General features: G+C 25.8%; 14 protein-coding genes and 1 pseudogene across 17 annotated transcripts; 7 read left to right on the top strand and 8 right to left on the bottom strand.

Moving 5' to 3' along the window:
- The first annotated feature begins 5,896 nt into the window (after nucleotides 1–5,896).
- Nucleotides 5,897–27,586, top strand: LOC113551402 (protein unc-79 homolog). 2 transcript variants are annotated; one of them, XM_026953629.1, is made up of 48 exons: nucleotides 5,897–6,180; nucleotides 6,287–6,406; nucleotides 9,425–9,586; nucleotides 10,357–10,527; nucleotides 10,598–10,678; nucleotides 10,738–10,917; nucleotides 11,592–11,824; nucleotides 11,891–12,099; nucleotides 12,164–12,456; nucleotides 13,095–13,239; nucleotides 13,307–13,483; nucleotides 13,577–13,700; nucleotides 13,768–13,900; nucleotides 13,981–14,117; nucleotides 14,201–14,428; nucleotides 14,875–15,021; nucleotides 15,175–15,274; nucleotides 15,409–15,578; nucleotides 16,289–16,437; nucleotides 16,772–16,929; nucleotides 17,465–17,646; nucleotides 17,712–17,913; nucleotides 18,017–18,208; nucleotides 18,437–18,526; nucleotides 18,580–18,719; nucleotides 18,790–18,911; nucleotides 18,982–19,198; nucleotides 19,263–19,401; nucleotides 19,466–19,616; nucleotides 19,681–19,774; nucleotides 19,917–20,000; nucleotides 20,064–20,209; nucleotides 20,521–20,747; nucleotides 20,862–21,076; nucleotides 21,298–21,434; nucleotides 22,574–22,681; nucleotides 22,758–22,898; nucleotides 22,964–23,118; nucleotides 23,194–23,288; nucleotides 25,139–25,390; nucleotides 25,484–25,594; nucleotides 25,688–25,804; nucleotides 25,877–26,041; nucleotides 26,110–26,288; nucleotides 26,462–26,705; nucleotides 26,810–26,950; nucleotides 27,044–27,169; nucleotides 27,295–27,586. In XM_026953629.1, exons 1-48 carry the CDS (start codon nucleotides 6,159–6,161, stop codon nucleotides 27,490–27,492), a joined length of 7,509 nt encoding a protein of 2,502 aa, XP_026809430.1. In that variant the 5' UTR covers nucleotides 5,897–6,158; the 3' UTR covers nucleotides 27,493–27,586. The 2 variants fall into 2 exon arrangements, with proteins under 2 accessions (XP_026809430.1, XP_026809431.1); XM_026953630.1 differs by lacking the exons at nucleotides 26,462–26,705; nucleotides 26,810–26,950; nucleotides 27,044–27,169; nucleotides 27,295–27,586 and having other exon boundaries at nucleotides 25,877–25,961; nucleotides 26,110–26,282.
- A 1,350-nt stretch (nucleotides 27,587–28,936) lies between these two features.
- LOC113554119 lies at nucleotides 28,937–29,643 on the bottom strand. The gene is made up of 3 exons (XM_026957821.1): nucleotides 29,504–29,643; nucleotides 29,321–29,438; nucleotides 28,937–29,253 (listed from the first exon to the last, which is right to left on the bottom strand). Exons 1-3 carry the CDS (start codon nucleotides 29,641–29,643, stop codon nucleotides 29,089–29,091), a joined length of 423 nt encoding a protein of 140 aa, XP_026813622.1. The 3' UTR covers nucleotides 28,937–29,088.
- Nucleotides 29,644–30,526: 883 nt separating this feature from the next.
- On the top strand, nucleotides 30,527–41,123 carry LOC113555292 (tyrosine-protein kinase hopscotch). 2 transcript variants are annotated; one of them, XM_026959714.1, is made up of 19 exons: nucleotides 30,527–30,945; nucleotides 31,265–32,072; nucleotides 32,130–32,380; nucleotides 32,812–32,931; nucleotides 33,034–33,185; nucleotides 33,306–33,428; nucleotides 33,501–33,637; nucleotides 33,697–33,909; nucleotides 35,845–35,969; nucleotides 36,121–36,274; nucleotides 36,351–36,498; nucleotides 36,583–36,690; nucleotides 37,063–37,145; nucleotides 37,221–37,298; nucleotides 38,685–38,795; nucleotides 39,338–39,466; nucleotides 39,529–39,702; nucleotides 39,876–40,045; nucleotides 40,108–40,447. In XM_026959714.1, the coding sequence occupies exons 2-19, from the start codon at nucleotides 31,314–31,316 to the stop codon at nucleotides 40,445–40,447; spliced, it is 3,375 nt and encodes a 1,124-aa protein (XP_026815515.1). In that variant the 5' UTR covers nucleotides 30,527–30,945; nucleotides 31,265–31,313. The 2 variants fall into 2 exon arrangements, with proteins under 2 accessions (XP_026815515.1, XP_026815516.1); XM_026959715.1 differs by lacking the exon at nucleotides 30,527–30,945 and having other exon boundaries at nucleotides 31,314–32,072; nucleotides 40,108–41,123.
- On the bottom strand, nucleotides 41,090–43,590 carry LOC113555296 (ubiquitin-like). Its single transcript, XM_026959718.1, has 4 exons — nucleotides 43,462–43,590; nucleotides 42,358–42,466; nucleotides 41,740–41,957; nucleotides 41,090–41,267 (listed from the first exon to the last, which is right to left on the bottom strand). The coding sequence occupies exons 2-4, from the start codon at nucleotides 42,458–42,460 to the stop codon at nucleotides 41,136–41,138; spliced, it is 453 nt and encodes a 150-aa protein (XP_026815519.1). The 5' UTR covers nucleotides 42,461–42,466; nucleotides 43,462–43,590; the 3' UTR covers nucleotides 41,090–41,135.
- Nucleotides 43,591–43,713: 123 nt separating this feature from the next.
- LOC113555294 (replication factor C subunit 3) lies at nucleotides 43,714–46,847 on the top strand. Its single transcript, XM_026959717.1, has 7 exons — nucleotides 43,714–44,105; nucleotides 44,189–44,326; nucleotides 44,391–44,556; nucleotides 44,627–44,826; nucleotides 45,675–45,793; nucleotides 45,879–46,047; nucleotides 46,116–46,847. Exons 1-7 carry the CDS (start codon nucleotides 44,019–44,021, stop codon nucleotides 46,302–46,304), a joined length of 1,068 nt encoding a protein of 355 aa, XP_026815518.1. The 5' UTR covers nucleotides 43,714–44,018; the 3' UTR covers nucleotides 46,305–46,847.
- Nucleotides 46,848–47,078: 231 nt separating this feature from the next.
- On the bottom strand, nucleotides 47,079–47,529 carry LOC113555297. The gene has a single exon (XM_026959719.1). The coding sequence runs from the start codon at nucleotides 47,496–47,498 to the stop codon at nucleotides 47,079–47,081; it is 420 nt and encodes a 139-aa protein (XP_026815520.1). The 5' UTR covers nucleotides 47,499–47,529.
- A 2,943-nt stretch (nucleotides 47,530–50,472) lies between these two features.
- On the bottom strand, nucleotides 50,473–54,626 carry LOC113555293 (46 kDa FK506-binding nuclear protein). Its single transcript, XM_026959716.1, has 9 exons — nucleotides 54,418–54,626; nucleotides 54,104–54,199; nucleotides 53,738–53,905; nucleotides 53,566–53,670; nucleotides 52,329–52,490; nucleotides 51,722–51,978; nucleotides 51,470–51,655; nucleotides 51,222–51,400; nucleotides 50,473–50,877 (listed from the first exon to the last, which is right to left on the bottom strand). Exons 1-9 carry the CDS (start codon nucleotides 54,422–54,424, stop codon nucleotides 50,796–50,798), a joined length of 1,242 nt encoding a protein of 413 aa, XP_026815517.1. The 5' UTR covers nucleotides 54,425–54,626; the 3' UTR covers nucleotides 50,473–50,795.
- Nucleotides 54,627–57,200: 2,574 nt separating this feature from the next.
- LOC113553662 lies at nucleotides 57,201–58,694 on the bottom strand. Its single transcript, XM_026957122.1, has 2 exons — nucleotides 58,181–58,694; nucleotides 57,201–57,662 (listed from the first exon to the last, which is right to left on the bottom strand). Exon 2 carries the CDS (start codon nucleotides 57,605–57,607, stop codon nucleotides 57,290–57,292), a length of 318 nt encoding a protein of 105 aa, XP_026812923.1. The 5' UTR covers nucleotides 57,608–57,662; nucleotides 58,181–58,694; the 3' UTR covers nucleotides 57,201–57,289.
- Nucleotides 58,695–63,430: 4,736 nt separating this feature from the next.
- LOC113552037 lies at nucleotides 63,431–69,294 on the bottom strand. Its single transcript, XM_026954696.1, has 13 exons — nucleotides 69,024–69,294; nucleotides 68,156–68,437; nucleotides 67,973–68,082; nucleotides 67,018–67,074; nucleotides 65,656–65,930; nucleotides 65,341–65,572; nucleotides 65,058–65,199; nucleotides 64,706–65,001; nucleotides 64,494–64,633; nucleotides 64,148–64,396; nucleotides 63,921–64,081; nucleotides 63,686–63,815; nucleotides 63,431–63,575 (listed from the first exon to the last, which is right to left on the bottom strand). Exons 2-13 carry the CDS (start codon nucleotides 68,410–68,412, stop codon nucleotides 63,549–63,551), a joined length of 2,076 nt encoding a protein of 691 aa, XP_026810497.1. The 5' UTR covers nucleotides 68,413–68,437; nucleotides 69,024–69,294; the 3' UTR covers nucleotides 63,431–63,548.
- Nucleotides 69,295–69,532: 238 nt separating this feature from the next.
- On the top strand, nucleotides 69,533–70,179 carry LOC113554280 (BET1 homolog). Its single transcript, XM_026958045.1, has 2 exons — nucleotides 69,533–69,594; nucleotides 69,664–70,179. The coding sequence occupies exons 1-2, from the start codon at nucleotides 69,582–69,584 to the stop codon at nucleotides 70,014–70,016; spliced, it is 366 nt and encodes a 121-aa protein (XP_026813846.1). The 5' UTR covers nucleotides 69,533–69,581; the 3' UTR covers nucleotides 70,017–70,179.
- A 5,155-nt stretch (nucleotides 70,180–75,334) lies between these two features.
- Nucleotides 75,335–78,692, top strand: LOC113552358 (E3 ubiquitin-protein ligase RNF185-like). 2 transcript variants are annotated; one of them, XM_026955219.1, is made up of 6 exons: nucleotides 75,335–75,593; nucleotides 75,886–76,046; nucleotides 76,617–76,748; nucleotides 77,086–77,140; nucleotides 77,958–78,069; nucleotides 78,134–78,666. In XM_026955219.1, the coding sequence occupies exons 2-6, from the start codon at nucleotides 75,892–75,894 to the stop codon at nucleotides 78,229–78,231; spliced, it is 552 nt and encodes a 183-aa protein (XP_026811020.1). In that variant the 5' UTR covers nucleotides 75,335–75,593; nucleotides 75,886–75,891; the 3' UTR covers nucleotides 78,232–78,666. The 2 variants fall into 2 exon arrangements, with proteins under 2 accessions (XP_026811020.1, XP_026811021.1); XM_026955220.1 differs by lacking the exon at nucleotides 75,335–75,593 and adding an exon at nucleotides 75,634–75,810 and having other exon boundaries at nucleotides 78,134–78,692.
- A 4,036-nt stretch (nucleotides 78,693–82,728) lies between these two features.
- Nucleotides 82,729–84,775, top strand: LOC113553669 (tRNA (uracil(54)-C(5))-methyltransferase homolog-B-like). The gene is made up of 8 exons (XM_026957131.1): nucleotides 82,729–82,916; nucleotides 82,979–83,209; nucleotides 83,305–83,475; nucleotides 83,543–83,775; nucleotides 83,888–84,099; nucleotides 84,177–84,319; nucleotides 84,381–84,459; nucleotides 84,527–84,775. Exons 1-8 carry the CDS (start codon nucleotides 82,809–82,811, stop codon nucleotides 84,739–84,741), a joined length of 1,392 nt encoding a protein of 463 aa, XP_026812932.1. The 5' UTR covers nucleotides 82,729–82,808; the 3' UTR covers nucleotides 84,742–84,775.
- A 2,430-nt stretch (nucleotides 84,776–87,205) lies between these two features.
- LOC113552996 lies at nucleotides 87,206–90,709 on the bottom strand. Its single transcript, XM_026956084.1, has 2 exons — nucleotides 90,574–90,709; nucleotides 87,206–88,398 (listed from the first exon to the last, which is right to left on the bottom strand). Exons 1-2 carry the CDS (start codon nucleotides 90,622–90,624, stop codon nucleotides 87,658–87,660), a joined length of 792 nt encoding a protein of 263 aa, XP_026811885.1. The 5' UTR covers nucleotides 90,625–90,709; the 3' UTR covers nucleotides 87,206–87,657.
- Nucleotides 90,710–94,844: 4,135 nt separating this feature from the next.
- LOC113552486 lies at nucleotides 94,845–95,892 on the top strand (annotated as a pseudogene).
- Nucleotides 95,893–101,908: 6,016 nt separating this feature from the next.
- Nucleotides 101,909–111,514, bottom strand: LOC113551748 (ribosomal protein S6 kinase beta-2-like). Its single transcript, XM_026954195.1, has 13 exons — nucleotides 110,887–111,514; nucleotides 106,871–106,914; nucleotides 106,190–106,448; nucleotides 105,907–106,040; nucleotides 104,922–104,984; nucleotides 104,309–104,437; nucleotides 104,146–104,236; nucleotides 103,957–104,073; nucleotides 103,600–103,731; nucleotides 103,422–103,535; nucleotides 102,907–103,161; nucleotides 102,450–102,835; nucleotides 101,909–102,380 (listed from the first exon to the last, which is right to left on the bottom strand). The coding sequence occupies exons 1-12, from the start codon at nucleotides 110,995–110,997 to the stop codon at nucleotides 102,458–102,460; spliced, it is 1,827 nt and encodes a 608-aa protein (XP_026809996.1). The 5' UTR covers nucleotides 110,998–111,514; the 3' UTR covers nucleotides 101,909–102,380; nucleotides 102,450–102,457.
- Between the last annotated feature and the right edge of the window lie 454 nt (nucleotides 111,515–111,968).

The following is a 111,968-nucleotide window of genomic DNA, read 5'->3' as shown; positions in this document are numbered from 1 at the left end:
TAATTTTAGTAGCCGCAATGGGAGAAAAATGTAATGGCAATTGTTTCTGTGATTTTAGAAATATTTTGATTGATTGTATTGAAAATTATATTTTTTAAATAAATATAGTATTTTGTTTGCATTTGTATTGTTTTATAAATATATCACATTAACTATCATTAATAACATTGGTTTATACTTTTATAAATCTTATCTACATGAACTAACATTAATTGTAAGTGCCTAATTACTAAGATTAATAATATTTAGTAATATAATATTAATAATATTGTAATATAAATAATATAATAAAGCAAACGTAGATGTCTCTCGAGGCAGTGCTATAGAACTGTTTCTAAATGTATACACTGGTGACCTAAGTACTTCAAAGCAACACACATATAGCAACATTTACTGATTCTACGCCTTATTGAATATTATCTAACTTATACATTGACAACACTACAATTCCTATCAACCTAAAAAAGAATACCCTAGGACCCAAGGTATACTATCCTCGTTCCTTAACATGCGCCTCACCTGAAAGTTAAGCACCAAATGCTTAATTAACAAATTCACTTACTAAGACCCCTCTTATTCCGTTCAAAACTTTCCCTAAGAACGAGATGTACGATTTACATAGCGTTTAAACGATCAATCTGATATTACGGTTACAGTAAAGAACTATGAACCTCGGCTAAATCCTCAAATATTAAATCATACAGGCATTCTAATTGATATATGTCTTAGCCTCTTAGAAAAATAACTTCTGACCCCTGGTACATTATAAACGACTCAACCTATAAAGACTTGCATTTTAACATTAACTTCATTAATTCAGTGGTGCATAGCTATCCCATCGGGGGAAACAGAGACTGTTGCCTAGCGGCGTAACAATTTTTTAGGTGCTCTCAGCACTATTTTAGTGACAAAGAGTTAAATTTCTTTTACTTTGTAGGCAAAAAAATATGTCTTGGTACGCTTTTATGTGTATATGTCACTATATTAACCACATTTGCACTCTTACTTACAATATACCATACAAACTACAAAGGATTCAGTAATTATTTAAATTTCCAATAGGGCGTTTGAAAAAGAACTGATGTAAGTAGGTATGTAACCATGTAGGGAAAATCTTAAAAATCTTATCTGAATGTCTCTGGTAGACTTTCCAGTATTTCCACTAATGCTGAGGCGCCATTTGGGGGGGGGGGACGTAGGGTATACTTTGGCTCCTCTATTTTTTTCCAAGTCTTATTAGCTTGGATTAAAATTTACAATGCGTCGACGGCGCGCTGGCGATGGCCTATAAGTAAAAATTAAAATATATTATTAATTGTTATGAATACTATATTCTACGCATGCGTAGGTATAACATATAAATGTATAATATAATATTATTATGTATCTATATATCTAAATAGGTAATAAATAATAACGCATAATATTTATTATTTTTAGATTCTTATTAGATTATAGCATGAACGTCTATGATCATAGAACAAAGATATTTCCAACTTTCCAGATAATGTTTTTGTCGTTATTAGGTAGTAGGTATAAATGCGGTATAATAAAATATAGTATAATCATATAATATTAAGTATAGTATATAGTATTATATAGTATAATATATAATACATACGTACGTGCGTATGTGGGTATTCTATTATACAATTATTATGCTTGTAATTCAGAATGATTCTATATTTCTAACATTTCTATGGTGTCATTACAGATTACCTACGGTTACACTTAGTACAATATTATATCTTCAATGGGTGACAAACGATTAAGTGATTTAATGGTAATAGCACTCATAGCGATAGAAAAAGAAGATGGTAACAAAATAAATTTAGGCGAAGCAGTAGATCGATTTTCTAATATAAAAACTAGAAGATTTAAGCTAGAATAGCATAAAGCATAATTAATTTGAAAAACTAATGTATTTTGTATGGAATATTGTATTATTATTTATTATAATATTATAATATATTCATTTTATTTGGAACAAATTGCAATTGCATTGATTAAATATAAGTACCTATACTAAATATTTTTGAATCTATACCAAAAGGCAAATAAATTATTAATGAATAATTTGAATTCGTTAAAATATACCCTTGAAGAGTTTAGCCCCATACAAGCGACTTACACAAAAACCATCATATCATCTGTATTTACTATTTTGAAAAAAAGTGGTCTGCTTAAATTTTGGCATCCCTATTATAAAACTCAAATGGCGTCACTGCGACTAATGACTCTTGATTTCTTCCTCATATTTTATGTATTGTATATTTTGTACAGGTGTCAGGTTGTAATATTAAGTAATAACTAATTGAAAAAAAACATTGGTTTATTATTAATTACCTATATACAAAATAAAAATAAATAGTTTTCCAACTTTTAGATATAGTTTAATTTGTAAAAGAATTGTAACTCGTATTGTATTATCGATATTCGTTTCATTCCTTGTTCCATAAAAAAAAAAAATCGTTCCTTTGAAAAATGAACGAGTTTCTATTTTAGTTCCAAAGAAAATAAATATTCTCATTTAAACATCAATGTTTTTTATATATACATTTATACTTAAGAAATAGTAATACTGGTTAAATGAGAAAAAATATTCATATAATAATTAATTAATTAGCGTTGTAAGTTATTTATTTTTGAGTTCACTTTTTAATTATACATACCACAGAGTACAGGTACATTATTTTATAATTTACTATTTAGTTATTTTAGTTTAAAAAGGATATATAATATTAATTATTGACTATAGTTTTTTTTCATTTATGCGTTATTTTTAAACAATATACCTAAATTAATATTATATAATAAATAATACTAGACTATAAGCTAATTTTGTCCTATTTTAGAAGAACTAATTTTTCAAATAGTTCATCATCTAGTCTGTAACATTTGACGATCATTACATTAAAACCATATTGGATCCAGTAGAAAAAATCTCTCGACAGGAGCAATTTAGTAGAGAATTTGTATAGCGTACACTAAAATATACTTTCATAACTTCTTAGTGAACTTTTAAAAAATTATTTTAATTACAATTATTTAAATATCTGTGTAAATTGAAACTCATCAAAAGGAACAAAAAATTTCGTTTTTTTTCTTTGAAAAAAAAAAATGTTTATTTCCTCGTTTTTTTTTTATAAAAAATGTTCTACGATGAGCCGTTCTTTAAAAAGGAATTCGTTCCTTTTGGAACTCGTTTCCTTTCAAACACTGCTAAAAGTAGTATTATAATGATATTCATAGGTCATCTCGCTCATCTGATTTATTAGCAGGTGTTTTACTTTTGTGGGGGTATTTAAAAAGTAAAGTTTATTCACAGAAACCTCAAAATATTGATGAATTAAAAAACAAAATTAAAATTGAAATCGCCTTTACACCTTTAAAAGTGATACACTGTGTATAGTGAAAAATATACGAAATAGGCAATAGGTATTAGGTAGGAATATCTATCTAATCTATGTACCTAGCGGCTATAAATACCTATTACTATGCTACTTTATATGATTATATGAAGCATTTAAGCACAATAAAAATGTCAATATTGATCTGTTCATGTATTATTTAAGATAATATAAGATAACATATAAGATTTATAATAAGATAATATTAAGATACGCAGGTATTTACAAAATCAAAAGATTCGAGATTTAAAAGTATTTATTATACTTTTAATCTTTTCAATTTCAATTTCCAATACCTAGTATCTATTTGTCTAATTTTTTTAAAAATAATTAAATAATAATATTTTATTGGTCAATAAATTACAATTTTTAGTGTACATAAATAACATAGTTAAATGGCCCATCTCACCACTGAGGTTAATCTCTTATGGGTGATAATGGAGTACTATTAAAGAAGTATAAATTTTATAATATTGTTGATCTTTCCGTAAAAAACTGTGATACATTTGACTAGGTACCTATAATTAAAAAACATAAATATACATATCTAGTAGTAATTATTAATTAGTGAAATAATAATAAAAATATAAATAACAATAAATTTATACCTATGTAAAAACAACAAAAATGGACTATATATATTTATAAATGTGAAACAGAGAAAGAATAAATAGTTTACATTCTAATATTATATACTGGTACATTACGTAGGCTGAAAGTTACTAGTATTATTTATCAACAAATAACCATAATTATATTTAATGGAGTGCTTGTATATTTTATAAAACGTATTATTAGTAATTTGCATAGGAATATCATTCAGTAATCTCAAACCCACTTGTGAAAAACAACTACCAACTAGACTTCAATAAACGACCAGTATAGGGATTTTTAAATTGTTTTTTAAACATGTCACATGTGTTAATGTGTTATAGTATTTACGTTTAAATTAAATTTGTATAGGTAGAATATAGGACCTTTCTGTAATATAATTGTTGTGTTGTGAAAACTTTGAATTTATTAAACAGATCCTTAGTATAATATTTTTTTTTTTTTTATTTAAAATTATTTTAATTATACTTTTTTGAGTTCTAAATATTTTATTGATACCTAATATATAGTGCCTAAGCCACCCCAAGCGGTTACTCCATATTGTAGAATAGATTGTGTCATGGCAAAGTATAACAAACGTAAAGCATGATTATTTAGGAATTTTCTTGCGTTAATAAACAGATAGTGCAATTCCAATAGTTTCATTATTGTGTTATTTATGTGAATATCCCATTTGAAGTGTTGATCGAATGTAATATATACCTAAATATTTTATACTTTCCGCTTTATTTAAAGTATTACATAAACAATTATTAGATTTACACTCTATATTAGAGATGTTCTGAGTACCCGGCAATTACTCGATATCATATTTAAAACTCGGCCATTACCCGGTACCGGCGTAATACCTACATTTTTACACGGTTCTTACTTGGTAGTCGGTAGAGGGATTCGCTCACCGGACTCATACCTACCTACGACACAATTATTTTAAATACTTTTTATTGTATAAAAATAATATTATTAATTACTGATAGGGTACCTGTTAATACCTGTTATAATTTTATTTGTTTTATTTTTTATGTTTTTATGTTAATACTCAATAGTGTTTCTGTGTTTGGCTAAGTAGTATATTATAATTGCCTAACTAATAATTAATATTATTTATAATTTTTCAACCAATGATCGCGGATACCCATTTTGTATTTACATTGCTACTAGGTCATTACTCTGTACTCGGTTTATAACAAATAATCTACCCAGAAAATCTCTACTCTATATCATAAATTTTAATTGAATTTGAATTGGGTTGCGTTTTTTTGTCTACGGTAAAAGTAATGTAATTTGATTTAGTGTAGTTTATTCTTAATTTTTACCTCACTACATATATTACATAATCCAACATACTACAGTCTTACATTTATACAATTGTACTTTAATAGATACCAGAATTTCTTATACAGTTACCTATATAGCGCTATGTGACGTATGTAGGCTGTAGACAGTTATTAAATATATTAATTCAATAGGTACTATTTTATTTAATGTGTAACAATACTTGTCTTACTTATATTCAGTAACAGTTGCCTATTATTATTTTTATTATTTGTTATTCATTTTTAAACAATTAAATACTTATATTACCTACTATTTGATATATGTATATCACAATGCTTTTTTAATTTATGATATGCTCAATGCTCAATAACACAGAAACAGAATATAATAACAGTTATAATTAGGTAATAGGTACTATATTGTCTCAAGCATGTTTGTTGTTTGTAGTTTTTAGTTAGTAGGTAATTAGATATTATATTATATTTTAATGTGTGTTTGTCAGAAAAAGTTATTTTTTATTGGTTACGTGGTATTACTGCTAAGTAGTAAGTACAGCATCAGATCAATAACTTTGAACAGCGCGGAGCCGTGGCGGCGTATCTGAAAACTGAAAAGCATCATATTGTACTTATTACTTTACTTATTGTAGTTATTAACGTTGAAATTTCTGCTTTGTAATAATTACAACTTTTAACGATAAATGTCACATATACTTAAGTCAATAATGTAAAAAAAAGAATTTTACATGATTTTGAATTTTACATAATAGTTATTTTATGAGATTATTTTAATCTATATGTAGATTGTAGTAGTATAAATATAGTAAATGTTATAGTAATTCACAAAGTAATAATCATCATGGTTACTAAATCAGTATCGTGTAAGTTGGCAACTTGGTATTTGTATACGAACCAAATACCTACCATATATTATTAAATACTGACAAATTAACAAAAAAGTTAAAAGCACTTTAATTTTTCTTTCAGTTATTGCTAAAATCAGACACCTTCAAGATTATCAACTACGACTGAGCTATAACATGCTGCCCTGCCCAACTGGGCTAGACATTGCTAATTGTTTAAAATATTTTTCTCAAGTACTTTTGAGTAAGCTTGATATATCAAAATATTTTATAATTCATAATTTTTTGGATAGAATTTCAATAAAAAAGTATTACTTAGGCACTCTTTAAGTTTAAAGCACAAGCATTTAATAATAATTTATAGAAGTTTTATTATCATAAACTATCATTAATAAAATGCTTAAAAATAATAAGGTGTAAAAACATTTTTTAATTTTTGCATAGGGATATAGTTTTGTCACTTGATTATGTATAATACAGGTAGCTCTAATATTTTTTTGTAAAATAAGAGCCTATTATGTTAAATTTTCTATTTTTGACGTAATTTTAAATTATATCTATTTAGTTTTAATGAATAGATACTTATAGTAATGCAATACCTAATAGTATGGTAAAAACTGGTACTATTCTTTATATACCTGTATGGCTGTATCTATTGGCTATTGCATTTTAATAAATTTGATAATTTTTTATCCGATTCAACTTATACCACATGTCAAGAAAATGATTTTATTTTATTTAAGTAATTTTCTCATCAGTATGAATAATATAATGAGCAAGATCTTTATATCTCTAAAGAATGTATGATAATAACCTAACCCTCACAACGGGAGGATGAGTCAGTGATGGTACGAGCTTTCGGCCGAGAAAAAAACATAATATATTCATATTATTAATTTAAATTAAGAAAAAAACGAGTCATACCACTTCAGTTACCATATTATCTTGTATAATATTAGTATATAAATAATTTGATTTCTTACTACATAATTTTTGTGTAATAATCTACCTAGTGTCCTAGTATGTTTATATTATTTTTATCTTATAAAGTCGAGATGATTAATTAACATTGTATATTATTATTCATAAATACTTTTTAAGAAATATTGACTTTTATATTAAACTGTATTAAATTATTTTAAATTTATTTTACGGTAACTAAAATAATTTACATTTTATAGTGGTGCATAAAAGTAAAAAAAAGCTGTGAAACCAATATTTTGGTTTCTTTTGTAAAAATAAAAAAAAATTAAATGTTAGAATTTATATTAAAATTATTATAAATACTAACATACTTTAAGGGCCTGGAAATATTTTCGGTATCGTAGTTGAAAAAATAATATGATGGGGGGGGGCTGATATTTGGTTCCTCGGCTAGTCGGCTCTCGTTGGTAAAGACTAAAAGTATCTCTGTACTCTGTGTGTTGTCCGTACAAATAGTGCCATCATATGAATTTGGATTTTAAATTTTTTTAGAGTAAGTATTCGATAATCCACTACCTAATTAAAATTGTTTAATCGTTTAACACATCTTTAAAGTGTATAAGATGATTATTGAGTCATTCAGCTATACTGTGATATTTCATACCTAGCTATTACTACATGCCACAAGACACGTAAATAGGTGCTTATTTTTTTTTTATTGAGGGGGGAGCGATTAACCTTTTCAGAATAGTTGAGGCTTAAATTTTTTTTTTATTAATTATTATAGTTACTAAATACGATCTTTAAGAGAGGGATCGCTTCTATCGACCCCTAAATTATACGTGCCTGCACGCCATCACATTTTTTGTAATAAATTTGTAATTAAAAATATAATTTTAGTCAGTATGTATTTCAATCTTCCAAAGGATTATTAAATTTTGTATTTTAAAATAGGTAAATATAACAGAATAATCGAAATTTTAATTATAAAAAAAAGGTGGGCAAGTGGGTACCGCTCTGCTGTTTAGTAGAGATGAAGAGTAGTAGTAGGTCACTGGTCACTATAAGTCTATAACGGATGTGTTAAATTTGAATGCAATGACAGGTATCATTGTATACGAAAAACGATTCTGAACGGAGATGATTTATTAGTCAATGATAATTAGTAGGATATATTATATTACCTATATTTAAATTGTAATATATCGTTATTTTACTGGACTTCGAAAAAAATTTTCATTTCATACGCTCATAAAATTTTTTCTTTATTGACGCTAGAATTTTTTTTTACAGTTACTTGAAGGAAAACTTATGGATAACCTTGTATTGAGTTTTTTAACCTTAGGTATAAATCATAAAAATTGTATGAATTTTCAACTTCAAAACTCCTTGCAAATTTTCGCGATTATGATATATTTCGTAAACATTTGAACTTTAAATGCTTATAAAAAAAAATTTTGACTAGCGATTTTTGAATTTTTTTTTTACTACGATAAGTACAACTATTAATAAAGCTTGTATTCAATTTTAAAGAATTTTTGGAAAGCCAAATTTTTTTTATCGGCATTTCAAGAAAAAAAATTTCAAAAAATTTCAATGGCTTATAAATAGTTTAAAAAAATTCTAAATATTTTGAAAATTTAATCTTATATAGATAACGCTAATATAAACATTTAGTGAAAAATTCAAATATTTATAATGATTCGTTTTCGAGTTACAGCAAAATCAAAAATTGATTTTGTCAAAAAGTAGTTATGCGTAAAAATTCTATTTTTCGTTTTTTTTTTAGGTTTTTCCTGACGCTTTTGAAAATTACTTTTGACCCCCCAAAGTACTAACTAGATAGATTTTCCTTTTCAAAGAGGGGCTGAAGTCAAAAATCAAAGCATTATTATTACTCCAAAACGTGATGACAGACACAAAAATAAATAAAAAAACACACATCATTGTAGAATCAATACATTCATTACTCCGTTCAGAATCTAAAATAGTTACATATTATTATATCTTGTAATTAAACAACTATTTTTTATTAGCTCTCTTGAAAACTATAGAACTTAATAAATAAAATAATCGCTAATTCTTTAGTAACAAAAATAATAAACTTATTAACTATTTAATATTTTAGTGTTTAGAATAAATAAAACTAATAACATTATTTTCTTTAATATTTCTACTTTTTACAATGTTATTTAAAGGAAATTATATTTTATATAGATACCTAATAATATTATTACAGTTCAATAATAGGTACCATTACTTTTATTTCTACAGTAAATTTTTTATTGTATTTTAGGAATTACAAGTTATTTATTTAAAAATATGTATTATGTTTCAGCAATGTTAAAGGAAGTTTCAGAATCACCACATGAAATGATTTTACACCCAGAAATGGATGCTAATCGTTTAGCTCTCTATCCAACATTGGATTACACTGGCTTGTATTCTGCCCTTGAATCTTTACTTCATTCTGCATCTTCTATTAATACTGGTTTACAAGGTAGGTAATTTAGATATCTATAGGTATTTTTATGGAATGATTTTTGGGAAGGGGGATACTTTGACATCGTCATTTACAGGTGGGTTACATTTATAATACAAATTTTCTGTAATTTTTATCTAATTCATATACAAATTAATTGTTAATATCAAGTACAAAAAAATTATTAATTCTTAAGTATACACGTTGATTCTTTTATCATGAACCACTCATTATTTCAAAAAGTATTCATGTTTTTGAAAACATGTTTTTACATAGTTTCAAGTTGTTAAAAAAACAACGGTTTTATTAAAAAATTATATTTTCTAATATTTTTTATCCTTATATGTTTATAAGCTTGTCTAAACTTTAAATATGTATAACTCATAAACTACTCGCCTTAAATTCGATTTTTATGTATCAAAATACTTAAAAAAAATATTCTGCTTTGGAATATGAAATTAAAACTTTATGTTGTCATTCAAAAAAGTAAAAAACTTAAAAAAATATAAGGATAAAAAATATTAGAAAACATAAGTTTTTAATAAAAACGTCGTTTTTTTAACAATGAAACTAAATAAAAAAATGTTTTTAAAAACATGAATACTTTTTGAAATAATGAGTGGTTCATGATAAAAGAATCACTCTGTATAGTATATTAATTTCTTTAGACATTTATTACCTTTACTATAAAGCCATTCTATTTATGAAAATTAAATTGGTAGGTACTTATAGTTTTATAATAAACTCTGGATACCTATATTTATATGACACATATTACATTTGATTAGCGTTTGGAGAAGCATTCAATCAATGTGTGGCCTGTTTGGTTCCTTTTCTTGGTGGTGATACTTTGGAAAGCTTACCATATATGATTGCAACTGCTTTTCAAGTACTACCTTCATCAGTACACCACGACTTGATCAACACATTATGTTATTTTGTGATACCATTTACAATACGTAAATTTATTAATACTATATTATTTTTTTAACTTAACCATAATACAAGCGTATTCATTTTGTTTTTTAGCTAGAAATAAATGCATGAACAATGCGGCATTATCTGTAGCTGGGATTTTATTACTAGTTTTTCAAAATACATTTGATACAGGTAAATTAAAATACTAAATAAAATACCAAACGTTTTTATGTGTTGTGGTTTGTTATTAGCATTACATTTACAACTAGTTGAACGTCTTATGACATTTAAAAAAAATATAAAAAAAGATTTACTTGTGGTAATTGCATATGGAACTTCAGTAGCAAGATATCACGCTGCAAGGTTATTATTCAATTATTGGCCTTTGTACAATGCCAATAAATTTGACAGAAATAAACCTAAATCAATTGGTAATTATTTATATTATTATTTCATGTTTGAAAATGATTAATTAAGTATGTAAATTGAATTTACTCACATACTTTTTTCTAACTCTAGATAAATACATTGTTACATTATCTATTAAAAAAAAAATTAACTACTTTAAAAATAATTTTGAGGTTTTTGTAATTTTATCACTTTTAATTGATTAAACTCATAGCACTAATTCTTTATGTAAAGAATATAACTTAGGTATTTGTAATTGGTATTTTTTTAAATAAATGGCTAATATGTTATTTTAATTTATATTTTATATTAAAACTGAAACTTAGGTAATACAAATTATATATATATTTCCTTATTTTAATTATTTTTTTTACTTTAAAGTATCTGCATTGTACCTAAGTCCAATTTTTAATTAGTTTATAAAATATGTGTTTATAAAAACATTTTGGGAAATTTTAACTATATAAATACTCTTGTATATCTTATAACAATATTTGATTTAATAATTAAAAATGATCAGTTAAGGTTAATTATAATTATATACTAGTAACTATTAAGTAATTACTAGTAGGTTTAACTATTCTTTCTATATAATATTGTGTTAATGTATTAAATTATTATTATTATGATTATCTATAATAACTAAAAAAATTACTTGAATTTTAATTTAACTAATGTAACATTTCATTACTTAAAGGAAATTGGTTGGCATTACTATGCCAAAAAAAAAATTGTCCAAAAGTGGGTTATGGTCCTGCTGAACGAGTATGTTTAAATCATGAATTATCTATGAAACATGCTGAAAACTGTCCACCACCATTTTACTTATGTACTGATTGTGCAGAAGATTTACATAATAAAAAGCCATCATATCAATTCCATATTGTTTTACAACCATTACTTTTAGCTACATGGAAATGTGAATATCAAGTAAATAAAGTCAAGTTATAACTATCTTAATTTAAAATTTTACAGTTATATTTAAATTATTTTAAGGAATGTAAATCACAAAATACTATGATTAGTGTGACATGTTTTTCACCTGAGTGTGCATCCATGAATAATAATCGACCCATTAGATTATGTTCAGATTGTAATAAACATATACATTCAGAAAATGTTGATCATATTGTTCACTGGACTTTAAAATCAGCTGGAGAATTAGACAATGAGATGCAAACTTATTTGGTTGAGTCAATTGTTAGGTAAATATTCAAAAGATTATTTACAATGTATTTAAATTAAATTATATTATGTAATATATTTTAGTTTATTAAAAGAAGTACGAGCACCTATCTCTGAGGCTACTAAAGAAAGCCAAAATAAAGCAGCTGTATTTGGAGCTAAGGTAAAAGGTACAATGTCATCTAGCAAGACAGACAAGGAAGACGAACAACCAGAAGTTACAATAAATGATAGACAGCTTATGGGCAGAACTGGTGTTTGGTTATTAGTTGCTTTATATCGAATAGAAGATCAGGAACCTCCTCGTTCTAGTATAATGGGAAGATTATTATCTATATTATTTCATTGGTTTCATGTCACTGCTTATTCTTATGATGGTAAATTTGAACCTCAGATATATTATAATTATTTTCCTAAAAATTGTTTTTGATTCTTGGTAAAGTATGTTATTGCTTTTACAGCAGATTTTAGAAAATTATTCAAACAATTTGTAACAAAAATTTTTCCAAAGTTCCATAATGTACATTGAGAATTTAAATTTATGACTTCAAGGTTAACAATATAGGTCTATATATATATATATCAGTAGTAAAAAAAAAATGAAGTTCTCATTTGAATTAAAATTGTTAAATAAACTTTAAATATTATGTGTAGCATATAATTCAGTTGCTACCTAATCAATTTATATAAAATCAAATGTAAAGATTTTTCTTATCATATTCATATTTTTACGATATATATTGACTGTATTGTTCTAAAACACTATTAACTTATAAGATGCTTGACATTAGAAGTAAGATAAAATAAATAATTGCAAATCTTAATAGAGTTGTTGTAAATAAAAATTATTAATATTAAAAATACTAATAATTAAAAATCTACTTATGTAATGATAAATGATTGTACATGCTACTTATAATTAAAAATCTACAAATTACTCACCAGTAAATAATTAATTTGTAACAATTTATATAAACAACAATTATACACTTTATTCTATAAACTTTTATTATAGACCAACAAGAATGTACCTTAGAGTATATGAAAACAGAATATATAGGTGAACGGTGGCTAAAAGGTGTTAGACAACATTATTTTGAAGCGTTTGTCAACTGTTTATTACCATGTCCACCGGAATATGCACAAGTTGGTGGTAATTGGTATGTTACCTACTTACCCGAAATATTATTAAAAAATATTATTTATAATAATACATTTAATATTTAGGGATATGTTAGCAAGTCAAACTGCATTAATTAAAAATGGCTTAAATCAATTGCTATGTCTAGTTCCTTATGACATTGTCACTTCTGAAATATGGGAGTTAATCATGCCACATTGGTTAGAAGCTATTGTTCGGGATGTTCCACCTGACGAATTACCAGAATTACGAATGCTTTTATGGTAATATAAAAGTTACTTAATAGAAAAAAAAAAATATATTTATGAATAATATAAAATATTGTTATTGTAATATCATATAAAATTCATGTTTAGCAAAATATTAGACTCAGATATGAATCCTTTAGGATTTGATGCTACAAAACTATACAATTTCATAGGGGTACGTTTTAAAGGCACAAGTGCCAAAGTTCAAGAACAAGCTTTAACTTGGATTCAGGTAAAAGAGTTTTACTTATTAGAGTACTAACCATTTTTGATTTAAAATATATTTATATATTTTGCAGGTATTAACTAGCTTAGAGATTATTATACCAATTCATCTACTATTTAACTTCTTTAAAGATGGATTAGACAGCCTTAAAAAAATCTATAACCATGAAAATATGAAAGCATCTGATTTTGTGAAAAGTAATTTAGGTTAGTATTTATTAATAAACATGTATTGAAAATAAATTAAAAACAAGTTGATAGTTTTTAACAATAGTTATATATTTCAGATCCTGTTATAATTAAACGTACAGAAAGCGTTACAGATGATGAAGATAAACAAAATTATTATACTCGACCAGATTTGTTGGAAGACGATTTGAAACTCAGTTGTTGTGTGTTAATGTTGGATATAACATCTAAACAAGTGTGTTTTAATAAAAATAAAATTGTATTAACTTATTATTATTAATATATAAATGTATTGTAAATAATTTAAAACTAATTTAGATGGAATTGCATGGCATTGAACGGCATACAGGATTTGCAAGTGCAATGAACCATGAAGTATGTAAATTAATTACCAATTCTTTGGTTACTGGATGGTTTACTGAGTCACACAGAGATTGTGAAAACAAAATGGAATGCATATCTTGTGAATTAATTGTATTATGGCATCAACTAGCAAGTTCATTAGTAGAATATATTTCCTTACCAAATTTAGCACATCCTCCTGATGTAAGTAAAATACCATCAATATTACAAGGACATTTCCAAGGATCTATTTCTGAATAAAGATAATATTGTCTATTGCTATAATAATTAGTATTAATATATTTTAATTATTGATATTATTTTTTAATCAATGACTTAAAATTGTATATTAAAATAAATCATTCACAAATGATCCTAGATCTTGGATATTCTTGAAAATATCCTGAACATGCCTTTAGCATTGTTTATAAGTACCCAGGGTCGGTCTGGGTACCTGAGGGCCCAGGCAGAAATTATTTTCTGGGGCCCAATAATTGTATACTGTATTATGGGGTAACACAGTATAAGGACCCAGGAACTATAATACAGCAAGGGCCCAGGTGAGAACACCGGCGCTTCGGCTCTGGCCAGGCCGACCCTGTTAGTACTTTATCTAGATGTATTATATTTATAAAAATTTGTATTTAAAGGATCCGATCATAGAAGAATGTTTTTCTGATGATACAAAAAAAACACCTACTGAAGTTGATAAAAAAGAATCAAAATGTGAAGGAACTAATTTATCATTTATGCTAACCCCAGACACTATTGGTGGACTTTTAGTTAATATGCCTCAAGTAAAATGCTACAAATAAATAATTTAAAGCTTTAGTTTTTAAACAAAATTAAATATAATTTTCGAAAGTAACTTTTTTTATGATAATTATTGTGTTTTTCATAATTACATAAAAAGTTTATGACAAAATAATTAAACAAAAATAATTTTTCAGCTAATGACTGCAACAGTCGAAACTGTAGTAGAGCAATTAGATTTAACTCCAGTAATGCCAGCTATTGCCAGAGCTATTACATTAACAGAATCTGATGTTGGTAATTATCTTTTTGACAAATCTTTCTGTTAATTAATTAATTAAATTTTTAAAACGCATATTGACTGATTTAATTATTTATTTAAAAAATAATGACATTATTAACTATCATTATTAATGCATACTATTTTTAAGGAGTTGCAACAGCAAGAGTCGCACAAGCCAAATTAATGAACGAATATGATGAACCAATTGATGAGTCTATCCATAATATTCAAGATTTTTGGCAAACGGCTCAAGGACGGTTTCGTATTAAAATTGATGAACTTCCTGACCAGTTACAATTAGTATATCATATTCTTAAAGTATGCACTTCAATATTTATATATTTGGCGAATCTCAATGCATAGTCATTGCTAAATTAATATTTAAATTGGCTGGGCTAGAACTGATTTCACTTTTAACCAAATTTAAATATCTTATGTTTACTGATTTAAGGAACACTCAATTTCTCTGCTGTTTTCTGCAAAATTGAATCTGGTCTTTTTTTATTAACTATAGAGCATCTATAAAACATATTTAAATTTTGAAAAAATATTTCAGTCTTAACTCTTCTAGTATGCATATACAATGTAAAACTTGTACTTTTTTAAATAGCATTATAGCAACACATTTTTATCATAATATTATTTATATTTATATAATTACAGAAATTGAATATTTCCTAAATCAACAAACATATAGTATAATTGCAATAATAACCAAAAAGGGTATAATAAATATATTAAAAAATTAAAAATTAAAATGTTATGCATATTAGGTATTACTGAATTATATATTATCATTATTATCCTCTCTTCGGATAATCTTAAATGTGCTTAAGCTCTAATTACTATGTATAATTTATATTTTAGAGAATATCTGGTATATTTTAAAATTACAATAATTAAAATAAAAAAAGTTATGAGAATACAATTTAATAGAAGAATAAATAATTAAGAGTATATGCTTATTATAAATTTACATTTTTACTTTATAAATAATAAATAATTTAACTGTAATATGTTTTATTTAGGAGTTCCCTAAAACAAATGACACCAGTTTCAAATATTATTTATTACAATCCTTGCATCTTGTAGTTCTACACTGTGATACTTTAACTAAAGCTGTTAAAGAGCATAGAGGATTTGTTATATGGTGTCAAGAAAATTTGATAATTAAGAAGTAAGTATAAATATTGGTATAGTATTTAAAGTTTAATTTAACTAAAATACTACATTTTATTATTAATATAGTATTATATAAGGTTAAGGGCCTACAAATACATTTACCACACAAAGAATCATTATAAATTATAATTTAGTTTTTAATAGAAAGAATAAATTTATTTTTAAATACATCTTTAAAGCTGTCCATTTTTGTAATTTCAGCCAATAAATTATAATACATAACTTTTATTAAATGCATAATGAATATAACTTAATGTAATATAATGTAAATAAATATTTAAGATTTAAATTGTTTCATTAATTTTTAATATGAATTATGTTATTTTTAGCATTTGGGACTGTATAGAAGGTATTAAATCGCATCTCTGTGAAGTAGCTATACCTGTTATGCTTCATTGTTTATCATTACCATGTGGCAGTGATATTTTTTGGAAACTTATTAAAGATGAATTTCATAGTTCTGATTGGCGTACTCGTTTCAATGCAGGTATAAATTATACAGACTATATTTTATTACATCAAATAATAATTAAAAATAATACTTACATAGCTACATGTAAATAACTACATAGCTTAATTTTAATTCTATTATTTTAGTTAAGTTTTTAGAGATTTATAAAATATATGAATGTTTAAATTTAAGTTTTCCTATATGAGTTATTGTTTATAAATATTACATACAAGCTTAATATTGTATTAAATTTCAAGTTTTTATTAAAAGTAATTTTTAAATAATATAAAACTTTTATATAGATATAATATTGTTATAATTTGGTAACCTTCACCCTTTCCCACTAACAAATAAAGTGAATATATTTAAAAATCGAGTTTTAATCGAATTGTTAAAATTATACACTCGCAATAACACTTTCTTACTACTGAATTATATTTTCAACATAATATATTGTAATAATTATTTTTTAATATATTTATTATTTATGTAAATATAAAATTAAATCAAATAGGTAATTTAATATTTAATTATGACACTTAATTTATAATGTTTTTATTATTTTTTTAAGTTGAAAAAGTGGTGCTAATATCTAGATTTGTAGATAATACACCATTAAGAAATAATCCTACTCTTCAGTCATGTATAACAAACGCATTTTGTTACCTTTTATCAAGTATGGATGACCGTAGTACTTATGTAGCTACAAGAGCAACTCTTTTATTACCTACCATCCATGATTCTGCATTAAAGGTAATGTTAATGAACATAAATATCTTATTTATTTTGAATACAATGATAATTATTTATTTGAATAGAATTTAATTCATTGTATGGAAATGCATTTTGATACCGTTATGGTGGATAGACCCATGATATTACAATCACTTTATCAGTTACATAATACACTGAATGACAGGAAAATACTTTCATGGGAGTTCTTCTTAGGTCGGTTTGATGCCCTATTTATAGAAGCTCAGATACAGTTAAAAAAAAGTGGTGATATTACTCATGTACGAGGTAAGATAATTCATAAATTAATTTTTTAAATTATTTATAAACTAATGTATAAAACAAAATATATAATTTAATAAACAAAAACTTGTTTTTTCTGTTATTACAGATTTAAGAAATTCTGATATCACTAGCGATTCATTTATTAAAAAAGTTCAAAGAGCTCATGAATCTATGGCGTCTTCTTCAGAATCAAATTCCGTTCGAACTCTCAGTGCAAGTTTTGGTCAAAAATGGCCTTATAAAAGAACTATGTCTGCACCCGCTTCTACTTTAACAAAAAATGGCCCAAAACACAATGGTTAGGCATACATTACATATTATTTTTATTTAAATAAAAATAAAAGTTAAATATTTATTTTAAATTATTTAAATATGAATATGCTAAAGATTTGAAATGTACTAGTAATACATAGTGGTAAAATTATAAAATCATAAAAATACATTAAAATATATAGATGTATATAATTCTGATATTTAATCATAATTTAAAATCATGTTATAATAATATGTGTAAAAAAATGTCTAGGTGATAAAGTTTATAACAGGCAGTTTTCTGCTCCAATTTTGAAAAGAAAAACATCACAGCTTATTACACCAATTCTGTCAATCCTTCCGGGTATAATTAATATTTTTTTATAACAACCAATACTATAACAATTTTCTTTTTAGATCATTCTTATGGAATGGATTCTCATGAAGATAATGCTAGTGAACTTTTACAAAAAGTTGTTGATTTAGAAGAATCTGATAAAGAGACAAGCAGTCTGATTGTTTTTTTGCTCATGCAATACATGTCAAGACCCGAGCATGTAATTTAAAGTATTTTAAATAATTTTAATCAATTTATCATTTATGAAACCATTAATTTCTTCATGATAGGCATATCCAGAAGAATCAAAACATGGAATAAGAGTTCAAGGTATTGTGTTACAGCATTTATACTTATTATTGGGCTATAATTACAATGAAAAAGGATTTATTATACCACCTGATAAATTAAGGTACTTATATAATATATGAAATATTTAAAAAAAATATTATTTATTTATCATGTTAAAAAAAATATTTTAGGGTTTTACCAGTTTTTAATTCATTTTTGTCAAATTTACCACAAATGTTAGACCAAAATTTTACAATGGGCCACGTTATTGCACCAACTGCACTGTTATTACTTCAATATTGCCCTTCACCTGAAACACATTCTATCAATGCTACTTATTCTTTGTGGTTTTTAGAACCAATGGCAAGAAAGTCATGGCTCATGTCTGTAATGGTTTTTTTGTATAAGGTATATTATTTATAAATAAAACATTTTACTGGGTTTAGATTAATTTATCCATATTTTATTTTAGTACAATTTTGATAAGGAACCAGTCAGCCTTCTTGTAGTGTCATTAATGGAAATTGTTTTGAATACACTGAATGCACAACAACATGTGTGTAATAGAATACCTCCAACAGTCGTTATGCCAGATACTTCGAAAACCAAAGGTTTGTTGTTTAAATTAAATTAAATTAAATACACTGTTCAATATTTTTATTAAATACCTTATAGTTGAAAAAAATGGTGAATCTTTGTACATGGAATCGCAAAAATTGTATGAATCTCAGCCATCTACCTCAAGAAAATATCCAACAAGTATGGAAACTCACTGGGAAGAAGACATTTCATTTCATAAAAGAACTCCTCATAAACAAGGATCTACGTATGCTTTTTTTACAGTTTAATCCAACATAAGTAACTAAAATTAATTTAAATAATTAATTTAGTGGCTCAACTGAACCAGATGAAACAGAATCAGATTTAGCCATTGCTCCAGAAAAATATAAATCAGATAGTACAACTGGTCATTACAGTTCACATGTATGTATTTACAGTTTTAAAAATTAAAAAATTACTTTTAATTAAAAGCTTTTAAAAAATTGGTCAACTTGCCGTTATGTGTACCTATTTAATAAAGATAGTTTATTATAATCAGTATTTATTATTTTTATATGCATTTCAGGGATCATTTGACGAATCAGCAGACGAGACTTTTAATAAAAAAGGACCACTTCGATCATTTTGGTCTAATGAAAATAATGTTGATGTAAGAAAATATATTCATATTAACCAATAATCGTAAGAATATTAATTAAAATAATTTAAGTAGAAAGCAGATAAATGGGGTGTAAAAGAAGGAATGAAAATGTTAGCAACTTCGGCAATAATTAGTGTGGCTAATCAACAAAATTTTTTATCTCAACCCATCTTAGGAACAACTTCTACTTCATCACCTGAAATAAACACAACATTAAAGTAATTATCAGTTTATGAGTATAAATATAAATTTAATTCAAACAATTTTAGTAGTCAATGAATTTTTACTCATTAGAACAAGGTGGTTTATTATTGAGTATAACATTAAACTATAATTATAATATCAGTTTTATTGTATTGTAATTGTAGTACTTTTATTTTATTAACTATAATATTCTTTTATCTTTTTATATTATTAGGTTTTAATTCTTTAAATCAATTTTTGTTTTAAGATGTATAATATTCTGATTTATGTAAATTATCTTATTACTAAATATATGATAGCTAATGGCTAATGATTATTCTTACAGAAAATCTGAAGAAGTAATTGATGTACAAAAAAAACAAACAACATTTTATAACCCAAAAGACATCAGTCAAACGTCTACGTCATCTTCTTCTGTTACATCTCACCCACCAATTGTTTCAAATATAAAAGATAAAATATTACTACAAAAACCAACTCCAAAATTATATAACTGTCCTGAGTCTCCTCTATCAAAAATGAAAGTTCATAAAAACTCATCTTTTTTTAAGGGTAATAACATAATCATATGATTTTAAATTATAATAATTATAATATGCTTATATTATATATTAAATACTTATGTTTACTGAAATTTACAATAATAATAAAAATCTAAATTCTTAGAATCAACTACTGAAATTCAAACTAATTTGGGATTTAAATTGGAAGTTAATATTGAAAAAAAACCATTGGAAATTCCAGTACAAGAACGTCTTTTACCAATTGGAACAACTATTAATCTGGTGCAAAAAATTAACAAGACTTTTGGATTAGGAGACATAGACTCAGCATCACAATCATCATCTCTAAATAGAGAAGATAGTTCTGAAAAAGAACAAGTATATTGTATTAATATTATTTAATGTGAAATTAAACATGCACAAAATAAACTGAATTAGTTATAATCATTTTCTATTGAATTTAAATAGATTTTGTTATATACATGATAAATTGCTTTTTTAAATTTAATTTAGTAAAAAAAATTATAGATAATTGTAATATACTTCAAAGATTTAATTTAAATAACTTGAATATAAATGATACTTTTTGTTTTATATAGAAAAATCCCCATAGTCCAAGGAAATTAACAAAACAAAGTGCACTAGATAGTCCAGAAGACAACAAATCATCAAATCTTTCTTCTGCACGACGTTCAATGGCTCATGGAAATGACTCTCAAAAGAGTTTTAACTATAAGTAATATAATAAAGATTTATAGAATACAAGTTAACTGAATTAGATTTAATTAATATTTATTAACACTTTCAACGCCATCCATAATTTCGTAGGTTATACCACAACACCGCACTGTTCATACCGTGACGCGATGATTCGATAACACGAATCTAAAAATAACAAAAACTCAAACCAATTATAGATTTAAATTTAGAGTTTATTGTCTACAGCCGGTGTACGTAAACGCGTCACTGGCCCAATGGAATAAACTTTGTTGACACGTATACGCGTCATCGCATTGAAAGTGTTAAAGAGTTTAGATTTTGACTAATTTGTTAATTAAAAATTAAATTAGATTAAGATTTAAATTACACTAGTATGTGTAATCTTTACTATGCATCAATAATGACAACATAGTTGTTCAAATCCATATTTCCTAAGTAGAAGTAATTTTTAGTGAGTTTTTGAATCATTTATCATTTGATTATCTTAAAAAACTCAGGTTTTATTTTCTTAAAATTAAACTGATTCAATGATTGATATATTTTAAATTTATAATATCTTAATAATTCTCATATTGACTTAGTTTATACAAATTTAACTAAAGATATGTACATCACTCGTCTTTAATCAGATTGACTAAGTATATTTGGAAATTTAAATTTAGTTAACTACTTTTGAATTTTACTTCATACTGAAAAAAAAGAAGGTATTTTATAAGGACTTATAATGTTTACTATCCTACAAAAATCTTGAAGTACCTCTGTCTTGACTTTTAAAATAAACTTTTATTAAGTACCTGTTTTTAAATTGTAATTTGCAAATGTAATCCATAAAATAATTGATTAATGATATTGTTTCATGTTTTCTAATGATAAAAATGTTTTAAAAAATTCATTTTACAGTTGATATTGATGATATGTATAATTGTATAATTATGTATAATATTACGGTTTACATATTGATACAATTTTTATCAACCAAAATGAGTTTACTGTATACATAAAAGTTACATGACTAAAGTAACTTTATAAAATCTAATTTTTTTTTTCTAATTAATTATTAACATTTTTAATTTCTAAATAACAATTAATAATATTCAATAATTTACTATGCTATAATTGTTATGTAATAATTTTCTTTTCAATAAATCTATTTAGAAATATCCATACTCAAAATTCAGAGTCTCCAATATATGAAGCTTTCTCTTCATATAAAAATGTTAGCAATAGCACAAGTCGCATCGGAATAGATTGTATACAAGAGAGGTATACATTGTATTTAATAATTAATATGTAAGAAGTACACAAGTACGGAATAATAAATTATAATATTTATTTATAGGTGTAGTGATTGCGGAACGCGTAAAGAAGAATATAGTGATGATGAAATTGGTCTTTGCATTGTGTTGTTGGGAACTTTTGTACACCGAGCTCCTTCAGTTGCTGCATGTCTTTTACCTGAAATACTAACTATATTAGCCAAGTACTTGCTTAAATATTGTTGTGTTTGGTATTTTTAATTTTTACGTATGCAATTTTGAATAATAGATGTCACTCTAAACCTACTTTTCTATGGCAAAAAGAAAGTCAAAAGTTTTTGCCATGCGGTTCCACTAGTATTGCAAAAAAATTCTTAAGATGTATTCTTTATCAACTTGCACCAAATGGAGTGTTTACTCAAATATTTCAAATGAAACATAATGGTAATATTCATAATAATTTAATACAATAAGTTATATTGTTTTTTATCAATAATATAAATCATTTTATAATTATAGAAAGCAATGATAATAATTTCTTTAAGAGTATTATACAAGCTTTAATGGACTTTAATGAAATGAATCCTATCGAACCATTACAAATGGTTCTAGAAGTAAGTAACATATTATATATATTAACATAATGTTAGGGGAACTACAATCTAATTTATCTGAGTACAATTTTCATTAGTTTAAAAAAGGAAATTTTTGGAGAAAAAAAACAATTTTAATAAATATTAAAAATGTTATTTCTGATTACACGTTATAATGTTCATATTGAGAGAGACAAACATTATTTTAGAGTTGAAAAGTGGGAAAAAATATTATCTTTTAACATAAATATAATATTTACAAAAAATAATTCCTATTATTAGAAAATATTTAGGAATTTAGTTTTGTATTTAAATTGATTCATCAATAAGCATGTTTACCCTCATTTATTCATTGTTTTTTTTTTAATTTCCGAGATTTTAATTTTAGATTTCGAAATAATAAGTTGTTTAATAAAAAAGTCACCCAATACATACATACGTTTTAATAATTCGAAAATTATTATTTGAATTTTGAACTAAGTAGATTAATTTTTATTTTAAAAATTATCTGCTAGGAATTTTACAGTAAAACAAGTAAGTTGTAATTTGAAAAAAAAGTTTGATTCACCACAGAATACTTTATAATTAGTATAAAAATCTAAGCAATTAAAAATTCTAAAAATCAAAATTTGAATAACTCATTAATAAAGCAAAATAGATGTGGATAGAAGCGGTATATAAAAAAAAAACACTTTGAAAAATTATTTAATCAGCCTTCAAATTTGTTTCATTCTAGATATATTTGGTAATTTTCTTAGGAGATAAATGCATGCTCATTTTAAAGTTTTATAAAACATGTTGTACTCAAGTTAGAAATTACTAGGGAATGGATTTTATTGGAATGAGATATTTTAAATCTGATAAAAAATGTTTACAATTTAGATAATTCTAATTGAAATAAACCCAAATTTATTTTACAGATTTTTACATAATTAGGTATAAATACATATTTTAGTAATTTTTGATCTTTTCATTCATTTTTGACGATGTTTAACATCATTTACTTCGTCTAAAACAACAAGACATATAATTTTTGACAGAGATATTTTAATAGGAAAAATTCAATAAGGATCTCTGAAAATTGAATACACTCTTTCTGATATAGTGAATAAGAATTATGCCCCTATCACCTCTGTTTATGTGGAACGGTCCTTTAGCCAATACAAAAGTATTCTCTGACCAAACCGTTATAATTTTTTATTTAAAAACCTACAACAAAATGTAAATATGTTGTTTCTCATTGCTTTGTTCCAAATTAATATTCATAATTTTATATACCTACATCATTTGTAATACTTTTATTTAATATTTATATTTATAAAATATTTATTGTTTTGTAATTTTCAACACTATTACATTTTTTTAAATATTTACATTGATTTTTTATTACTATAAAATCCGTTTCCTAGTAATTACTTAAGGAGCCGCTACACCAGCTTTTGTTTTCTTTGTCTATCTCCCACATAATATAGGAACAAAGATACTCCATATTTCTATGATTACAACTATCTGGTTCAGTTTAGGACAAAAGCACCTATTATATATTTTATAAAGAAGAGTATTTCTGTGCATTGATTTGATAGATTTATAATATTTACAGTATGGATGGGTATGCTACCCATGTGATGCTGGTGAATCACACTATTTATTTTGGAATGCAAAAACCCATTAAAATAAAGTTGTTTTATTTTCACTGAAAAATCTTTCATACGCGTTTTTAAATTCCAGAGTTTTCTATGTATAAAATATTATAAAATCCATATTTTGTTATCATAAGTCACTTAAGATGACCCATTTAGGGTGTAATACTTTTGGTTTTTGTTACTTCTTTTTCATAATTTAGTATATTAATTAAAATTATAATTTTTCAGGTTTTAAATTCTAGAAAATCATTGTCAACAGATGATTGTTGTATAATGTTATCCAATATTACATATTACATTGATATATTAACCACAGACACTATAGCCACCACATCAACATTGATATGGACAACCATTCTGAATCAATTTGACACATTGTTTAGAAAAATTCAATTAACAATAAGTAGTTTTGAAAATATTAATTTTATATTCAAGTTAATGATTATAGTATTGAAAATACCAGGAATTATTTCAACTAAGGTATACCATTATGTTTAAAAATAAAGCACTTTTTGCCTTGTTATAATAACTAATATCTTTTTAATAACAATTTATTACATGTTGTATTTTTAGAGTATTTTGGATCCATTTTCAAAAATATTAACTTATGCCCTTCAACAACACTATATTAATTATTATTTATTAGTTGACCTTTGTTCTTCAAGTTACAAAACATTTGCAAGAGTAAGAACTGTTGAATACTATTACATTGTATAAATATTATAAGTATAATGTAAATGAATCTTAATAAACAATATACTTTTATTTTATGCATAGGAAAGAGAAAAAACAATACTAACAAGAGTTGTCACTGTAGAGTTAATACAAGCATTAAAATTTAAAACACAAAATCTTAATAACAACCTTTTGGTTTATGTTTCATTTATACTTCAAGTAATATTAATAAAAAACATATTTAATACATTATGAATAAAGTTAATGTACATTATTATTACAATTATTCAGGATATCGGTGGAATATTACCGGAATGTTCAGCAATTGATAACATAGTGCCAACATTTCCAGCAATTGTAACTAGTGTACCAACAGGTGCTTCAGAACTTTTGCGGAATAATTTACAAGATATTTTAGATTTCTTAACAGATTTTAATACTTTAACAAAATTAAAGGTTTATTCTAAAAATATAATTTATTTAAATATATTATATTACAAATGTAAATCTATAAACATGTCTAGAGTCGATGTACAACACCCGAAGAAGGAATTAATGAGGATACGTTTGGGAGTACTGTGAAAGCTGGTATGTCTCAGTACCTGTCATTAGAATTATTAAAAAGTAACACACGAGATGCAAGATCACTACATAAGATATTCCCTTGGTTATATTATGGACCTAATGAGATACAAACTATTGGGTAAATATTTTTGTTTTTTTTATCACATTAATTATAATTAAAACTAATTTGTTATTTATTTTGTGGGAGTTATATTTATAACCAATACAATATATATATTAAGATTTAACATTATATTTAATATACATTATTTTATATAATTATTCATAGTGTATAATAAATGTTTATTTTAGATTATTTATATACAATTGTAAAGACTTCTCGGATTGTCTTAGTCATATACGTTTATTATCTTGGATTCTAATTGGATCACTTTCATATACAACAATGCAGAATAGACCTTGTCTACCACTATCTCAAGATGTTTCATGTCAAATAGCTGATCATGTTAATGTAATAATGACAGGATTTGCAGAAGAATCAAAGTCATCAGTTATCCATATGTCATCTCTTTTCCATGCTTTTGTTCTTTGTCAAGTAACTATGAACAATTATACAAATAATAAAATAAGACTCATATGTCTATAACCACCAAACAAAATCCATAAAGTTGAAACATAATAATGATAAATATTTATTAGTTGTGGACAATTTATATGGAACAAACAGCTCAACAAATGGTAACAGCTGGTGATCACCATTCATTTACAATGAACATATTACATGATTTTTGGAATAAGGTTACTCAAAGTATGCTAAATTTGTCTTCAAAATCTAAAACAGTATGTTAAATTTTTATCAATCATAAGAAAAATATCATTCGTATTAATATAAGCAATAAACAATTTAAAATTATGTATATTTATTTATATTAGATGGGAGAAATGGTAAACTTACATTTTTTGAGTTTACTTGAAGCATTATTGGAGTGTCGTACAGTAACATTGTGTAAACTTATACCTATGTGGAAAGAGGTTTTATTTACTGATAAAAATATAAAGGTATAATTCTATTTAATACATTAATTATATCTTGACATATTAAATTGAATATGTTGTAAGGAGTACAAAGCTTATATACCTAATTTATATTTAGTAATAAATTATAAATTTTTTATTGATTACAGTTACCGGGCCATATGAAATTACGTTTAGATACATGTATTGAATTTGAACCTAGAGAACCTCCAACAATGAAGCCTAGATCTGATCTTTCTAAATCAGAAGTCAATTTAGATACTCTTAAATGGTTACAAACATTACAGTTTAAAATGGCACAAATTGAACTTCAATCATCTCAAGTCAATGAATTTTATAATGTTTAAAATAATGGAAGTGTATTACTTTAAAAGAATAATTTTACATAGTGTAATAAATTAGAATAAAATATATACTTTACATAAAAAAACTGACAATTTTTATATATACAATAAAACCCCAATATATGTAATATGTACATAAATATATTAAATTAACCATATAAATAAATAATATATAAATAGGATAATAATTTGAACAGGATCAGTACACTATAATCATCTAAAATAATGATTATGCACAAATTAATTAAACCTAATCTTTGTATTTTCTTTCAACCAGTAACTTGTAATAACTAATTATAAATACTATGATCAATTATTTGATAAATGTTTTTTTTAGATCTTATCATTTTCACATTGGAGGTGACCAGGCACGTATATAAGAGAGGGTGTTGGGGTTCAAACCTCGATTAACGAGGAAAAAATTATTTTATTATGTTGCGGTACAATTTGTATTGTTAAATTTTGTACCACCACCACCCGAAGTTATTTTTTTTTATAGGTACCTGGAGGTAACAAGTTATTAAACAATAAATATAAAATATATTTTTATTTTTTTATTCATGAACTTGAGTATGATTGTCATAGAAAAAAAATTATTTTATTTATAATTTTAACCAATACTTAAATATAGTTTAAATGTTTGTTGTGTCTTATATAGACATTACATGTAATAAATAGATTAAAATACTAGTGAAATAAATTCATTATAACACTTAATTTAGTAAATAACTATTTTTATATTTAATTTCTACACAATAAAAAAAAAAAAATCAATGATATATTACTATTTATACATTTTATGTAAAATATACTATGGATTTTTATTTATACAGGAAATAGATAATAACATATTAATTTAGAAACACATTAAATTATTGTGGTTTATAGTCCTAATTATAATAATCATAGGTTGATAATTGCCAACTAACAATTATTTGTACTATATCCTATGAATAATTCAATGCAATATCCTTTTATATATAATAATTTTTTCACAATGTTTATGTGATAACTTTTTATGGTGGTTCTTAGTATTGTTCCTACAGTTGATTTAAATATTATAAAATGTTCTCTATAGTACATACCTACCTATCTATTTAATAACTGGATCCTCAACCAATCCTATACTCACTTGTGTTTATACATAATTTATTTATAATTATTTCTGACTATAACAGTATATTAAGTTCTGAAGAACATAATAATCTATGTGTAATATGTATTACATTGCAGTTATAGGATTATTCAAATAAATTAATAATTTAAATTAAAAAATTGATAAAGTATACTTCATTTTAACTACTTTAAGAGATTTTTAAATACTGATTATAGTTATATGAATTATTAAATTATGATATAAGTTAGTTTTAAATGTATTTTAAAGTTTATGCACTTCTCAAAAAAATTTACAAAAATAATTAAAATAACTTTTTTTATAAAAAGTAAAATATATTATATTCAGATGTATATTTAAGTTAGCATCTTTAAAGCAAACTATGACATACACAATTATTATATTGAAAAACTAGTTTTTAATTATATCTGATGTCTACAATTAAAAAAATATTTTAAATTAACAATGTATACTATAGTCTATAACTAGGATTTATCATCTTTACTACTGTTCATATTTTGTACTTCCCTTTTAAGTTGTTCTTGTCTAGCCATTGTTTTCTTTTTCTTGAAGGAATAAGCTGTTGGTTTCTTAACTCTAGCAGGAAATGTTTTTCTAATTACATCTTTCATAGATTGAAATATATCTACCTAGAGGAACACCATAAAAGAATTTTGTTTAAAATTGTATCTATTTAATATTATTATTTCAACTTACTGTTCGAGATAAATGAACATAACGTATCAATCTTGATTTTAAAAAGAAATTATCACAAGAATATCTATTACCATTTGGATCAGTAAGAGTAACATCGCATAAGGTCACGTTCATATCACTATTAACAAAAATTGAAATTTTTTATTTTCTAACTATAAATGTTAATACTTATGTAATAAGTACCAATCAACTTCTTTAACAAGTCCATACACAGAAGTTTCGTTTTGTAAATCAATAGTAGTATATTTATTTTCTACTGATTTTACTAAGCAAACTAAACTTTCCACTGTCTTCATTTTCATCCTACGAGTCTTTCTATCCATGATTTTATATTAAATCAATATATCTTTTTATACAATTAAAAATTACAGACACACATAGGTATTATAGAATATTTTTTTAAATGACATATTCGATTAATTTAAACCGTTATGAGTTCCAGCTGATGTAAACTATTTTATTTGAAGTTGGTAAGTTTTAACATCACAATTTACATTACCCAAGTTCAAAACACTAAAGTCTTTCCTCGAGTCTCGTAAGTCGTTAGTTCGTTACCACGAAAATAAACAATATAGTGAATACATCAATAGACATTCGTTAATGGACTAACGACTGTACATAGTCTGTGCCACTTTGTGTAAACAAATCTGTTTAGTCGTTTAGTGTTTACTGTTTACACTTGTTGATAGTCGAATCCACAGTTTGGCATTGAGATAGATAACAATATTGTTATCTGTAGTATCTATCTCGATGCAGTTTATATAATATATAGTTATAGACGTATTATATGTCTTGTCTATGTATATAATAAACTAAATTATTATCTATATGTGGTCCACAGATATGCGTATCACAGTATCCATTGAATCTTAGATCATAAACTATATGATCCAAGACCACCACATATATTAAAAATGTTGTTTATTTGTCAGTTTTCTATTGATAATGATAAACGTAGTAAACAGTCATAGACTTAGTTAATAGGCTTATGTAAACACTTGTTGAGAACTCCAGACTTCGAACTTCTAACTTCTAAACTCAGTTAACTTTAAAATAATATTGTTGTCAAAATGCCGACAAATAGACATGCATCAATTATTTATTGACTCTTAGTTCGTAACATCTATGGTTCGTAATCACGAACATAATATTTAATATTTTAATATTTATCTCGAAATATTTTATTGCTGCCCCCTGGACTTTATATCTTTGCCCGGTGTCATGTGCTATTACATGGAAAACAGTAAACTGATCTATCAGACGACAGGCATCGATATCATTCTAAAACCACAGAAACTACCAAATCAAAATATTGTATCTATTCTGTGCTTTCGCATTAATCTGGCCGTCAATTATTAATATTTCTTAGCATATTGTTCGGTGTTAATAGGGATTATTTATCATATATTTTACGATTTATGATGATATATGGTCTATAGGCTATAGCTGAAACGGCTAAAACTACTTTATTGCACCTTACTACAACAGGCTACGTCATACGCAACACGCCGATCTAATCTTCCAGAGAATATTGGACATTACTTATCAACGTATTGACATATTATTATTATTATTATTAAGATACCGCGGCATGACCGTATCCCGTGGCTGGGTTACCGAGTTGAGTGAGTAAATAATAAATTAATAAATAATAATAATAATGCCTACAATAAAAAATCATAATAAAAAGTAATAAATAATAATGATATGTGCCGAATGCCGATTGGCGATTACAAGACTATTATAATTTATAATGAGTGTTTACGGTTTCTGATTATTTGTCGTGATTTTCTTGGAAATACGTCGTTACACTTATTATGCCCCACTAATAAAGGAACATCTGCATCCTTATGTTCATTTGTATAACCAATAATCGAATCTTTCATAATCTGCGAATCGGGTGTGTTTCATTGAAAAATATAGTTTATTGTTGAATGTTCGTAGTTTTTTGCCGCGGGGAAATAATACCGGTGTCCAACCGTCACACTGCGAAATGATGGATTCGTCCATTTCGATCAAAGTACACGTAGCTGTCCAATCGACTCCTCACGAGATACCTGTCACCATCAACACGACTGTGGAAGATGTAATTATAGAGACCTCGAAGCTATTAAACATTGGCCCGGTGGCCAGACATTTATTTGGACTGAGAGTCTTGAGCGTTACTGACGACAACCTGTGGTTGAGCCCCTCTTTGTTTATATTATATGCTAAAAATGAACATCACGTTTATGAGTACAAGTTGAGGTATAAAATGCCTGATGTCAAACGACTCAAGTCAATTGATTGTTATGCTTATAATTTCTATTTTTATCAAGTTAAATTTGATCTGTTGAAGAGTAAAGTAACTGGATTGTGCTATGACACATGCAAACGAGAGCTCATTGGCATGGGTGTTGCTGACATGTATAGATCCATGTTAGAAGAAGACAAATCTAGAGAAACTGTCGAACAAAATTATAAACACTTTATGCCCCAAGAAGTAGTTAAGCAACACATGTTTTTTTTGAAGAAACCTGTCCAAGAAACTTTAAAAATACTTATAAATAACAATACAATTGGTACTCTTTATGTACCTGTTATTAAAGAAAGTTATTTAGAACAATTTAATTCTATTGCACCAGATTATTTAGAAGAAGAATATAAAGCTCTATACAGTGAAAACGGCAGTTCTGTTAATGTTGCATTTAGGGTAAATCCATTTCATTCTGAAATGCCTGGTATAAGAATGTGTACTGAAAACAGGAAAGAAGTATGTTAAGTTATTGGTATGTAGATAGATAAATTTCTTAACCAACACCTGTTTTAGTGGGTACATTTGGCAGCTATTGAAGACTTGTGTTTTCTATCAACTACTGATGATGGTACTGTTGAAATATCTAGAAAGACTGGCATACCTATTCATTTGAAATTCTTAAGTACAAGTACAATGTTTTCATTTATAACATTACTGAATGGTTATTATCGTTTAATGGTTAATTGGAATTTTGATTTGTGCGTATCTACTAATACTCCATCTTTGAGTAAACTTAAATCAATTCGTTGTCATGGACCAATCAGGTACCTGTTTTTATGTATATTATTATTTAGGAAAAACTTCCTAACTAAATAATACAACTATACAAATAATTTTTTCTACCTTTAAGACATTGTTCATAATATTGTTAACTTGTTTTATATTTCAAAAACTAAATACTTACTGTTATTTATAAATATCTGTATCTGCTAGTTCAAAAAGTTATAAAACTAATTTAAATTAATTAATTATATTTAAGATAATATACAATAAATACTCTAAACATTATAGTACCTACGTTATTATAAACTATAATTATTATGAATTGAACAATGTTAAAGTGGATTATAATAATATCTAAAACAAGTTTGAAGTTTCTTTAACAATTTACTTATTTCAGATATTTTTTAAAATTATTATTTTAACTACAGAAAATATTATTTCAAGTTTTTTTTAATTATATTTTATGTTATAGCATAATGAAATCTACTTCTATCTTGAAAAAAAAAATGTCAAAGAAACATGGAAGTTTTATACTTAGACAAAGCATGAAGAATTATGATAACTATGTTATTGATGTCTGTATCAATCAGAGGTAACATTATAACATCTTACATATTTATTAATTATAACTATGAATTACATAATGATAATAGAAGACTTAAGTTACAATATTATGTAAAAAAAAATTTTTTAGCATGAAGCCAATGACATATGTAATAGAAAGTAAGGGTGGATTTTATAAGCTTGCTGGTGATGATAAAATAGAATATCCTTCTATTTGGAGACTTATAACTAACAATAAAATGTCTTTGAACTTCATTGAATGCATTTTTCCATCAGATATTGGTAAGTTATATTGATTACAATATACACTTTGTAGATATATACTTAAATGTTTGTAAAACTTTATATTTTTTTAATAATTTTATTTTTAATATTTATATTATAATTATTACTATGTTTTAGCTATGAATGAACTATTATTATGTCAAAATACTAGTATTAAACATGATATAGGTAATGACGATGAAGATGATAAAGTCACTGGTCCTCATTTAATTAATAGTGACTCTATACATCTATTAAAAAGTAAGCATTTACTTAAATCTCATTAAAAATATAAACCTGCTTACTCTAGTAACTTAAATTATTATTTATTAGCTATTTGTTCACCAAAAAAAAAAATGCAATCACTTATGAAAGTTCGAGTGGCTACATGGTGCAAATCTAAAAGAAATGAGTCCACTGTTGTTGTTAAATTATTTCAGGATGATGTTAACATAAATTTACATTTAATGGTAACTGGTTTTATTAAAATAAATAAACATTAAAATGTATTAATTATTAATTTTTATAGGATTTGTTAAGTTTATCAAAAAGATGGAGTTCTGTGTCTTCAAGTGCTATTGTAAGATTATTTGGTCTATGTGTTGATACACCAACTGCCTTAGTCAGTGAATATTTTGCATTAGGACCTCTTGATACATATCTGAGAACCAATAAAGATAATATATTATTTAGCAATTTAGTTGAAGCTGCAACATATATAGCTACGGCATTATGGGATATGGTAATTTTCCTTTATTTTGTAACATTTTTTCTATACATTTTGCATAATAAATAATATAAATAATTTACAGACAGTTGATAGGTAATATATACATGAGGAGGAAATCACACATTTGTTAAATCCCAAAATATTATTAAGTACTTAGCTTTAAGTTATCAAGTCGTGGCAACAGTTCCTTTTGAGACGTCAAGTTGGGTTCCAGGAAGTGTTAGTGAAGCTAATTCATTGATTAGTTGGTTGGGATTATCTTGTAATTTGGAGTGGAAGTGTTTTTAGTAGATAGTAGCAGTTTCATTAATGGGTGAACCAGTAATTACATGTTGACAGATGTTTTGGAAAGCTTGTATAGTTTTTTGAGTTTTTGGCAGAGCCCCAGATTACAATGCGTTATGTTCATATTGATTGAAGAAGAGTTTTGTATAGAATGATTTTGATAGGTGAAGATAGGTTAGAACGAAAGGGTGGCCTAAACAGATGGACATTACATTTATTTATTTATTCAAGTATACAGATATAAGTCCTATTACAATTTCAAACATTTGTACATAAGATATTAACAAATTAGTAAACAAGAAAAAAACAATATAATAAAAATTGTACATAAGACTAATAGTATTTAAATGAATATAATAAAAAAATTATTAAGTGTATTAAGGTATATAATAAAGATAATAGACAAGTTATATAAAATCAAAGGGGTAGGTGTTACCAGCTACCATGAGGAGATTAGCAGGAGAATTTAAAATATAATTTTTATTTAAAAATTGAGGGTAAAATGGTTTCGGATCTCTGGTATTAAAGTTATTTATTTTTAAATTATATGAGATAGTGTTCACTGCTATTCAAGTTGATGAGTTGTGGCATGGTGAGAACAGAAGCCAAACTGGAAGTGTGGAATACTATTATACAATAATGCTTACTATCTTTGCTGAGGCAATGGTTTTTTATCATATTGTTTTTTTTTTTTTTGGTGAGGGGCTATATCTATATTATATAATTTTTCCTATAAAGTGTCCAACATACTGGTTCCGCCCTTGTACTGAGGAGGTTGGTTTTACAGAGAGGGTCATAGGTAAAGTTGACTAAAGAGATTCTATAATTGTCGACATATGTAGTACTAGTGTGGAAATGAGATGTGGTTTGAATACTGATAGTTATTTGATTAGAATATCTGCTTTTTTTCTTGTCTGAACAAGCAAATGAGTCTGAGTGCTGTATAGAAGGAGGTGAGTCTTTAATCCGCAATATTGACTTTGTTTTACATCATAGAGATCTGTTTGAAAAAAAAAAGGTTTTATATATGGTTTTTGTAAAAGTTGGTTTTGTGAGTTTTAAGTGATCATTGTCAAGTGTATGGGGGGAGGGGTGACAAGGTATGCAATTGCATCCCCGGTGAGTTCACCTTAGTTTAGTGTTTAGGTACCGCATTAAATAATATTTAATGAATTAAAAAATATTAAATCTGTTTTATAGTATTGTGCACCCCTAGTAAAAATGTTCTACGCATGCATGCCTATGGTAGTGACTAGTTTATAGGAAAGAAAATTGTACTTTATCTTATCTGCCAGGGTAGTGAGTTTGTTGCCATTTAGATCTGGATCTGTTTTTCAGCAATGAGTCGCCTTAATTCTGGTGATATGTTGGGTGTTTGAGAATAGGGTGGACTCTGAGTAGATGAGTCCTTGGCTGCTTTTTGAGTATCATCAGAAAGTTTGGCAATTGCTTGGTCGACATCAGTAATTAATAACATTTAAAACAATTTATTTTAAGTGTAAACTCTATATTTCTATGAGTGAATACCTTAATAAAACAAATACAATATACATATTACAGATAGCCATATAAAGTATAATTATCTCAATATTACATCTTTTTTTAAAATTCTATCAATATTTACTTTTTGAAGTTTTGTTGTATTCCTATTAATAATTTTAGGAAACTGCATGTTTAGTTCATGGGAAAATTCGATGTCATAAATTTGTAGTAGCTGAACATACCAAAAATTCCTTTATCGTTAAACTTACAGATCCAGGCATTCATAAATGTTATACCAACTATGAGTAAGTATTCAAAATTTTTATTATATTTTTTTATAAATATTGTTAAAATCTATTACAAAAATGGTTAATAATCAGATTTGGTCAAAACATAAAATGTATCAGTATAAAATATGAAGACATTTAGTACTATTATTTACGTATATTTTTTTAGTTTGTATTGGATTCCAACAGAATTTTATAACACTATGGAACTTGCTCGAAAATCTCCTCAAGCTGATATTTGGGCTTTTAGTTCAACGTTATGGGAGCTATTTAACTATGGTTTTATATTACCTGATGTTCAAAATGTTGAGTTCTTTAAAAAAGTTAGTACCTATTAATTATGCTTACTGCCAATAAACAAAATGTTTATCAAACAAAATTTATATATATATTTACCAGAAATTTGAAAAAAATATAAGGATGCCAAAACCAGAATGTTGTACAGATGACATATACCACATAATGACTGATTGTTGGGACAGTGACCCTTTTATAAGAAAAAAACCACAAGCAACCTTAAGAGATTTAAGACAAATTTGGCTTCAAAGTAATTATTATTATTATTATTATTTATTTGAATATACTTGGCTGTTTCTACAAAATAATTATTAATTTTTAATTATGATTAAAGTTTATGCTAGTCCTCAACATGAATATACACCATTAAAAAAAGAAGAAATATACTGTGATGATGTCACTTGCTCTGATGCAACAATTTATTGTACTTCGGATTACACAAGTAAGTTAAAGTTTTATGTACATAATCTTTTATGAGTCAATTTACAGATTAATATGTAGAATAAGTTTTTAAAAAGTACATGTATTTGATTTTATACCAAGAGTTCAATAAGTTTGAAGACACTTAATTATGATATGCATATTTTAATACCTACAGATATCAATATCAGATCTGTACATTTATTTTGTAAAGTATTTAATAGTCTCATCAATTATATCATATTATCATTTATTAGTCCCAATTAGTTCAATGACTGTTTTCAAATTTATTGAATACTGTATAATAGTAATAACTAGTTGGTACATTATACAATATGCTTTATGGTATTGTGGTAGCAACTATATTTAATATGTATGTTTTACTTTTTTCTAGTCGAAACATTTTTGGATACTGTATCAAGCTCTTTTTCCAGTAGTGAAACAAAATCAGATTTTATTGATTTTAATTCTAACCCTGTACGTAATTATATTATAGAGTTATTGATCTCATAAAATGGATAACATTAAAATGATTGTTTTATTTATTTTCAGGATGACGCAAGAAGTTATCAAAATGAAAATCCTATGATTGCAGCTACTAACACAAGTTTCAATCAATTCATGGAACAGGTAAATAAATACTAATTGTCAATAAATAAAATAAACAACAATTATATTTGTTCTCTGTATTTGAATCAGTGGCATCATTTCAGTTTTTGAGAGGAGGAGCAAAAGTTTTGATCGGCCCATAATAATAATAATAAAAAAAAAACCACTCGCTAACAATTATATTTTTATCTCAATATAAACAGCCTTCTTACCATAGGTGGACATCAGTGGGGGCTTAGGAGGGCTTATATCCCCAAAAATTGAAGGTAATATTTTATACTTGTGTAAGAAAGGAGTGGCTAGGGCAAAGCCCCTGCTGGTCACTTTACATTGGATTATTATAGCCCCCCTAAAAAATCAATCAAATGTCCACCTATGCTTCTTACATAACTTTATACATACTATGGTAGTAACTAGTAGTTACTATCACGGTTATCTATACTCTAGGCATAAATAACTCATTTCTTTGAGAGATAACAATAACTAAATAATACATATATTATAATATGTAGAGGGATATCTAATAATAACTATTAGCATTGAATATAATATATTGTATACTCAATGCTATTAGCTATTATATGATGATTTATTTTGAGGGGAATTTTACCTCAATTTATGTTCTATTTGTGCCTAATATGAGTCTAAAGGTATTTACAAAAAACAAAACTAAACAAAGCAAAACTAGCACATACCTGGCTAGGCCGGCTCAGTTGGCCCAATAATGACAGGGGGGATGCTCACCCTGCCATCCCCCAAATGACGCCACTGATTTGAATGATTAATTTAGAGTTTTTTTAACCCATTATTGTTATTGAATCAGTGTTGCACTGACTTTATTGATTTTTCATTATTATTATATGTTTACTCAATAAACATACATTATTGAAACCAATACCAAACCATATGTTTTTTAAAAGATATTATAATTTTTCATTAAATACTAAAAATTAAAAACCACACTTTAAAAAAAGTGTTGTATATAAAACACAAATATTATTTTGAATTTCCTTTTTTATTTGTTTTACATACAATTATTTTATTATTATTATTATAACAAGTTATAATATCATTCATTATGGCTCGAGTGGTCAGATGTATATTGTTCATGCTACACAATATGTATGTGTATGAAGAGATGCTCAGACACTTAGTGCTCATTTTATGGATACTAATGACTGCAAGTCAATAATCGATAAGTTATGAAGAAATATTCATAAAGTTCTTATATTTACATAATTATACTTGGAAACATGTCAATTGAAGATATTTGTATAATATAATATATTAACTTACTAAAAAGGTTAAAATTTCAAAATTGTGCTTATTGTGCCAATTATGGGTTAAATAATAAAGATTATAATTTGAAACTAAGAATTTTAAACAAAAAATATTTATTTTGTGTAGCTTACATCAAAAGAAGAGATAAAGAACAATTTGCAAAGTGCTATGAACTGCCAAAAGAAAACATATCAATTCAATAATGCTACATTAACTTTACAGCAAGTTATTGGACAAGTAAATGTTTTTTTAAATTAAAACTTTCAAGTTCATATAATTTAAATAAAATATAAGATAAAATTATACTATTACAATGAATAGATACAATAGTGAATATTATACAATTAATAAAATTATGTAAATCTACTATTATACAGTTAATACTTTCGGGGCATTTTTCTAAAAAAAAATATAAGAATAACACTAAAGAAATAATCAGCTTGGTATGAATCAAAGAGTACTTATTATATATTATATTATAAAATTAATTTATCTTAATTCATATGAATTATAAATTATCATAAATATTTATAGATAAATTATCTATTCCTTTATAAATATCAGTTATAAAATTAGCATTTTATATATGAAAGCTGACTTGTCAATGAATGAACCAAAAACATTTATAGCTAATAAAAATATAACTTATTTAATATCCAAATTTTTTTTTTAATTAAATTAATTTATATGTAATTTACATAAAATGAAAGTGTTCGTACGAGTGTTTTCTTTTCCATTACCATAAAGTTCCAAAAATCATAATTAATAATTTTCATTAGGGATTTTATGGAGTTGTATTAGAAGGATTGTTAAAATGCAGTGATAATACAACCAAAAAAGTAGCTGTGAAACATATGAAAAGATCATTTCAAACTGAAGATTTTCAAAGAGAAATTGGAATTATAGAGGTAAGTCATACTGAACCACTTGAGAAATATGTTGTATTTGTGTTGCTTAATTTTTATTTTAGGGACTTAGCCATCCAAATATTGTTGAAATTGAGGGTGTATTAGAAGAACCAAATTTAATGCTCGTAATGGAATATATTGAACTTGGTTCATTAAGTAGTTACTTGCGATTACATGAAGATGAACTAGTGGAGGAAACTAATAGATTATTGAAATATGCTTTGGACATTGCCCAAGTAATTTTTATTAATATTATATTAAACACTAATATTTAATCTATATTCTATGCTATACTATATTATTATACATTTTAATGTTGAATTTTAGCAATACCAAGCTTTGTAAAAAGTACATTCATACAAATATTTAAATTATATAAGTAATACATTTAGAATAAAATGTGTTTTAGGGAATGGAATACTTAGGAAGTCTAAATATAATACATCGGGATTTAGCTACAAGGAATATTTTGGTATCAAGCCCAACAACTGTTAAAATTTCTGATTTTGGCTTAGCTCAGTTTTTACCCGATGAAAAATACTATTACTTACAAACGATGCGAGATTTGCCTTTGAAATGGTAAGTTTTGTAATAGTCATATTAAAATATTGATATTAAATCTTAAATGTTATACATTCTAGGCATGCTCCAGAGGCTATTTTGTATGGGAAATTTTCTCCAAAAACTGATATTTGGGCATATGGTGTATTACTTTTTGAAATTTTTTCTTTGGGTAAAGAACCTAATGTAGTCTCTAAATTAGAAGAAAGACTAGATGTTGAAAAACTAATAAGAGTTTTGGAAGAAGGTCATCGGTTACAATGTCCATCATGTCCACCTTGCACCATAGACATATATAACAAACTTATGCGGCCTTGTTGGGCTTATGTAGCAGGCGATCGTCCAAATTTCTCAGATTTAATAAATAATATTAAATCATTAATGTCTATTGAACCTGCTGAATATTTTACACGTGGATAACAATGTTTTTAACAAGATATTATTTGATCATGACTTAATTATTTTAATAGACAATCAAGTGATACAATCAACTTATAATAACATTTAAGTGTTCAGAACAGTATATTATTATGATTCAGCAAGAATTTAAGATATGAGAATAGTAAAATTAATGCCGATGTGTGTTTAAAAAAGTACTTAAAATATTTAAAATGATAAATTCATACAATTTTTAAGAACTATTCAATATAATATAAATGCTATAATATTTAGGAATTTTTTAAAAATTGCACTCTAGTATCTAGTCAAACAAAATGTTACTATATATGTTTATAGCCTTAAATATTTTGTTGTAATTAAAGTTTAGATGAAGAAACAGCAGAAACCAAATATTTTTGTATATAATGTTAAATACTATCTATACATGTATGTTACGATTTAATTTACTTTAATCATATATGCTAGTTGTTACTCAAATATTGTAGTTATTATTTGCTTAATTTTAAAAAAAATGTTACTTAATAAATGTATGCAATAAGACTGTACCTATTATGTGAATCGGAAAACCTAGTTTTTAATAATCATAATATAATATGATGGTAAGGCAAACACGAACAAAACAAATAATTTTTGTTAAAATACTATCAATGAAAAATGCAAGACTTTTTTTTGTAAATAAACTGTATTGTACTTAAAATGAAAATACAATTTATTTAGCTATGGTAGAACTGCACTTTCCACAATAGAATCTGTTGGACATCTCGGCCATGAATACTCCAGGTCCACAGTTTTCAGCAGTACATTCTTTCCTCAACCTATGCACTTTTCCATTCTCGTCAACCTATAAATAATGAATTTTATAAATTATATTCCAAGTATAACTAGTCATCAGTGGCTTTGGTCTTTTAGACCGTCAATTTTTTTATATTTTGAATATTACATTATTGTAAAATTCAATACCTTTTCTCCTACCTGAATAGAGTAGTGTTTTGTTCTAATTTTATATCATGTACACGGAATAAGAGTTTATTAATACTTCATCGGTCAAAATAACCAAAGCTACTAGTTAATTTAGGTTTTTAAAATATATAATAATGAAATGGAAAAATATTTAATTTATGTAGAATTGTATTCCAAATATTGTAAACATATTTTGCTACCTTAAGAAATTTTTAATTAAAATATGCGGACTATTTTAAATCAAAATTTATTATTTTGTATTAGTTTGGTTAAAAAGGCCGATGACACCTTTCACATGATTTTAGAGGATGCCACCAATGACGGGTTAAAATACAATAATTGATAGTTCATACCTTATAAAATTTAAGAATTCCTAACTTAATCTTCTTCTTTTTGTGTTTGATTTTTTTTGGTGTGGAATAATTCTTTTTCTTGCGTTTCTTAGCACCACCTCTTAAACGGAGTACTAGATGTAGAGTTGATTCTTTCTGTATATTGTAATCAGATAGTGTGCGGCCATCTTCCAATTGTTTACCAGCAAAAATAAGACGCTGTTGGTCCGGTGGAATCCCTAAAACATGAAGTTAATAATAAGTTTTAAAAAAACAAGGTAATAATAGTCTTAATACCTAACATTTATTTAGTACAAATACATTTTACTGGTATATTATTAAAAATCATTTTCTTTATAAACCTATACGTTTTATAGTATAAAGTAAAATCCAAATTTTGATTTTTTAAGACTTTTTTGGACCTGTAAAAGTGAAACTATGTGGATCAAAATAGATTGTCAGGGAAAAATTTGGGTTGATGCTAAAAAGATTGAAAACCATTGCTGTAAAGAATAATAAAACATTTTGATAACAGCAAAATGTGAATAGATTTTGGTGCTATATTATATTTATAATAGTAATCGAAAAGTTAATATACAATTACAATTTTCAAGATTTATAAATAGTATTAAATGTTACCTTCTTTATCTTGGATTTTGGATTTTACATTTTCAATAGAATCTGATGATTCAACCTCAAGGGTAATTGTTTTACCCGTAAGGGTTTTAACAAAAATTTGCATCTTGACCTACAAAAATAATAAAAATTCAAAATTTTGATTTAAGTCCCTAATACTTAATACTATCAAGCTTTAAAGGCGGTAGTAAAGTTTAAATGATTTTTGTAAGTATTTCAAATAAAATTAATGAATATTTTACAAATATACAAAGCACAATTATATGTAGACCATTAAATTGGCTTCCAATATTAGGTAAAGTACTTTACCAAATATAGTATTGGCTCTTAGTATAATTTTCAATAAGTAGTTTTCAAGATACAAAAGTTGAAGAAATATAAAACTAATATTTTTAGCGATGCAGTGCTGGATAACTACTTGAAAATATCTTATTGTTAATCTCATAATGCATTAAATGGTCATAACAATTGTCATATTTAAACAATTTAACTACCTAGATATAAGAGATTTCACTGATATCATTAATCTCAGTTCTCACAGTTCATTGCAATTTATACCTGGATAGTTAAATATAAAATTAATTAAATTAAAAAAATAAGTAATGAAAAAAGAGAATTAATTTTAATAGTAAACAATTTTAATTTGGCTATTATAAGCTCTAAAATGCATATAAACGATTCAAATGAGGCTGCAAACTTAATTCGATTGTAACATAAAAATGACTATAAAATGTAATATTTGTATTTTAATATAAAGCTAAATGTTAATTTTATTTTTGATAACCGATGGATAAATAAAATAAATGTTGAGGGAGCCAATTTAGTAGCTCTGAATGTTAATATAATTTACATTAATAAAGAGCTAGGATATGCAACCCCAACTACCCGGAAAGGCAAGTTCAGTTTTTATTTATTAAAATTAGGTAAATTAAAATGCTTATTGAAAATAGCATTATTATTTATGATTTAAATCGTCATAATACATAGCCAAGTGTTTAACCTATAAATACAACAATACCCAAGTCAATGAAAAAAATCTAACAAGTATTTTTATATTATAAAGGTCTACAAGAAAACATTAATAAACAAATTAAACAATATACTTACGAACTAACTTCGCACAACATGAAACGCCAAGTAAAACTCAAAACCAACTTCAAATCGGAGCCATGGCACATAAGTAAAAGAATTTCCTACTATTATAATATCATAACCTATAAATATTTTACAAATACAACAAGCCAGTTGTTCACTTTTGAAAACTTAAAATATCTCTTTGATTTATCTATAATTTATCCAATATATATTGTTCCCGCCAAATAATTACTGCAACAATTGATTATAAACAATAACAAGTAATCTTTAACTGACCCTTAGTTGACGTACAGCACTATGGTCTATATTTAAGACTTAAGTACACATCGGGTTCTTGCTAATAACATACTTATTATATAGTTATTTTATATTACACATTATTTCAGTTTTCAGTACTTGTCTCTAATTGACATCGTCGTTTCCAATATATTCTTGTATTTTGTGGTTGTAGACTGTTGTGTTGTAGTCTACTGTAAAGCCAATAGCTTATTGTTTAGTATCAACGTTATTTTTGTTTTAAATCATAATTTATTTAAACTATAATTGTTCGTCCTATTTATTTAAATAAAATGAGTGTGTGGGCTGATAAATACCGACCTAATTCTTTACAAAAAGTTGATTACCACCTGGATCAAGCTCAACATTTAACAAACCTCGTTAGTACACTGATTAAATAGTAGATTAATCAATTTGTATTGTACTTGTATAGTCATGTAATTTTTTTTAAATTATTTTATAGGTAAATCAAGGTGATTTTCCACATTTATTGTTTTATGGACCTAATGGTGCTGGAAAAAAGACTCGTATTTTAGCATTGTTACGTCAACTGTATGGCCCTGGCGTTGAAAGGTTACGCACTGAACATATGATTTTCATGGTATAAAACTAATATAAATATATGTCACCCATTTATTAATTAAATACTTAATTGTTGTCTATAGACTCCTTCAAATAAAAAATTTGAGATCATAACTGTGGCTAGCAATTATCATATAGAAGTAAATGCTAGTGATGCAGGTATGTATGACCGCATTGTAGTTATGGAACTCATAAAAACTGTTGCACAAACTCATCAATTAGATTCAACTAAGCAACGGCATTTTAAAGGTAAAACACACCTCTGGTAGACATTTTTTAATATTTTTCAATTTTTTAACTCTTTATATTTATGTTACAGTTATCTTATTAACTGAAGTGGATAGGCTTACTAAAGAAGCTCAACAAGCCTTGCGACGAACAATGGAAAAATATATGGCTACTTGTCGTATTATTTTGTGTGCCAATTCCATTGGTCAAGTGATTCCAGCCATACGTAGTAGATGTTTAGCTATACGTGTTCCAGCTCCCACTCATGAAGACATTTGTAAAATTTTAAAAGTAAACATCAATATTCAATAATTAAAAGATATACTTAAGTTCTCTTATAGATTAAATGCTTATATTCAATAGTTAAAAACAGTGGTGTTTTTTTATGATAAAGAGAGATAAAAACGTAACTCGACGGCACTTGCCTTGGTCTGATTTTAAAAATTCAATGGGCTGATCTGGTTTTTACTGTTCAACCATAGGTTGTAACCATTGGTAATCAACATGTCTATTTTAATATTGTGAATATATAATATTGTGTTCTTGAAAATTATTGTCGCAATGATAATTAATCAGAGGCGTAGATAACTGAGTATTATTTTTCTGTATGTTCCTATAGCCACTTAAAAGTATATGTAAATATGATATGGTTTCTAATAAATCTTATTTGTGCTTTCCATCTTGGTATTTGATTGTAGTATTATATTATTATTTTTTATCTACAGTAAAATTTATTATTACATTTTATTTATTTGTTTCTTATATATGTTAAAAAAGCTATCTTGTCATATGCGGTCTACTGACAACATTGTGACTGCAGTATGTTTTTTATTATGTTTTACCACTTAACAACTATATCTTTATTTTAAACAATATATTTTTGTTATAAACGGATAATGTAAAAGTGGTTTTAATGACAAACAAAAATTCTTATAAATAAATAATAAATTATTAAAAATTATTATATGTCATCATTGTTTGTCGTCTTCTCGTCATTTATTTAAGTAATATTTATAAATATAAAAATAATATTAAATTACTTGTGTCGATAATTAAGATATGAATTGGGTAGTAGAACGCATATGACAAGATAGTCATTGAAAATCACTATAATTATCTAATATTTTACAATATTATAGACAATTTGCAAAAAAGAAGGATTAACATTACCAGATGAATTGGCTTTAATTATCTCTCAAAATTGTGAACGGAACTTACGGCGAGCAATATTAATGTTAGAAGCTAGTAAAGTAAAACAGTTAGTATTTACATGTATATTATTTAATTTTATTAAAAATATTTAGTTGCATTTATAATTTATTAAATTTATTTTTAATTAATAGGTATCCTTTTGATGTAAAACAAAGTGTTGTTGTACCAGATTGGCAACTTTATATTGGTGATACTGCTAAACAAATTTTAAGCCAACAAACTCCTGGAAAATTGCTTGAAGTTCGATCTATGCTTTATGAATTGATAGTTCATGGCATTCCAACAAATGTGATTTTTAAAGTAAGTAAAATCAGATCAAACTATTATTAATACTGATACATTTTTGTTCATGAACATACAATTTTCAGTTTTTACTTAAAGAATTGGTGAAAAACTGTGATATTTCATTGAAACACAATATTGTTGAAATTGCCTCATTTTATGAACATAGTTTATTAAAAGGTAATAAAACCATGTTTCATTTAGAGGCATTTGTTGCCAAATTTATGTTACTTTATTCAAAGTTCATGGAAGAGTCATTAAATGGTATATTTTAATTTGTAATTTTATATATAGCTTGATTTCTGTTTACTTTAAATTAATTGTAAAAACATATATACATTGTACACTTATTTTTATAATACACAGAATGAACATTTTTCTTTTAATATCACTCTCCTTTTTGCAATGATATCAAACTCATATGTCATGTGTAGCAATTGCTTTAATTTTTAAATGGGTTTATCATATAAAGAATGTGGTTGGGAACATTTTTGGATTTTGCTTCACAAAAAAAGTGAGTTTATGCCACTACTTCTTTGTTAGTCTTATGACTCTACCGACATTTGTCTTCCACCTTTCTCTATCCTGTTTCACTTCAATGTTTCACCATTCTACACCTTTCATATATTAGTCTTAGTTGTATGTTATCTAAATCCATGATCCTGGACATGGTGTACCCTATCAAATTTTAGTTTTATTGATCTTTTCCTAATTGGTTAATATTAAGTAGCTAATTACTATGTAAATTATTTTTTTTTTTACTTTTGTTATACTCCACTGTATAATACATTTAATATAAAAAATTTTAATTTAAACAATTGTAAAATTTTACGTAATTTAAAATAATGTTAATATATACAAATATCTCACTGACACCTAAAACAATTGAAGGCAAAGATTGGCAATAATAATATGAAAAACAGTTATTAATTTATATTATTTTAAATACTTTTATTAAAAATATATATACTTCAAATAGTTTTTATTAGTAATAAATAATAATATGATAATTATAATTTATAATTTATAAAATCAATTTAACATGATTCTCAATTCAAATAATAACCACTAAGATGTATGCTACATGTTTGTTGGCAAGAAAACACAACACTTGATCCAGAATCTAATTGTACATCTATATTTGATTGGTATTTATTACCTTCATGTAAATGACATAATATTACCTCTTGTTTGTTTGATGATTCGGATGATTTCATTTTTAAAGTGAATTTAAATCTGTTGTTCAACACAAATTGAGGCGTTTCATATTCAAATGGCCAGTCCATTGGTCGTCTAATAAATGCTCCATAATCAATATCTATAACGGCCATGGTTAGACGTAAAGTCTTTTTTACTGTTACAGTTTTATTGATACCACATTTGGGACATAAAGTCTCTGTATGTTGTCGAAACATATTTATACATGAATTCACATCATTTGGTGTCAAAATTAATGAAAAAAAAGACATATTTTTTTGTGGTGCAATACAATTTGCTAAGTATTACTGAAAATGTATTAAATGAATTGTAATAAATAATTTCTGGTTATTTATATATACAAAATTTAAATCTAATCTAAAATTAGGTTATTTTTAGGTCACTTATAAACTGTTAAGATAAATAAATGGTCTATGTAAGTTCTCACAATGATAATTTCATTAGTTTGTGGTTTGAAAATAAAAAAAAAAGATAAATATAATCAATAAAATATTAAATATTATTAATAATATAAAATAAACAATAACCAATAGAACTGACAAAAAAATCTTAGTATTAAATCTTTTTTACAGAAACATTCTTTATCTGTTTTATCCATTGTTCTAGAAAAAAAAAATCAATTACGCAATAAATAATCAACATTAAATTCATAGAGTAAAGGGTAATTAATTTTACTAAATTAAATGTTTATTCCAAAAATTAAGAATTTTAAATAGTCCCGTTAAATTATCAAAAATTTTGGAACTAATTCCCCGAAAGTTAAGTTTTGTTATATAAGTAGTTTATATCTCACTTATAAAGCATACTAAAAGTCCTAATATTTACCCCTTCTCTTCAAAGAGTGACGCACCCTTTTCACTGTTTTCACTTATAACTCGTCAGCTTTTCAAGTAACAATTAAAACCATTTGATCAAGATTAAAGAACATAACAATTAACATTTACCATAGATTTATCTTACATTTAATATATATTATATATGTTGCGGTAAGTATTATATTTTAAAAAAGATAAACAATTTTTTTTTTATTCTGTTGAGTAAAAACCATCAGTCATATGCTAAAACAACCTTAAACCTATGACAAAAGTTATCGATCAGATAATTTTACATTTTATCTCGTTAAATTATTTCATCAATTTTAATTATCGTAAGTCATAATTAGAGCGCGGATTTTTATGCACTTAAAAGTATCGAAATATGCCATATAATATGCAGTAAAAATCATGAAAATATGCAAAAAGTATGCAAGAATTTTTTATTTATTTAAAATTTAGTGAATTTTCTGAACTCAATTTATGTTTAAAATTTTATTTATTATTAAAATGAATAACCATAAGTATTTCAAGTTTTTCTTCTGTGAAAAGCTGTGTCGTTTATCTATTAACATATTTTTAAAGACTGAGAACGAACGTTCGACGTTAACCTAAGTTATTGGGGCATATTTATGTATTTATATGGCATATATAAGTTTACGCCGTAATCGATTACTTATCTTATAACTAAATATATCTATAAATTATTATTTAGTGACTATGAAATTTAGTTTTAATTTTTCTACAAAATATTTTCACTTCAATATGCAATAAATTTTGAATTTTGTCAAAATATGCAAAAACAAATTTCACCATTATCATTAAATTATGATGATTTGTGGATGCAGTAGCCCAATTAGGAATTTGTCTTAGGGAGGGATAGACATTTTTTTACACACAATATACTTAGATTTTCAAGTACAGTGGTAAGTAGGTATCTGAGAATTCTATTTTATCAAAAATCCTTCTACTACTTTATAGGTACACAAAATGTCAAAATGTATTAATAAATGTTGCTATAAAATTCTAAACAATTTAATACTTATACAACATTATAATAAATTCTTCAAAATGTTACCATTGAATATATTAAAATTAAATAATGATTATTAAAATATTAAATTTATTTTATTTGTAATATAATTTAATGTACATAGCTCTTTCTTTGTACTGTTTACAAAAGAATTTCTAATATAGAAATATAACTAATAAACTAATAAATTGAAAATCCATTTCCTACATAACCTAGAAAAGAGAATAAGGAATTCAAATATGTTTTCAAAATTAATATTGGATTTTAGGTACTGAGTGAATTTTACTTTTTTTTATCGCAAAATTTAGTAACGTATGACTGCGCGTATGTACGTTACTGATTTCCAAGAATCTTACCAGTAGTTTATCATTAATTACATAAAGCGTTCGGAGAACTCACGCAAACTAATGATCGGTTACAACACACACAATCACACTTAACTCGCGGTAGTTATCGAATATTGCCTAAATACAACCCCTTAAAAATGATTTGCTTTCAACAGCCTTAAAGAAATCTTTAATCATGGTTTTTTCTTATTATCAGTATTTTCCATGTTCATACCTATTTATAGATTTATATAATGGATAGAATTTCTATTTAATATTATATTTTGTTGTAATGTCAGCACGACAAAACACATAATCCCATAAATTAATAAATAAATATACATATCATATAAGCTCTGGGCCCTGGGGGGAGGATCTATCCCCCTCAATTACGCCCCTGCGTGGATGATAACTGACAAAAATCCAAAAATATTAAAAGGAAAAAAATACACTAGTTATTTTTTAATCATTACAAATTCAAACATTTTAGAATTTATTAATCCAGTTTTTAAGAAGTTCAAAATATTATTGGTATACAAATTCAAAGGAACAATAATGTACAAATGAAATTAAAGATTTGTTTTAATAATAAATTATATGACAAAAGCCATAGTATTATGCATAAGACAATATTAATAATCTTTATTTTTTTATTAAGACCGTCCTCAAGTTAACCTATCTAGAATAATATTTTAAAACTTAAGGTTGGAAAAATACTCACATAAGACGTACACATAAGAATTAGGAATAATATACTACTGATATTAGATTTCTAGTAATTATAAAATTACAACTAATAAGTCTCCTTAATAAAAATAAAACATTAGCCTTTAGCACATTATTCATATGATAGATTTAAACATCAATATATTATCAATAAATTATAAACATTTAGAAGAACTAAATTCACATTATTTGATTAAATATAAGCATCCACAAAAATTAAGTCATTTAAAACATTAAATGTTTTAAACCAAATGATAATTACTCATAAAAAAAAGTTTGTTCGTTAGGTTTTTAAATAAAAATGATCAGAGTTCAATAATTCTACAAGTAAGAATTAAAATTGTTTTATTATAAGTCATCCATATACAATTAGTAAATTATTGCCAAATAGATTGGACACAAATACTTTCTACAAATGCCAAAAAACGTTAGCAATTTAAAATATTATGATGTATAATAAACAATTGTATACTTAAGATAAAAATTGTCTCAAATTTAAAAACTATATTATATTAAAAATACAGCTTTTAATTTTGTTTTATAACAAAACCGGAATACTGATATTCGTTGTTTGAGGTTGTAAAAAAATGAATGGTAATTAACAAATAATCATAGGAATATCAGTCGGAATAAAAGACATAATGGATTAATTTAATTAACATGTTTTAGTTCTACATCAAAAACTAAAGTACTATTAGGTGGAATTTCTGGTGGACTCCCTTTAGCACCATACCTGGAAATAAAAACAATAATTAATTATACTTTTCTTAAAATACATTCTCAATATAATAACTATTTCCACTATAAACTACTGTTACCATATTGTTAACATTTTAATATATATATTTTTTTTATTATTTTAATAGTTTGTATTACTAATGAATTATAAGAATTGGATATCAGAAGAATATCGCATATTTATTTAAGAATTACCTATAGTAATAGCATTATAACCAATATCCTTAATATGAAACTATAAAATGTTTTCAATATTTTAGATTAATTGTAATATTTTTAATAATTGGTAAGTTACAATAAAACAACGTTATCTAATAAGTGTCAGAAAACATTACTTACGCCATATTTGGTGGACATATAACTTTTCTTTTGCCTCCAACTTTCATACCAGCAATACCAATATCCCAACCCTTAATAACTTCACCACGTTGTAATCCAAAAGTGAATCCAGCTCCTTTCTGCATTGAATCAAAAACTTTACCGGTAGATTTTAGGCGACCAATGTAATACACTTTAACCTATTATTTATTTAAAAATTTATAAGTATAAAATCCAATTACTAAAAACTAATATTTATTTGTTATTACATTTTTCCCTGGTTTAGCAACAGCTCCATCGCCAACTTTAATATCATTAATGATGACTCCACCATTTAACTTTTGTTGTTGATTTTGCTTATCTTTGGGCAGTGGAGTATCTGGTTTGGTCTTTAATCCGCTAATTGGGGTTTTAGGTTCCTTATTTTTCTTTTTTTTACTACTTTCCGTTGAACCCTAAAATATTATTATGAAAAATTAACATAAATAAGATAAATTATTTAAAACAATTAATAAATTTACATTTATCAAAGTTTGATTAGCATCAGGTGTTTTGGGCACTGGTGTTTTTTGACCTTTAGGGGTCATCTGTTCTTTTTTAGGAGTCTTTATGTCATTTCCATTCAATTGTTTTTTTGGAGTTTTTTGCTGTTCTTTTGTTTTTTTAGTCAATACTGGCACGTCTTCAGTTTCATCGTCACTATCTTCTTCCTCTTCGTCTTCATCATCATCATCATCATCATCATCATCATCGTCATCATCATCAGCTAAGTCACTTACTAAACATAAAGTTATAAATTAGTAAATATATAAAAAAAAATAATTGTATATCCATGTTAACTTGGTAAACTATCAAAATAAAAAAAAACTATTGAGAAAATATTATAAAAGAAAGGATAATTTAAATTATTGGATATAAGAAATCAAGGCACATATTTATATTTTAAGTTCAAGGTGGTAATTATAGAAGATAGTTAAATAAAATTTGTAATTATTTTGAAAAGATAAAAACATATATATCTACAAAATTAAAAAAAAACACAACATTATTGAATAAAATAATTTGTTTTTTAATTTATTTGTTTGTGGTAAATAAATGTATAAATGTAATATTATTACAAAAACTTACATTTTAATCCTTCGTCGTCATCATCGCTATCATCTTCAAAATCCATGGTTTCATCGTCAGTTTCATTTTCATCATCACTTTCTTCATCAGACTGATTACTTTCATCCAATTTAATAGATTTATTTTTTTTTGAAATAGTATCTTCTGACTTGCGTTTATTTCCTGTAAAATATAAAAAAATTAAAATTTTTATTCTATCCAAATTATATTTTATCACTCAAAAATAGTCAAGACACAACTCAATTGCACAATAAATTAATTAAATTTTCTCTACCATGAAGTCATATAACTGGTGTTGGGTGATGTTAAGTTTTGTTCTCTTAGGCAATCAAGTATAGTAGTAACCGAGGTAGTAACAATATATCATTTATTAAAAAAAGAAAAAATAATGCCGATTGATACTTTTGAGTCCATTATTTGTGGCTAGCATATAGATTGGTTAATCAAGTTGGATAATACAATAGATAAAACAGGAATATTATAAAGTATATATATTCTATTTCAACAATTCAGCATGTATTGTATATAAATTATGTATAACCATAAATTTATGTAATATTTTTTTTAAGACAATTTTGATTAAGTAAAAATATAATATTTAGTATTTACTGAAAATAATTTAAAAGGATATGTAAAATATTATAATTATTTCAAAATGTATTGGTAGCATACTAAATAAAATTAATTTACTACATGTAAATGTAGCATTTTCTACGTAGAAAATTACATACTTAGCAAGTACCAATAAAATTAATACAAGAGAATTAAATACCAGTATTTAAGAGATACCTTTTTTTTAAGCTTTAGGGCTGCAAGTGGTTAAAACTTAAAAAATAACATCAAAACTAAGTGATCGTTATAAATAATATACTTATTACACATATTATTTTTCATATGCAACTTATGCACCTAACTCTAAAACTAACTCAATGCAAAACATGGTACATATGACAAAAATTAAAAATCAAACAAAATAAATAGGTTCTGCTGGACACAGATTTGGTATGATATACATTAATTATCCAGAGATAATACATAGGGATAGAATATATTTTTAACTATAATAACAAATTTTAATTACAATAAACCTAATTATTTAATTAGAAATTATTTTTTCTTTAAATAAAAATTTAAATGTAAGTAAAATAAGTTTTAAAAAAAACGCAAGTGGCCATTCACTAAATAAGCGATTTTTTCATAAAAAAACTTAAAAAGAACATCTATATTTTTTAAGTACCTTTTCCTTGTGTTGATTTCTGTTCAATTTGTGTTTCTTCATTTTCAGATTCGCTTTCTAAATCAGAATATAATTCATCATCGTCTTCATTCAAGTCCAAATATCCTATAAAAATAGTTAAGAAAAATATTAATTTATATTATTTAAGTAAAATCTTAAATTAAATAAATACCAGTCATATGTATGTTAGCAGTGGCTGATGTAACAAACTTCAAATCTGTTCCTCGTGGGAAAATATGATCCAATCGGCATTGGAACAATTTTGATGCTTTAGACAGGTGACAAAGAATTACCCGTGGATTATCATCAGTCTCAACATAAACAGTATGTACATCATCAGCTAAATAAAACAGCACAAACATTAACAATTGTCTAAGTATTTTTTTAAATACATCATCAACAACAAATAATGAAAGGTTTATATACCTGTTCCATGACAATGGTTTAAATTACTTTAATTACAAGGAATACTATAACCAGGAATTATAAAATAAAGAAATATTTAATTGTACCATAAAGTTATATGCTTTATACATACCCTTTTTAACAGTTTCTAAATCAAGTGTAGCCATTGACAGATGAAATGTATTTTCGACAACAGTGCTGTACTTTTTTCCGGGTTCCATTACTATGCCTGTTAACGTGAACATCGTTAGTCAATAAATATGTACATTTCTTTAATATAACAAAAACACAAGTAGTTATACATTATAAATGTTGATCTTGCCATACATTTAATAAATATAAATTGATAATTGACTACAGTAAATCATTCAACGCATAACATTACATACAAATGTTCAACAGATACACACGTGTTTATAAAAATCTTCTTAAGTACAATATACTTACTCCACATTTTGTCGGTGGTTAAATATGACAGCTTAACAATAAAAAAATATAATAGCGAATAATTATAATATTAAAGATTTTTTCGATTACACGTGTTAAAATAAAATAATTTCAATGGCGAAGAAAAACGTGACTCCAACAAGACGATGAAGCCGAAAATGAACGATGATCAGTGTTTGTCGTTTGACGTTCATACAAAACACTATAGCCGAATAACAAATATGAACAAGGGTTACAATAAATAGGAGCCAACCGACCGATAGGAATGCGAGGGATAGTACACAGTGAATCCTCAGTATGACCATATTGAGGGAATCATTATAGATTATATCATTTGGCGCGTTTATCAAATTCATGTGTACTAAATATGCATTATTTATTCAACAGTCAACAATATGATATTAAGTTTACTCAACAGTCTCATTAGTCTCAATAATATAATATATATTACATTAAATTTATCATAGAAATTATTACCATTTATTTAAAAACTCCCTAATCTCCCCCCCGGCCACGTAAATATGACACTGTCTGTGTGATCTCATATATAAAAAACTGGTTGTCGGTTGGCAACTTTAATTATAGTCAACTGAATATATATTATTGGCATCTAAACAATATTAATAAAAATAATTATTTAATAATTATGAATTTGAATAATAAATGATTTTTTTTATCAAACATTCATTATTTCAAAATGTATTAACATTTTTTACATAATTTCTAGTCAAAATAAAACAAAGTTTTTTTTAAACAATTGTATTTTTTATCGTTATAATATATTAAGTTTTTACTTTTATTAATGACATATTTTTTTTAATTTAGTATAAGAAACAGAATATTTATATATTTTATTATATTAGATTTGAGGAGCATAGTATACGGGGCCGTATTTACAATTTTTGAGCCCTGGGTCAACCATAATTTTACGTCTCCCCCTCCACCAAAAAATAGATCCAGTTTTTTGATTTTTCTTAAGAAGACATTATACCCGCTATGTTGTCTGTCTTACTAACGTATATCATAATACATTTTCGTTCAGCAAAACACATTTTGTGATAGCTTTAATAATATTACAGTAAATTTACCTATTATCAAATTTAAAGGTAAGAATATTATCTAGAAAATGAGATATGTTTTTATTGATATTATCATTTTATAATGAGAAAGAGAAATAACTTTTATTTTCAATAAATAAATAAAGCGAGCTGCTCACATTGTTAGTTGCCAGTAGACACAGCATACTTAATAAATACATAAATGCATAGGCCATAGGGACAAAATAAAATATATATTTGTTAACAATGTAAAATAGTATATAATAATAATGGCTTATATCGTTCTTAAATTTAACAATTAATAATTAAATAAAATTCATACATAATAAAACCGAAAGAGAATGACTTATTTTTAATAGTTCATAACTCGCTTTTAAATTATAATATTAATAAAAGTTTATATCAATTTATAGATAATATTCTTACCTTTAAATTTGATAATGGGTAAATTTACTCTAATATTAAAGCTAACATCACAAAATGTGTTTTTCTGAACGAAAATTTGTTATGATATACGTTAGTAAGACAAGAGACAACATAGTGGGTATAGTGTCTTCTTGAGAAAAATCAAAAAAGTGGATCTATTTTTTGGTTGTGGGGAGGTGTAAAAATATGATGAAGAACGCAATACATTTTTAGTTATAATTCTTTATTTTGCTTTAATTTGTAAATTTGTCATGTTTTAATTACTATTATTAAAATTTAGATTTAACTACATATACTATTATACATTGTAAAAAAAAAAAAAAATTAAAGAAAAAATACAAATGAATAAATGATTGCCATGTATTTAAATACTTTTCAAATATTTTTTTTTTACTTTTCTACTAGTTAGCTTGCCAAATTAATGTTGTAATAACTAATTTAAAATTGTCATATTACATTCAAATTGGTATTATTACAATTTTTTGTACCACTTACTTAATTCATTAATTGTATACTAAAAAATGAAAATTAAAAAAAACTTGTTACATTATAGTAATTCTTTAATATTAGGTAGTAGGTACCTAATTAGTAATTGAACAGTTGTTAATGAAATATAAATAAGAGGATATAAAATGCAATAAAACAAAAAATCATTCCCAAAAAATGTTGTTGCATTAAGTATATTTATGTTGTGTAATAATCACATTCACAAATGAATGAGACATCAGCAATAGGGGACAGGGATTCTCAATATTTATGAATGAAAAATATAAATAAAATAGACAATTAGTATAATAATTTGTTTATCAAAAGTATTTGATTTTCAAATACAAATACATCCAAGATAGTATTTAAAATACTTTCCAAATACTTATACCAAAAACTATTTAAATACATATACTCAAATACTTTACAAGACTGGTATTTTGAAACTTAAGTATCATCAGTGGTGTTAATAGGGAGAGGAGTTAATGTGAGGGCTGTTTATCATTTATTAGTTTTATAACAGTGAATCTTTAACTTGGCTGATCTAGAATAGTGTTTCTCAATCTGTGATGCTGTCATAGGTAGTCTGCGCTCTGCGGTTCAATAAAATGTAATGTAAAGTTATAAAAAAACATATTTTCCATTGTTTTGTGTGTACTCTTATTTATGAATAAAAAAATAAATAAAAATTTTAAATAAGAGTGAAATGTAAAGTACATGATAAAACAAATATTTCATGAAATTAATATTTTGAATTTGTATTAATTTAAATGTATTTACATAATTAAACATCAAAAATAAAATAAAAGTAAGAAATTAATATATTCTTTTAATATTAGTACTTATTTCATAATATAAAATAAATTCACAAATCTACTTTAAAGTTAATTTAATTTATATATTTATCTTTGCATGGTTTGTACATGTTCCTTTACTTCTTCAATAAGATGTATAGATCTTTTAAATTCTCCATATTGCTGGTTGAAATTGGTTGAAACATTTCTTAATTGATTTAAATTATGTTCAGTACGATCAATATTAGATTCTAATAATGAAAGACTTTTGACCGTTTGATTTAACATATCATGACTTTTTGAACTTTTGTGGATTTGCTTGATAACTGATGACATATTATTAATGTTCAATTTTACCCGTTCACTCAATAAATTTTTTGAATCACCAAAAAGAGATCTAGCACTTGTACTTGAAGCTGACGTCATTATAAATTATTACTAATATTGTATTGATTCAGCAAGTTTATATCACCATAGTCACCTAAATAATAATTTATTTAAAAATAATTAATACTTTATGAATTATAAATTTTACAGGTTTAATAATAAAAAAAACATATATAAACATTGAATTAAAACAGAAGAATATGAAATAAGTTTTAAATAAAAATTTAATTTTAATTTTTATATTTATAATTAACAATTATAAATAAAATATATATTTAACTGATCAATCTCAAAATTATGTAATTTTAATCAAATTTATAAAATATCATTATTGAGTTTGAAGTTTTAAATATCAGATATTATACCTTAAATCATGCTAAGTGTAGTAAATGCATTTATTTTGATAGTATAGATACTAATTACATGTTGGGTACCTAGTATCTATTCATTTTTGGATTAATTAATCACTTATAATTTAAAACTTATTTACATATTTTAATTATGATTAAGACTTTAAAAGTGATTAGTATTTCTTAGAAAAAGGTCAATAATATTCTAAACCAAATTAATTCATTAATTTTCAATTGACTAGAATGTCAAATTTATACTTACTTGCTTCTTTTGGTTATCCTCATTATTTGGAACCATTAATCTATAACTCTATTGTCTTAATTAGTTATCACCATTGATTTAAAATTTAAATAATATAATAATTGAGGTACAAAAAGTAAGATAGTTATAATTTATTATATCTTTTCTATGCTGAAAGGATGATTCATAATTCAAGTCAAGAGTCAAGACTATAAATAAGAATAAGTAAGTTTGGAGTTCACAGATTCAATACCTTAGAATTTACTATTTAGATCATAATATACTTATAAAATATAAATACAACATTGAGTACATGATCTAAGTTTAAGACTGAGGGTTAAGAGTTAACATTTATAAAGTGTAACATAGTACAATAGATATAATGTAATATAACTAATAAGCCACAAGTAATCACCACAACTTAATATAGTCAGTGACCACAGCCAACAGTAAAGTTAAAGCACAGAATAGTATTATTCTGTGATTAAAGCATACTGGCTACACAGCCATACTATTACCACCACAGAACAATATAGAAGCGACACTCAACCAGCTGATCGTTTTATTGTATCCCTACGGTAAGAAGTATTGGACTCTAAAAGATAAAACCGTATCCGTAATCTGATTAGAAGTTGGTAGTGTGTAGCCCTATTTGTTACGATATTATAAAAACGGAAACAAATTATTTATGTTTATTATTATTATACTATTATTTATTATATATTTTATTAAATCTTAGTAAAACGAATAAGTGCTACTGTAATATTGTTATTTAACACTGGTTTATTGTTAAATAAATAAATACAAAATCATAACAATATATATTTCTCGGTGATAATATTGATATTATTTATTAAGTGATAATGTATGTCTCGCACACTGGAGACCGTGTTCAAGGCTAAAGACACCCGATTTGGCCAATATTAGACAGTGTCTTTAGCCTGCTATTACTAAAGAGCACGAAAGCCACGAACTATAGTGCTCAGTGCTATATATTCTATAGACTATTATAGAGCTATTCTATGTTATAGAGCTTACTATCTTAAATCGTGTTGTAGAGTAATATATTCTGTGATATTAATCTATGAGCAAGAACCCGGGCGAGAAATTCATATACTCAAAAATCGTAGTGGAACTATTTATAATATCGAATGGTTGGTATTAATTTGATTTGAGGTTAGAGTTCGAACTCATAATTTCGGTTATCAGCTATAATTTTTTATCAAGGCAACAAAGGGCGGCCAAACTCTTATCTTGGGGCCTGTGGGCCGAACTGTACCCATCCCTTTTATAGAATTAGATCACCTGTCACCTACAGGGCTACAGATTCCGTTTTACTTCAGAATGAATTCGACATTTTTATAAACTGAGTCTCTCTTTTAGGTCCCATTAAATCTGTCTAAGTCAGGAGCGTCGTTTCAATATTTGCTAGGGTAGGGCATAATAATGTCTGGCCCTATGACTATATAACTTTTAAATACATATAAAAAAAAAGGCGCTCGCTAGATAACCCAACTCTCATTTAACATATTTTTTTTTATACTTAATAATTTATATAACACAAATTGTATCCACTTTTGTTAACATATTACTTATTAAAACATAAATAATCTTAACTCACATCAATAATAGGATTTGTCTAATAAATAACCCATATGAGATTTTGTAAGATTTTAAATAATAATAATTGTATAATATTCAAAACCAAAATGTATACATAAAATATTTTAATTTTTAAGTGAATTATGAGCATTTTAAAATATTTAATATTTCTCATACTAAACTCACCTAAAAATAAAAATACCGTAAAAAACTATCGAGAAAACACAGGTTATGTTCTTAACTAATAGTTTGATATAATATTCACTTAAATAGTTAAATATCAATTCACTCTAATATCAAAACTTAAAGCACACTAGGTAGGTATATTGCGGGTGCAACGTCCTCTTAAGATATGGACGTTATGGTATATCTTAATATCTATATAAGTCCTATATTTATATTGTTAAAATATGGACTTCCTAATCTGCCCATGTTACTTTTCGCCTAACTACTAATTAGTATCAGTCTAACGTGCAGTAGCTAGTGGAATCGATATATAGATATTATAAACAGTAGCCGACGGAGTCAATAGCCGGCGGAATCGATATAAAATCGGCAGAATGGATAAGAAAGGTAGGTATCGATAAATTATCTTAATATTCTGATAATGTTATAGAAGTGGTAATTTGTAAAATTTGTCAAGTTCTGTGTGTGTTTTCATTTCTCTGTATTCGGTACTAGGGTACTACAGTTTGTTTCTATAAAAGTTATAGTCTGGATATTTTTGAGAGCCAAGAGGGCAAAGAAAAATTTGCATTTAAAGAAAATACGTATGTTGTACACAAAGAGTGTTTGAATTTTTTACGGTGGAAATGCTGTAAAAAACACAGCTACAAATGTTCATGCATTTTAAAAATTCCGTGGATAAAAAGCATTTAATTAAAATTAATCATGAACATAATCATCTTCACCCCTCGATTTTGATTTAAATTACCAAAATAAAAAATGAAATGTTAGCAGATCGTGTAAAACTTGCTGTGCAAAATAAAGTAGAGTCTAAAACCAAATACTCAAAATTGAAAACCATTCAAAAAAGATTCAAAACATTATGTGAACGGTTAAATACCAATCAAATTCAAGTGGACACATTTAAAAAAAAAAATTACTTCAATTTAAGAAAACGACTATAAAATAGGTATTAATATATAATTTTTTTTATGCATTATAATTGACATTTAATATTATTAATATTATTTACGTTTTAGATTCTGAACGAAGTGAGGGTTGTATTGGTTTTACAATGATGTTTTTTTTTTGTGTGTGTGTCATCACGATTTGGAGTAGATAAAACAAACTTTTTATATTCAATTCTCAACGGTTTACTTAATGGTTCTCTATTACTTAGTTTATAGGTCAATGCTCTAGACGTTCCTAATCTCCTGGCTACCATTCTTTTCAGAGTTCTTTCTCACTCTTCCAGAAATCAATCTCAATTTTACGTTCCAACTCACAAGACCTCTTATGGACACTGGACATAATTATTATATTTTGCAGTTTTCATCGCATGCTCAAAGCTGCAAATAACAATTAGTCTTTAGCTGCCCTCTCCTATATTGCTACTATACTACTTAAAATTTAAATACAACATAACTATACATATATTATATATATATTCTGAATTATTACTATCTAAATTATTTTTGTATTTAATTATTTATATGTTCTAACTTATTGTGTCTATATAATCATACATACAACTTATTACCATATTTGTATACTATGTAAAATTATCGTTTTGGCGTTTAATAAACAATAATAATAACTATATAAGCTGATAGTATATCTGTATTCTATATAAAAATATTAAAAATATATACGTACCTACAACTGTTTTGTTTTAAAGTTTAAAATTCGGAAAATTATAAGTTATAACTTAATAAGTATTAAGTAGGTAGGATTGGAACTGAAAAATCTAAAAAAAAAATATACCTACGTTTTAATTATATAAACATAATTATTTTTATAGACATTTGAAATTAAGATTTGAATAAAATTACATTCTTAAATCATGAATAACCATACTTATTCATTACTTTGTTATAGTTCAAAAACATTGTTGGGACTTACAATTTTTACGTTTTACGTATTACAAACTACGGTATATTATTAAATATTTTAATATTTTCAAACGCTAAATGTTTTTGCCTTTTTGGTAAAGCTATTGTTTACTATATAGTCAATGGTAAAGCCAGTAGTTAGTTTGGGCTGATTATTATCCTCTTAGTTCTTATAAATTATTAAACTTATAATATAAAAAATGTAGATGGGTGGATGTGGTGAAACTAAGTAAATATTTCCTGGCTATGTTTTTGATATATCAAGAAGTAAGAACATGATTATAGAACAGGGCACATGTTTGTTGATTAGTTTTATGACATGTCTTGTAGTACAGGTTTATTCAACTGATAAACAGTTAGTAGGTAAGTGTTATCAAACATTTTGTTAATTTGTTACGTACCTACTACCTATTGGATTATTTATAAAAGAAAATGATGAAATTAAGCGTGTTTAAATTTGTTGATGTGGCTTGAACTGATTGGAGTAACCAGAAAAATTTAACAATTTACTACATGACACACTTATTAATTCTATATTTCTGTCCAGTTTTGAATAGAACCACTCATTTACAGACCATAGTAAAATGATAAACGTAATAGTGTAATTTAAATTCACCATGAATAATATTTTGAATTACAAAAATATAATTAACATCTTTATTTTTTGTTTAAATATCTGATTTCATAAAATTTGAACTTTTAAATGCATCTAGATATAGGTATTAAAAAAAAGTTGTACATACTCTATATCAGCCATCAGGGGTGGAAAATTTTCTAATCTTGGCAAAAATTGCATGATTTTTGTTTTTTTGTGTTAATTTATTTAAATTTTTTATAAGTACTCAATACAAGAAAAATGTGATTATTCAAATGTATTGTTTTGTTAATAATAAATAAGATACTGCTCTCCCCCTAAGGACGGCCCTGGGTTAGGGAAGATATTATTAGATAGTATACATTATTGATCCATCTCATTCTGGTAATTTATATTTTTATTCATGGAGTTCCATCAATACATTTTTTCTGGTCTCTTATTTTATTAGTTAATAATGTATGTATAAGATGAATATATTGTATTCAAAACTAATAATAATAATCAATATAATTTTTTTTGATTTTTAATACATTTTTATAACTGTAATTTATATGTAGTATATGTATATCAATGTATTATTTTAAAGTAGCTAATTTTTTTTGTGAATTTAGCTTATACAATATATGTATGAAAATGTAAAAAAAATTACTTTTCCATAATCTGTACGTAATATTTTCACCAAAAAACAAGTAAACATGAATTTAATGGATATCTACTATTATTTTTATATAAAAATAAAATAAAAAATATCAAAACTGACACATTCCTTGTTTCACTTGGAACCTAAGATAATATAAATATCTATGTTTTAATATTAGACTAACGACCAATTGATAAAAGTGAGACTGTGAGAACTAGAACGTTTCTGGTAGATAGGAATTTAATTAACCATTTTTGTAAAACAGGATCAATAGTCATTTAATAAATCATTTTTTATATGACATCATACAAAATTATACTATATGATTTATAAAAAGTGTATATATTTAGGAGATGAACAAAATCAAAAAGTTTAAATCAGCAGAAATTAATAATTTAATAAAAAAAAACATTTTAATAATATGAAATACATACTATCATAAAAACTAATATAAATTACTATATTTAGTAAACTGCTTAAATGCACTTCATTGGTTTAGTAATACGGTCTTCGAGGATTATTCTGAAACATTAAATTAATATTAAGATTAAACACATTACACTTAACTTGTTGTATGTGTATAAATTATGGTTTTAATTTTGTTAAGTGAAATTAATGTAAATTTTTCTTACTAAAGGATTAGGACGAAAACGATACGCCAACATCATTCGTTTTCGATAGGCATCAAATTCATCATCATTTTGTCTAAGTTCTGATGGTCTTTCAACACCCAAACCATGATTTTCATTATGAGATCCACCTCTGAAAAATACAAATATCTCATTTTAAAATATATCAAAAATTAGTGTAATTATTCATAAAATTTAAACAAGACATCCAATATCTAGGGTATGTAAATAAAATTACTTATTAACTGGCTCGACAATACCAGTACCACTAGATCCTAAACCTTGCCCTTCAGACCACCCAAGTTTTTGTAACATCTGAAAACCTATATTATCTTCTTTTAATTTAAACTCTTTATAATCAGATAAATCAGGCTCGCGATCTTCTCTTAAAGCAGAATACTAAAAAAAAAAAAATATTGAGTAAATATACATCTATGAGTATTACTTATAATTTAAATTCAAAACCTTTTCCATAAATCTAGCAAGTTCATCAGGAGGTAAAAAATCACCAATGTGATGTTTATCTTTGGACTTTTCAGTTAACTCTTCAGCCCATCTTTCAGTGGCAACCATTTCCTCTTTTCTTAATTTATGTTCCCATGTACCACCTTCAGTATCTTCATCACTATCATATTCATATTTAAATTTTCCAGCTCTTTGTAAACTTTCCAATTGTTGACGTTTTTTTAGCATATCTTGATATAACAAATTTATCTGTAATAATAATTGGTTATAAAATAATATACATGCATATTTTATTTATTTTATTTATATATATCATTATCGTATACATTATATATGTTAATATTACTTTATAATGATCCTCTGCTTTTTTCCAATCTTCTTCAGATAAATTTACTGTTCCAAATGATTGCATAGCATACTGTATTAAAGCAGGATCATTTCGTCCAACTTGACTTATCATGGGTCCAGACATACCAGGTACACCAACTAATCAAAAAAATTATAAGGATTAAATGATAAGTAAAAAAATAGTTAAAATGTTGAATAGTATTTAATTACCAAGTTTTTGAGCATTAACTGGTTGGGGAATACTTTGACTGATTGTAATAGAAGAAGTACCACCAATTGTTGAAGCAACTGTAACTTTAACATTATCATTTGCCCAACGACTTTTACGTTTACGTTTTTTATTAGTTCCATCTTCACTATCCAAGTCTGTAACTGCTGTTTGATTTAATAATGTTGGAGGTTTTATATCAGTTGGTGTCAATTTATTAGCTATCATTTTTGCTTTTAAGTATCCAACTCTTTGTCGAAAAATTGTATAGGCTGGAGAATTTTTGTTTCTCAAAAATCTAAAATATTTAATAATATTTAAACATTTTAAAAATATGCAAAAATGTATACATACAATAAATTAACATCTTGGGGTCGTTCTTGTAGTATGATATTTTCAATTTCATCACCATATTCAGCAACTGTAGCTGCCAAACTTTCGACATCCTGATTGTCAAGAACTGCTTGTGGTTCACATCTCATCACTGTATTCAAAGCTAGACAACTCCGAATCAGCTTAATTTGCGATTAAACGCAAACCCCCTCACCCAAATTCCCACAAACAACCCAATTTACATAATAAATTATAAATGTATAGATGTTTTTTATACATAAACTACAATTTTTCTTAACAGTACCTCTCGAAACCGGAGTGTAAGTTTCAATTGTCTGAGGTGTTGCATTCAATATATGTGCTGCATCAGGAGTTGGTCCCAAAGACACAGTAGATGTTTCAGTTACTATAAGTGATGGTTGCTCATCAGCATTACGAGGTACAGTTGTTGTTGTTGTAGTATCTGTAACTATTGTAGCTGTTAATGGAGAAGTCTGTAACGGATATTGTTGATAAGGACCATGAGGAATAGTCATCTGTAATATAATTTTAAGTTAAGTATATAACAAGTATAATTATGATGATTATGAATACTACAGTATACTTGTTAGTTAATTACTTTTGAATTATTTTGAGATATAAATACTGGATTTTGTGGTTGATACATTGAAGTTGGTTGTGAAATTTGTAAAATTGGATGTGTGGTAACTATTGATACAGTAGGAACTTGGACCACATTGGTCTGAGGTTGAGGTTGGATTGAAGTTACTTGGACAGATGGAGTGTTATAAAAGTTGGATGGTTGATATGATGGATTAATATTATATCCAATAAACTGATGATCTGGAATAAAGGGCTCAGGTTCTTTAAATGCGTCTATACAATAATTTGACTCTAAAACATACAAATTATTAAAAAAAAATCAACAATAATTAATAATTTTCACTTATTCACTAAATTAATAAAATATAGAGGTGATTTTTTAAACAGTAAACAATTATAATCTTAAAAAGTATTAATGATTTTAAAAATATTTCTTTTTTCACATAAATTTAGTCGTAACAAAATGATATTTAAAATTTATAACTCACTATTTTTATTGTTATCATTTTTAAGTACTTTAGCTATTCAAACAACATAATTTATTTTTAATTTAATTTAATTTATTTTTACTTAAAGTTCTTATGTTATGACTAAATCACAAATTTCATGCAGCTATTTTTTAATAATACAGTGAAACTTTCAATTAACGGTCATGATAGGAACCATAAATAATAACCGCTATTTAGAGGTGGCCGTCCTATAGAGATGACAATACACGGCATAACACTTGAAAGGACCAAAAAACCTAACTGTTACATAGAGGTGACCGTTCTATATGGAAGTTTTACTGTGTATACATAAACATTCATGATCACTGATAATGCTAAATCATATAAGATTAAAACTTAAATAGTACAAATAGACTTTGTTTAATATTATGTTAAAAACAAATGTGATGGTATTTTTCAAGTTTCTTAATGTAATTAATGCAAAAAATTATATTATTTTAAAACATTTTGTTTTTGTTTTTAGGACATTAAGATGGATGCTGTAGTTAAAACTAATAACTAGTAATTATTTACACGCTCATTCAAAATTATATTTTCAGACATTAAAATTTTCAGAAAAATATGTTGTTTAGAAATATTAAATTAAAAACAAATGATAACATTCAAAAAAGTTAAAAATACAAAAAATAATTATATTATTTTTTTTTTAAATTTAATATTGAACTTTCGAAATAGGTAATACTATTTATATTTTATGAAATTATAATGATTTACTGATAATAGAATTTCCTTGTAAATAATTTCAGCTTTTAAATTAAATAATAATTTTCCTTCAATTTTTTTACCTAGAAATATAATATACTCTTTGAGAATATTTAAAAATTTAAAAATTATATTATTTAGATGTCTTAAAATATTCTTATTCATACCTAATTTTGGTCCATGTACAACTTTTGGTTCAATATTATTTTCAAGATCTTTTGTATCTAAAAATATAAAAATGTTAATAAATTCAATTTATAAACATATAATATGACATGATTATTTTAAATATTTTTAAAACCATTTATGAATAATATAAATAAAATAAAAATATTTTTAGAACTTAAAACATATAATTATGATAAATATATATTAAAACTTTCTTTTTATAAATTCAATTTCTTCAAAAAAACAATAATTATGCTTATGTAGTGAGCCAACTAACACAATTATTGAATAGTGATGTAGTTGTGGTGAAAATAAAAATATGATGCAAATATTTTCAAAGTATTTTTTAATTGAAATTATTTCTGTGTTTTACAATTGGAAAATTATAGAGTTTAAATAACTGATTCGTAACATAGATTGACATGAAGATGCTCGTACTGGCCCTCCTGAATCATGTCTATTGGAGTCCTATCCAGGGCTCCCTTATATAGTAGGTTTCTCCTTATCGTACTTCTCTCATCTCTTCTGGTTAAGTAATAATATCATATATCATAGCATATTATGCATCACTGTGTTCTCACGTTATTACAAGTTTTAGGATTCAGGCGTATGTACGATGACCTAGTTAGATCATGGCATTCAGATGATAATAATCTGCCTATGTACAAGTTTATCAATCACAACGGTTTCGCTAGCATTTCCCATAAATGCTATTCTATTGTCGTTACTGATACTTAGAACTTAAAATAAAATAAAATAGTGACATGATTATAATATTATCTTAAACAATAGATAACCAAAGTGGCACAGTCATATTGTAATTAATAATTCTAAAATATTTATATAATATACATCATTGGATTCTTTTTATCTACAATTTTGTAAGAAACTTTTGGGCAGAAGCAAGATTGAAAATTGGAAAAGTATAAAAAAAAATATAAAAACAGATTTTACCAGAAATATCATCTTTTTCAAAAACATCGGCTAAACTAGGTTTATTCTTATGAGCTCCTGTTGACTCATATGGTAGTTCTTCATTTGAACCTTTTGCTGAAGTCTCATTCCTGTTCAAGCAAATGTATTGATTTGAATAAATAGTTTTTAATTTAACAAAACTATTAGAATAAATTTACCAACTTTTTTGTACTCTTAGATTTTTGATAAAATGATTTGATTTTGTCCAATTTTATTGCATTTTTAGTAATAGCCAAAGGTTGTTGTGATTTATTTTCTCCTGTTAATTCAGCAATTTTTTTTTTTTTTTCTTCAAATCTAGCTTGAATTTCACGTTTTTTCTGTTCAATTAATTGTTGTTGCTTTGACATTTCTTGAAAACGTTCACTTCGGGACTGCTTTGATGGAGTTGTTTCAGAAAACTTTCCATTTCGAAACATTGTTATAAACTTTTTTATATATATTCTAAGCACAAAATAAATTAATATCAAAATATGTTTACAAAATAATAATAAAGGTAAACATAGTATAGTGACATAGCAGGCATAGGTGCAATTTGAGTTTTAAATTTGGAGGGGGGCTATTATAATTTACATGTATGCACTGGATGTATGCTCCCTGTCCCCTGAGATATATAAAGGTGGAAGAGGATATATACAAACCATTTGGGGGGAGGGGGCTATGATTGATTTTGATGGGTCTTAGTCTCCCAAGCCCCTCGAAAATTGTGCTTATGATAGCAGGGCCTTACTGCCCTACAACCCTCAACCACAACACAACATTTTTGAAATATTTAAAAATATTTTTAATGTCTTGTGAATATATTAATTGAAACAAAGCAATTTCTTAAAAAAATATTGTTTGAATGTAGGTTACTACAAGTCTTTATACTAAATTTATGAGGAATTCAAGTTAATTCTACCAATATTTACAAATTATTACACCTCTCTCCTACTAAAAAAAACAAAATTCTAGCAATGACAATGGGTAAAGAGTGCTAAAAATATGAAATTAATTGTATTTTTGTTTAAGTATAATTAAATGTACTTACAGTATGAATAATAATTTTGGTATGTTTAACCGAAAATCAAAAAAATAGGACTTTGTGTGGAGAGAATATTAAGAGTTAAATCACATCATAAGAGTACAATAAAAAAAATTATATTTTTGTTTCATTACATAAATGTTTGAATAATTTCAACGCACAAAATATAAATTTCAAATAAACAATTAAATATTAAAAAAGAATAGTCGCATTAGTGAATACGGATTAAATAGTAAGGTACAACTTTCAGTTCTAAATAGTGAACTAGTGAAGTACTGAAGTCTAAACAGTAAACAGTGAAAACCATGAGATACCTAAATTGTACTCTCTTTTGTATGATTTGTTATCACTTATCAGGAAAAGCAGACAACACGGCACTGATAAGAAATATAATAAAAAGTAAAATTTCATCAGATATTTGGATATTGAATATTTAACTTATATTTTATAACAATTCTTGATAAATTAATGAAATAATAAATATTAAAATATATTGATGCATATATTATGATAATGAATATTTTTTCAAGACAAAAAGATAAAATTTAAATATTTGTACAGTTGATGGATTATAAAGGTATGTTTTAATTGAACTATTATGCATACACATTAAATATTTTATTAAATTTATTATTTGTAATTTCAGATAAAATAATGCGTAGATCTCACGGAGGAAATTATTATGATCCACTGCCTTCAAGCAGTTCATATGGTGGTGAGTTTATTGAAACGGAGAACGATGATTTAACAGAGCAACTAAAAGATAAAGTGAATACTTTGAAGTCTCTCTCTATTGATATTGGTGCAGAAGTAAAATACCAGGATCGCTTACTAAGAGATATGGATCATGATTTTGAAACTACTGGAGGATTTTTGAGTAATACACTTGGTCGAGTTACAAGACTTAGTAGAAATAGTGGTGGCTATAATATGCTGTATCTAATTTTATTTTGTTTGGCAGTATTTTTTATACTATACATATTTTTGAAACTGAAATAAAAATCTGTAATGTATTATATATTTATTATTATTATTAATCTACTGTGATTGGTTAGTGAAATTCCATGTTTTTCAAGTACATAATCATTAAGAGATTTTAATTATATATACATTTTAATAAATTAATATTTTACAGATTATTTTTTATATTTTTATTATAAATACCTACCTATTTAAACATTTTAGTAAAAATTTGATTATTCTACTGTTATTTATTGTTAAATTTTAAGAGATATTTTTAATCAATACAAAATATTTAAAGATTTCATTCAAAATTAAGTATCGTTCTGTGAAATATTTAAAATGTATGTAATGTTAATTAAGAATAAAAATATGGCTGTTTCTCAGAAAAATAGCATCTTAAAACTATAAACATTGGTTGCATTTTTTTTGGCTAGTTCTTATTATGCCAGACAGAAATTTTTTTAATTTTAGATTTAATAAATGTATTAATTTTATAGTGATGTGTTTTTTTCTTTTTCTTTCTATGTTATATGGAGGGAGAGAGGTCAAAAGTAAAAAATATCTAAAATCAAATTTTATAATCCTGAAAAACACAAAAATAATCAAGGAAAACAAAATTTTTATGTTAAATCTGACTTGATAAAATTTATTTTGTTTTTTATGTAACTCATAACACAATTTTATACTATTGTGAAGTAGAAAAACGACAATATTATTTAGAAATATATAAAATTAAAAAATACCCATTTAGTGAATAAAAAAAAAAAATAAAATATTGAATTATTGACATATATTTGGATTCCAATTATCCTATTATTCCTATTGTTTGATTAAATCTGTGCTCAATTGGATTGCAGTCACTGAACCAATTGATGGAAACATTGGAAACCATATCGTATTTGGAATTCTTATGCAGACACGGATATAGAACAAAGGGTACACGGGAGCGACGACCTCCCCAAATTTTCTAAAGTTCTCAAAAAAATGTAATTATTTTATATTATTAATAGGGGCTAGTAAAACTCAATTCCGGTGTGTAGAAGCCGCCTTCGAGGCGGTTGAGTAAAAATCGTTTCACCGGAAATTCGGTAGGGAATAGTGATAGGGTGTCTAGAAATTGGTCACTAAAAATGTGATAAAGTCGATTAAGTAGTAGGTACCGTATATGTATAATAATATCATTGTTATACATGCGACTATACGAGTATTCGAAGTATTACATTTTATATAATATTATAACACTATAAGTTATCAAACTGATGATGTGAAAATAATATCATTTAGAAGAATATAATAGTGTAGGTATTGGTATTAGTGTGGAGTAAGTGAAGAAATATTGTAACCATATAATAAATGAATTATTATCAAGGCTCGGGACTTAATGCATTTAAAATCTTTAAAATAAGCGCTTAAAAAAGCACTTCAAAGTATAATTATAAGCACTCCAATAAGCATTTATTAAAATTAAATTTGAGCAAAAATATTTAATCAAACAATGATAAAGTAGGAATTATGACTTAATTTGTAATTGTGCTAAAAATAATATACAAATAATATTGAAACAAAATGATTAGGAAAAGTTTCTAGTTAAAACATCAAAAAAATAATAATAATAATAAATCTTTAAATTATAAAAAAATCAAACTTCACTTTCGAGACATTTTGCTTTATTGTTTATAGATTTTCCGAGGAATTTTCTGAAAAAATCATAAAAAGTAAAAAAATCAAAAATAATCAGAAAAACTGAAAATAAGCATATTTTTAAAAAACCATTAAAAAAAAGTAAAAAAAGCACTTTTAAATTTCACAATTGAACGTGATCTAACATGACATATAGTTCCATAGCACTTTGCTACATTTTAAGTCAATCCATAAAAATAAGCAAATGCTTAAGTCCCGGGCCCTGATTATTATTATATTAAAATGTATGACAGTATATGATATAACTGATATATATATATATATATGTATACCTATGTTCATAAAATATTTTTTTTATATATTTTTCCAAACGGAATACATTTTTATTTAAAACTAAATTATAATAATTAATGAGTTTTAAGATAACATATTTTTTGAATAGAATGAGAACAAAAATACAAAATAGTAATTTAATCAAAATTTAAGAAAATTGATAGTATAAAAATTTAAAAAAATATAATGATTATTCATTTTATAATAATCATAATAATAATAATAATATCATTAATTATAAATACTAGTATTTATAATCATTGGAGCATTGGACATAGGCGTGCCGAGCGTGCCCATGCACGTTCTGTGATTTTTCATGGGCCGAAGCGCCCTATGCCTCAATCTACCTAAATAATTAAAATCATTCAATTTTAGATAATTTTTTTGAAGCGAATTTAAAAAACAATTGAATAATCCATTATGATTAATTTAAGATTTAAGCAAGATCAATTTTTCTTGTTTGATGGTATGGCATGTATGTTAAATACTGAATAACTCAAAATATTACAAAAATGTTGTTAACATTTTCCAAGGTTTCAAAGGAAGATTTATTTATTGAACTGAAACTTTTAAAAATTATCAAAATGTTATATAACTAAATGATGCTATTAGTAAATTTGTTTATGAATGGATTCATCGGTTGAAAAATACTAAAAATTCCACAGTATATAATTGTGTTTTTAAAACCTTAAAAATGTTTACAATCATACCTGTAATTAGCTGTACGTGTGAACGCGTTTTTTCAAAATTAACCATAGTAAAAAACAAATTATGCATCATAATGGGTCATGAACGTTTGGAGTTATTATTACTGCATTTCAGAGAACAAGAAATGGCATCGAAGTTAAATTTAAATGCAGTAATATATAATATATATGAATCAAATTATAAGGGTAATAGACGAATGTCTCTCTAAGTAGTCTAAATACATAAAATACATTTATGATTTCTTGCTATGTACCTAATTCATAATTATACTTTATTTTAATTTACTAGTAGGTAACTGTTTAGTATAAAGTATTTAAAATTATACTAAACTATGTAAGAAAAGGGGGTTATAAAATGGTTGATCAGACATCAGAAGGCTGATAAATATGGGCACTACCCTTTTAGTCTGCGCACGACTATATTAATGGTAGTAAGTATTATAACGTGAAATTAATTAATATTGGTTTAATCTTTGTTATTGGAAATTGTATGAATCAAGAAAATAATGTATCCAATACAATAACATCTAGGTAGGATTGGTACGAGTTACAAGCCATTCAAATTAAAAAAGTTGTTTGTCGTATACCATATTTCCACCTTTAGAAGTATGTTTCTAAACAGTATTTCAAATAATTATTTTGTTTTTGTTTAAAAAATATTATTCTAGGGAATTTAAATTTAAAAATTTAAATAAATTATAAAATAACCTTAGAAATAGTCAAACAGTGACTCACACGCTATCAAATTAGACTAGAATTTCACATGTTATGCTATATCACAGAATTTAAATTTAATACATTTAGAACTGTGACTTAGTTATGCTCTATAATGAGATAGTACCGATTCTTCCTGTATACCAAAGTTTTATCTATTTGCTCAAATTGATTTTTGATGTATTTCCTGATTGTATATCTATATTGTAATCTGTAGACAATAGACACATGGTTTTGATGGTTTCTCCTTATGTGTGGCGGTTACGCAGCGAAAAAAAATAAAATAAAAGTTCCAGTTGAAATAAAAAATTTAGTAGTTTTCATAGTTTTTTATAATAGAAGTCGCGAAACTGATCATTGTCGTGATGCAGGAAAAGTTAAAACAAATTATTGGAGGGTACTACAGTAAAACTTCAACTTTCCTCCGTTTTCTTTTATTTGTTGTATTTGTATGTAACAATATATAACATTTTATTTTTTAACGTATGAGATTTTAGAAAGTGTAAAGTTAATATTAACTTTATTGAGTATTTTTATTTTTAAATGTGCAAAAAAAGTATGTATAGATAATTTGAATAAAACAGTCAAACTTAAAATAAAATAACATAAGTCTAAAAAAGTATAAACAGTAAAAACTCTCTAAAGGTAATTAATACTATTTTATATATTAATAATGATAGGCAGTACAATTTCTTTATTTACTTGCATATTTTTAACGTTAAATTATAGGGGGGAATGAAGGGGCAAAATCAAATGTTGAAGGAGGGCACTTGCCCGCCATGGTCCCCGTGTAGCACCACCTCTGCTATCTCCATACAATTTAATACAGCTACAATATAGCCATATAAGTAACAGGTAGGTATGTACCTACCCTATATTAGATTATATTATATTTTAATCTAAAATATCTAAAATTTATAGATTAAATAAAAGGTAACCTTTAAGAGGACGCAATAACCGCATGTGTTGTCTCTGTCTTATACTTTTACCTGTGTTATAGCGTTTTAATTTTTTTGATAGTGGTAACCAATAATTTTTGATGAATGAAATAAACCTAAAGTTTTCAAACCGATTACTTTAATTGCATTCATGTTATCAAAAAAATTAAAACGCTACGTCACAGGTAAAGTTCTTTCCAATGGCACTTATAATTTTGGTTGTTTTGATTAAAATATCGAGGGAGTAAAGTTGTCCCACGGAAAACAGTTTTTAACTATGTTACGCGTGTATAAAAGAGAGACAACACATGCGGGTATATCGTCCTCTTAATATAAAACATCAATGAAGAAATCTTAATATAAAACAGTTCCAGAATCAATGAAGCTAAAATGTATTATTTGTCATCAATTTTTGTAGCAATTTTCATAGACCATAAAATTAAATAATTTTTAAATTTTCTTGATATTTTGTGGGGGGCTGCAGCCCCCTCGGCCATTCCCCTGGATACGCCACTGCTACAGTAGATTCTTAGTTAATTGTATACTTATTTATATTTTGTATTATATGAAATGAATAAATGTATTGTAATAAAACAATTTTTTCGTTATGTTATTAAAACTTATTTATTTATCATCAGTTGCATATTGACAAAAAATCTATATTGTCATATCAGTTCTCATTACATCTCAAAAATTTATAATTTTAAGTTTATTATAATTGATTTAAATTACATTAAAATCACATTATTATAAAAAAAGTTGAGCATAATTTTTTTCAGTAGCATTTTCTCCTAAGTATTTTGGAACAAATGATTTGTGGAACTACAGAAATACAGAATACAGATATTGTCCATTTGTCCCACTTCATACCCAAGGGCACAATGTAGATAACAGTAGTGATATAGTCGCGGTCCGATCAGCTGATCTAATGCCGTGGTCATTTCTAAATGTCTTGTGTATTTTGTGGTATAGAAATAGAATAGATAATAATATTATCAGAAACATTGGGTTTAATCATTAATCAATTATTTTAATATTATATCTCAAGCTGGTCCCCGTGTTCTAATTTTGTGCAATTTTGTTTTCATTTTGTTCGAACTTCGGACTTCGGTCTTGTATTTGTCTTTCGTCGTCTATCAGTCACGACTCACGATTCTGTTGCCGAATCCCGGAGTGCATGTCCGACTATTGACAAATCATATTTTACCCATTGAAATCTTTGACGGACTTATAGAATAGTCTGAGCAGATACACGTCATATATTCATCTGTTCACTGGTCGTAAGTCTAAAAACAACAATGTTACATCATTTGTCGTTGATCACGTATGAGGATAATGTGTGTAGGAGTTGTTTACGTTTTTATAGAGGAGATAACCGAAACCAAAGTTATAATAATACTGTGTACGTCAATAACAAACAATTACCATACTATTAATATTGATTTGCCAAAATCTATTTATTGGTTTTAGGTGGTGTGTGTGACGTTTTTATCTACGGTATTACATAGGACTAATGTTACAATATTATTAATTATTACTTTCTTATAATAAGTCTGTTTTTGAACGTGTTAGAACGCAATGGCAACTACTAGCAACGAGTCAGATTCTTCACGAAAGAACACAGACAATAAAGATAATGATAGCAAAGATGAACAAAATAACATGTTTGAATGTAACATATGCTTGGATAATGCAAAGGACGCGGTTGTCAGTGTTTGTGGCCATTTATTTTGGTTAGTACCATTGATAAATTAAAACTGTAGTACCGAGTAAATGTATTAGTTTTTTATGGGCTGTTAAATTTTCCTTATTAAAATGACTTGTTTTATTTTATTCGTTAGGTACAAAATATTAAGTGTTGAACAAATTGTGATTGAAATTTGATTGAGTTCATACTTATCCAATAGATTTTTGTATAACCGCGAGGCTCATTTAGAAAGTTAGTTCAGTTTGTCAGTAAAAATTAGTAAAATATACTTGAAAAATGTTTATTATTGGGTCATGAAGTACAAACATTCATTACTTTTCAATGTGGTTTTTATCATAATTTAAATACTTGTTATAACTAGTTTCTGTATCCTTTAATTTTTAATTAAAGTAAGATACTACCTACAGGATTTTAAATTTATATAATTGTATATACTCATCATTTAACATACATGATCTCATTAGTTTAGAAAAAGTTTTTTTTTTTTTGTTTTTAATGTATTTAAATCTGAACTTGATTAATTACTATTGTTTAGTCTTATAATAAATTGTTTGTGTTATTACTCTGTTTAAATCAAAATTTTCTAATATTATAGCTGGCCATGCTTGCATCAATGGTTAGAAACTCGATCAAGTCGACAAGTATGCCCTGTGTGTAAAGCCGTTATAAGTAAAGATAAAGTAATACCAATTTATGGACGTGGAAATACTAAACAAGAAGATCCCAGGTAAATTTTTTTTAGCTATAACTGTTAATTTAAATTAACGCAACTTATTTATTAAAATAAACATCATAAATAAATTGTTATTTTGAAATTAAATCTTTTATTAATCATTATACACTACTAAACATTAACAATTAACAATATTGTACAAATTATATTTTATTAGTGTAACCTTTATAAATAATGCTTACATTAAGTCAAACAATCTTAAGTTATTATTTATAATATACAATGTATTTATAATAGTCTAATTTAATGTCTACTTGGTACTATCTAATTTTTTAATTAATGCTTACCTATAAATTCAGTGTTTATTATTAAATATAATTTTTTGTTTCAGAAATAAAGTGCCACCTAGGCCTGCTGGTCAAAGAACTGAACCTGATGCTAATACCGTAAGTTATCAGGAACAGTGATTTTCTGTTTTTATCTAACACACGTATAACAGGATTATAGACATGTTCTATTTCCAATATATTATTTGATATAACAAAGCGATAAGAATTCTGAAAACAGATTTGAGTTTGTTGTCAAGTCTACTTAAGATTGACGTTCCCATATCTTTAATTTTTTATTTTAATTTCTCCAAAAATTGAAATATGTCAATATTTTAATTACTCTTTTTTAACACCAAGTTCATTTTTCAGTATCATTATAAATTTGTATACATACTATTGAATTTGAAAAACAATTGAAAATACAAAAAAAAATGTTAAAATTATGTTTTATACATCAAAAAATTGCAATTATTCCCGTTACGCCACAGCGCATTTTCTAGATCATTATTGTAGCGCCACGGAAAAGTGAATAATATAAATCCAAATTAATTTACGGCAGCCTGTGGCCATATGGCCTTCTACGAATAATATGGTGCGGCAGTCAGTGGTCTAAAAATTATCAATACCTAATTATTTGTATACAGACACTGGCAGCCGTATGGCAGTCAACGTATTAATATTATTTTGTCAGGATAATTTGAAAGAGGTGGGAAATTTTATTTCAAGTAGACTTGACAATAAATTCAAATCTGTTTTCAGAATTCATATCGCTTCTTTATATCAAATGGTATATTGGGAATAGAACATGTCTATAATCCTATGTTATGTGTGTATGTGTGTGTGTGTATGTGTGTTAAATAAAAACAGAAAATCACTGTTTCTAATTCCCTTAATAAAATTTTTATTTTCACGGAACTGGTTTTAATTCTTTCAGGGATTCCCTGGTTTTAACTTTGGAGATGGCGGTTTTCATTTGTCATTTGGAATAGGAGCATTTCCTTTTGGATTTTTAACATCGTTTAATTTCTCTGATCGTCCACATGGAGGTAAATATATAATAGTTGATTCATTTTGAGTTCTCACTTTCAATAATGGATTTAATTTAATTAGTTCCAATTGCTGGTCAATTACAACAAGATGATCATTACTTATCAAAATTGTTCTTGTGGATTGCAGTAATATTTATTATTTGGCTATTATTAGCGTAATTTACTTGTACAGTATGTTTTTTTTATTATTATTTTATCATTTATTGAATTACTAAAGTAAGCACTTCACAGTGGCTTCTTTTTTTTTTATAATAATATTATTCACTATCTAGTTTAAAATTATTGACTATATAAGCTTTTTAAATTGTCTCTTCAGTTTTTATTTTTTTGGTGCTTAGTTTGAAATCCTTACTGTGATTGTTAGTCATTTTATTATTTTTATGGTATAAAGAATTAAAGTTATTGTTTAATATTAAACTTTCTAACAATTGGACAATTATTGATCTATGGTGTCATGAATATTCTTGGAAAAGGTAATAATTTAATTAGTTCCATGTTTTTAATTACATTAAATTTGCCAAGCAAATATTAATTTTTGTATTGTATAATGTTATTATAATTGAAAGTATTTATTTCCAATTTCACAGTCTAATTGTTATTTAATTACTGTTTGTGAGTATATTTTTATTCATTATTATAATATTTATGATGGTTTTATTGAGTTAATTATTATTATTATTCATATAGTATAATAATTTGTTTTGATTTGTTATGATTAAAACTAATCCTTTTTTTTCATTGTATTCATCCCATTTAATGTAAGATTATTCAACATATTGTCTGTTATCCATTACACCTATTTAATATTAATGTTTTTCTTCATTTATATGCTCCTTATTCAGTCCACCCTATGATACACTTAAAGATAGACTATAAATAAAATTAATATTGAATATATTTTATCATTAATCTTTCTTAAGGTTATTAACTAATTTTGATTGGAAATTCATCATCGGAAACTGAAAAGGTTGTATATCAGAGGTGTGTATATTAATTATAAGTTATCTGACTACTCTTTTTTATTTATAAATATTTATTATGTATATACTGTGTATAATGTGTTACATAACTATTTTATTAATATAATTTCTATAATCCTTTGGAAATTATTAATGACATGACAGATTACAATCTGCAGATTACACTTTCCAGTTTTATTAAATTAATAATTTTTAATTATTGTACTCTGACGTACAAAATCTTAATAAATTATTATTACATTCTTGATATTTTAGGAGACGTTTATTTTTCTGATGGATACATCAGAATTGTTTAAGTATAAGAAAATCACAAAATTGGTTCACCCAAAAGGTTTCCATATTTTGTCTATTGATTTAAGTAAGTCTATTCACTTTATATTTTTATAAAATAGTTTATGAAATAATGAGTGTTTTAATAATGTAAAAGTAATGTCATTACCTGTTATAATATTAAGTACAATGCAATTTTAAAAATAGTAGATTCTGAGTGGAGTGTTGATTTTACAATATGTGTTGTTTTTTTAAATTTATTTTCTATGCGTGTACTATGTATAACCAATAAGTTATCAAAAAAATGATAAGTGGAAATTTCCCCCTCCCATATTTTTATTTCAATATACCTTTATAATTAGTATATTTATATAATAAAATATATGCAATTATTATTTTTATTTTTTCTTAATGTGTACTAAATTTAATTATTTACATTCTTACATTATTAATCAATTTGAAATACATAATAATATGAGTAGTAATAATAATATAAATTAAAATATATAAATATGAAACATTTTGTAAAAACTCTTTAATGTCTAATTTCTATCATCTATATATAATAATATAATAATTTAGATTATACAATACTATAATAATTGCAATGGGTTTTTGCAAAATATATTGTGATTATTTTAATACTTATTTTACATTTTGAATATGGGTGGGAAAATATTGTGATAATTATAATACATGTTTTAAATAGTTTTTTAATATGGGGGGGGGGAAATGTCCGCATCAAACAATTTATGGAGGGGAATGCTATACCAAAAATAGCCAGGGGGAAATGTCCGTCATTCCAAAAAAAAAATGTTTATTATTGAATTAAAAAATTCAAATTACAACAGTTGCCTACTCAATGTCGAGGTATACACTACTAAAGTATAAACAACTCACCATGACAATTTAATTTATATATTATTACTACACTCAAAACCTTAACACCTAGTAAACAAGCAATACTGCAACACCAGACAGAATGCCAAAATCTTTTATAATTTATTTGTCATATTTCATCAAATTATTTGTATTTTAAATTATGTATGAATTATTATCTAAAGAAGGTACGCTTAAATGAAAAAGATATTTTTGAAGGACAATAGATTGGAAGTGGTAGATGGGTCAATCAAATTATTTGAACTGCCTGTCTTAATTCCATTCAGTACCACTGACCATATGTATAAAAAATATTTTTAATTAATTATTATTTTTGACTTATGTTACCCCTAATCAAGGTGATTGTGACCCCCAGGCTGAGAAACGCTGGCATAGGCAATTGAAGTATACCACTATAGTTAATAGCTGTTATTAGTTTTTCTGGCACGGGGGGTTATAGGTGTGCCTGGGTACCCTCCGACATGTAATTGGGGCCCTAAAATTTAAGTCCTATAGCATATTATAATGTATGGGTCCGTATTTTAACTAATGTTACAAAAATAAAAATAGTATTTTTTCTAAAATATGTCGTAAAAAAAAATTATGTTTCGGAATAAAAAAAATAATGCAACGTAAAATATTTTAAATTTGTGTGATAAAACTTATTATGATTATAACAGCTAGATACCATTGACTAAAAAAGTAAAAATAATAAATAAAGATTGTAATTATTTTGAAAATAGATTTTGATCATTATCAATGATTATTAAATAATATTCCTTCCATCGTATTCTAGTGGAGATACAAAAAGAGACGAAAATATTTCATTTCTCTGTCCGTGTTAAGTGACGGGAGATCCGGAGCTAATAACCATTCCATCATCCAGTAGTTTAAAACCTAAAAAGTTAAAGACACTGGCGCTGAAGTTGAGAAATTGAGAGGTAAAAGTCGTCGTAAAAGCAACATCAGAAAATTGTACTTTATTTATTTCGCTGTGAATTAGAGATATTACGTATATATTATATACGTTTTTTTACGTATAGTGAAAAAATAGGGGGGTTGGGTATTCAACCACCCCGTGTATACGCCATTCGTAATACCATAGTCCATAAGGCATAAATCCATAATAATATTACGTAATGCATTAAATTCAAAGTTATTATGATTTAGAATGTCGTAAAACTTGTGTATGTTTAAAATTAAATTTTCAAAACGGTGGGGGCAAAGTCCTCCACGAATTCATGACCATTTAAACGTAGGTATATCGTATACGTTACGTTGAAACCTACGTTAATCAACTGATATCAATATGATAAATTATTTTGATTGTTTTGGTGGTAATGTATAACATGTATTAATATTGCATACGCTAAACGCCGTGTTAAATTCAATACTATAAAATGACGAAAATACTAAATTCAAAGTATAAATTTAATTAATTTTTTTCTAAACTTTCTCCTTGTAGTTTTAACAATTTTATATTAGTATTATAATACACTACTTATATTATTTAGTGCGATTGTAAATTTGTAAAATCTTTAGATTTTAAATTTTTAATGACTTGTTATCGAATCTTAATAAAAATTTCAAAAAAAAATAACTTCATTTGTTTATTATAATTATTGTATCATGAACATACAAATCGTTAAAAACACTATAAACTTTAATTTGTTTATCATACATAAAATAAATAAAAACATATTTGAACTTGCTATAAAATTTACTTGAAAATTATGTTCTTACATATTTTTTAATTAATTTTTTCATTTTAACATTCAATATTATCATAAAAATCACATATCATTGTAAAATCAGTACATTTACCGCTCAGCTTAGAATCTAAAAAATAAAATGAATAAAACGGTTTCCCAAGCTACCTATTGGTTTTACTCTAAGCCTAATAAAAACTGAGATGTAAAAATAGATATTATAAATTATAGTGTCATATTATAGCACTAAACTAAGTATTTAGTTCAGTGTATTATAGTCTTTATAATATTATCTGTATTTGACTGGCAATAAGTGCGGAAGAGAAGCAATATATTATCATATTAAATGTATTACATATTACAAAACTTATTCAAAAATTGAAATATAAAAAAATTTATCACAACTTGTTAGATTCAAGGTGATAAAATCAAAAATGTGGGAAAGTCAATATCAAGTCGATAATTAATTCAAATCTGTGTTCAGATTTTGCATCGTTTCACTTGCTTCACTACATCAATCGGTATGTTTTACAAAAAAACACATCAAAATATTCAAAATTTCTATGTACCGTGTTTTAGACAACGACAGAAGAAGTAGGTATCAAAATGATTCACTTTGTATATTATGGTAATTCTATATCAAGGCTATAGATAATATTATCTATACTGTTGTCAATATTATTATCGTTAAAAATTTATTGTGATAATAAAAAAAACGAAGAGACCGCATTTTATAACAATAAAATGTGATCTATAATATTTTTAAGTATACAGTTGTCAGTTAGGTACAATATATATATAATAGATGAACTCTGGTTTTTGGGTTTGAAAAAAATTATCAACCCATTTAGGTACCAAAATACATTTTATAATAGACATTATTCTGGTTTTGTTTAAAATGTTTTCACCTTACTGTAATAATTATTTAAAAAACATTGTAAAAATTAGAAGGCATGCAGACTTGACATACTCGTTTATTAATCATTGGATGCACATTCGTAAACAGGTATATAAATACATTATTTAAATAGTTTTAAAATCTCAATACTTCAAATGATTAATTAATAGAGTTCAGTTATTACAAACAAAGTTGAAGTGTCCAGTATAGATGTACTCACTGATGAAACACAATTTTATGCTTTGGAGAAATCTGTAACTCCTTTATGCCGAGTGCCATATGAGAAACAATTGGTTCTGAAACAACAATGGACAAATACTATATGCAAGGAATTGCGCAGCCGACTACACAATGCAAAATCCCCGATTAGACTACCTAAAGTTTTTCCTATTTCATCATCTGTAAGCATTTGTTTTATACAACTTTACTTTTGATTACATAGGTACTTGTATTATTATTATGATTTGTCATTTTATTTTATGTTTGTGTGTATTAGCCACAAATCAATGAATACCGCAATAAAGACGAGTTTAATTTTCGGCCTGGTATCGATGGTAATCCTAAAACCCTTGGATTTTTTGTCAGTAATCCATCTAATGGAAATATTTATTGTGTTCCTGCCATGAAACTAATTAATATGAGGCAATCGCATAAAGATATTGCTCAGGTAGTTTATATTTTGATTTTAATCGTTCCAACTAGATGACGTATTTATAAACATTTTTCATTTTAAGGTTTTTGAAACTTTTGTTAGAAAATCTGAATTACCTGCTAGTTATGATCATATGGATGGTGGTTTTTGGCGAGGAATTATTGTGCGAAGTAATTTAAAAGGTGACATAATGGCTATAGTGGTTGCTAATCCTAGAGGATATACCAATGAAATTATGTTAGATGAACAATGTAGATTTAATGACTTTTTGAAAAGTATTAATATTAATATACAATCTTTATATTTTCATCCTAGGTAATTAATAATACATTATTTATCTATTATAGTGCATAATATTATGTTAATTGAGAAATTTTATAATAAATATAATGTAGAATAATTTAAAGATTTTGTTTTACTTTTTTAGTTTGCACACTAGAAGTTCAAAAGATTCGACATTTATTCTTGTTGATGGTGAAAAGTACATTTATGAAGATTTATGCAATTTTAAGTTCAGGATATCTCCAGACTCATTTTTTCAAATTAACACATTAACAGCTGAAGTTTTGTATAATGAATTGTTTAAATTAATCAATCCAACAAAGACATCTACTATGCTAGATCTATGTTCAGGCACTGGTATAATTTCTTCAGAATACAATCATATTAAATAATTACACAAATGAGTTGTTAAATAATTTAATTTTCTTTCATAGGTACAGTAAGTATATTAGGCAGTCAACATGTACAGTCATGTATTGGTATTGAATCTGTGGCACAAGCTGTTAACGACGCTAAAGAGACTGCAAAGATAAATAATATACTCAATTGTGATTTTGTTGAAGGAAAAGTAGAAATGGTAAATACAAGTTTTCACATTACTTATGAACTGAAGTACCTCATAATATTTTTTGTTGAAGGTATTAAAACAAGTTTTGGATGAATTGAGCATGACCAGTGATTTGTGTACAGTTTTAAATCCTGGCCGAGCTGGCGTGCGTAAGTTGTAAACATGTGTAACATACTAAAATCTTGACTGTTTTATTAATTTTTGATTTTTTTGTAGATCCAAAAGTCATAAATGCTATTAGAAATAATAGGTTGATCAACAGTCTTGCATATGTGTCTTGTAAGGCAGACAGTCCGATAACTATGAAAAACCTTGTAGAACTAGTTGTTAATAACAAAAAATCTCGCCCTTTTACTTTGGAATCCATTAAACCGGTTGATATGTTTCCTCATACAAAACACTGTGAATTAATTTTCATGTTCAAACGTTAAATTGTGTATGAAATAAAAAATATCTAACCTTGTATATTAATTTATGTTTGTGACTAAATCACAGAATAGATTTATTTAATGTGTAATATTTTGAAATAATCTAGTTTAAAGTAATTTAAATCAGGTTTGTTCAAAAAACCCTGAAATTTTATTTTCAATATAAATAAAAATCAAGCTAAAGATATTTCCTTCAAATTACTCATCTCCAGACAAATTTTTACCATGTTTCATTATGTACCTAATAGTTTTTGATATTTCTTTTTGAAATTCCAATATCAGAATAGTTCTCTGTAAAATTTGAAATGTAAAAAAAAAATTAAATTCACTAATAATTTAGGGTAAATGTAAACCCCTAAAAAATGAAATACTAAATTCCCCTAATTGTGAACAATATTATACTCAAGCTCCTAAAATAAATTCAGTTAGTCAGTATACACACATAAATTGGTTTGCCGTTAAAATCGATATATAGATTATGATAAAAAACTAAAAAGTTAAACAATTCGTCGATTACTTAGAATGAGGCAATTTCAATTCTGTAAAGAAATACTAGTTTTTTAACCACTAATGGCATTAACTATACATTTGGACGTGGAGTGGGAGGAAACAAAATACAATACTGAATGCTGATCTATATTTTACCACACTGTGCAGTAAATAATAAATGTGTGAACTAACTAAAATTGTAAAGTATAGATTTAAATGCACTAAAATATCTATCAACATACACAGTACCTATATACTGAAAATGTTAAAATATGCTCAAAATATAAAATTACGCATTTAAAAAAGTAGTGGTTGCCTATATCTAATGTATTATGTATTGGTTTATTACTATATTACCTGTATGGCCGTATAATACTTTAATAATTGAATAATAAATAATAATAGATATGTATATTCCAGGTTATTTATTGTATAGTAATTATTTAAATTGTATCATAGTAATAATTACTCGGTACTCTGTTGGCATATTATATATTATGCTATGTACTTATGTTGAGAGAATGTTATAGTTAAGTACCTACTCACGTGTGTGGTTTCCGTCTTACAAACGTATATGATACAAATAAAAAAGTGAACATTTAGAATAATCGAATAGGCAATAATCATTCATTTTTAATACAAATTGATATATTATCAAATTTAAATGTAAATCTATTATCTAGAGCAGTGGTTTTCAACCCGGGGGTCGCGATTGACAGGTTTGAGGGTTGCCAAAAATAATAGACGAAATGATTATTCCATGTTATTTAAAAATAAAATAAAGTTATAATTTTCTTATTTTGTATTCTATATCTATAATAATATAACAAATATCAGATGAAATTAAATGTAGAATCAGACTTAAGAGTAGCAGTTTCTAGTATAAAACCTAATATGGAATCAATAATATTAAAAATTCAAGCCCAAGTATCCCATTAGTATGTGAATAACAAGTTAAATTGTACATTTTTAAAATTTTTTTATATTTAAATCTATTGTGTATTAGTGTATGTTTAACAATACGTTTTAAAATAATGTTGACATGTTGTATTATAAATTAATTAAATTTTAGTGTAAATTAATCAAAATTATATACCATATAAATATTTTATCAGTAATTAAATCAAATTTTGATAAATAAAACAACGTTTTTTTTTTTTTTTTTGAAGAGGGTCGCATTACAAAAAATAAAAAATGGGTGGTTGCGATCGAAAAAAGGTTGAAAACCACTGATCTAGAGTATCACGTAATAGGTTCTTTTTTTATATTTTAATTTTAAAGCTATTTATGAATATTTTATAACTGAACTTTTTTTGTGAAATTTAAAACACTTATAATAATTTGTTTCAAAATTAAAATATTAAAAAAGTATAAGAATAATATTAATAAACTTAAGTTACTATAATTACTATTTACGAAGCTGATTTGTTATTTAACAAGGGACTATTACTATTATGTTTTTGGAGTTGGTATGTATTTTTGGTAGGCTGGATTTCTTAGACTTATTTCTTTTGATGTTCTCGTTTGGAAGAGCTTTTCCTAGTATTTTGCTGGCACTATTCACGAGATAATTCGGGTGTTTAGTAAAAAGTTTTACTACAGTTTGTTATATTATTATGCTCCACTAGACTTATTAATGTGTTTTTATTATTATTATTACTTATTACTATTACTATATTCTGAGATGTCAGAACACGTAGCAGGAGTATATAGAGTGACGATGCGATGACGGAAGAGACGTAATCCGGCACATGCAGTCATGGCAGTCATGCAGACACTATAATTCGTGCATCCGCAGACCATATAAACATATATTATCATTAATATACATATAAACATATAATATCATACATATATATATATGAAGGTCAGCTGGGGGTCACATTATGTATATCGATAAGCGTTGGAGACAGTGCGCTGCAGTTGTCCGCGAGGAGAAATTGTATTGTCGTTACCAATGTGTAAAAAACAAATCGAGTTTATGTAATATTAATAATATATTATATTTATACATTCAATAATAATCTTATACAGGTATTTTATTTATATTATGGTTGCGTGTAATGACTTGCGGTAGCAGTTGCTTGAACAATATATTATAACACGTTAACATAACATTTAACACATAACGTTGTACGTAATATACCTATTACATGACGATGGCCGCCGCTGCTCGAAAGTAAATCGTCGGTAAATATTTTAATAAGAAGTACCTATGTATAATATTATAATATGCTTTGTCGCTTACGCTCAAATATATATAATACTACCTGTAAGAGATATACCTACTATATTACGTATGTGCGCAAACGATATAATTATTATTATTGCACAGAATTAACGCGATGATGACTGTGTATTATTATTTATTTTATAATCTTGTAGGCGGGCACTATAACACGGCTGTTGTGTGTGCAACACGCGCGCGCGCTACTTGTTGAACTTGGACGTGATCGACATGAGGCCCTTGGCCATACCACCGCTCATGTTTAACATACCGCCCAGGTTTAGCGTCCTTTGGAACATGTTGAATCCCTTGTTCAACATCTCAGGGTTGAGCCTTATGTTGGTCACGATGTTGGTAAGCATGTTCAGGCCATTGGTCACCTCGCCGCCGTTGACTATCTCGATTGCTAGCCGTAGGGCGTCCGTGCCAACGTCTGACCGGATGCGGGACACCGTGCCGTAGACCTCGTTGACCACTTCCTTGAAGCCCTGCATGGCGTTCGGGCTGGTGAGGGTGGAAGTGAGCGCGTTGCACATACGGATCTTGTGGTCAGCCCGTTGACTGTCGTTGGTCACCTTAGCGCGCCTTCTGACCGCCGACGACGCCGACGACCAGAACAGATCGTCGACGAGCACGCTGCCCAACATGTTCCTCAGCGCCCTGGTGCTCAGCTTGCCCACGTCGTTCCGGTTGATGTCCTCCCACGTGTTCCAGAACATGTCCTTCACGGCGGTCAGGTACGGGTACTTGGGTGGCGGCGGCGGAGGTGGCGCTTGAACCGCGGTCGGTTTTCGGGACACGGTCCGCTTTATCGTCGTCATCCGTCTCACCGGCCGCATCGTGGCTGCTTGGTCATTAGCGTCCGGAAATTGTGGGGCCGCCACGTCATTGGTAGTAGCCGCTGCTACCGGTTTCCGAACGACTTTGGCCACAGAAAACGCGTCCTGCAACACGAAAACGTCCAAATGGTGAGTTCCCAGCGAGATTCGAGAAACGAATATAACGTTCGGACGCGTATTTTCGTTTTATCAAAATACGCCGACATCATACAGCGGCAAACGAAATCCGGATTAAGTGGGGTGGAGGAGAGAGTCTAGTGTGGTGGATAATCTGCCCCCAGGCCACAAGACTTGACATTTTTTTATGTGCGTCTATAATTTCGCATCATATACATTTGCAATATTGTAATTCATTATTATCATATTTATTAAGTACTGTGTGCAAATAAAAAAAAAAAATATAAATATTTTGCTACGTGTTCTGACATCATCTCAGAGTGGTAATAATAATAACAATAAGCAGTAGGCGTAACATCGCATAATGTATAGTAAACATACTACTATACATCAGATATCTCGTAACTAGTGCCAGGATTATAACAAGGAAAAGTGAAGGTTAAACGACAACATAAAAAGCAGAGATAGGTCTAGCAAGTTCAGAATTCCAAAAATACACAGGATCCATAACATAAGAATTCAAGTCTCTTGACAAAGAACGAATCAGATTCGTCAGTACCAGAAACTACGCAGTGTATAGTATAATACAGCTATGTACGCCTTGTACGGATTTGTTCGAACTATATTATAGATACGTAGGCGGTGTCATCCTGCCACAATCTATTTAGGTCATCGTACGTCCGCGTGAATCCCCTAAGCTGCGTAATAACGTGTGAACACAAATGAAGCATTTAGCCAGAAGGGACTGGAGAAAAGTAGGACAGGGGGAAACTGACTATATAGGGGGGCCCTGGAGAGAATTTTGAACTCCGATAGACGTGAATTACCAGAGTTAGTACGAGCATCTTTACGTCAGTCGACATCACGAATCAGTCATTTGGACTTAGCCTAATTTTCTAGTAAAACACTTGGAATAATTTGCAATTGAAAACCTTTGAAAATATTTGCATCATCTTATTTTATTACATCACGACTTCAACATCACTTATCAATGATTAATTGTTTGGCTCACTACAATTGTTATAGTCTCATAATACGAATATAAATATTTATTAAAAAATAAACTTCGATTTTGTAAATAAAACCACTTTCTTATTTACTTTTTAGGATTTAATAATTTAAATAATTTAATATTAGTATGATGATAAATTTATACGATGTATGATATGAAAATTAGCTTTATTATAAGCTAGATAAAAATACAATTATACAGAAAATATTTTTTCATTGCTTAATGGAGCCTTAAAAATCTTAATCCAAGATTGCGTGACTTGCACAGCAAAACGTCTTAACTCTGATGCAGATTTAAATAAATAAATAAATTATATACATGCATTATATTTCAACTTTTTTGGGTTCTCGGCTCTTTTTGATTTTGAAGTCAAATATACGAGTCCCCCATACGTATAATAATAATAATGATAATAAAGAACATTATAATAATATATGAAAAATTTTCAGTTTCCACTGCGGACGCGGCTCCTTTATAAAAACCGACGACGTCTCTGGGAGTTGCGACGAACAGGTTAAAAACTACTGAATTATAGATTTTATTCACATAATTTAATATTATACTTATTTATTTAATTTAAATACACGAATTCCGAAGATAAGATGTATTTCCAAAATTGTACCTACTGCTGGCCAAAGAAAATTACAAAAATAATAACCTTTAAATAGGATACTAAAAACATCACGAATCACGACAAAAATCTGGTGTTAATTCAAAATGTAAATATTGTTCGATAATAATCATCTAGGTACTTAGAATTTTAAATCAGCTAGGTATAGAAATGGTATAAATGCACAATTGGTATGAACATATTTGATAATATCAAATTTTTAATGATTTTGTTCGATTATAATACTATATTGTTATGAGCATTAAATTAATGTGTTTAGAAAATACCACTACAATACTCCATGAAAATAAATATAAAACTCTGAAGTTATAGCCTATAGGCTATAGGTAACTATATATTATATTGTCTATACTGAATAATGAATATGATAATATTTATAACATTGAATAATATGTACAATACATATCAATATATAAAATAGATCGCATGACTTTAAAGATAACTATTGTCAAATTATATCAGTTATTAGTCTTCACGTTTTATATATAAAATATATTGATTTTATTTTATTTGAATTTACCTGTACGAAGCAAGAGCACAGCACGATCGCCAATATTTGGATGTAAGCCATCGTTGAGCTTTTTTGTATAGTATTCGCAGGTTAACAACAGTTATGTATTTTTATACCCGATTACTGCAACTTTTGTACGTGGTGGATCACGCGAACAATAGTCAAAAACACCTGGCATGATAAATACCGCAATTACTGTTGTGGTGTAAAAAATGCGAAAAAACCCGTTTATAGGTAATCCACTCGCAGTCACATTTATGTCTGTCTACAGGATGTCTCACATGTTAGGTTGACACTTTGTATATATAAATAGGTGCAATACGCATATGTAAATAAGTAATATAGGTATATACGAATTTCTATATCTGCAGGGATGGATAACTCCATCGCCGCGCTGCGTTATAAAATTTATATTTATAGAATTATTTTAAGAAAATAACCAAAAAAGGTCATCCGAAGAACGGATTGTGAGACTAAAATTTTAAAAATCAGCCCTTAATTTTGAGTTTCCATTTTCGCTCTATGGGTACACCTTTTTTTTTGTCTAAGCTTGAGAACTCTACAGATTAATAAAGGTAATAACTATATATATATATACATATATATATATATATACAGTCTGAAGCTAATATGATATGAATGAAAGATCTTACTTAATGAAAATTGATAGTTAAACTTTTTAAATATTTATACGCATGCAACTATGTTTTGTATAAGTTCCGTGTCACAACGTTTTTCGGGATAACGTTTGAAACCAATTTTTTTTATATATATATATATTAGCAAACCAAAAATTTCTAAAGTAATAATAATTATACTAAAATTAGGTTTTAATACAATGTTAATATTCCAAATAATTAATATGCATGTGTTAACGAACACGGACGACACCCTCTATACACATCAACAATAATAGTAGACCTAACGCTAAACTCAATATGGTATAGAAACCATCGATTGGTTATTGTACGCCTACACTTATGAATTTGATGATTATAATTTTTCTGTTGACTAAATTGGTTTTCATAGTTATATATACTCTTATTTATTTAAAATCAACATTTTTAACGTGTAATTTACGAGTGCAAAAAAAAAAAAAAATCAACAAAAAAAACACAAAATGTTACGTATAATACCTTATACCTAATACCTATTATTATTTTATATACCTATTGTATTTGTATGTATGTATAATATATAGGTATTAAGTATCTATGTAATATGCAAAAGTGGGAATTATTATACCTATTAATTTTTTTACCTAACTGAAGTTGATTAATTTTAAAATTAATTTAAGAACAATTATATAGTTAATTAAAATCACGTTATATTATAATATACCGTGATTCAAATCAACTGGTATCAAATATTAAGTTATAATTAAAATATTTTTGAAATTTTTGTTTTAAACCAGTTTTATATATATTAATTACTTTAGGTACCACGTGGTTTTTAAAATAAAAAATTTCTATAATGGACAATAGACTTATATTACAATAAGTACTATAAATCATAATACTTTCTGAATCGCTAAAAGCCAATAAAAAAAGTTATCCATGGCATTAATATATATAATTATATAATTTTTATTCTAATCAGGTATAAATGTATTTGAACCAATAACATTGTATACAACTTAAAAATAACCTTTTTGAGACTCCTAAATTCCTTTTGATTAACTATACGTGCTTTGATAGTCTATAGAACATACTACGACGTAAGCTTACGTGTTCAATTATTCAAACATGTAATAAATTGGTAAATAATAAATAATAATCTAACCCGGAATGGTCGGCAGAAAGTCATTTCAGGAACTCATTAACACAAGTCATAAACACTTTAATAGGCCTAACAACTATCAGTCTTGTTAAGAATATTTTTAAAATGCATTTAGAATACGTATTTAAAATATTTAAATACTATTGGAGTCATTTGTATTTAAAATACGTATTCAAATACATATTTTTAAAAGTATTCAAAATACTTAAACAAATACTTTTTTTAGTTCAATCAATTTTTTATTAAAATATTTATTTATTTCATATTTTTATATAATTAATATTATTTGCAAATAGATAGGTATTTCGTAATTAAACTTATTTATAAATGTTTGAGTTAATAAATATAATACATTAACAGGTACAAAATATTAGATAATTACTTAGGTATACAGTATTCATCACAAGGCCGTAATTGAAAAAAAATTTGGAATGGTCCAATATTTTTTTAAATATTGGTAATTGGAATTTGGACTTTTGGAGTAAAACACTAGAATGAAAAAAAGTATGTAGGTATTTAGTATATTTTAGAATAAAATACAAATAAAAAGTATTTTTAAGTATTTCAAAAATACATTGGCCGAAAAGTATTTAAATACAAGTTTTCGAATACTTTATAAGACTGACAACTATAGATTAAAACAAAGGAACTAAAGTTCATAATTTTGAAAACAGGCTGGCACCCATCAGTATATTTTCATAGAATATATTGTTAATATATATTAACATAACGTTATTATAATTTCAGATTAATAAAAATAAATCTTATAGCCCTACAATTATTTACATATATGATGATCAATGATGTGATAAAATTGTCGAGTAAAACAGCTACCTTGATTGTAGTTCATGAAGCTTGGACGTAGGATGTACGTAATCGTGGCAACATAAATTATACGAGAGGAATATGATGATCATTTATCGGATGTACGCGTGAACCGTGGGAATATGATAACACGCGTTGCTTGGCAATGAGGGATTTGACCAAATAGTGGGGAAATAACCTATACAGAAGAGTCCAAGATAGGACTTAGGCAGATATGACATTTCAGAGTTAGGGCGAGCACCTTCACGCCAGTCTGCACCAGATTTTATATTTTTAGACTTGGAATATTTTTTAATAAAACATATTTTTTGGATTTAAAAATTATCGAGTTGTGTTGAGTATTTTATATTTGTATTCAATTAAAAAATATACATAGGTATATTCATAATCAGACGCGACATATTCAAGGAGGCTGCAGTTCTTCACCGAATCATTGTTGAAAAAGACCAACACTCAAAACACTCAACAGTATGTAGTAATCCTAAAACCCAAAATAATTTCTATATGCATTTTAATGTAGTATAGATGATAAATTAAACAAGTAGTATAATAATTTATGATTAGTATAAGGTACGTAACATATATTCAAAACCTAAAATGCGTAAAGGCTAGGTCAAAGAGGGGAAACAACAAATTGTTTTTACCGATATGCGTAAAAATTAAATTCAGTTCGGCAAAACCAAGGGAAATATTAGAATATATATATTTATCACACCAGCATATATAGGTCATTGATAGGACTCATATAAATAAGGGTAGAGCATCTATCAATATTCAATAGTTAGAAGATAGTCACTAGTCAGCAGTAGTTAAAAGTCCAGTGAGTTTACGACTGTGCGCTTAATTATTTTAATGTTTAGATTATATGAAAAACATTCTATTTTATTTTGAAGTAAAGAGTAAAGTGTTTAACTTATTTATTATTTATTTTTTTCAAATACGTCACGAGATTGCAACAAACGTGCTACTTCATTTAAATAATAGTTGTGGTTCCGATCGTCGTGTCCTGTACAGCGATCGCTACATGTAGTACGTGACCACTTCAATGGCCCTGATAAAAAAAGCTGTACATAACAAGCAAACCGTCCAGGAGACAATCAGCTAGTCTAGAACAACAATGGAATCAGGATGAGTAGCTCGTGCCATCGTTATTAGTAATAAGTAAGTTGTAATATTTTTTTTTCATATTATATTTTTGTAAGCTCTGATCCGTTGCTTTTCGAACTGTACCTGTAACCATTGTATACATTTTAGTGAAGGTGTTTATATTACAAGTATATTGTCCTATAGCAAAAAATATATAGTAATTAGTAGGATAACATATTATTTTTTGTGCGTGTATAAAGTACGTTTGAAGTAATAATTGATGATAAAAGTGAAATAATAATTTTTTAGGCAGAAAAGACCTATAGGTATATTATTATTATGTGTTAATGAAAGATACTGAATAAATAAATAATAATTCGAACTTCGAAGAGAATAAGTGGAATAACAAGTTGGAAACTAAATTGAGTAAATATTTCATCGAGATTTTAGTTCTAATAGTTTTGAATTTACTGAGAATTTGATTGAGCCGTGTGTGTCCTTATATTTTTTGATTTTATTAAAAAAGAGTGCAGTATATAAAGTAATATAGAGAATTAATTGATATTTTTTTTAGAAAGAAATAAGTCCTTATGTTTTGTGACGAAAATAATCTTAAGATTAAAGTAGATTATAAAAAATAGTTTATATAACTAAATATAAACAGAGTTAAAATATATATATTTAATACAATTATACAAGGGTAATTAATAAAATACTTATAATTTACAAAATAAAAAAAGATACAAATATTTTTGTAATAGGAATAAAAATTAATTGATTAATTTATTAACATATATATATTATATATACAAAATACAAAGAAAAATTAAAAATAAAATAACTCGATGAAAAAATTAAGATAATTAATAGTTTGGAGGTTTGGACGCTAAAACATTGGAATTAAACGATATAGCGATATTAATTTCGTAGAAAACAAAATATTAAATAATGGTTTTAGAGGTTACTTATAAGATGGAATGAATGTAATGATTATTTAATTCATAAATTCGTTAAAGTGGATTTCGAGTTCTCTATGATAAACAAAACAAGTATCGTATTGATATCTGGTGCAATCTCTAATAGCCTAGACAGATTGAAGATTAGGAAGCTTGAAGGTAGGTAACCTTTATTATTGGCACTCAACGAGGTGGTCCGACCTATGAGGGATCAGAAGTAAATAAATTAAATAAATAATATTAATTAAATAAATGTTCGAAAAATAAAATTAATAATTTAACTCCAATGTTTATTGATAACTATATTTTGAAAAGTGATAATAAAATTAATGTATTAGTTTTACGGAATGGTGATTCTAATAAAAGTATTTTGAGCCGGTTAGGAACAAAACCATTTCCTATTTTAAATATTGTATGTTGCGATAAATTATTTAATCAGACGTATTCTATACAGTTAGAAAAAATACATACTAAAGAAATAATATTTGAAGTTGAGATAGGTACATTTAATAAAACAAGACGCATGTTGAATTTAGAGAAGACCCATGATATGATTTGCTCAAAAAATCATAAAATGAAGTATGCAAATGACTCTCGAACAAACGTCAAATTTATAAAATGTATATTTGATTATGTTATCAGGAAACAATGATACGAAAATCTAATTAAAAATTTTATTTAAATTAAATTATAATACATTTTAATTTTTAGAATTTATGAATTGTATAATCTCAATGATCTATTAAAATTCAAAATAATAGATAGAAATAATTAATTACTCCAATAATAATTAATATTTATCTCTCAACACAGATGCTATATGACGAAGACGATTGGAATAATTTAACTAATTATTTTTGTGACTATGATATATAATTACCGCTAATATGACAATTTTAGTAACATACAAGGAAAATAGAATACTAAAAATAATTAATTAACGTGATAAACTCATCAAAAAAATTTAGTTTAGTTTATTTTATTTTTAACTTAGATGTAACCAAACTATCCCATAACTATATATTATACACATATACACTTGAAATTATAGAGTTTGTACTAATCCTTATATCATCAATTTGATATCGAATTCTAACTATTCTAACTATTCCTTATTCCTTATTCAGAGGCAAAATAAATACATTCTGTACAAAAAAAAAAAAAAACGAATGCATAACATATTAGTATTTGGATAATATTATTTACCAATATATTATTAAAAGAAATATATATATATATTTTATTAATTTTTATTATTTTCACAAAAAAAAATATATTATTATATATTATTACACTAATCGAAGGATATTGTTATTATTACTAATAAAATATTTATTTTTATAGTTTTATTCAAAAAAATCTTATTATGTAATTACTTGCCAACATAAATTTAGTCAGATGTATAACCATATTGTCACCAATTTACCTAATACTTATTGTAAAATCCACATACGCATTTTTTTAAATGAATATCTTATGTATAATATTGAAAAAGTATTAAAATAAATCTGTAATATAAATATTTCATGTACCTACTAAAATGTAAAAACTTATCGGTTGTAAAAATCTATGTTTAATGTTATATTTATTAAAAATATTTGAAAACAAGTAGAAAATAACTTGTATTTAACATAATAACATTAATTTAACTAACTTGTACTAGACTTTGTCTTGAGGACATAAAACTTTTTTTTTTGCGGGGAGGTACTATACGCGTGTTTTGATATTTTATCTATATATATAAGAATCTGCCATGATTTTGGAGATGAAGGAAACCGGTTTTGAACGTATCTGGCCTTATCATTTCCTCTCATAATAATAACTATTATATATATATATATAAATATTTGTTTATTTATTATTGTTATTATTATTACTATTAATTATTTATTTGTTTGTACTTGCATTTTTTCAATCGAAATATATATTATTCATTGAACAAATAATTTATTGTTACATTTTTTTCTACCTTATCTCTATTCTATAATAAAAAGAATAAAATTTACCATTCCAATGGTTGAATTCAAAATGTAGGATGTATAGGTACTTTTCAGAAATTAGCAATAACAATAACTACAATATGTAATTATATTATATTATTAGCCAAAAAATAGTCATGAGTTTTTAAATTAAACTATAAAAAAATAATTTCTTCCGGAGGAAGTTCGGGCAGCTAGTATAGTATAATATAGGTACCTACTGTGAGGTAATGAATTATAAGTTAAAAATACTTTTGTATCTTATAAAATGTATTTTATGTAGGGATAATGTAACTTGTTAGATGCAACTAAGAAGTAGTGAAGTAGTCTTAACTAGACAAATGCAGCTGCACATAATTGTGGTATAAAGAGTTTACGCGTGATAAGTGCATCATTCAACAGAAAGGATTGTGAAATGCCATCATCGCAAATATCCATGTAAGATGTACCTATAGACGTATCAAGGGAACACGCAAATACGTGCGTTGTTTAACCATAAAGGATTCTATCGAAGATTGCAGGGAATAAGATCAATATAGGATAGACCGAAATAGATCATATTCATTATAGACTTACGCGAGCGCCTTCACACTACTACATCAATAAGGAAAAATATTGAGAATTAGAATACTATCGAGGTAAATTGTATTTGTAAGGAACATAGAATAATTTCAATTAATTTAGAGTAATACTTGGAATTATTTGAGGAAATTTAAATAAACATTTGAAAATATTTTTGGACTTTAAAATTTTTTTTTATCAATTACAAGCGATCTCATTCTCCTTATCGGTTGGAAATAAACGCGGTGCCACTACAATTAGGTACATATTATTATTGTTTAATTTATTAGTTACCATCAAACCAAGATTTTAAATATTGTAGTGTAATTATGTGGTGAGTTGTGATAACTTATACCTACATATAGGTATTATATTATTATACTTATACATATAATTGTAAGTAGTAAGTATGTAATATGTAAATATAAACACAAGTAAATATTTATGTCATAAATAATAACATGAACGGAACCGAAGGCCTATGCAGATATCCACAAGTCATAAACCGGATGATATTTATATTATATTATATTTGCCATTCAACACGAGCTTGAATTGTGTGTTTTTGCACTAGAATAGTGATAAAACGTGGGATGACCACGAATAAAGGACATCCGGTGCATACAGCATACATACACTTGCCATCAATATATATATATATATAATGTTAGAGATATGGTTAATGTTCATTTATGCATAATTATACAGTGGTGTTCCCATTAATTTTTTTGAGAGTAAACTATGTCATAAAATATAAACATTTAATACAATAAGAATATTTTTCTTACGGTCTATATGAGTAAAGCCGGTAAAGAGTGTGTCAATAATATGGAAAAAAATTGAGGTTGAGAGCATACGCAGTATACTCATAATATTGAAAAAAAATCTTGAAAGTATACGGCGTATATGTAGTATACCCTATGGAAACACTCCTGTTATATGTATAGTATGTGGTCCTTAAACAGACAGAGTAGCAACAACTTTCTAGCTACCACAATACTGTCATTATTTTAGACATTTGGACTAGGTTCACTTTTTAATTAATAAAATACTAATAAATTTTGATCGAACAACAAAACTGAGTTAAAATTATTTATCACTCCATTAATCGAACTGTATCTACAACTGAGTGTACTAAAAAATTACATAAAAAAATAAAATACAATACTAAATTACTAAGTCTAAGTGATTCATTTATCAAACAACGCTTATTATTTCAAACATATTAACGTTTTTTAAAGTAACATTGTTATTGACAATTAAATTTAACATTGAGTAACTTGATGAAATAAAATTGTATTGTTATTTTTCACCCAGAAACTACAGTACATTTAAAATACTTTTCATTGATTCATCATGATAGGAAATTTAAATGGATTTTAAGATTTAAGACCATTTTTAAATTTGTTTTGTTACGTACCCAGTGGTCCCAGTGGCGAATTCGAAGGGGTCCGCGGCCCGCCTCTTGATAGTTATATTATAAGTGTAAGGTCTAACATCAAATCCTAAATATTGTGCGTACAAAATTATATGATATAATACATAATATTATGCTCCCCCTCCCTGAAAAAAGTCCTAGATCCATCACTGTACGTACCTATCCATGATATTCAACGTGCGACGTTGAAGTATATATTTTTATTTTGGAATATTGTAATAGTTTCAAAGTTAATTTTGTCTGTATAATTATATTTATTGTTTTCATTAAAAATATTAATTTAGTTTTATTGTATTAACGGGATAGCGTGAGACACAATCTGCAACTGTGATCGTGAATCACTTGCTTGGGAGATGTTTAATTTCAACTTTCAAGATCATATTCTCTAATAGATTTTTGAAAATAATTTTAGATATTGAACGAAGTGAGGAACGTATTGATTTTACAATGATTGTATGTTTTTTTTGTGTGTGTCTGTCATCACGTTTTGGAGTAGAAATAATGTTTTGATTTTTGACTTCAACCTCTCTTTGAAAAAGAAAATTCATTTAGTTAATATTTTTTTTTTTTTTGGGGGGGGGGGGGTTAAAAGTAAAAAAATTCTAGTATTTTTTATAAGTGTCAGGAAAAACCTAGAAAAAATAATGGAAAAACGGGAATTTTTATGCATAACCATTTCGACAAAATCAATTTTTTGATTTTGATGTAACTCAAAAACGAATCATTGTAAATACTTAAAATTTTTACAAAATTAGCGTTTATGATTAAATTTTTCAAAATATTTAGAATTCTTTTAAGCTATTTACAGACCATTGAAATTTTTGATTTTTTAAAATTTTTATTTTTGAAATGCCTATAAAAAAAAATATTTGGCTTCCAAAAAAACTTTAAAATTTAATATAAGGTTTATTATAAGTTGTTTTTATTATAGTAAAAAAAAAAAAAAAAAAAATCAAAAACCGTTAGTACAATTTTTGTTTATAAGCATTAAAAGTTCAAATGTTTACTAAATATGTCAAAATCGTGAAAATTTGCAAGTTATTTTGAAGTTAAAAATTCGTAAAATTTCTGTAATTTATATCTTAGGTTAAAAAAACCAAAACAAGGTTATCCATAACTTTTTCTTCAAATAACTGTAAAAAAAACCTCTAGCGTCAATGTAGAAAAAATTTTATGAGCGCATGAAATTACGAATCGAGTAAAATATAACGATATATATTTTAATATAGGTAATAATATAATATATCCTACCAATTGTCCTAGACTGACCTATCATGTTTTCCTATTTGAAATTACTACATACTACTTGTACAGTTGCACACTTGATGTGCACTTTTGTTTTCCTTATTACTTACTGTTTTTAGTTGGGATTCAAGGGTAAATGTTACCAATTATAAATTATGTAAGTAAAAAGGAACAGGCAAAATATATTAATTAATATAACTATAATTCTGTAACAAATTAACATAGTAAACAATGTAACTTTATATCATTGGCATTCAATTTTCTCTTAATATTAAGTGACAATAGTACAATGGTAAAAAAAAAAAAACAATCATATCTAATTTATGGAAATAACTTTTGTAATAAAAACAATCATTTATTATCAATAATTATACATTCGATTAACACCATTTTACTGGAATATGATAATAGGCTACAGTACAGCCTTTTAAAGTAATCATAAAGATATTCATTAATAATATATGATTCCCTACGATGAACACAGTAGTTTCGTTTTAAAATTCATTAAAATATCTGTACACAGAAATTAAACAACTTTTAAGTATATGGTTTTTAATGCTGTATTATTGTTTATACATCATTTTCATATTAGTACATTCACAATGTATGGTTTGGTAAAAACATTAACATTAATAAAAAATATGCTGTTTGAAAAATCACAAAATTTAAAAGTATTAAATCTATGAGATATTTATAATTACTACTTTTAAAACAACAATAATATTTCAATTATTGTTTTCAGGATTATCTTTTAATCTTACCCCCTTTCCCTACAGATTATGATATACATTAAATGAAACTACAATATTGAATTCAATAATTGTTTGCGATTTTTTTAACACTTGTCTCAATTTCAAAATTCTAATTAATAATTATACAAGAGTTTAGTCCACTAGAATAATATTAATGCCTGGAACTAGTGAAATAGAAATAAAAATATTTTAGACCATATAAGTAGCAACCTAATGTTTCATATTAGTACAAACATGTTTGTAATTCATTTATAATGTGTTTGATTAGATTAGAAAAATATATATATAAACATAATATTGCATGACTATAACAGTATATTATTAGTACATAATTATAATAATAAAATAGATTATTGATAAATATTTAAAGTCTATTCAAGATATTAAGAACTGTGGGATGGTCCGTATAGATATTTTTCTATCAATACCAATACCTTCAGTTCAAAACGTTATTCTAATATCTGTGTTTGAAAATTCTTTTGGAGGAAATATTACTAAATAATTAATTTCATACAATTATCTAGTTTTCACTATTTACATTGTAATAGGCAAATAAATCTACTTAAATAAAAATAATAATTAAAATAAAACACTCGATTAATAATTTAGCTAAATAACGATAACCTTAACATAATAAGATAATTAAACCAAATAAACAGAATATATTTCTAATACAATAGAAAATAAAATGGTCAAATTAATATTTAAAAAGAGAACTATTTCCTTGTCTGCCAGAAAAAAAAAAATATCGAAATAATATCACCCCAACCACACATTTTTTAATTGAATGTTATCTAAGATCAGATAAACCTTGGCTAATAATAATTTGCACTTATAAAACATAATATATATTATATTAGAAATTATAAAATTTCAAAAACTTATTGGAAAAAAAAAACATGAACATTTAATTTAAATATTGTAGTATAACTTAATTATAAAGTTAGAACATTTCCTTCAATCTTGGAAATGTTAACATTTTTAACTACTATTGTTAATAACCTTATATACTATAAAATTTGTAAAAATTATCACTTTAAATCAAGCCAAATTAGCATAAAAAACATTATAAAATTAGCTGATCCTTAAGGCCACAAGTAAAAAGTAGCCAAGATCTACCAGAAAATAGCATTATAACCAACAAGGTAACTATGATTGGTTTGGAAACAGGTCTCTTCTAAACACATCGATTACCCTAGAATAAAAATTTTCAGTGCCAATAAATAAATTAGTGAAAATAAAATTAAAAATAGCCTTCATTTACCTAATTAATTAAATTTGAGCCGGTATGCTAGATGTGGAAGCAACTTCCATCATCTCATCTTGGTTCTGATTCAGGAAATTATTACTGTTAACTGTTGTCAACACATGAGGTCTATATGGTTTTCTAGCAGAGTGATTGTTGAATGGTCGAGCACATGCATCAAACAACCTTGATTGGTCTATTTCCCTGTGATTTGTGGTGCTAGCTTGCACAATTCGGGGTTGATAAACTGGTACTGGATTGGATCTTGATACATTTGGATACAGTGATGGTGAAGATGATTTATCAGTTTCCATTTCTTCATCAATTCGGGTAGCAGAAAGCTGAGCACATGTTGATGCAATTGGTTCAAAATCACTGAACGGGTTTAGATTCCTTGGAACATGCTGATTATATGAAAAAAAAAAAGTTATGAACATTTCTGTTAAAATGTGACTTGTTAAATACTAATAAGTACCCCTCTTTGAAATTGGTCAGTGGATCTTCTAGAATCACATATTACAGTTTGAACCATAGGTGTGGGTGTTGATTTTTGTATTCTCGTTTCAAGTTTTTGTTTTTTTGGCATTACATTCTTATGGAAAATATCCTCATCATCCATTGGTTTTTCCATTTCTTCTGTTTTACAATTTTGATGTGTGTTTAATGCATGATCTCGACTTGTACTTGTACCAAGAGTGTCCAATAATGATGGAGCTATGTAAGTAAAACCCTGAAAAATAAATAATACTACAAATGATAAAGTAGTAGATAAATATTGAACCAAGTCTAAAATAATTAAAATAAGCAATGCAATCATTTGCAATCAAATTGCATATATCAATAAAATATTTTATATAATTAATTACTTAATTATTAACTTCATAAAATAATTAAATATGCACAAAAAAGTTATAGTTAACAATAAATGCTATAATCAATAATAAAAATATCACAATAAATTAGTACAAAAACAAAACTGTAAATATTTACATCAAATTTAAATTCATCATTATCTTGTGGCATAAATGAGTCTTCTACAGGCGAATCAACTGGAAGCTGATTTGTAAATCTGGAATCAAATTGCGTAGTGTCGTCTGCGCCATTCTAAATAAAAATACCTTAATAAATATACAATTATATTCAAAAAGTGAACAATAGTTGAACATACTAATTTTGGTTTGTATGGAGCTTCACAAGTACGGTTTATTATATCTTTCCAGACAATTTTTTGAAAGAAACGATGATTTCGTATGTCTTCTCCTTGATTTACACCAGATCCTAGTCTATGACTTACTTGTCTCTGTTAATTTCAAAAACAATGTTAATTTAATTACAATTAATTAATATAATTATTAACAGTGATTATAAAATATTTTAAATATTATTTAGAAGAAATTTTTTCTTTAAATTGGCCATCTAATATTTCTATATATATATAAATATTTAGCATTTATAATTAGTTTGTATTATACAAATATATTATTAATTAAATTATAAAAAAATTGTTTTTTTTTTTTTTACTTACTTTAAGTAATTTTCTCATAAGATCTTTAGCTTCAGGAGATACATAAGGTGGCATTATAAGTTTCCCTCTAAGTATTTTTTCAATAGTTTTTTTTCTATTATCAGCACTAAAAGGTGGCTAGAAAGTAAACACAAATATAAACAAATTAAAATTGTAATACTCTTAATTAAGTTTAATAATATTACTTACAGTTCCTGTTAACATGTCAAACATAAGAGCTCCAAGTGACCACCAATCAACTGGTTTTCCATGACCACTTCTAGTCAAAATTTCTGGTGCCCTGATAAAGTAAATTAATATTTTTTAACTGAATTCTCAATAAATTTGATAAGTGTTGTTTGAAATTTCTTACATGTATTCAATTGTACCGCAAAATGTATGAGTAACACTAACTCCATGAACATGTTCTTTACATAAACCAAAATCAGTCAATTTTAAATGACCGTCTTGGTCTAATAATACATTTTCTGGTTTTAAATCTCTAAATACACAAATATAAGCCATAATTTAAACACTTAAAAAATGTTAGGATAAAAAAATTATTTTGTAGCTTTAATTATTAAAAAGATTAAATAAATTAATTACCATAGTGCTTATATTAAATATTAGGGATATTCATAAATAAAAATTATATATTTTAAATTATAATTTGTTGATTTCTATTTATTAGCAAAATACTTTTAAAGGATTTATGAGGTAGTGTATTTTGTAATGAAATCAACCAATATACATGATTAATTACTAAGTTTTAAATAATAACTTGTTATTACAAATTTTGGAGAAAATATAATACATTTTTTAATGCTATTAATAGCTTTAAGCCTCAAAACTGTACATAGATGTATATAAAACATTTTTTTACTAATCGTTTAAAAATTAAAATACAATTTACAATATATTAGATAAATGTAATAAATAAATATACTTAAGAATTTTAACTGATATATTTTTAGATAAATTAATACCTGTAAACTATGCCTTGACTGTGCAAATGCTGTATTGCAATAATAATTTCTGCTAGATAAAAGCTGTAATATTAAAATTAAACTTGTGTCAATACATGATAAGAAAATTATACAGACTAATCATAAATCAACTTTTAATTAAATTAAATTAGTAGTTAACTGTGAAACCTTAAAAAAATGCAAGACATTTGTATTTTGTTTTTAGGATATGAAATAAAAGTATTTTTTTTCTAAAAATTAAAATTCAGCTTATAAAGAAAATAATAATTCACACTATAATTTTTAATTTATTTTTAACCAATAACATTTAATACAAATTTAAACAGATTACTCAATGTTTTAGTATAATTACTATTTTTAATAATCATAATTTTTTTGTATCACATGCATTACAAGATACTATTACAGGTAGTTTGAAAGTAGTATATTTAGTAGTACATCTCCACTCACTAACCAACCATACCACATCAATGGAATTTGTGATATAAGTAACTATTAGCTGATAATAAAAATAATTTTAAACATAATTACTTTATTGCAAATTAAAATTATACATTGTTATCAGTAAATGGTCAACATGTGGTATGTTGACCACTTCTCAATATATTGTTGGTGTACTATTCCAAAATGTTTATACTCAAATTGACTTTGGATACTACCAATATAACTATATAAAAATGTAGCTCAAGGTTGAGGTAGTAACTTCAGTAGGTCAAATTGGCATGGAATGACCTAATTTTTCTGTATATGATGAAATCTAATAAATTACATAAATATAATAATTTATTACAAACACATTTAGTGTTTACGTATCTTAATATGAACCAAATTTAACACAATTAAATATAATATCATAAAATAAATGTTCTTAGCATATTAAGAATAATAAGTAGTTGGTATTATTTTGTTGTAGAGGTTCCACAGTCATTACTACACAAATATTTGATAATAATAAATAACTAAAATAATAAACAATGTGCAATACCATGCTGTGTCTTCTAAGAATATTCCTTCTCGTTCTAAATGCATGAAAAGTTCTCCACCACTTAAATATTCCAAAATAAGATAAAGTTTACCATTTGTTTGAAATGCATAGAACAAACTGACTATAAATGGGTGCTAAAAATATTTAAATATACAAGTATGTTATTTTCATCCATATTTAACCTCTTATTATAAAAAAAAATTAAAATAAGAGTAATGAATATTTTGTAAACAGATTTCTGTCCAACCATAAAAATATTATACAAATAAAATTGAACTTGAACCTTAACAGCCTCGAGTATATTGCGTTCTGCTTTGGTATGAGCCATATCCTTGGAATTCCTGACAATTGTAGCTTTACGTAAGACTTTCATGGCAAAAACTTGATTTGTATCATTACCAGTCTTCTTCCGAACCTGAAATACTTTTCCATAACCTCCTTTTCCTAATACTTTCAATATCTCGAAACAATCTGGAGTTAACTTTTCTTTGGTAGAGTTTACAGTTCTATCTGATAACTTTAATGTCTCTACATCACTGGATCTATAATTTAAAAAACATATTTTTAATAATTTAATTTAAGTTTTAAATTACTTATTATAATATAAATTATACACATTTGCAAATTAAGTATAATAAAATGTTTAACAGATTCAATTTAAATTATAATGAACTATGAAAAATCTTTAACAATAAAACACTATAAGCATAGGTTTATGGGAATTTTCATATTTTTTTCTGTGAAAACACATATGACATAAATAGAAAAAATGGTTTAATATTATTGAGAATAATACTTAATAATAAATCAAAATATATTTTGAACGTACAAGGTACATTGGCATACAGCTAAATATTATAAAAAAAATAGAATGCTAATCAATACATAAACAAATGTTATCTAAATTGTAGGATTATTGTATCTTATAAATATATAAAAAAGAGATAAAAAAAAAATATCTTACTTTTCATCGTATTCATAAATGTTTGGTTCTTGAGCATAACAAGCCTAAAAAACAATAACAATACAAATTTTAAAACACAATAAGAACTTATAGATATAAAATATATTATAGATATAGTGAAACTTGACACAACAGACCACTTTTAATAGAAAAAATGTTTAAGTCTCAGAAAAAGGATTTGTATTGCTACCTGTCTATAACAGACTTATTCTATTTTTGACTAGACAATTACAGACAGCAATATTTCTCCCAATATATTCAAAACAGACAAAATTTTTAGTTCTAACTTAAACTTAATTATACATGTATGTATAACATACACATAATTACATATCAAGGCACATACTGATTACATAGCTACTCTTATATCATCGATAACAATTACATTAATTACGTATATTTATAACTCAAACTTATTGAGTTTTTTTTTTTATCTATAACTAAGAATTCAGGATAAATAATTACAAATTGAGATATTATTGTTAAATTTAAAATATTAGATAAAGGATATTATTGATTATATAATAATAATAATTGTTTATATTCAAAACAAATGTAAGAAGTTCTTTCTAAAATAAAATTAATATTTATCGCAAAACAGAAATACATAACAAAAATGCATATAAGTTGATATAGTTAAAATACTACCTATACACTAAGCTTGTGATAGGAAAGTTAAGTTCTAAATATAATGAAGTTTAAAAAATATAATTAGATAATCTTTCTAAAATGTTTATGAACAAAATAATATGTTACATATACACGTTTATATACCCAATATGTCTTAAACTTTGTATGTATAGCTACAAATAAAATGTAATATTTTGTCTTAATTTAAATGATGTAAAATTAAATAATATTAATTATTATTGAGTCATAACTTTGTAAGTAGAATGACCAATAGTTTTTATTATATTATCTTGAAATTATAATTACTGTTAGCATTTAACATTCAATGTACATGTGAATAAATGTTTAACAATTGCCTATTTATTAATAATAAAATGTTACAAAAATAAGTAATACTGATTAAATAATATTATAATAGCTAGTTAATAGCTTTGTATATTACCAGTATTAAATAAGCTTCTAAAAAAGTTACACAATAAATATAGATAAGAAACCAAAGTTATGATTTGTAAGTAGTAAATTTCAATGTTTTGTTAATTATCGTAAAAGATCTTTTTGAAATAATTAGGCATGAAATTTCATGTAATTCCTATATACAATATTTTTAGTAATTATTTATTAATATCAATATACGTACACATATATAAGTATGAGTAATAATGATATTAATAAGTAATTGTATTATTAGTAAAATAGGCGAAAATAACTATCATATCAGTTTATTTTATTATTATAAAAACATAATATGTTCTATCGACTATTAAATCATTGGGTGTAATATTAAGAATTTCAATTAAAGATAAAACATCGGACGATTTTAAGACAAATATCCAATAAATTTTTAATATTTATAATTAGTTAGATTTAATTTAATCATTAGTTATACATTATAATTAAAAGGTAACTTGAGTTATTTTTAACAATGAACACTAAAGGTTTTTATAAATAAAATGTTTATTTAGAGTAGGTACATACATGTAATTATTTAATAAATTCTATAATTTTAAATTATTTTGTAATTGTTAAACAAGAAAATACGAAAATACAGAAAAGCCACTTTATATGATAATAGATTTATGTATATCATAAACAAGAAAACAATATTTTACAATATAAGTATGTACATGTTAGAAATTGAAAGTATTTATTCAAGTAATTAAAATATTGATTTAATATTTTAATATTCATATTATATTAACACAGTAGTGTGTATTAGAGTAAATATTATATCTACCTATTATATTTTATTTAATAAAATATAAAATGTTAAGTTTTAAGTACCTAACATTATTAGATACAAATGTACAATATACAGTATACAGATAAGTAAAATAAAATGTCAACGATGCTTAATAGGTAATTGTAATAAAATATATTCAAGGTCAATAAGGTTACAATTTATATTGATACTGTTTTTAATTTTGAAAGTTTTGATAATGGGTAGCTAATCGGTAATCCATTCTCAAATTATTAAATACTAATTCTATCCAAGTGTAAAATAGAGAGTTCCCTATATTGTTATATTATTTTGTTTAACAATCTTATCTTATTTATTAAGAAGCTAGGTATCATTGTACCAACATAATATCTAAGTAATAAGTATACCTACTTTAAAATGTATAGTATTACTGTATTACTTTTTTATCTATTCAATTTACTAGGAAAATTCTGATGGTTAAGAAATAAAAAAATAATAATAGGGATAATAACTGTTATTCTAACTATCATACAATATTATGATGAAAGTTTAGTTATAAATATCTAATAAAAAAAAAAAAAAACTGGTATAGAATAGTTACCTCAGTAGGTACCTTAACTAGTTTATAAATATATACATTTAAATATGGAAAATAAAATAGTAACTATGACTAAAAATGTATGTAGGTATTAAAATGCATGAAAAAAATATTGTTAGATATTATAGTTTTATTGTAGTGGCCAGTAGGTATGAACTAAAGCATTGGCCCATGTCGCCAAAGGTAAAGATCAATTGAAAAAAAAACAACTAAAGTAGGTAAAGACTGAATTACTTAATATTATTTAGTTATCAGATATCTACTTAAAATTTGAAATGGAGAAATAAGTTAATCAAAAAATTATTGATTATTTTAAAATGTTTTAACTACATAATTACAATTAAGGAATATAAACATTTTAGATAAATTTTAACTCATTTAATTTCCTTATTGAAAAAATATTTTTTTTTTTTTAAATTGTATTAAGTCATAGGTAATATCTAATGATTTTTGCAATGTCAGGAATCAATAAATTTGTATTAGGTATACTTTAATAATTGTATGTGAGCAAAATCTAAATATAACAGAATAATAAAGAGCCAATATTTGTTTTAATCAGATTAGATTTTATTCTATAGGTACCTACTTAACAAAATCCTAGTTACTGAAATGCCTATTTTATTTTTTGATTACACTGTATATAAATTAAGTACATAGATATTTATGTTTATTGTATTTTAAACTTTTTAAATTACACAGGCTCTGCACCCTCTGCACTATCAATTTTATTTTAAATATAATTAAAAAAATAAATTAAACATAAGTAAATAATATTATTTTAATATATTTATTATTTTTATTATATATTTTTTGTATAATCTTTATTCAAAATTTTGTAGTTTGGTTAATTTGTATAATTTTAAACTGTAAATTATCTGTACTTTAATCACGAGGAATGTTTATAATAATAAGTTAGTACTTTAAAACACAGAATTCTAAAGACTTGATTAAATATTTTGTAAATTTATTTATTAATAGTTTCTTATTAGTTATTTTAACTTATTGTAGATTCAATAATTTAGTTAATATATTATTTATTATATAATCAATATTAGATACATAGATATTTATACGGTTTATTAACTAAAAATATTTAAAACAGTAATCTTCAACACCATTATATTTAAACAGATGTCTAATATAATATCATCTACATTTCATTAATGTATTTTCATTTCTTTGTAGTTTGTCATAAGACAATATTATACCTATTATGCTATTTTTATTAAAAACCAAACAAATCACATGTAAAACGCATGTAAATGAGTCTAAATGATTATCATGTGTTAAGTAAAAGGAAATTATATCTCTGTTCACCAACTAGGTTTGCATATAACCTTTGACAGTTATTGAATTATTAGTAGATACAGAAGTGGGAAACTGAGGGAATCAGTAATTTTTGATTTCCAAACAAATTATACTAAGAATAAAAAATAAAATGGAAACGAATCCCAAAAGTTAAACACTTATATAAAACTATAGACTATCTAGGTAAACACACGGTTCTGTTGATGTATACTTCACAGATACGAACAAAATAGTAATATAAAACAGTACATATAAATAATAATAATAATAATTATATCTTACCTCTTCGATTTCGAGCACTTCGTCGTCAGAATCGCTGTTGTTCTTCGGCCCGTTGGCGGGTTGAGCCTCGTTATTTTGCAATTCCAAGTCGAAAACGACGGCCTCAGCCATGGCTTTAGTGCGGAAGTGCGATTTCGTTCTGGTATTTATAAATTTTTTTTACGTTTTATTTGATTCGATGGTCTCGCACGCGTACTCTGAGGTGGCGTAGACGATGCTAATAATAATATGCCGAATATCAAATCCGCGGCGTTTGCAAAACGGACGGCATTATAGAATAATATTATTATAGTCGGAGCGGGGAAACAGATAGAACGAAACGCGAAATGCGAAAACTAAACGAACGATAATATTATATTTTACCGTGTAGGTATCTCTCGATCACCTAATAAAACATGTCCGGTACCGATATAATCGTCATTCGTCATACACTGAAATGTTAGCCTTGTAAGTTGTAGGTATTTACTATTTAATAATATATATTTTTACAATAATAATAGTAATATTAATTATTACTATTGTTATTATTATTATTATTATTATTATTATTATTATTATTACACACGACGGCCAACACGGGCTACGACGACGATGATACCGTTTTACGCTCAGATCATTCACTCAACGTAGTCACTGGATGGCGGGCGCACACACGGACACACGTAGAATATTTTCGATGAACGGGACGCGAGTAGAATCGCGTGACGTCGGTGGGTGGTAGAGGTGGTTCCGAATACTTCCGACGAATTATAATGTTTATAGTGTAGTTGTAGTAGTAGTATCACAGAACATAATATTACGGAGTTGTAGTGGTAGTAGTTGCAGTTGGCAATAGTGCAGTGCGCATACGCAAAAACCGCAATAATATTATTATTATTATCATTATGTCAATGACGGTGTGGCGACAGACGGAGGAGGGGACGTGTTCGCGCATTTGCGATAGTGGCAATCGGATCGGAATGCACCGCGGAATGTGTACCTGTTAAAATGACGTGCGGTTAGCGAGTGGTTAATGATGGTTACCGAATGCCGCTGTGCAACATTATAAAACCATTAAACTTATAGCATCGTACTGTTCTGTG

Source organism: Rhopalosiphum maidis, chromosome 2, assembly GCF_003676215.2.
Source record: "Rhopalosiphum maidis isolate BTI-1 chromosome 2, ASM367621v3, whole genome shotgun sequence".
NCBI classification, from domain to species: domain Eukaryota; kingdom Metazoa; phylum Arthropoda; class Insecta; order Hemiptera; family Aphididae; genus Rhopalosiphum; species Rhopalosiphum maidis.
This window is presented reverse-complemented; position numbering and strand designations above follow the sequence as displayed.

Coding starts and splice junctions, on each gene's coding strand:
- LOC113553662 (XM_026957122.1), bottom strand. CDS start 57,607: ATGACGTCAGCTTCAAGTACAAGTGCTAGATCTCTTTTTGGTGATTCA.
- LOC113551748 (XM_026954195.1), bottom strand. CDS start 110,997: ATGGCTGAGGCCGTCGTTTTCGACTTGGAATTGCAAAATAACGAGGCT. Junction 106,041..106,189: donor ATATACTCGAGGCTGTTAAG/GTTCAAGTTCAA, acceptor AAATATTTTTAG/CACCCATTTATAGTCAGTTT. Junction 104,438..104,921: donor AGTCAAGGCATAGTTTACAG/GTATTAATTTAT, acceptor TTGTGTATTTAG/AGATTTAAAACCAGAAAATG.
- LOC113555296 (XM_026959718.1), bottom strand. CDS start 42,460: ATGCAAATTTTTGTTAAAACCCTTACGGGTAAAACAATTACCCTTGAG. Junction 41,958..42,357: donor CAAAATCCAAGATAAAGAAG/GTAACATTTAAT, acceptor TTCATGTTTTAG/GGATTCCACCGGACCAACAG. Junction 41,268..41,739: donor GAATTCTTAAATTTTATAAG/GTATGAACTATC, acceptor CATTATTTATAG/GTTGACGAGAATGGAAAAGT.
- LOC113554119 (XM_026957821.1), bottom strand. CDS start 29,643: ATGGATAGAAAGACTCGTAGGATGAAAATGAAGACAGTGGAAAGTTTA. Junction 29,439..29,503: donor CTTGTTAAAGAAGTTGATTG/GTACTTATTACA, acceptor TTTTGTTAATAG/TGATATGAACGTGACCTTAT. Junction 29,254..29,320: donor ATGTTCATTTATCTCGAACA/GTAAGTTGAAAT, acceptor GTGTTCCTCTAG/GTAGATATATTTCAATCTAT.
- LOC113552358 (XM_026955220.1), top strand. CDS start 75,892: ATGGCAACTACTAGCAACGAGTCAGATTCTTCACGAAAGAACACAGAC. Junction 76,047..76,616: donor GTTTGTGGCCATTTATTTTG/GTTAGTACCATT, acceptor CTAATATTATAG/CTGGCCATGCTTGCATCAAT. Junction 78,070..78,133: donor CTCTGATCGTCCACATGGAG/GTAAATATATAA, acceptor TAATTTAATTAG/TTCCAATTGCTGGTCAATTA.
- LOC113555292 (XM_026959715.1), top strand. CDS start 31,314: ATGATGGATTCGTCCATTTCGATCAAAGTACACGTAGCTGTCCAATCG. Junction 38,796..39,337: donor TACAGCAAGTTATTGGACAA/GTAAATGTTTTT, acceptor AATTTTCATTAG/GGATTTTATGGAGTTGTATT. Junction 40,046..40,107: donor CGAGATTTGCCTTTGAAATG/GTAAGTTTTGTA, acceptor TATACATTCTAG/GCATGCTCCAGAGGCTATTT.
- LOC113553669 (XM_026957131.1), top strand. CDS start 82,809: ATGTTTTCACCTTACTGTAATAATTATTTAAAAAACATTGTAAAAATT. Junction 84,100..84,176: donor AGATCTATGTTCAGGCACTG/GTATAATTTCTT, acceptor TTTCTTTCATAG/GTACAGTAAGTATATTAGGC. Junction 84,320..84,380: donor TTGAAGGAAAAGTAGAAATG/GTAAATACAAGT, acceptor TTTTTGTTGAAG/GTATTAAAACAAGTTTTGGA.
- LOC113555294 (XM_026959717.1), top strand. CDS start 44,019: ATGAGTGTGTGGGCTGATAAATACCGACCTAATTCTTTACAAAAAGTT. Junction 44,557..44,626: donor TAAGCAACGGCATTTTAAAG/GTAAAACACACC, acceptor TTTATGTTACAG/TTATCTTATTAACTGAAGTG. Junction 45,794..45,878: donor GAAGCTAGTAAAGTAAAACA/GTTAGTATTTAC, acceptor TTTAATTAATAG/GTATCCTTTTGATGTAAAAC.
- LOC113551402 (XM_026953629.1), top strand. CDS start 6,159: ATGGTTACTAAATCAGTATCGT. Junction 13,484..13,576: donor GAATTACGAATGCTTTTATG/GTAATATAAAAG, acceptor ATTCATGTTTAG/CAAAATATTAGACTCAGATA. Junction 22,899..22,963: donor ATACTAACTATATTAGCCAA/GTACTTGCTTAA, acceptor TTTGAATAATAG/ATGTCACTCTAAACCTACTT.
- LOC113555297 (XM_026959719.1), bottom strand. CDS start 47,498: ATGTCTTTTTTTTCATTAATTTTGACACCAAATGATGTGAATTCATGT.
- LOC113555293 (XM_026959716.1), bottom strand. Junction 53,671..53,737: donor TGCTAACATACATATGACTG/GTATTTATTTAA, acceptor CTATTTTTATAG/GATATTTGGACTTGAATGAA. Junction 51,656..51,721: donor CTAATCAAACTTTGATAAAT/GTAAATTTATTA, acceptor ATAATATTTTAG/GGTTCAACGGAAAGTAGTAA.
- LOC113552037 (XM_026954696.1), bottom strand. CDS start 68,412: ATGTTTCGAAATGGAAAGTTTTCTGAAACAACTCCATCAAAGCAGTCC. Junction 65,931..67,017: donor TGTACATGGACCAAAATTAG/GTATGAATAAGA, acceptor TGTATGTTTTAG/AGTCAAATTATTGTATAGAC. Junction 63,816..63,920: donor ATTGTCGAGCCAGTTAATAA/GTAATTTTATTT, acceptor TGTATTTTTCAG/AGGTGGATCTCATAATGAAA.
- LOC113552996 (XM_026956084.1), bottom strand. CDS start 90,624: ATGGCTTACATCCAAATATTGGCGATCGTGCTGTGCTCTTGCTTCGTA. Junction 88,399..90,573: donor TGTGCTCTTGCTTCGTACAG/GTAAATTCAAAT, acceptor TTCGTGTTGCAG/GACGCGTTTTCTGTGGCCAA.